This window comes from Ceratotherium simum, chromosome 16 (genome assembly GCF_057802395.1).
Source record: "Ceratotherium simum simum isolate JZ-2026a chromosome 16, ASM5780239v1, whole genome shotgun sequence".
NCBI lineage: Eukaryota > Metazoa > Chordata > Mammalia > Perissodactyla > Rhinocerotidae > Ceratotherium > Ceratotherium simum.
This window is the reverse complement of record NC_141915.1, coordinates 21,052,282-21,186,647: the sequence shown is the minus strand read 5'-3', so window position 1 is coordinate 21,186,647 and position 134,366 is coordinate 21,052,282. Positions and strand designations below refer to the sequence as shown.

Here is a 134,366-nt window from a genome sequence, read left to right as displayed (position 1 = left end):
TTTATCACTACAGGGTGGTACATGTGTCAGCCAGGATTATAAAATCTACAGAGCCTGCATGTTTCCTGGAGGGTAGCTATTTATCACCTAGGCTACGTGCAAGGTGAAACATATACAGCTGGGTGGGTTGGTTAGAGGTTATTGTAGGTTACAATATGACTTCCCTCAAGTCAGCCTCGTCCTGGGCCGGTATCAAGAGCAGAGCTAAGAAGTGGAACTTCCTGCTATAGGCACCGAGGAGCACTGGGGAGTTTTAAGCAGAGGAGCGACATAATCTGATTTGTGTTTTGGAATGCTCACGTTAGCAGAATGAGAATAGATGAGAAGGGGGTTCTGACTAGAGATAGAGGGGCTTGAGTTAAAATAATCAGGGAGAGAAGTGATGAGAGTCTGCACCAGAACGTAGATGCAGAGGGAGGAAGAGGGGCCAGAGTTGACATGATTTGAGAAGGCAGAATCCAGTGTCAGAACTTGGTGACTAATTGTACAGAAGGTGGTAAGAGAAAAGATCCATGGTAACTCCCAGGCATTCCTGGAGATTGTCACCATAGGTTGTCAAAGCCATAGGTTGCTTGCCCGGGACATATTTATTTTGAAAAATAAAGGTGAAACAATTTCACTGAGCAGGGAAGGAAGACACAGTCTTCCCTATTGCACTAGACCAATCTCTTAGAATCATGTTTCCCAAAGTGGCAGAACAAGAGATAATTATAGATGGTGCAGGGACATTAGAAATAGTGACTCTTGTGGCCAGAAAGTTTTTCCCTTTTCTATTGTCTTTCTATCCTGATTAAGTGAAGGTGAAAGCCTCTGTAAATCTGTAATGCTGATAATCTCCTTTTGAGAGAGAGTTCACGAGCAAGCGAGCTCTGGAGCAAGCCTCCGATTCAGAACCTTAGACAGACAACATTACCAAGCTAGTCACATTGTTTTCTTTTCCTTGAAACATATATTTAGGGTTACCCCTCTATTTAAGCCACATGATTCTGGTTTCCATTTACTTAAATTTTAAGAAGTTTCCTTTTGAAATAAATGTACCTGAGGGGGGAAAGGTGAGTTGGTTTAGGAAAAAATATTAAGTAAAAATGGTACAGGAGATATGCAGATGTAACGAGAATCATGGCACATGAAAAGCTGAAGTTTGAGAAACGCTGTCCTAAAAAAAACCTATGGCTGATTAGGAAGGGAAATCCCAAATCAAAACCAATCTTCAGCATAATCTAAATATAATCAAAGAAGACTAAATCCTCTGCAAGGACAAGCGATCATGCAGTGATTAGGGTTTTGGGCGATGACGGAGGAGGATGAATTTGGGGTTTGGGGCTGAGGGCTCAGGCAGGAGTGGGGGATGATGGAGCTGAGCATATGCTAAGGAAGATTCTCCCTTTTCTGTCAAAAGCCCCAAGTGCTCAGCGGAAGGGACTTCTCCCTCAACCAAAGCAAGAGGGCCTGAGAAGTCTCCCTAGAGAGCAGCATTGTTTCATTTTGTGGTTTGTTTCTGCCATCAGCTGGGAAATAAAGTCTTCAAATTAAACTTTTCCAGAAAAAATGTGCTTGAGGGAGGAGAAGCAGGGGACAGATAGATAAAACTGCATTAGAGGTTGCCATGAGGCTAAGAAGGTGGTAGCTTCCTGCTTAGCAGGTGGTTTTCAGGAAGCCAAAGCCCTGAACCCCAATAATGGGCACAGCAGTGCCTTCTGTAGCTGCCTCACCAGCGGGTGAGTGTGTGAGGCGGAGGGGAAGAGAGGGAGACAGAGGCAGCCCTCACCACTGACAACGCTACTCCCTTCTCCCTGACTCCCAGAATAAAAGGACTTCACAGAGACAAGGCCTGAAAGAAAACACAAGTTTTTGAGAGAAACATCTCCAGATAAGGTGCCCAAGGAGTCCCTGATGCTCTCCCCATGATCCTTTGCTCCCCACGAGAAGTCTTTCCAGCTTGCTCTGTGGGTGGATGATTTCCTCCCCCACACAGTGCAGACCTGAGAGAGAGATCCTCCATCCACCAGCATTCTGGATTTTATTTTATTTATTTATTTTTTTGCCCCCAAAGCCCCAGTAGATAGTTGTATGCCATAGCTGCACACCCTTCTAGTTGCTGTATGTGGGACTCGGCCTCAGGATGGACAGAGAAGTGGTGCCTCGATGCGCACCCGAGATCCGAACCCGGGCCGCCAGCATCGCAGCGAGCGCACTTAACCACCAAGCCACAGGGCCGGCCCAAAATTTTTTTTTTTTTTTGTGAGGAGATCAGCCCTGTGCTAACATCCGCCAATCCTCCTCTTTTTTTGCTGAGGAAGACAGCCCTGGGCTAACATCTGTGCCCATCTTCCTCCACTTTATATGGGACGCCGCCACAGCATGGCTTGCCAAGCAGTGCGTCGGTGCGCGCCCGGGATCCGAACCAGCGAACCCCGGGCCACCGCAGCAGAGCGCGCGCACTTAACCGCTTGCGCCACCGGGCCGGCCCCTCCACCAGCATTCTGGCTTCAGTTCTTCCCCTTTGGAGGATTTTGTTTTGTTCAAGGGAAGCGTGCCATTTGCCACAGTGGACTGGAAGGGATATGCTGACAGAAAACTTGAGACAAAAGCAAGGAAACCAAAAGCGATAATCTTTATTCTCTACCTCACTGATTCTTGTGCTTTGGCTCCAGTTTGGGGGAATCATGTGACTGGCTGATAAACCCCACGCTCACAGAGTCCCCATTATCCAAACCACCTGAGAGGATGGTATTTCACCAAAGGACCTGAAGAGGCTAAAACTCTGGCCTCTAAATTCTCGGCACTTTTCAAAAAACATCAAGGTGACTCTGGGCGAGAAGATAAAAGCTTCATAATGCAGACAGTGAGAACAGAGAGACTTTTAATGGTCATCTGGCACAAAGAAAGAAGCATTGTCCTTGCTTAGACAACCCAAGGCCACTATACTAACCGAGGATCGCCAACAACAACAACCAGAAAACAGAGCACCTCATGGCTTTATGCTAGCTGTGTCCTGTCAAGGTGCAAGGCCAGGTCCTGGTCTCAGCATGGGCCCTCATCAGAGGGTATTAAGGTTAGAGACTTGAGGGCCAGCCCTGGTGGCCTAGCGGTTACGTTTGGTGCACTCCACTTTGGCCCTCTGGGTTTGGTTCCTGGGCGTGGACCTACACCACTTGTCTGTCAGTGGCCATGCTGTGGTGGCAGCTCACATACAAAAAGAGGAAGACTGGCAGTGGATGTTAGCTCAGGGTGAATCTTCCTCAGCAAAAAAAAAAGGTTAGAGACTTAAGAGTGAAGAGTGGGCCTGCTCCAAGCTCTGCCACCCCAGCTGACTGACCCTAGACAAACCACTGACCCTGTCCAGGTCTCCACTTCTTTGTGTGTTAATACCCATCACACAGGGTGGTCATGAGGCTCAGAGAGCAAATCAGTAGATCACGCAGAAGAATTCTGCTTGCCCGTTTTTTTTTTTTCTTTTAAACTTTATTTATTTATTTATCCCCCCAAAGCCCCAGTAGATAGTTGTATGTCATAGTTGCACATCCTTCTAGTTGCTGTATGTGGGACTCGGCCTCAGCATGGCTGGAGAAGTGGTGCGTCGGTGCGCGCCTGGGATCCGAACCCGGGCTGCCAGCATCAGAGCACGCGCACTTAACCGCTAAGCCATGGGGCCGGCCCTGCTTGTCTCTGTTTTTGAGGCTATGTACAGAAATTAGGTGTGAACCTCAAGATATTAGAGGTCCAGGCACATGATATTAAAATATAGTTCTGTCAGTGTTGCTGGGGTTGTAAACACCTTGGCATTTTTCCAATTTCCACACCTGTTACTTTATTTAATTCTTTCAGCAACCCTTTGAGGAAGGCAAAGAAGGGAAAATAATAATAATTTCCATTTTACAGGGGAGAGAGGCAAAGAGGTTAAATGCACTATCAAAGGATGCCTGGGTGGTTTGTGCGGCAAGGCTTTCTGCTCAACCCAGTCCAACAGAGTTGAATTTCCACACCTTCAAGATAGGTGCTAACCCAGCCTGGGGTCCTACAGATGAATTGTAAGGAAAAGAAAGGGAGGGAGAAGCATGTAGATTAGGAGACTTAAAAGATATATCAACTGCTAATGGGTATGAGGGTTCTTTCTGGAGGTGATAAAAATATTCTAAAATTAGATTATGGTAATGGTTTTACATCACATACTAAAAAACATTGATTTGTACACTTTGAATAGGTGAATTTTACAGTATGTAAATTATATCTCAACAAACCTGTGAAGAAAAAGACATGTCAGGGTTTTTTTAATGGGCAAGACTAAACCTTGTGGCTAGGGATGCATATTTGGGTGCTAAAATTCTAAAGAAATGCAAGGAAGTGATTACTGTAAAAGTCAAGAATGCTTTCAGGTGGAGGGTTTTGTGATTGGGATGGGGCACGTGAAAGAGCTTCTGGGGTGGGTAGCAAGGTGTTATTTCTTGACCTGAAGGGTAGTTACAGCGGTGTTTACCTGATAATAATTCCTTACCCTCCACATGTGTTTTGTGTAGTTTTCTGTATCTGTTCTGCTATATAATAAAATAGTTTTAAAAAAGAGGGGAAATCAAGTATGAAATGTGCCGAACAGACTGTAAGGTGGCCCCCGTGAGCCCCCACCTCCTAGTATTCCTGCCCTTGTGTAACCCCCACCCCTAGAGTGTAGGCATGACCTGGGACCTGCTTCTAACCAATAGAATAAGGCAAAAGCGAAGGGATGTATGTGATTATATTCTTTTGTGATTACATTATATAAGATTTAATGTCCATCTAGCTAGGAGACTTTCTCTCTCGTTGGCTTTGAAGAAGTAAGCAGCTATGCTGCAGAGACATACGGGGTAAGGAACCAAGGGCAGTCCCCAGCCGATGCCAGCAAGAAAGTGAGGCCCTCAGTCTAACAACCCATGAGGAACTGAATGCTGCCAACAACCATGTGAGTTTGGAAGCAGATCTTTCCCCAGTTGAGCCTCAGATGACACCACGGCCCCAGCTCACACTTCGATTGCAGCTTGTGAGACTCCAAAGCAGAAGCCTCAGCTAAGCTGTGCCTGGACTCCTGGCCCACAGAAACTGTGCGATAACAAATGAGTTGTTTGAAACCACTAAGTTTGTGGTAATATTATTACACAGCAATTGATAACATGCCTGTGGTGTTTGGGGGTCCCTCAAACCACTCTCAGGTTCAGTGATTCACTAGAAGGACTCAGAACTCAGCAAAGCTGTTATAGTCATGGTTACAGTTTATTACAGTGAAAGGATACAAATTAAAACCAGCAAGAGAAAAAGGCACATAGGGCAGGCGCCAGGAGGCACCAGTTGTCCTCTCCCAGTGGAGTCATGAGGACAATGCTTAATTCTCCCTGCAACTATGTGTGACAACTTACATGGTGCCAACCAGGGAAGCTCACCCAAGCCTTGGTGTCCAGGGCTTGTATTGGGAGTTGGTCATGCAGGCAAGCTCACTGGCCATGTGGCTGCCCTTAGTCTCCAGCCCCTCTCAAGGTCTAGCTGATACTACATGGCCCAAGGCCCCCTAGTAAACAAAGACACTCTTATCAGGCAGGATATTCCAAGGGCTTAGAAATTATCTCCCAGGAGCCAGGCAAAAGCCTGTCCTTTCTTTGGAATGTGCAGAGTTTGAACATCCCAAGCCTGCTGAGTTAACCCATTACTGCATACCCCTTAACTTCAGAAGTGGTATTCTCAAGTCAAGTCTCTGCTTGAAGGCAAAGAGACCAGGCAAACACCGTGTTTTAACACCTGAGGAACCTTTATACCTTTACTTGCCTTATAGTGAGAGAGTTTCCAGGACGTAAACCATACAGCCAGAAGGCAGGGTGCAGAGGAGAGGAGGCAGAGATGGGGCACTCATACAGAAGCTTCTTCTGATTAGCCACTGAATAGAAGGCAAGCTTCCTCTCCTCAAGGTCCAGCCAGATGCCCACCACTTTAGGTCTGTCTGAGCCAAGGATAGTTTCCTTGACCATGTGCCACGCGGAGAGCTGGCTAGTCCCCTTCCACTCTACACACCAGGAGTCCTTGGTCCTTCCCAGGATGTGGTCACGGCTCATCCCCCAGGAAGCCACCCCAACTGCCCAGTGGCTGCAATGCTGAGTGTCTACTTCCCAGTACTGATGCCCAGAAGAGAAGGCCTGGGAACATAAAACCTGGCAGGTCGAAAACCTCTCACGACTCCAGGAATAGGACTGTAAGCAATGAGATACAGTCACCGTCCGATGATCCTCAGAGACCTCCAGGCTACAGGAGAGGCTCCTCATGTCAAAGGTTGGACTGATGGCCCCTGGGGAAAAAAACAAGAACATGACCCACCAGCTCTGATGGTCCATGTTAAGAGGTCCTCAGATAGCAAAAAGCAGCTTTCTATCTTTGGGTGTGAAAAAGTTTTACTCATACTGCCACTGAAATTGGCACACCAACTTGCAGTTTTCTGTACATATTCCTGATGTTCTATTAAAAATATCCCTTTCCCTGGGCCGGCCCCGTGGCTTAGCAGTTAAGTGCGCGTGCTCCGCTGCTGGAGGCCCGGGTTTGGATCCTGGGCGCGCACCGACGCACCGCTTCTCCGGCCATGCTGAGGCCGCATCCCGCATACAGCAACTAGAAGGGTGTGCAGCTATGACACACAACTATCTACTGGGGCTTTGGGGGGAAAAATAAATAAAATAAAAATCTTTAAAAATATCCCTTTCCCACCTTAACTCCCACTTTCTCATTAGGAGTTTCTCTCCTAATGAGTTTCTCTCATTAGGAGAGAATTCATTGCCTCTTTCAGGAAGCCCTCTCTGAATCCCACCCAGCAAAAAGTCACCTCTTCCTTTTTTCAACACCCCTAATGCTTGACCTGTTGTCTAATGATACTTACCATCTTCCACCTGTAGTACAGTGACTTATGACCACAGCTGTTTATACTGCTCCAGTTACACATAAGCTTCCTGATTTAGGACCGGGTCTTATTCATTTTGTATATTTCATATGTTTCCTCTGAAGAGAGTAAATAATTGCTAACACTCATAGCATTATACTCTAGGCGCACACTGACACACAGTCATTCATCTAACTCTCATGACAATCCCACAAGGGAAGGAATTACTATCGTTAGATCCACCTTACAGATGAGGGAACTGAGGCTCTAAGAGGTTACAGGACTTGTCCAAGATCACAGAGCTAGTGAGTGGAGGAGCTGAGAGTCAAACCCAAGCAGTGTGGCTCCAGGATTCACGCTCTCAAGGACTACTCCAGACTGGGACAGTGACAGTATCTAAAAGCGTTGGGGAACAGGCAGTTGGCTGTGTGTGGTGGCTCCAGCATGGATGCCCAAAGGTTGCCTGGGCTCTGAGTGCTCATGGGTCTGGCTTAGCCTGGAATTTGGGAGTCTTCAATCCCCTTTGTTTTTGTCCTCAGCTCCCCACGTGGAGGGACCTAGTCTTGGGGTAGTAAGCCAAGGGGTAGGCCTAGTAGCAGGGAGATGGACACAGCATGCTCTCGCAGCTCCTCTCTGCAGTGGGCCAAACCCAAGTTTTAAGCAGACCACATACTTACACTGAGCAAACCTCGAGGCCCCGTTGGGTGCAGGGTGGCTCTGGCCAGGCAGTGGGCATGAAGAGGAAGATGGGGCTTCCGGGAGTTCCACTAAGGAATCAAAAAAATTGGAAGGAGGAGAGTCCCATCAAAAAAAGGCAAAGAGAAGGTATCCAAACATCGTGATCAGGGCACATGGCTTGTCTTCCTCACCAGCAGCAGAGTTTTTTACTGTCAGGACTTGATCAGGCAGTCCATCCAGCTCAGGTCTGTCCAGCCTCATGTTCTCACTGTGGACTTTTCTACTGTCTGCTCCCTCACTAAGCTCTTAGCCCCTTGCTGGCAGAGACTTTTGTTCAACTTTATGTTCTAAGCATCTAGTCCAGTGCCAGGTACATAGGAATTGTTTGATGCACATTTATCAAATAAATTAACTAATACAGTTCTAGGGGATCACGGCGCCCTGACAATCAGAATATCCACGACCCCCATGTCAATGCTTTAAACTGTTACTTGCATAAGTTACTTTAAACTGTTATTTGCATAAGTAAATTCTGAATGGACACTCAAGAAACTAATAATAGTGGTTAACTGAAACAGGGGAACAGGAAAATTGGGCGTGTGTGGGAAAGAGACTTTCGCTGTATGCCTTTTCATATTGTTTTAATTTTTGAATTTTAAATCTTAAATTTAACCCCAAAATTTAAAAATTGATTTTAAATTTGCATAAATAAATAAAACCACTAAGGCATCCAACCTAAATTTAGGAAGCACACAGGAGCCAAGAGGGCACTTAGTTCTCAGATAATTTCTGGAACAACTAATAAACTGTGTTCTAATTGGTTTCCTTAAGAAACGTTTTCCAAAAAATCATGTTTCTCCACTTAAATAAGGAATGACTTTTTAAGCAGAGCAAAATCATTTAAATATAAAAAAGCTATAAGAGATATATCTCTGAGGTATATAAAGCTGGCAGTGGCCAGAGCAGGAGGTGGAGACCAGAGTTGCTGTCTAAGGGGCAGGTGTGAATTGTTTTTCGACCATGACTAAAGAGAACAACAGAGAAGCCACAAAGCGAGCCTACAAAGGACAGAAAGGTTCTTTTCTACATTGTTACCATATTAACACACTCGCCAGAGATTGTATTTTAATAGAATTTACCAAGAACTATTTACGAAGTGGCATGCTTTGTTAATAAAGACATTTACCAGGGCCAGCCCCGTGGCTTAGCGGTTAAGTGCGTGCGCTCTGCTACTGGCGGCCTGGGTTCGGATCCCGGGCGTGCACCAACTCACCGCTTCTCCGGCCATGCTGAGGCCGCGTCCCCCATACAGCAACTAGAAGGATGTGCACCTATGACATACAACTATCTACTGGGGCTTTGGGGAAGAAAAAAGGAGGAGGATTGGCAATAGATGTTAGTGAAGAGCTGGTCTTCCTCAGCAAAGAGAGGAGGATTAGCACGGGTGTTAGCTCAGGGCTGATCTTCCTCACACACAAAAAAGACATTTACCGGTTAAAAATAAAAAGCAGCCTATTTCTGAATCTCCTCAGGTAGATAACACAGATGAGCTGTAAGCTAGCAAAATCAGGTCTAGGTTCTGGATTTATAGGTCTTAAGAAAATAAGTTTCTTTCTATTAAGAGCCTGTGTTACATCACACCTCCAGTCACGTCCAAAAACATATCCAGCCCCAAAACGCCTCAGCCCACTCCTTCCTCCCTTACACCACCACAGTGGTAACGCAGCTGGGCTCCGGGATCCGTCCCCAAAAAACAAAGCCAGGAAACACTTTGCCGTTTCCCCCCAACTTCCATATTTAATCTCCTCTACCAAATAAAATCAACTCACCCTGCGTTTGTTCTTCAAGGACCGCCTTCCACGTGAAGCTTTCTTGTAATTTTTGCTGAATTTCTTCTAGGTCATGTAGAATGTCTCTCTTTTTTCTCTCAGGTGTGTTGGAAGTTACCAGCTTTGGAGAAGACAAGGAAAGGTCCACCCCCCCAGAAAAAGCCTATTGATGAATCATAAGAAAGTAAATAGGGCCAGCCCCGTGGCTTGGTGGTTAAGTACGCGCGCTCCAATGCTGGTGGCCCGGGTTCGGATCCCGGGCGCGCACCGAGGCACCACTTCTCCGTCCATCCTGAGGCCGAGTCCCACATACAGCAACTAGAAGGATGTGCAGTTATGACATACAACTATCTACTGGGGCTTTGGGGGGAAAAAATAAATAAATAAAATCTTTAAAAAAAAAAAAAGAAAGTAAATAAATGAAAGTCTCCTAAGGAACGTATCAGATAGCATATTCCCATTCTGCCGTCTATCTTATGTCTTTGACACGCTTTACACCGAGATTTTCTACTTACTTCCTAACAAGTTTTTAAAAACATAATTAGGCCCTCAAAATACATACCTTGAAAACAATCTGGAATAATACACAGTCCAGCAAAAATATTAAAGAGTGGTTATTTCTGGGTGGTGGGATTATGAATGATTTTCATTTGTTTCCTTTAGCGCTACATATTTTCTAGTATTTTGTACAATAAATATGGATTTCTCAGATAATAAAAAAAAGTTTAAAATTTATATGCCCATCTTATAGGGGCTTTACAAAATAAATAATACAGATAGTCACTGAGATAAGCGGCAAAGGCCAGATAATCTTCCCTGGACTGCTATCATTATATCACATCTCTTCTCAAGAGTCAACGTAAACATGTTGCCTGCATCTGGGGCCTCCAACACATGCTCCCTGATTTTCTTTAACCTCAGGTCCTGTTATTCCCCAACACAGCCTCTCATCTGCTTGCCACCTTCCCACCTTCAGCACCTGACTTTCCTTCCCAACTTTGCATAGTCCATTTCCCATTCTTTTCGCCAATCCTAATAGCAGTAGGTACCACTTATTGAGTACTTTCCACTGCTCACCTCTAATCTGCATGACAACCTTCCAAGGTAGGTTTATTATCCCCACTTTACAAAAGAAGAAGTTAAAGTTCATGGGGGTTAACGCAATTGCCATAGTTAATTTTATCGTCCTACATTTTGACATTGCTCAAGCACTTTTTAAAAATTTTATTATTACTATCATCATTATTGTTAGTATTATTGTATGTGTGTGAGGAAAACTGGCCCTGAGCCAACATCTGTTGCCAATGTTCCTCTTTTTGCTTGAGGAAGATTGTCCCTGAGCTAACATCTGTACCAATCTTTCTCTATTTTTTGTATATGGGACACCACCACAGCTTGGCTTGATGATCGGTGTGTCAGTCCGCACCCGGGATCTGAACCTCCAAACCTCAGGCTGCCGAAGCAGAGTGCACAAACTTAACCACTATGCCACCGGGCCCGCCCCTCAAGCACTTTTTTATATAAGATCTCTTCTAATCCCACATCAAACCAGTGAAGCAGCAAGCCACATATCATGATTCCTATTTTACACATAGAAAATGGAGACTCAGAAAGATGAAATGACTCGCCCAAGGTCATAATACTAGTGAGTGACAACATCAGTACTGAAAATCAGACTCTCAGACTTTCCATCCAAACACACTGAATCCCTGAAGACCCATTTATTCACTCATTCAGTGGGTATTTGTTAAGCACCTACTATGTGTCAAGCACTATGCTAGGCCTGGAGATGCAGGGGTAAACAAAAGCACAAAAGCCATCAAGGTCTCTACCCTCATGAAGCTTAGAGTCCAGTGCAAGGGCAGAGGGAGGACAGACGTTAATAAATTATGTCACCAATCATTATCAGGTTGCAACTGTGACAACTGCTGCAAAGGAAAGCTACATGAAATCATAAGAGCCTCTTAAGGTGGATTTGACTTGTTCAAGGACATCACTGAAGGTTTCCCCGAGGAAGTGATGATCTAGCTGGGGTCTGAAGGATGAGGAGGCATTACCTAGGTGACAGGGAGAAAGAAGAACATTCCATGGAGTGCACCCTGTGGTGTGAGGAAGAGTGACACCCTGAGGGGACTGAGTGGGCCAAGTGTGGCTGGAGCTTGAAGAGCCAGGGGGAACTGGGTGAAACGAGATGGGGGAGGCAGACAGGGAGGGGATCCTGCCGGGCCCTGTCGGTTCTGTGAGGATTTGTCTTTTTTTTTTTTTAAATATTTATTTATCTATTTATTTATTTAGTGTGTGTGTGTGTGTGCGCTAGGAAGATCAGCCCTGAGCTAACATTCATGCCAATCCTCCTCTTTTTGCTGAGGGAAGACCGGCCCTGAGCTAACATCCGTGCCGATCTTCCTCCACTTTATATGGGACGCTGCCACAGCATGGCCTGACAAGCAGTATGTCGGTGCACACCCGGGATCCGAACCCGGGCCGCCAGCAGCGGAGTGCGCGCACTTAACCGCTACGCCGTGGTGCCGGCCCCTGAGGACTTGAGTCTTAATCCTACACACACAGACATCATTCGAATGTTTTAAGCAGATGAGTTACGTGACCAGATTTGTGTTTGAGAGTGTCAGTCTGATGACCATGAAGAAAGCAGACTACAGGGAATAGAGTGGAGCAACTAGGAGGCTATTGTAGCAACCCAGGCAAGAAATGGTCATAGGCTTGTATCAGAAAAGTCTCAAAGGAGCTCAAGAGTAGTACATAGATTCGAGAGGTGTTTAGGCAGGTGAGAGGAGGTGCATGATTCCCAGGTTTCTGGCTTGTGCACTTGGAAAGGTAACAGGGCCAGTCATTGAGATGGAGAATCCCAGAGGAGGAACAGTTTGGGACATTTTAAGTGTGATGTGCCTCTGAGATACCAAGAGGAGAAGATGAGAAGGAAGATACTAGACTAGAGCTCAGAGAAGGGTCCAGGCTAGAGCTATGTTTGTGCACAGAGGTGGTAATTAAAGCCATGGGTGTAGGGAAGACCACATAGTGGGAAGAGAAAGGGACCGACAACTCAGCCTTGAGGAATTCCAGCATTTCACTGCTGGGCAGAGTGAGCCTGCAAAAACGGACTGAGAAGGAGCCAGAGAGAAACAGGGCAAGGTTGGAAGACTCCTGTCCCAGAAGCTAAGAGAAAAGAAAGCTTCAAGAATGAAGGTGTGGTCAACTGTGTCAAAGGCTGCTGAAAGGTCAATGAAGATGAGGACTAGAATGTCTGCAGGATCTGCATAGAAGTCATTGGTGATCTTAGAGCCGTTAGGTGGAGTGATAAGGATGGAACCTAGCCCACTTGAAGTTCCCTTCCTCACTCAAGCATTCCAAACTTCTAATCATCCATGTTTGGTAGTAAAGAGAATGATAAAAGATTAAGAGTTATTGCATCCTTCAATTGCAAACATATTCATGGGAAGCCGTCCCTAGCCACACTCCCACCCCCCCCCCCCGCCCCCCGAGCATATCCTTTCCTCGCTCAGCTGAACCTACCGTGCTCGGGACGCTCAGGTCATTGTCTGGTCCAGATTCTGGGAGGTGTCTCTGACTCTGAAGGCTCTTGATAATGTCTACAACCTGTTCCACCAGCTTTGACAGCTCCCGACCAACTTCTGTGATGCTCTTTTGTGCCGCCGCCTTTAAAACAGCAAAGCAGAACACAAAGCTGGATCCAGGAACCAGCTTTAGACAGAGGGAGCTGTAAACACTGGATAAAGGAATCACACAAGGAAGTGAAAAAAATGTCCAGAGGACAAGGAGGTAGACTCCCCAGACCTTTTGCGTGCCCGTTTCCCCCCACTGATCCTCCAGTGGCCATTACAGGGAACCAGAATCCATCCATAGGAAGTGGGGGTGGGGTGGGCGTGAAGCATGAAGGGTTAGGGTGAGTGGTGCAGTGGAAGGTGTTCGGCTCAGGTTTAAGCTCCACGCTCACCTCTCATTCATCCTGTGTCCTCAACACTCCTTTTTTTTAATTTAATTTAATTTTAATTAACTTATTTTTTATTTTTTGGTGAGGAAGATTCACCCTAAGCTAACATCTGTGCCACTCTTCCTCTATTTTGTATGTGGGTTGCCACCTCAGCATGGCTGACGAGTGGTGTGTAGGTCCATGCCTGGGATCTGAACCCGCTACCTGGGCCACCAAAGTGGAACAAGCCGAACCTAACCACTACACCACCAGGCCAGCCCCTCACCACTCCTTTCAAAAACGAAAATGACCATCCCCTCTTCTCTTCTTCAATAGTGAAAATCTACCTAACTGTTCACTGTGAAAGGATCTTGGAGACTTTAAAGCGATGTATAGATGCAAAGCTCTTTTTGTACATCCTTCATATTTAAAGAAACATTTAGATGACAGTACTAAACAACTCCACTTAAAGAGCTTAATCTGCTCAGCTGCCTGGTTGGGAGTGAGAGTAAGTTTTGTAGCCAACATATTCTGGCAACTACCTCAAGACCTGGTGACACTCATCAGAGGCAGGCTGGGCCCAGGCCTCAAATGGAGAAGACTGCATTACCTCCAAAAGGGGTCCTATGCAGAGTCACAGAAATACAAGATGTTCTTCATCCAACTCTAAATAAACCAGAGTTTTTATAACTTAGTATTGACATTTTTCATTTTTAAAATTATGCTGGAACTTCAAAAACTGGAATCGACCCAGGACCTTTTACATCATTAAGAAGCCCTGATGTCCCTCAAAATAGCACGTGTTTTGGAAGCCATGATAATCAGGCTATTTCAGAGAGGGAGGTGGCTGACTGCTGGTAACACTGTTTGCTCTTAAATTTCCAGGCTCCACTTCCAAATATACAGCCAGCTGGAACTCCGGAGTCCTTACCCAAGCACCTGAGCAAATCAAAAACTTTTCTACTGATTAAAAAAATACATACTTATTGTGGTTAGTTTAGAAAATGCAGAGAACAAGAAAGAAGAAATGTTTTAAATCATCCAATATCCTACTATCCAAATGTTACCCTGGCCCCTGGCCCCATAAGACATTAACCACAACCCTGCTCAGAACAAGCCTAACACATTCTCTTTAGGTTACAGGAAACCACAAAGAGAGGAATAAGGAGATGGCTGACACATTGTCAAAACCAGTTAAAACCACGTGAAGGCAACATGGCAGCCTGACTTGACCTGACATAGACCCCACAGCTCATTACATGCTCATTGTAATACATTACCGTACTACATAACACACCCCCCAGCGCCATGACAGTCCACAATTGCCATGGCAACCGCAGCATATGACTAAATAAGGAAAGAAAAGAGGTGGCACCCTTGTTCCCCCGAAAAGCCTGCCCTGTTCCCTGAATACGATGACTATTCCCCCCCTTCATTATCTCGACCCCTTATAACCGCTGCTGCTTACTCGCCCCAAGAGCTGAGAAGTTGAGTTGTGAACTTAGTTCCCACTTCTCTATTCTTTGGCCATCAAATAAAAGCTTGTGCCGTTGACTGTTCAGCTTTGGTTTTGTTTCAAATCTGCGACCCTGAACAGAAAAGAACCCTCCAAGGAGGGGACGGATTGTGGGTACGAGGCCCACACCTGTGGGTCCCTCCTCGGAGCTCCTCTGAAGTGGGTTGGAGTCCCACCAGAGTGAGGTCAATTTGGTAACACAAAGACAATCATTTTAATTTAAAAGGCTTTGGAAAGTATATTCAGTCACTACAGCATAATCTATATTAACAAAACATTTTAAGGACCTGAGCGATAATGCTGTATTTATAATCAAAAAGAAGAGAACATGCTTTATTCATAACTGCAAAAAAATGGAAGCAATCAATATGTCCATCACAAGGTGAATGGATAAACTGTGGTATAACTATGCAATGGAATATTATTCAGCAATAAAAAAAGAAATGAGCTATCAAGTCACAAACCCTAATTTTGCTTACTGAAAGGAGCCAGTCTGGAAAGGCAAGATATTGTATGATTCCAACTATATGACATTCCCGAAAAGGCAAAACTATAGAGATAGTATAAAGATGAGTGGTTGCCAGGGGTTGGGAGGGGGTACAAACAGGTGGAGAACAGGGGATTTTCAGGACAGTATAACTGAATGACACTGTAATTGTAGACACATGACCTCATGCATTCGTCAAAACCCACAGAACTGTACAACACAAAGAATGAACCCTAATGTAAACTATGGATTTTAGTTAATAATAATGTATAAATATTGGTTTATCAATTGTAACAAATGTACCACACTAATGCAAAATGTTAATAATAGGGGAAACTGTGAGGGATATATGGGGACTTTCTGTCCTATCTGTTCAGCATTCTGTAAACTTAGAACTGCTCTAAAAAATAAAGTCTACTAACTAATTAAAAAAAAAAAACAACGACATAAACTACCTACACAAGGTGACCTCAACTCTTCAAAAAGGCCGCAGAGAACAGCAAAAGGATAGAGCAGGAAGCTCCCCTACCCCAACCCTAGCCCCCCATAATAAAACATCGCAAAACAAGCAGAAACTGACAGAACAAACTTTGTCAGGACTCTGGAAAACACCGAATCAAAAAAGAGCAACCTGGCAGTAGGAAAGCTTTGTGGTGTTTTTACCTGCCCCCGCCCCACTCCCTCCCTGGCTAAGTAACAGTCTTGAAGATTCCCAGCATGGGACCCTGGTCCTGGTTGCAGAAGGAGCAGAGCCCCACATTCACAAATTGTTGTGTATGTCTGTTCTAACCTGGCTGGGGCTGCCTGAAGGAATGACACAGGGTGCTCAACTTTTTCTACCTAACTCGGAGCTCGGGCCAGAAAGGTGGTGGGCATTGCTCGGAACGCTGCAACTGAATTAAACTTGCCCATGTCTAGAGCTAAAGATTATGGTGGAAATGTACGATAGAGCACCTAGGTCCCAGGAGCAAAAGCTGGGGAAAATTGAAACCCTCCTACTTTGTTGATGGGAATGTAAAATGGTGTAGCTGCTGTGGAATACAGTTTGGCTGTTCCTCAATAAGTTAAATAGAGAATTACCTTAGGACCCAGCAATTCCACTCTCAGGTATTGACAAAATAATTGAAAATAGGGACTCAGATACTTGTAACCAATGTTCACTGCAACATTACTCACAATAACCAAAAGGTGGAAACAATTAAAATATCCACCAAGGTATGAATTTAAAAAAAAAGTGGTATATACATACAAGGGAATATTATTCAGCCACAAAAAGGAATGAAGTTCGGATACATGCTACAACACAAATGAACCTTGTAAACATCATGGCAAGTGAAAGAAGCCAGACCCAAAGGGATAAATATTGCATGATTCCACTTATATGAAATATCTAGGCAAATTCATCGAGAGAGAAACTCAATTAGAGGTTACCAGGGGCTGGAGGGAGGAGGAATGAGAAGTTATTGCTTAATGGGTACAGAGTTTCTGTTTGTAGTGATGAAAAAGTTTTGGAAATAGATAGTGGTGATGGGTGCACAACACTGTGACTACAACTAACGCTACTGAATTGCACACTTAAAAATAGAATAGCAAATTTCACCACAATAAAAAAATTTTCATAGAGACAGACTTCGTAAAGACTGGAAAGAAGTGGAAATACGCCAAGGTGTACAGCGGCTAGGTTGACAGGATTTTAGGAGATTTGGATTTTTGTTTTCTGCTGCTTCATACTTTTCTGAACTTTCCAAAGAGCGCGTTCTACTTTTAGACGGGAAAAAGTAACGTAAGAGTAGGAAAGGAAAGGGAAGGGAGGAAGAGCTATGGGGGAACGGGGTGCAGGCGGCGCGGGCAGCTTGGAGGAGAGAGGGCAGCTGCGGGTCCCGCCTCCCTACCGGCAGCGGCGCGGCGGGGCGCAGGGGCCCCGGCGCTGGGCCGGGGGCCGGGGCGGGAGCTGGGCCGGGGACCGGGCCGGGGCCGGCCTCCAGCTCGCGCGCGGCCTGGCTGTACTTGTCGGCCAGGTCCTGCAGCAGCGTGTTCTTCCGCAGCTGCAGCTGCTGCGCGCCGCCCTCGCGGCAGGTGGGGCAGGACCAGCGGCGCCCCGCGGCCCCTGCGCCCCACAGGTCCTTCAGGCAGCTGCGGCAGAAGGTGTGGCCGCAGGGCAGCGTGACGGGCCAAGCGAGCAGCCCATGACAGATGATGCAGCCCAGGTCGTCCTCGGCTAGCCACACGGGGATGGCCCGGCCGGTGTCCAGGCCCGCCATGGTGATCAGTCCGCCGCCGGGGCGCGGAAGTCGGGGCCACGCCAGGCACCGCCCGTCCGCCCGCCCGCTGCTACGTCTCCTCTGGCTCCTCCCTCGCTCTTCCTCTCCCCCCGCTCCTTCGCTGTCTCCTCCCCTCTTCACTTCGGTCCGCCGTTGTTCCGTTTCTGCAGTCTTGCTGAAAGCTGACTTAGCGCCTCCACCGCCCAGCCCGCGGCGCCCTGGGGGCAGAGCTGGCTCCTAGTCACAGCCTCCTCTGCTGGGAAATCAGCTCGCCCCAAGCGCTAGGAACCTGATGATGTCCCAAAGATCCCTTGGTTTAACGCCCCCCCCCCCATTAAAATACAACCCCGACAACTCTTGGGAGAAGAAAAAAGAGGATTCAAGAACTCTTTTATGAGAATGCGTCCACTAGGTGTCATCCAGCCCCTCCAACTAGCAAGGGATTAAAGAATTTCGAGGGCCGGCCCCGGCCCCGGCCCCGTGGCTTAGCGGTTAAGCGCGCGTGCTCCGCTACTGGCGCCCCGTTTCGCACCCGGGCGCCCACCGACGCACCGCTTCTCTGGCCATGCTGAGGCCGCGTCCCACATACAGCAACTAGAAGGATGTGCAACTATGATATGCAACTATCTGCTGGGGCTTTGGGGGAAAAAAGGAGGAGGATTGGCAATAGATGTTAGCTCAGAGCCGGTCTTCCTCAGCAAAAAAAAAAAAAAGAGAGAGAGGAGGATTAGCATGGATGTTAGCTCAGGGCTGATCTTCCTCACAAAAAAAAAAAAAAGAATTTCGAGCGCACATAGCTGGAAGCTGGTTAAAAACACCGATGTTGGGGCTCCACTCCTGGAGAGTCTGATTTTCTGGGGTAGAGCACGGCACAGGTATTTTAAAAAATCTCCCCCAGATGATTCTAACCCGCAGCCAAAGTTGAGTGACCCCTAGACTTTTACAATCCGTGTTACAGTGCAGAATTGTGCCTCTGTCTCCTTACTGCTCCCTGCTGACTGAAAGCACATTACCCAACAAGCATCGGAACAAAAATGCTAGAAAGTCTGTTTTCTTGAGGTAGCACTCCTGGCCCTGGTTGGACTTGTTCTCTTCCTCCTCTCCTCTTATTCCAGTCCTAAGCGTATTACAACCAGAAAACACATGAACTAGAACAGCATCAAATCCTCCCCAAAGACCCAAAGAGACAAACTTCCAGGCTTACATAGCAATAACTGAGTGGCAGAGACCAGAACCTGTCTCTCTCTGGTCTGTTGAATTGAACTAACAATGTCTTATTTTATTTTACTCCATCTTGCCTGGGCTCAAAGTAGGTACCAGATAATACAAATTTGTGGCTATTTCCACTACTGGAAATGACAGGTAGTAGTCATTAGTGCTGCTCATCCAAGTTTCCAGCTCTTTTCCTTTCTAGGCACCTGGTAGGACTGGCACTTCTCTGACCAACTTGAAACACACAGAAGTAATAGTTGTTAACTTCCCACCAGCTTAAAAAGCTAGTAAGTCATTGTACCCCTTTCTGCTAGCTGCCGTGACTATAGAGATGAAGCCATCAACTGGTGGCCTGGGTCTCTGTGTCGCTAAGATGAGCAGACCTCCTGCCGACCCATACTAGGACATGTAGTAAAGCAGAAAAATAAACTTGAGATATGTTAAGTTTACTGAGACTTAGTGGGTGCTTGTAGCTACAGCATAACCCAGCGTAGTCTTTTTTTTTTTTTTTTTGTGAGGAAGATCAGCCCTGAGCTAACATCCATGCTAATCCACCTCTTTTTTTGCTGAGGAAGACGGGCTTTGAGCTAACATCTATTGCCAATCCTTCTCCTCTTTTTCCCCAAGGCCCCAGTAGACAGCTGTATGTCACAGTTGCACATCCTTCTAGTTGCTGTATGTGGGACACGGCCTCAGCATGGCTGGAGAAGCAGTGCGTGGGTGCGCGCCCGGGATCCGAACCTGGCCGCCAGTAGCGGAGCGCGCGCACTTAACTGCTACGCCACGGGCCAGCCCCCTAGCGTATTCTGACTGATATATTACCTGGATTTTGTTCCAGAGTCTCCTCATTTGGAGTAAACTCATAGCTTCTCTGGACCTCTCTTCTGAAAAATAGGCATGATATCAAATGCACATGCTCAAATCTTCCATCTTAGAAAATAAAGTCTCCTTTGATATAGGCCTCCCTCTAGCTATCTCTCCTTCTGTCTTCCACTGCACACCCAAGTTTCTTGGAAGAGTAGATTAACCAGTGGTCTTCAAACTTTTTTTTCTTGGACAGCTCCTAAAAGTTTTATTCAAAAACATGCAGTGATTACAAGAAAGGGGGGAGGGATGGCAGTAGTCAGCCCTAGCTGTAAAAATTTGTGAACAAGTTCTTCATTTACATTGGAAATTTTATCATTCTTTCATCTTCTTAAACTTGTATTTCCATTCTACTTTCTCCACAAAACTATAATCTAAGATAATATATTTTATGCATGACAGTCTTTTATCACTTTGTAATCACCAGATTAAGATGTTAAGATTCAGTGCTCTCACTGTGATGGCCTGGGTTCATTCGCCAGTCAGGGAACCAGGCCACCCATCTGTCAATTTTCATACTGTGGCGGCTGCGTGTTGCTGTGATGCTGAAAGCTATGCCGCCAGTATTTCAAATACCAGCAGGATCACCCATGGTGGACAGGTTTCAGCAGCTGAGACAGACTAGGAAGAAGGAATTGGCTACCCACTTCCAAAAAAATTGGCCATGAAAACCCTATAAATAGGAGCAGAACTTTGGCTGATAGAGTGCCGGAAGGTGAGAAAATGGCGGGCGGGAGAAAGTGAGAAAAAGACTGGACAGGGTTCCACTTTGCTGTACACAGGGTTGCTGGAGTTGAAATTGACTTGATGGCACTAACAACAACAAAATCACTTTTATCACTTTGTAATAATTTCCTGCAACAAAAAAATATATATATATATTGAATTTTTAAATCTTTTTTACTTCCTATGACAAAAAGGCTCTTGTTAATTTTTTTATTCTGTATTGAATTATCATTATAATTATTATTAGCAGTCGATAAAAACAAAAATATATTGTAAATTTATGTAAATAATTGTTAAACAAAAAGTAAAAATTTTATTAGAATTGCAGCTCTTAATGAGATGCATGGGCTGGGTTTTTTAAAAAAATGAATTTATCTGTGGATGAACATTACTTTTTTGCTTTTTTTGTGTGTGTGTGAGGAAGATTAGCCCTGAGCTAACATCTGATGCCAATCCTCCTCTTTTTTTAGCTGAGGAAGATTGTCCCTGTGCTAATGTCCGTGCCCATCTTCCTCTACTTTATATGGGACACCGCCACAGCATGGCTTGACAAGCAGGGCATCGGTGCACATCTGGAATCTGAACTTGCGAACCCCAGGCTGCCTAAGAGGAACTCGTGCTCCTAACCGCTACGCCACCAGGCCAGCCCCTCTGCTGGCTTTATTTAGACATAATTGACGTAAAATATTGTGTATGTTTAAGGTGTACAACGTGATGATTTGACACACCCATATATTGCAAAAATGATTACCCCAGTAAGGTTAGTTAACACTTCCATCACCTCACATAATTCCATTTGTGTGTGTGTGTGGTAAGAACTAAGATATACTAAGATATACTCTCTTAGCAACTGTCAAGCATACAATAAAGTATCGTTAACTATAGTCACCATGTTGTACATTAGATCCCCAGAACTTATTCATCTTATAACTGTAAGTTTGTACCCTTCGACCGACATGTCCCCATTTCCCCCACCCGGCAGCCCCTGGCAACCACCTTTCTACTCTCTGTTTCTGAGTAGGCTTTTTTAGATTCCGCATGTAAATGAGATCAGACTCAAAAGTCTTTCTCTGTCTGACTTATTTCACTTAGCATAATGCCCTCAAGGTCCGTCCATGTTGTCACAAAAGGCAGGATTTCCTTCCTTTTTATGGCTAAATAATATTCCATTTTATATACACCACATTTTCTCTATCCATTCATCTGTGGATGGACACTTAGGTTGTTTCCATGTCTTGCCTATTGGGAACAATGCTGCAGTGAACATGGAGTAGAGATATCTCTTTGAGATAGTGATTTCAGAAATATACCCAGAGTGGGATTGCTGGATCATATGGTAGTTCTATTTTGTGTGTGTGTGTGTGTGTGTGTGTGTGAGGAAGATTAGCACTGAGCTAACATCTGTTGCCAATCCTCCTCTTGTTTTGCTGAGGAAAATTCTCCCTTTTTATATGTGGGACGCCCACACAGCATGGCTTGATAAGTGGTGAGTAGGTCTGCGCCCAGGATCCGAACCCGTGAGCCCCGGACCGCTGAAGTGGAGCACATGAACTTAACCACTATGCCACCGAGCTCGTCCCAGTAGTTCTATTTTTAATTTTTTGAGAAACCTCAATACTGCTTTCCATAGTGGATGTACTAATTTATATTACCACCAATGGTACACAAGGGTTCCCTTTTCTCTACTTCCTCACCAACACTTATCTCTTGTCTTTTTGATGACAGCCATTCTGACAGGTGTGAGGTGATACCTCATTGTAGTTTTGATATGCATTTACCCGACGACTAGTGATATTGAGCACCTTTTCATGTTGGTCATTTGTATTTCTTTGGAAAATGTCTATTCCCATCTTCTGCCCATTTTTAAATTGGATCATTTTGTTTTTTTGCTATTGAGTTGAGTGAGTGACGAACATTACTTCACACTAGAATTAAACAAGGTCCAGCAATAAATTCCATTCCTTTTTTTTGTTTGTTTTTATAAATATTAGCACTGAGAAACCTTGTTTACATATATAAATAGATGACAACAATGTCACACATTTTGTTGAACACTTTCTGAGACATATGCAAAAAAATCACATCATCAGAAATTATTTTTAATAATCTCTCAGCTGACAACTTGATTAGATTTCCTTTTAATTTTTGCTGAAAGCAAAGAATTTGAAACTACCTGTGTTGCAAAAGTCGTTAGAAGTATTCACTTTCTCATTTTCTAGGAAGTATGCTAATAAAGAATTTACCAAGGTTTATCAAATTACTAGCAATTATACCAGTTACTCTTTTAGAGGCACTTTGTTTAACCTGACATACTCAGAAAGGGCTAGGAATATTAGAATATTATTCCTTTCAATACACGCTTGTCAATCTATGTTTTTTTGGAGGATCACTTTTATATGTTTGAAATATATTTTCTTCAAAAGTTTGGAGCTGCAGATTTAGTTCTATTTATGCAATATATTTGCCACATAACCTAATTGGCAAAGCCAGTTCTCATTGTCAAACCAGTCAGTTGAATCAGACTCATTTCCTGTTAGAGAGTCTGACGTCATTGTTAAATTCAAGTAAATGTATTCCTACTGTGACACCTGGTTCCGAGGCTAAGTTATATGAGAAAGGACGAGGTCCTTGAGTTTGTGGGCTGGATGAAATAAGGTACAACTGCCATTAACATGTTCTACCAGTGTTTACTTTGCTCTTACTGGATTCCTTCAACGACAAAGCATGTTTTGTCAGGGGAAGGAAGAGGTCATTATATGTACATCATCCTGACTTCCACTCCACTCTGTAATATATGAATTCAAAACATCTAAACATAAGCCGAAACCCCCCATTTTGAATGCCAAACTTTGTCACCAACAAAAATCTGCATAAGACTAAGACAGCTATGAATCCTGACCTCAATCCTTGATGAAAGGAGGCTTCACTGGCACTGTTCAGAGAATGAAAAGTTACAGATGGGGGGAAATTTTTGCAAATCCCGTATCTGTGAAAGCACTAGTATCCAGAATGTATAAAGAACTCTTTCAAAACGCAACAATAAGAAAACAAACCACCGGGCCGGCCCCGTGGCTTAGCGGTTAAGAGTGCATGCTCCGATACTGGCCGCCCAGGTTTGGATTCTAGGCGCGCACCAACGCACGGCTTCTCTGGCCGTGCTGAGGCCGAGTCCCACATACACAACTAGAAGGATGTGCAACTATGACATACAACTATCTACTGGGGCTTTGGGGACAAAAAAGGAGGAGGATTGGCCATAGATGTTAGCTCAGAGCCAGTCTTCCTCAGAAAAAAGAAGAGATTAGCATGGATGTTAGCTCAGGGCTGATCTTCCTCACAAAAGGAAAAAAAAAAGAAAACAAACCACCAAATTAAAAAATGAGCAATGGACTCAGTCACTTCACCAAAGAAGATATAGAGTTGGCAAATGAGCACGAGAAAAAACGTTCAGCATCATCAGCCACTAGGAAAATGCAAATGAAAACCACGAGTAAATACCACTGCACACCTATTAGAATAGTTAAAATTAAAAATATGGACAATAGCAAGTGCTGGTGAAGATACAGAGTAACTGGGACTCTCATACACTGCTAGTGGAAATGTGAAATGATACAGCCACTCTGGAAAACAGTTTGGCAGTTTGTTATAAAGTTAAAACATATACCTACTATATGCCTCAGCAATCCCACTCCTGGATGTTGTTGCATGTATCAATAATTTGTTCCTTTTTATTGCTGAGTACTATTCCTTTGTATAAACAAACTATGGTACATTCGTACAATGGAATACTCAATAATAAAAAGAAAAAGAACTATTGACACATGCAATGACTCGGATGAATCTCAAAGACCTTATAATGAGTGAAAGAAGCCAGTCTCAAAAGAATGATTCCATTTATATGGCATTCTAAAAAATATAAATCTGTACTGATGAAGAACAGATCATTGGTTGCCAGGGGCAGGGGAAGGGTGTGGCTATAAAGAGATAGGACAAAGGAGTTTTTGAGTGATGTAACCATTCTTTATTCTGATTGTGGTGGTAGTTACACGAATCCATATATGTATTAAAATTTATAGAACAGTACAAAAAAAGGAAAAGTCAATTTTACTATATAATAATGTAAAAAATAAAAGTTCAAAAAGAAGGCTTAATTGTCGCTAGTATTTCAAATTGTTTCTTTATTTGGCATCCCAATGATATTTATGCCTTGGAGCAATGCACTTGAGTAAGTTTTGGGATGGGCCAGAAATATCCCTTTCTTTCCTAAATAGGAGAAGGATGTTTAGGAAAGAAGAGGTGGGAGAGGAGAGCTGGCATGATGCCTGGGACACAGGTCCACAATTACACATTACTATGGTGTTCGTGATTTACTGTAATGCCTCCCAGTTGGTCTCTATTTCCTCCTATACTCTATGTTTCTGAGTTGTTTTTCTAAAATTCAAATCTGATCACGTGACTCTCCTGCTTAATGCTTTCAGTGCTATAAGTCCAAATGCCTTAAAATAGTTTATAAAGCCCTGCCTGATCTGCTACCAGCCTCTTCAGTCTCCTCTGTAATTGTGCACTCTCTCTCTCTCTATTCTCTCTTTTGTTTTTGATCAATCTATCTAAAAGTTTCTCATTTTTATTGATCTTTAAAAAAACACTTCCGGCTTTGCTCATTTTCTCTATTATTTGCCTGTTTCCTATTTCATTGATTTCTGCTTTATTATTTCTTTCCTTCGACTTACATTGGGTTTACTCTGCTCTTCTTTTTTTTTTTTTTTTTTAAAGATTTTATTTATTTATTTTTCCCCCAAAGCCCCAGTACATAGTTGTCTGTCATAGGTGCACATCCTTCTAGTTGCTGTATGTGGGACACGGCCTCAGCATGGCTGGAGGAGTGGTGCCTCGGTGCGCACCCGGGATCCGAACCCGGGCCGCCGGCAGCGAAGCGCACGCACTTAACCGCTAAGCCACGGGGCCGGCCCTCTGCTCTTCTTTTTGTAGCTTCTTCAAGTGGAACCTTAAGTCAAATGCTGACCTATAAAAATATAATGTGCACCACATATGTAATTTAAAATTTTCAGTACCCATTTTTTAAAAAGTAAAAAGAAACAGATAAAATTAATTTTTAATAATGTTTTATTTAACTAATATATGCACATATTATTTTTTCAAATGCAATCAATATAAAATATTTTAATGAGATATTTACATTAATATTTTGTACTAAGTCTTTGAAATCCAGTGTGTATTTTACACTTGTAGCTCATCTCAATTTGGATGCTAAATTTTCATTGGAAATACTTGATCTGCAATTAGAGTTCATAAAATTTACAGTTGAAAAAGTAGGTTCACATACCCAAGTGGTTCCAAACATGCTTAAAAGTTTTCTAATAATTGAATCAAGGGTCAGAACAACATCTTCCTTTAATATTCACATTTGCATTGACAAAGCTTTTCATCTTTGGGGAAAAATTGATTTAACTTTGAAACAAAAGCATGTCAGTTTGAAAACTGTGCCTGTCTCCCCTGTCCCTGCCCAGTGGTGGTGGGTGATGCACACGTCCTGAGGCTCCAGGACACAGCAGAGCTGGTGACCCAGCCTCCTCCCCGTCCCCGGGGCAGTGGCTCCCGTCTTTCCAGCAGTGGGGACTACATCCAAGGTGTGAATTTCCCCAGAAGGGGCGGGATTGCTTGATCCGAGTTTCAGAGCAGGTTGCGGGTGTGCACATCAGTATCAAAAACCAGAGGCTGTGGCCCCTGCCCTCCCTCAGTGGTGGCGTGTGGCACACACATCCTGAGGCTTCAGGACACAGAGCAGTGCTGGTGACCCAGCCTCCTCCTCCTCCCCTGGCAGTGGCACTGATCTCTCCAGCAGTGGAGACAGCAACCAAAATGCGGATTTCACTGGCAGATGCAGGGTGCCCTAACCTGAGGTCTCAAAAAACACGCCAGTGGGCACCAGTGACCAGAGACTGCAGGGCCAGCAACAACACTGTGGCTTAGCCACTATTCCTCCTCCAGCAGTGGCACGTGGCACCTGTGACCTGAGTCTTCAGGAAGCAAAGCAAACCCAAGACCCAGCCCCCAGTGGTGGCACCCCTGACATCGGCTCTACCATCAGTGGGGGCTGCATATAAGACCCCAGGCCCCTGACAGCAACAGCAACACCTGTGAACCCAGCACCCCTCACAGTGGTGCTGCCAGCACCCCCAGACAGCCCTGGAGCAGCAGCACAGGTGATGCATAGGGCAGCAGCACCCAAGCCTGTAGAAAGCCCATGCAGAGCAAGTGGGGTAACATGAGACCCAGGTGACCCTGGAAGCAGCAGAAGTGCTCACAGCCTGGTGACCCTGGTGGTGACACCTGAGACTGCAGTGACGTCATAAGCAGCAAGGCACCAGCAACCTCAGAGGCACAAGTGGCACAAGGAGGGCACTGATGGTGCCTCTAGCAGAGACAGTGTAGGGTGGAAAGTAGAGGCTCTCATACACAACCAGAAGCAGCTCAGAACCAAAAAGTAACCAAAGCCTTACCCAAATAAAAAAGGTGGTTACTACCACAAATGTGTCAGTAGAGGAACAATTCATCAAACACCATGGAGAACTACAGTAACACAGCAGAACAGAAGGGGAATGACGGATCTCCAGAAACCAAACTTAAAATCACAGAAGATTACAATCTGACAAACAAAATAGCTATCATAAAGAACTCAGTGAGTTACAAGAAAACTCAGAAAGACAGTTTAATGAGCTTAGGAATAAAATTAATGAACAGAAGGAGTACTTCACCAAAGAGATTGAAACTCTAAAAGAAAACAAAAACAAAAACCCAGAAATTCTGATATGAAGAACTCAATTAATAATATAAAAAATAATGTATAAACCATAAAAAAGAGAGCAGACCTTACGGAGGAGAGAATCAGTGACTTCAAAGATAGAAAGCTAGAAATGATTCAGGTGGAGGAGGAGAGAGAACTAAGATTTTTTAAAAATGAAGAAATTCTTCAAGAAACATCCGACTCAATTAGGAAAAGTAACATAAGGATTATAGGTACCCCAGAGGGAGAAGAGAGGGAGAAAGGAGCAGAGAGCTTATTCAGAGAAATAATAGCTGAAAACTTCCCAAACCTGGGGAAAGAACTCAACATTCAAGTACATGAAGCTCATAGAACTCCTAATTACATCAATGCAAAAAGACCTTCTTCAAGCCAGCTAATATTAAAACTGTCAAAAGCCAATGACAAAGAAAAAATATTAAGGGCAGTAAGAGAGAAGAAAATAACCAACAAAGGAACCCCCATCAGGCTTTCAGCAGATTTCTCAGCAGAAACCTTACAGGCTAGGAGAGAGTGGAATGATAGATTCAAAATATTGAAAGACAAAAACTATCAGCCAAGAATACTCTATCCAGCAAAATTATCCCTATCATATCCCAGATATGATGGAGAAATAAAAGCTTTCCCAGACAAACAAAAGCTGAGGGAGTTCATTGCCACTAGCCCTGCCTTACAAGAAATGATGAAGGGAGCCCTCCTACCTGAAACAAAAAGGCAAAGGTTTACAAACTCTGAGCAAGGAGATAAATAGACAGACAAAATCAGAAAATTGCAGCTCTATATTAGAATAGGTTACCAAACAATTATAAAATAAAGGAAAAAGGGAAAGTAAGGATCAAAAATAACTATAACCACTTCAATTTGGTCACAAACTCACAACACAAAAAAGAATAATTTGTGACAACAAAAACATAGAAGGGGAAGAAGAAAGGGATGGAACCTGCATAGGCTAATGGAGATAAGAGGCTATCAGAATATGGACTATCTAGGGCCAGCCCCGTGGCTTAGCAGTTAAGTGCACGCGCTCTGCTGCTGGCGGCCTGGGTTCAGATCCCGGGCACGCACCAATGCACCGCTTCTCCGGCCATGCTGAGGCCACATCCCACATACAGCAACTAGAAGGATGTGCAGCTATGACATACAACTATCTACTGGGGCTTTGGGGGAAAATAAATAAATAAATAAAATTATAAAAAAAAAGAATATGGACTATCTCATCTGTGAGATCTTTTATACAAACCTCATGGTAACCACTAAACAAAAAATCAGAGCAGAGTTATAAATCATAAATAAAGAGAAAACCATCACAGAAAACCACCAAACTGAAATGACAGATAGAAATACAAGGGAAAAGAAACAATGGAAATATAGAACACTAGAAAACAAAAGATAAAATGGCAGTAATAAGCCCTCACATATAAATAATCACTCTAAATGTAAATGGATTGAATTCACCAATTAAAAGACACAGAGTGGCTGGATGGATTAAAAAACAAGACCCAACAATATACTGCTTCCAGGAAACACATCTCCACTCTAAAGACAAACATAGGCTTAGAGTGAAGGGATGGCAGATGATACTCCAGGGAAATGCAGGCAAAATGTAGAGCCAGCCCTGATGGCCTAGCGGTTAAAGTTCAGCACTCTCACTGCTTCAGCAGCCTAGGTTCATTTTCTGGTCGTGGAACCACACCACCCTTCTGTCAGTTGCCATGCTGTGGCGGTGGCTCACATAGAAGAACTAGAAGGACTTACAACTAGGATATACAGCCATGCACTGGGGGCTTTGGGGAGGAAAAAAAAAGAGGAAGATTGGCAACAGATGTTAGCTCAGGGTGAATCTTTCCCTGCAAAAAAAAGAAGAAAGTTAGTGCAGCCATACTTATATATCAGACAAAGCAGACTTCAAGATAAAAAAAGATAACAAGAGACAAAGCCATTATATAATGATAAAAGGGACATTCCACCATGAAAATGGTGCCTGTACAAGCTGAATAAGTTCACTAACTCTAGGGTGAACTCAATATTATTTCAAGGGATACTGCATAAATTTAGAAGCAACTTCAATATCAGCATAGGGTTATTCAAATTATTCATGTAGTTTTTGTGGCCAATTTACATACTACTATTGATTATAATTAAAATCATCTGCATATTGATTCATGTTAGAAAAATGTGTAAAATTATTGTTATTGATTTGTGTTATTAAGTGTTGTAGTTTCAACATAAGTTCTTGTAACTGTCTAACTAGGTCACAAATTAGCTTTTCCTTTCCTGGGAGCTTCAAAATTAGCTCATTCATATGCAGTGTGATATCAGTGAGAAAACATAATCACACTGCCTTATGTCTTTGATTATTGAATATTTTGCTAGCATTCCTTTGGTTTCAAGACAGTCTTGCACTGAAATTAACAGTACAGTAAATAATTGTAAAACTTGTCCAAAACACAACCAAAAGCATTGGTGAAAAACATGAGATCACTGAATTGTCTTCTTTCTCTTTCAACAGTTCCATAAACTGGCAATGATTCATAGCATTTACACATACATGCTGAATAATTTTAACAAGCATATTTGTGACAGTTTTCATAGAGTCTGCTTCAGAAAACTAAACACAAATATTTTCACTCTGTATCATACAATGGAACAAAGCCATAAGAGAACTGTCAGTCTCTTATTTTAAAATTTCAACATATTCGAATTTTTTACCTAAGACAGCTAAAGAAACATCTGTCACAATAGAAATTAAGTTTTCCATATCTACCTGAAATTCTTCTTGAACAGATTCAAAAATATGTGCACCGTAAGTTTGATATTTTTAGGCATCGAGTTGACATTTCCTCATAAATTTAAAAGTCCTTTGAAACAAAACTTACTCAAATTCTTCTTCTAGTCTTGTACCACACAACTCACCTAATGCTGAAGAAAAGTGCCTAGGTTTTTTCAAATTTAATCAATTGATCTTTGACATTATTAGAAAGATCTTGTATTCCACAGACTATTGTTTAGTAGCTTAATAGAAGATCTTTCACATTTTATAAAATTTAGTTTTTAGTCCTTTCCTCATCATTAAAATTTTTTTCCCACAACTGAAATAATAAACATCTATGCAATGCAATGGTTAAAATGAAATATAGTCTTACCAAAACAATTAAGTTGTGTTTGAAGGAAGAATATTTTACACTGCTTCAGTTTTTTATTTCTTTTTAAATTTAAATTATTTAAAATTAGATAATATTAAGTAAAATAAAAAATTCAGTTCCTCATTTGTGTTAATCACATTTCAATGCTCAATGGCAGCATGTAGATAGTGGTTACCATATTGGGCAGAACAGCCATAGGTCATTGATTCTTATACCTTTCCCTTTAATTACTTCTTTAGCTGAATCATTTCAATTTTGATATGTTGCATTTTCATTATTATTCAAAGTGTTTTTAATTTCCCACGTGGTTTCTCTTTTGATCCATTGTTGTCTATTTCTCCCTTAAATTTTTGCCAATTTTTGCTTCACGTACTTTAGAGCTTTATTATTAGGAATGTACACATCTATGATTGTTATGTCTTTCGATGAATTATACCTTTTATTGTTATAAAACACCACTTTTTATCTCTGGTAGTACTCCTTGTCTTGAAAAATATTTTATCTGATCTCAGTATAGCTTCTCTAGCCTTCTTATAGTCACTGTTTGCCTGGTATATATATTTTCGTACTTACACCTTCAACTTATCTATATATTTAGATTTAAAATATGTTCTGTAAACAGCATGTAATTGGGTAATGCTTCCTTATCCACTCTGAAAATCTTGCATTTTTATTTGAATGTTTAATCCACTAATATTTAATGTAATTATTGCTATGTTTAGGTCTACCTTTTGCTCTTTATTTTCTGTTTGTCCCATCTATTCCTCACTCATTTGTCCTTTCTTTCCTGCCTTCTTCTGCGTTAATCAAGTACTTTTCACAACTCTATTTTAATTTCCTTGTTAGCTTTTTAGCTATACCTCCTTGCATTGTATAGTGTTGCTTGTATAGTGGTTGCTTTAAGGATTACAGTATACATCCTTGACTTTTAACAATCTATTTAGACGTAATTTTGTACCACTTCATGTAAAATATAAGAAGCCTGAAAGTATACAGTTCCATTTACTTCCTCCTCCAGTCCTTTCTGCGATAATTGTCATATACATTATCTCTACAGATGCTATAAACCATAACATATGCAGTATGTGTTTAATAGACAGGATTTTCTATTTAATTATATGTTTACCATTTCTATTACACTTCATTGCTTCCTAAATATCAGATCAGAGTTTCTGTTTATCACTTCCCTTTTCTCCAAAGAACTTACTTTAGCATTTTTTAAACTGCAGTTCTGCTGGAAAGAAATAATTATCTTTGTTTATCTGGAAATGTTTTTATTTTGCCTTTTAAAAAAAATTCCCTTTTTTGCATTTTTTATTATGGTAAAATATAAACAAGTCTATCATTTTAACCATTTTAAGTGTACATTTCAGTGATATTTTGCCTTTACTCTTTTTTTGAAAGTTTTTAAAAATTTGCTTGAGATTTTATATATATAAAATATATATATAAGCACTATAATATATATAGTATTTATTCTTTTTTTTTTTTGGTGAGGAAGACCAGCCCTGAGCTAACATCCATTGCCAATCCTCTTCCTTTTGCTGAGGAAGACTGGCCCTGAGCTAACATCCGTGCCCATCATCCTCCACTTTACACTCGGGACGCCTGCCACAGCATGGCCTGACAAGCAGTGCACAGGTCTGCACCTGGGATTCGAACCCGTGAACCCCAGGCCGCCAAAGCAGAGTGCGTGAACTCAGCCACTATGCCACTGGGCCAGCCCCTATGTTGTGTTTATTCTTGAAAGGTATTTTCTCTAGAATTATGACTTGATGGTTTTTTTTTTCCTTGTAAAGCTTTAAAGATGTCTTTCCACCGCCTTCTGGCCTCCATTGTTTCTGATGAAAAACAATATTTCCTTGTATGTAATATATCATTTTCCTCTGGCTGCTTTCAAGATCTTATCTTTATCCTTGGTTTTCAGCAGACTGACAACAATGTACCTGGGTGTGGTTTTCTTCATACTTATCCTACTTGAAGTTTGCTGATCTTCTTGAGTCTCTACATGTCTTTCACCAAACTTAGAAACATTTCAATCAACATATCTTCAAATATTTTTTTCTGCTCCAATATGTCTCTCTTCACTCCAATTACATGGAAATTAGAGCTTTTGATATTGTCCCACAGGTGTCACTGAGGTGTTTTCACTTTTTCAATCCTTTCCTGTTTTTCAGATTGGCTAATTTCCATTGATCTATGTTCAAGTTCACCGACTCTTAGTCATCTCACGTTTACTGTTGAGGTGAACTTTTTCTAAAATATTTTTCAGTTCTAGAATTTCCATTTGGTTCTTTTCTCTAGTTTCTTTTCTCTGTTGAAATTTCATATCTATTTATTCATTATGATAATACTTTCCTTTATTTATTGAGCATGGTTATAATAGCTTCTTTAAAATTCTTGCCTGCTAATTCCAGTATCTGGGACATCTTGGAATCAGCCTTCACTGATTGATTTTTTTCTTGAGTATAATTCATATTTTCTTGTTTCTTCATATGTATACTTATTCAGGGTTATATCCTGATATTGTGAATGATACATTGTCAAACCTCTGGATTCTGTTATGTTCCTCCAGAGAGCAGGCAGATAATATGTAGAATTCAGGGCTCCGCGTCTGTGGACCTATCCTCCCAGACTTCCCTCTCTCACTTTCCAGCTGCTATGGTCACACTAAACTCTGTCCTCTATTTTGTGTGTGTGTGTGTGTGAGGAAGATTAGCCCTGAGCTAACATCCATTGCCAATCCTCCTCTTTTTGCTGAGGAAGACTGGCCCTGGGCTAACATCTGTGCCCATCTTCCTCTACTTTATATGGGATGCTGCCACAGCATGGCTTGATAAACGGTCTGTAGGTCTGAGCCCAGGATCTGAACCCATGAACCCTGGGCTGTTGAAATGGAGCGCGTGAACTTAAGCACCACACCACCAGGCTGGCCCCTGTCCTCTACTTTTTTTTTTTTTTTTGGTGAGGAAGATCAGCCCTGAGCTAACATCTGTTGCCAATCTTCCTCTTTTTGCTGAGGAAGATTGGCCCTGGGCTAACATTTGTGCCCATCTTCCTCTACTTTATATGTGGGATGCCTGCCACAGCATGGCTTGATAAGCGGTGCATAGGTCCGTGCCCAGGATCCAAACCTGTGAACCCTTGGCTGCTGAAGCAGAGTGCACTAACTCAACCACTGTGCCAGCCTCTGTCCTCTATTTTTTAATCAGTAAGACTGCAGGTTTCCATCAGAGTTTTAGTGGACCCCTGAGGCATTGACTGGGGCCTGCCCTCAGGTGAAAAGCTAAAAAATGAGAAACTCGCCCATGCAATTCCTTGCTTCCTAGTGCCAACTCCTCTATACTTTCTGCCTGCTTTAGGTCATTTTCCAGGGCCTTCAGATAATTGTTTTATTATAGTCTATACAGAGTTTCTAAGTGTAATCTGTGGAATGGTTGTTCTGATATGAGCTACTCCACCATTATTGGAAGCAGACTCTCCTCCAATCTAATCTGTTCTTACTCCTCCTCCCCACAACAATTTGTGCTCTAGCCATATGAAATTATTTGAGGTTTCCCAAACAGGCCATGTCCTCTCTTGTCTCTGGGCCTTTGTACACACTTCTTTCTCTGCCTTCCCCCACCCCAACCCAGTTATCTCTACTCATTCTTCAGGATTCAGTATAGATATCAACTCTTTTGGAGAAGGTCATTAGTCAGGACTGAATCAAGTAACAGAAATGTCCTTGTACTAACAAGCCAAAAGGGAGAAGAGGATTTAATGTAAGAGTACAGAGGTATCCTTGGGGAACCCCAAGACAGAGTGCCTTTGCCAGGCCTCAGAAACCAACCAAAACCAGGCACTCCATTTCACTGGGCCTTTATCTCCAACTCTTGTGTCTGTTCTCTGCCCCTCCGAGGGGCTCCTAAGAATCCCAATTTCCCTCATCAAGCAGCTTCGGTACTACCTGTTTACTTCTCCTTATTCCCCTCTAGATTATAAGTTCCTTGAGGGCAAAACTGTGCCTTTATTGATTTTCTTATCCTCAGGACTTAGCAGAGTACAGCCGACAGAGCTCACAGGTGGTAAAAAGAGGCAGACAAGTAAACTGACTTTTAATATACAACCCAGCAGGTGTTGAAACAGACATTTTCAAGGTGCTCCAGGAGCCAGAGGAGGAAGCACCCACATGTCCATCTGGGCTGTCAGGACGCCTCAGGAAAGATACTCCAATGATGTTGCTTGTCGTCTGATTGGGGGACCCAAAGAACAATCCCATAAAAAGTAGAGACTGTCTTAAAGACCCTCCCAACTCTCTGGGTCTCCACTGAAATGAAGAGAGAACACTCAATGTCTTTCTGAACATCACTTGAAGGGACAAAGAATTATAGAGCAGAGACCTCGGTGATCTATTTCTCTAACATTTTAGCCATTCAAGATTTCTTTCAGTTCCTCTTTCCCATCTTGGAGTCTTTGAAAATTTTCTTCCCTCAGCCTAGACTGTTTTCCTCGCCCTCTTCCCTTTGACTAACCTCTAAACAGCTTTCAGTTTTCAACTTTAACGTCACTTTCTGGAGAGGAAGGAGACTCCCCTCTCCCCCTCAGTTAGAGTAAACCCTATCGCCACAGGCTTCCACAGCAGCCTGTACATCCCCCTTCTGAACACTTACCTCATTGTCCTGCCCCGTGTAAGGGCTGCCTTCCAGCAGTCTGTAATCTGTGACAGCAGGGACCGTGTCATCTGGTTCCTGCCTATTCCCAGGGCTTGGCACAGAGCCTGGCACCTGGAAGGTGCTCAAATATACTTGTTGCTTCCATTGAATTTCAATAGTTTGTATAACTTCCTCATTTGAAAGAAAAAACCCAAGGCACAGAGGTGGGGAAGTGAGTTTTCCAACAGTCTCAAGTTAGTGGCAAGGCTAGACCTGGCACGCAGGCTGTGCCCTGGGGTCGAGCAGAGTTGTCTCCTTGGCTTGCTTCTTTCCTTCCAGAGTGCAGTGAGAATCAATGCAGACATTGGTTTTTTGCATTGTTGAGGCTTTTATTTCTTCTAAAATGTGCACAAAGATAGAACTCTCCCAGGAACATTTTTGACTCATGTAGAAAAAATACTGCTTTTGCGGAGTGAAAAGTAGATATTTTTAAAAGTTTTTCTCCCAATTTTTCAATTTGAACACTTTCAAATCTATAGAAAGTTTGCATGAATAGGACAATAAAGACTCATTTACACTTTATGTAGATTCGTCAGTTGCTAACATTTTACACAGTGGCCCACTTTTTTTTTCTCTCTCTCCCCCTGTATATATACACTTCTTGTCTTCCATATTTACACACACACTATATATATGTATATATGTATATACTCTATATGTATATATGACACATACACTTAATTTTTGCTGAACCATTTAAGAGTCAGTTGTCATTGTAGAATGAAAATTACTACATTTTACCCCTGAACACTTGAGCACATGTCCCCTAACAACAAGAGTGTTCTACACAAATACAGCATAATTATCACAATCTTACAACACTATTAGTGAATATACATCCATATTTAAATTTCCCCAGTTATCTCAATGATGTCCTTTATAGCTGTTTTTTTAAAAATCCAGGATCCAATCAAGAATCATGAATTGGGGGCCGGCACAGTGGCACAGTGGTTAAGTTCCTGTGCTCTGCTTCAGCGGCCCAGGGTTCATGGGTTCAGATCCCCATCCCGGGCACGGACCTACACACTGCCCATCAAGCCACACTGTGGTGGCATCCCACCTATGAAATAGAGGAAGACTGGCACAGATGTTAGCTCAGGGACAATCTTCCTTACCAAAAAAAAAAAGAATCATGAATTGCATGTTGCTGTCTCTTTAGTCTCCTTTAATTCAGAACAGTTTCCACACTACTCTGTCTTTCATGATATTGACATTTTTGAAGAATCCAGGCCAGTTGTTTTGCAGAATGTCCCTAATGTGGGTTTGTCTGATTATGTCCTCATGGTTAGATTCAGATTAAACTTTTCTTTTCTTTTCTTTTTTGAGCAAGCATGCCATCTGCCTGCTGCTGTGGGTGCCTTTCCATTGCAGTGCCTTCATTTCAGATGTCCTGGGCCTGGAGGATAGGTACCAGATCCCCAGACCCTCAGGGCTGGGCAGTGGAGAGGCCCAGGGAGCCAGTGGGTAAAGGCCAAAGCTTCAGTCTTGGCAGAGTTTACTGCCAGCAATGGCTGCTGACTGTGGGGCACTCCTGCTGGGCAACCAAGTCCAAGGCGAGAACCTTTCCTTCCCACCAGGAGCTCCGGGGGGCCAGTGGCCAGCCAGCTCCTCGGCCAATGGGTCACCTCTTGCTGCAGCCACTCTCTGTTGATGCTGCTGCAAAGGGAACAAGAAGGGGGCTGAGGGGGTGGCCATGCAGTCCTACAGGAGAGAAGGGACAGCAAGGGGACAGGGTACAATGACAGAGGGAACCAGAATAAAAAACTGACTAAAAGGGTGAGAGACAGAGGGGACACACACACCAGAGAAGGAGAGAAAAGCAGAGAGTGAGAGACACAGAAGCAGAGAGAAACAGAGAGAGACTCAGACACACAGGCCCACGGGGAAAAGAGAGTACCAGCTGGTGTGCTTCACTAACAACTTCCGAGAACATTTCTGAGGCACTTCGGCTTCCAGATTTTGGAAAGTGAAGAGAGTTTGTGTTTACACTGGTCAGAGTCAAAGGGCACAAGGGTTTCTCTCAAGGGGCCATGTGGGGCCACCTGCTTAGTCTGTACTTTTCCAAACACAGAACTTCTCCCTGGCACCCCAGAAGCCAGGCCCTGGGCCAGCAGTTTCTTGCTCCAGCTCAGAATGTCTCCCCTTTTCTCACAGGACTGTTGGCAGATAGGGAAGCCTCCTTGTGACGTATCTAGGGTGAAGGGGAGGAGCAGGAGAGAGGCAGACAGAAGGCAGGACCCAGAGAAAAGAAGAGCACTAAAAATAGCCTTCCTTCTATGAGGGGGGAGGGATCCAAAATCCTAGGAGCTGCCCAGCGGGGGTGACCTTAGCTAATAATAGCAGGCCAGGGTTTTCTCACGAGAAAAGGGACTCGGGGAGGAGAATGGAGGGAGGGAGGCTGCTCCATCCCCAGACTGAGCAGGGTAGAGAAGGGGATCTAACGGACGGTTCTGCTTGGGTGAAACTCCTCCAGAACCCAATGGGGAAGGGCTCCCGATAGAGGAACTTAGTGTGGCCAGAGACGGCTTTCTGACAACAATGTGCACTGCCTGTACTTTTCTTTGGCAGGAACAGAAGAAAAATGAAAATGTGCAATCAGGAGCCATGACGACCTTGGCTTCAGGGCTCACAGCTGAACCCAAGTGAAGAAGCCTTCTCCGCCCTCTGCCCTTGGCCAAAGGAACAAACCCCAGGCCCTGCATCTTACTGAGGAGGTTGAGGGGTGTGAAGGGGCGGGAGAGGACATCCCGGAAACTCTCCAGCCATTCCCGCTGCTCCTTCTCGCTGGGACAGGTGAAGATGAATCTCCGCTGGGGGGTGACGATGGTGAGGCCGGCTTTCCAGCGATTCCCTCGGACGCCCTTGGGCAGGTCCTCATATACCTCGTACCCCTGCTCATTGCTCCCGAGAAAAACCTGGCCTTGCTCAAAGGCGTCCTGAAAATAGAGGACACATGGTCACCAAAGTGGCACCAGCAGCCCTGATAGCCCCCAAGCTCTATTTTAGGAAGAGGTGTGGGGGTCCCCGCTGGGATTTTTGCTAGGTGGGACCCAGAATTTGAAAGTCTGAGACCATAAAAGAAATCACACACATCATCCGTTAAAATGATACTTAACATTTGTGGAAAGGTAACTATGCACCAGGAATTCAAGTGCTTTACATGTAGTAACTCGGGCAACCTCTGAGGAAGGCACTGTTATTAAGCTTATTTTCCAGGGAGGAAACTGAGGCACAGAGAGCTAAGTACTCTGTCCAGGGCACACCACTGAAAGTGGCAGGGCTGAAATCGGAGCCCAGACAGCGGAGTTCTAGAGCCCACTCTCCTAGTCACTACGCTGCACAGCCTCCTGGTTAGAAGTGAGCCCTGGAGACTAGAGGATGAGAAACAACCTATAAAACTGCCAAAATGGCAGCATTTTGGATACGCATAAAGAACTGCCTAACGGTGAGGGGAGGGAATAGCTTCATGCACAGGAGATGACTTAGAGATGAGCAAAGGTGGAGGTGTGTCCCTTGCCAGGTTTCTCCAGCCCAGTAGCTTCCCCATAGTCCCCGACCAGCATTGACCCCACCTCTGTCTGGGGGTGCACTGGGGAGGGGCCAGCAGTGGCTCTTACCAGTGGGTTCTTGTAATAGAGCAGCCTCCGCTCCTGGGGATCCAGGGCGAACCACCTTTTCTTGAAAGGTTCTCTCTGCTGCAAAAGAGGGGACCTCGTACCAGGGTCGGCCAAGCTGGGGAGCACAGAGGTCAGAGGGCCAGCCTCGTCTAGGCCAAGAGAGCTGGCCAGGCCCAGCTCCCCGGTCAGACACCCCAGCACTCTCCTCTGAGGCCCTGGAGCTCTGAAGGCTCTGCCCTCTTCCTCACCCACTGCCAGCTTCATGCACCCTGCCGCCTCTAGGTGCTGCTGTGGGTTGGAAGAGGCGCTTTCCTCTTTTTCAGATGGTGGACAAGAAGTCTCAGAAAAAGGAAGTCAGGGAAATCAGAAGTGGCTACTGCTCAGCAATCCTAAAAGCGCTGGCCTTAGCCGAATTCTGACCTAGGTCAGGGGCAGGAAAGCCCCTGGGCAAGAACCACGAGGAGGGGCTGTGCCACTAGCTGGTGAAGGAAGAAAAGAAAATGTGCAACACTTTGACTAGTTTTCAAGCTGCCTGAGGTTTCCTTTCACACTGATTGCCTAACACCCTTCACTGTAGGTTTAACAACCATCCTGTCAACATATTACACCTTAAAAAAAAGGCATTGGAATGCTGCTGCTTTGGGAGTTTTTTAGGGAGCTCCCTCTGCTTCTCCCTTCTTTTACCCTTTGCCTCCTCCCTTCCCCCCTTCCTCCCCACACAGCCAGACCCTCCCCAGCCAGACTTCTGACTTTGAGCCTCGCTCCACCCAGCATCCAGGCTGGGTCTGAGATGTCCTGGGGCAGCAGAAGCCTCCACTCCTCTGGACCCTCCATGGAGCACAGAAGCAGCCACGCTCCCTTCCTTCATAGATAAGTGGGAGTGAACAGCCCCTGGGGGTTGGGGCAGGTTTAGCAAAGGAGAGCAGAGGCTGAGTTTGAGGGAGGGGTGTATGCTGGGGAGGGTCATGCCCACGTGGGCCTCGCTGGCACTCAAGCATGGGTGTATAGGTGTGTTTTCTCAAACTAATCACTAGCCCCTGTCACACTTGCATGGTCCTGGTAGGCCCCCAGCATAGAGCACCCAAGGGTTCTGGAAAATGCAAAAGCTGTCCCCCAAAGAGTCCTTTTTCAGCTAGTCTTTCCCAAGAGTAGGGTCAGTTAGATGGACTTAAGAAGAAGGAAGCCAATGGTGATGCTGATAAAGAGGGAGGATGCCCGAGCCGGCCGGTGGTGTAGTGCTTAAGTTTGCATGCTCCACTTCGCTGCCCCGGGGTTCACAAGTTCGGATCCCAGGTGTGGACCTACACACCACTAGTCAAGACATGCTGTGGTGGCGTCCCACGTACAATATAGAGGAAGATTGGCACAGACGTTAGCTCAAGGACAATCTTCCTCAAGCAAAAAGAGGAAGATTGTCAACAGATGTTAGCTCAGGGCCAGTCTTCCTCACCAAAAAAAAAGAGGGAGGATGCCCAGTGAGAGGGAGAAGCACCTGCAATGCTGGATCACACCCCCCTAACCAGTCTCCACTGGTCCTTCTCCCCAGGAATCACAAACTTTGGTTTACTTCCCTTCCTTCCCTCTTCCCACTCCCCGGTTCCCCATTTTCCCACCTCCCAAATTCTCCCCTACTGCCTGCTGGGACAGGGGCCATGAAAGTCCCCCAGGGAGTGGTAGAACGTACCTTTGGGCCAGTCTTTTCCATGAAGCCTTGTTTGAGGTAGTTCCTGGTGATGAGGGGCACGAGCTGGGGGAAGAGAGACATACACTGACCCCCTGACTCACACCCTGGGGACTCAAGGTTCCCCACTGAACTTGGCTCCCCAACAAAGGGGAAGTTTGGAATGAGGAAGGATGTGTGCTTATGGTTCACAGGGTTATATCTGGAACACGGTATGGATGCAATATTAATATTTCAACAGAGCCAGATGACAGCAACCCAGATGTCTGTAGAGCTTACCAGCACGGCTGAGTCTTGGTTTAAGGACTGAGTTTAAGGACTCCTTCAGTAACCCCAGGAGGTGGACATAGGCAAGACTCTGAGGAGACCCTCCTGGCATTAGGGGGCATGTTCTGAGGTCTACCATGTGTCAGGCTCTGGGTGCAATTCTCAACCATCCTGTGAGGTGGTGGATATTATCATCCTCATTGTGCATATGAAGAAACCAGGCCTCAGAGAAGTGGTTGGGGATTTTCCCAAAGTCACAGTGCTAGTCGGATGAAGAGGTGGATTCGCACCTAGGGCTGACAGACACCAGACAGACTCTACTGGTCCTCCTGTCACTACTGTGATGCTGAAGTAGAAACATGCCAGAGCCCTCTGATCAGGCCCCTGGCCAAGACCTGGTCATTGGCGGGGATTCTGACACAGGACCGCAAGGAGATGATGGCAGAGCAGGCAAGTAGAGAAAGCTCTGGACTAGGAGCTGGGGGGCCCGGGTTCCAGCTCCAGTTCTGACCTCAACCAGCTATGCGACCTTGGTAAAACCTTATGCCTCTTGGGCCTGTTTCCCTCTGTGTAATAAGGAAACTGGATTACATGGTCTCCAGGATCCCCCAGCTTGCCATCCTAAGCTCAGAGAAGCTTCCCAGCATTGATGCTCCAGGGGGTCAAACTGGCAAGTCCAGAGCCTCAAACAATAGCCCAGGCTTCTGAGAGCAGAGGTGGTTCTCCAGAGCTCCAGGGCCCAGGACAGAGGCAAAGGGGAGGTGAGGTCTGGGGAGCAGGAATGGGAAGTCTGAAAGGGGGAAAACTGTGAGCCAAAAACGAAAATATAACCTATACCACTCCCCTTTCCCTGAAATACATTCTGCAGGCTTTAATCCCTTCATTTAGAGGAAAGAAAGAGTCCGTAACAGCTCAATTACCTAAACTTGAGCCAGGGCAGGGCTAATCTAGGCCTAGGGAAACAATTGGAAGACGAAGGAAAATCACGTAGATGGAGGACTATTTACTGTACCTTAGATGCTTTGGCTCACTCGAGTCTCACAATAGCCCCGGAAGGTAGGTATTGTCCCCATGGTGACAGATGAGTAAACTGAGGCTCAGAGAGGTGAGGTGGCTTGCCCTAGGTAACACATCAGCTTCTCTGACATCAGAGTCCATGCATTTCTTATTACAGGACCACAAGCCCCCCAGGACTCCCTGGGTTTCTGGCACCTGGATCCCCAAGTTTGAGCCAAGCCTGGGTGATGGCCCAGAACCTCAACCATCCATAGACATAGGGGGAGGGAAGACTGGGAGAGGGGCGGAGAGGGGGGAGATTAGGGGTGGATAAGGGGTAACAATGGTGGATGAGGGAGGCAAGAGAACATTGAGGATGTTGGCCAAAGACCAATTTCCTCCGCAGGGGTCAGCAAAGTTGGAGAGCCAGCCCAGATAAATAAGGCCCAGCGTCTGCACTTTGTCCTCTCCAGTCAGCAGTCAGCACTCCTAAGGCCCCGCCCACAGGAAAGCACAGTCACCAGTTCCGGGTGCTGACTCTGCAGACAACGAGGGTCCTGACCCAGGCCTGGCTGGAACTGCTCCCAGAGAACTGCCATCTCAGTGTGTCACTGGGCCTGGAGTGGAGCCCCATTCCAGACACCTCGCTCCCTGCAAACCTTGGAATTAAGGAGCATTTAGGCTTTCAACAAGGGTTTAATCTTTTGGAATAAGAAAGTCCCAGGATTAACATGATCTCTCCACCCCTGGCACTTACAAAATCCTCTTAGGGCAGGGCTTAAAACAGGAATCAGAGCATAGCACCTCAGAGCTGGAAGGGACCCTGAAGATGACCCAGACCAAACATCATCTTACAGATGTGGAAACAGATGCTCAGAGAAGTGACGTGACCTGCAGTGGTCACACAGCAAGTTAGCGACAGAGCATCCAGGAGAACCCAGGCCTCCTGGCTCGAGGTAGTATCCTCTGGCCCACACTATGCGGCTTCCCCAGCCAAGGCTGAGAGATGTGGATGGATGCCCCAGCTGTCTGAAGACAATCAAAATGAAGTTCTCAGGCTCACCATTACCTTGGCCATGAAAGGCAGACTGTTCCTGTTAGAACTGCAATGAGGAAGACCCCACTGCCTTCCGAGACCAGAACACGAAAGGGCAAAAGAGGGGATGTTAGAGTGGGAAAAGCATCCTCAGTTTCTCATCAGTGAAATGGGGATAAGCACCCCCAGCTAACCGCCTGCTACAAGGGATCACCAGATAAAAGGGATTAAAAGACAAAATGAGCTCAAGAGCACTTAGTAAGCAGTATGTTAGGGATCGCTCATACATTTTAGTAGGAGAAGGGGTCAGAAAGAGATGCCCAAATCCTGAGCCCTTGACACTGTGGGTGGTGGCCATGCATCCTGAAGGGGCGAGCCTGACCTGATTTTTGGAAGCTGCCTTGCCATGTGTGAGGCCATAATCCCCCAGCCTCCCTGGGAGAAAGCTTTTGGTTCCCTCTGAGATACCCAACCCCAAGTCTCAAGGTCTTGCCTGCAAACAAACCTAGTCTGGCCTCTGAGTGTCTTCGAGGTCAGCAGACAAGGAAAGAAGGAGGTGGCAGAGAGGAGACTCGGAAGTTGGGGTCCACGTTTAGCTCACCTCAGACTCTGGGAGCTCAGGAAAGACCATTTTTAGGTATTGCAGACGGGCTGCACGGAGGGCATTGAACCAGTCCACTATCTCCTGCGGAGAAAAGGCAAAGGACAGACAGACAGCCCATGAGACGGAGGCGGGGGGAGCTGAGTCTCGTAGTGGGAGGCTAGCTGGATCTTCGGGTTTGGGCCCATGCATTCGGCACATGCACACACCCCCAATTTCACTCAGGGGCCTGTGGGCTGATCAGGCATCTGGGAGGACAATGCCAGAAGCCAGGGGGGCTCACCTGAGCAAGTGGCAAGCCACTGACAGGGAGATCCCCAGAGCCATGGGAAAGGACCATGAGGAGCCTCACGGGAGTTATGCAGTGGCCCAAAACAGTGCTTCCACTCTCTAAGGTGTGTACCAACGACCTGAGGATCTCGTTAAAATGCAGATTTGGATTCAGTGGGCTTGGCTTGAGACCCGAGATTCTGAATTCCTAACAAGCTCTCAGGTGATGCGATGCTGGCCAGTGGGACACACTTTGAGGAACAAAGGTCCTCAGATGTCAAAAACCGGGTTTCAGGTGGGGGCACGTGCACTTGGGGATGCTCCTCCAATGGGGATGCTCATTGCCAGGAGTGCAACTTAGGCTAAAGCTGGCTTGGACCTTTTGCTGTCACTCTGAGAGATTGCCTCTCTCAGCAATGTGGGCCACCATCATCTCTCACCTGGTGAACCGCTTATCTGGCTGGCTGTGCCTCTGCCTGCTGCTCTCCCACCGGTCCTCCCTACGACAGCGAGCATGATTTTCCACTTGCAAACCTAGCTGAGTGTAGCCTAGAGTCCTCTCCATTTCCCTCAGGAAAAAAGTCTAAGTTCTTTAGTATGACTTACTTTGCCCTCTGAGCTCCTTCCATACCAAACCATTTGCAATTCCCCCAATACATGCTGTTCCCTCCTCCTGGAACACTCTGCCTCACCCACCTCTCTCCCCTCACCCTCCACACACCTTTTACCCAGAACATTCTACTCATCCTGAAGGTCAGTTTAGATGTTGTAATAGATTTTTGTTCAGCCCAAGCCATGCTTCTAGGGGAACTTCCCCACCCATTCTCACCCACCCACCACCCACCCACTATTGCAGCCACATTTGCTGCTATGATCCCACCCCTTTTTAGCCAGAGCAACTGGACTAGGGCTGGACCAATGCAGGGGCTGGACCAATGCAGAGGCTGGACTGGGCTTCTCAGATTCTTTCTTCTAGGAATTTGGAATTGAGAGGCTGAAAGACTTGTTCAAATAGCTGCAGTGCTGCACTGAGATGTAATACAGTGATTGAGAAATGCATCTGGATATGGTTTTGGAGGAATGAAACATCATTACCCTTTCTCTCTCACAGGTCTAGCACATAGGCCTAGTATTTTGGAGTTCTGAGCTCTCTTGTCCTGGGAGGTAAGAACCTTCTTGGGTCTCAGGCACTAAGGGAATGGGGTCATCCCAGGAAATAGTCACCTAGCCCTTCACTTTGGAAAGTCTCTCCAGTCACAGACTGGTGACCCTGGGGCCAAGTCCAACTTCCACACATGTTTGTTTGGCTCTTGAAGTTTTGTTTGCTTGTTTCAATCCTCAATACAGGTTTTCCTGTTTGCCACAGCCTTATAGCTGTCCACTGCACTTTTAAATTACCTATCTGGCTCCTGCAGGCATGACTTTGCAGCCCCTCATTTATGCCCAGCTAATGCAGAAGCTGGCACATCAAGGGAAAGAGGAGAGTGGCCAGACCCAGGTTGTCAGATGCTCTAGAACCAGGCAAGTGGGAAGGAGCCAGGTACCATAAGGGTCAGAGACCTTGGGCACCTCAGCAAAAGTCCTCGTAGCAGCAATTGGCATGGAGGGATGGCCACCGGTATCCAGCCAATCCGGACATGGGGCAACAGCAGAGAGCCCACCATGGACTGCGAACCAGGGATCTCCTCCATGTCTGCCAGACTGCCTGAGTCCCAAGACTCTGGTAAGGCCAAGGGTGGGAGCCGAGAAAGATGATTGATATTAGATTTCTTGCCAATTTTGGGAATGGGGTCCTGAAATTCAGAAAAACAAAGAAGTGGGACATTACTTGCACCCCTGGTGTTATAGAAAAATGTGTTCCTGTTAGAAAGAGGGTGTACACACTCGCTCTCTCTCACACACACACCACACACACCACGGTTCCTGATTCTAATCTCTCAGGAGGCCCAGCCATACTTCTAGCCCTTGAAATAAATACCCTTGTATCTTTCCCATTCATGGCCCCTTTAAGCTGCTTTGAGTGTTCTCTTTTTCAGCATATTCACACAATTCTTAAACAGAAACTCCTTTTCTGGAAAGCCTTTTTGACTGCCTCCTGTCCCCCCAGACTAGACCACTTACATGACTCCTGTGTGTCCCCAGCACGACCTCCACCCCAGCACGTGGCATCATCAGTGCCTATTTCCCCATCCGTCTCCCTCCCTAGACTGTGAGATCCTTGAGGCCCACCCCCGGCTCTGCCCCGTTCACTACTGCACTCCCTAGGACCTGGACAGTGCTTTGCACATTGCAGGGGCTCACTAAGATTTATTGAAAGAGTGAATTCATGAAAGAATAAATGATACAGATGTGAAATTGCTCAAGATTTTGTCTTTTACATCTGCTACAATCATGAGCAAATAACAACAGTAGCAACTAATGTTTGCGATGCACTTCACCATAATGAAGTGCTTTCACCTTCATGGTTCTTGGTCACTCAACCCTCAAACGCCCTCTGAGAGGTGGGTGTTATGATCCATAAGCAAGCAGACTTAGGAGGGGAAGGGACCTGCCCCCAGTGACAGGGCCAGGAGTGACAGAACCAGGGCCCCTACTTCTGACTCTAAACCCCTTCTCTTCAGACCACATCACCAAGATCTCTGCCCAGACTCTGGGGAAAGCATGAAGTCTGCTGGGAGGGCGATCCATTGTCACCTCCCCAGTGCTGGGGTGCCTTGGGAAGATCTGGTCCCTGTATCTGGTTCCTGGCTCCTGCTGCCAAGGGTTTTCGCCCCAGCAGAGGCACACGGGGTGGTAAAATGGGTGTCAGGCTCAGGAACCATTGGCTGTGTGACTCTGAGCAAGTGACTTAACATGTCTATGCCTCAGTAACACGGGGATAAAACATTTTCAGGGTTGTTTTGAGGATTAAGAAATGATGTATAGTGATTACCAAGAACAGTGCCTGGCACAGAATTAATAGATACTTACAAAATGTCAGCCCCCACCTTAACCCCTCCCCGCCTCCACTTAGCATCTCTGTCCCTTGCCCAGTCACATGACCCTGCTCATTCTGACCCAGCTTACTCTCTTGGACCTGTACCATTGGCCTGCTCTTCTCTGACGGAGCTGATTTCCTAGAACTTTAAGTAGTGCTTCTCAAAATTTAATATGTTTAAGGACCACCTGGGGGTCCTGTTAAAATGCAGTTTCTAATTCAGTAGGTCCAGGGTGGGTATGAGATTCTAGTTCTAACAAACTCCCAGGTGATGCTAATGCTGTTGGTGCAGGACCACGTGTTGAGAGGCAAGGCCGTAGAGTGCACTGCTGCCTTATCTTCTATCCATTCCTCTTCCCATATTAAGAATCTCTGGTCCTACCTGGATTTGCCACCCCTGAGCATAGTCCCTTCTGCTAATTGGACTCCCCTGGGTGGCTGTGAACTGTCCAGACACACCCATGATACCTGCCAGGTTCCTCTCCCTGGTCTCACTCTGCCTTACTCATACCTCTCTGGCCTCAGACCAGAAAGTGACAATAGATTAAGGCAAACAGCAGCAGCAAATCTCCCGAGGCTGCGCAAGGGAGCCAGTGAGCTGGGTCTACCGAGTCCGGGGATGCTGAGCTGGACACCAGTGTGGCAGGGCCAGTCATCTCACCTTCCCACTCTCGTGATACACAAACAGGTTCCTGATGTGCCCCTCTCTGCTGTAGGTGATCTGCAGCCCGTGGGGGTTCCCTATCTTCTCTGTCTGGAAGGTGGCATTCAAGTCCTTGATGCTGATGACAGCTTTGGGGCTTTTACCCTGAAAGAGAGGAAGCGGATACTCAAGATGCTGACAGTCAGCGGGGTGATTTCTCATTATAGTCACCAATGAGACTGAATGCCTTAATGCAAACAGATAACCAATTTGTAACTCTGCCTGGGTTTTTAATGTTCTTGCTCTAATGTCAAGATGCACAGACACTCTCCTGCTCTCCTGTATTCAGCTATCCCACCATTCCTGCTTAATCAGATTGGCCTCTCTGAGCTGGAAGGGGGCTTTGAAAGTCTTTCACTGAGGACTTTTCAAACATTTTAGCCATAGAACTTTTTCTGAATCAAATCATCCATGGAAGCCAAACAAATAAAATAAAATAAAAGAGATAAACAGATAAAAGCAGGTGTGGGGGCCTCAAAGCACTCCCTCCCACTCTACTCTCTGTTCTCAGGTTCTGAAACACAGTTTGAGCACTAACTGAGCTAAGAAGGGAAGGGAAAAGAAGTGCTTTCCTTCAAAACTGAAAAGAGAGAAAAATGATAAAAACACTCTAGACCTCTGGTAGCCATTCACCATACGTGGCTATTAAAATTAAAATGAAATGAAATTAAAACTTCAGTTCTTTAGTCACACTTAGCCCCATGTCAAGTGCTCAGGAACCACCTGTGCCTAGTGGCTAGGGTATTGGACAGGTGCAGACGCAGAACATTTTCATCACTGAAGAAAGTCCTATTCGAGAGTCTTCTCCATAGGGAAATTTGGTCACATTTATTAAAATGTTGAGTGTTTTGCTTTGACCCACAATTTTGCATCTAAGAATCTATCCCAAGGAAGTAATTGCATTACTATGCAAAGATGTATGTCAAAAGATGTTTACTGCGGTGTTGCTTATAATAGTTTAAAAAAAAAAAAAAGGAAGAAGAAATTATTTAAATATCCATCAGTGATAACGGGTTAAATAAAAAAATCGTGGTAAATCCACACAATGAAATGCCACAGAATTTTTTAAAGGACAATTTAGATCAATATTACTAATATGAAAAAATGTCCATGACATCCATGAGTGAGAAATACCAAGTCCCAGAACAAGGTGTGTAGTTGGAACCTACTAATACAAAAATTATACACAGGTACACACAAAAATATATGTACATTATATATAAACATGTGTCCATATATATGTATATTTGAACATGCATAAAAAGTAAAGACAGATTTACACCAACACTCTCAACAATGGTTTTCTTGAAAGATTACTGGAAGACTTTCATTTTAAAATATTTACTATGGGGGCCGGCCCGGTGGCAAAAGCGGTTAAGTGCGCGTGCTCCACTGCAGTGGCCCGGGGTTCACCACTTCGGATCCCGGGCGTGCACTGACGCACCGCTTGGCAAGCCATGCTGTGGCGGCCTCCCATATAAAGTGGAGGAAGATGGGCATGGATGTTAGCCCAGGGCCAGTCTTCCTCAGCAAAGAAAGAGGAGATTGGCAGATGTTAGCACAGGGCTGATCTTCCTCACAAAAAAAATAAATAAAATATTTACTATGAAAAATACTAAAAATATGAAAAAGTACATCTAATTACAATCAATATTGTTCCTAACTTTTTAAAAAAAGAAATATGATATTACTAATAAAGCCAAAATCCCTTTAACTACTATTCACCCTGTGCCTTTCTCTTCCTCTACTTCCCACAGGCAATCACTGTCATAAGTTTCATGTTCATCCTTCTAGTTCACTCTTTATACTTTTACACACATATACACATATCTATATGGCTTTAAGTTACATAAATGGTGTCATACTATATGGATCATTCTGTATCTTGCTTTTGTCACTCACATATTTTTTTGTTCTATCCATGTTGAGATATACCCACCTAGTGTGCTCTCGTAAATGACTACACCAAAAGTTATCAGTCTGTTTTCCTGTTGACGGACATTGAGATTGTTTCTGATTTTTGCTGCAGTCAGCTTGTGTCCCTGGTACACATATGTAAGGGTTTCTCTAGGTCACAGGATACATCTAGGAATGGAATTGCTAGATCACAAGTGTGTACATCTTCGACTTACCAGAAATTGCCAAATTATTTTGCTGAATGGCACTTCACAGTGGTTGTACCAATATTTACTTCCATCAATAACACAGAAGAGTTCCCCTTTCTCCATATTCTCACCAATCCTTGACACTGCCAGTTTTTAACATTTTTGCCGACATAATGAGTTTGAAATTGCATCTCATTGTTAATTTTCATTTAATCAACTTTATTGGGATATATTTTATAAACAATAAATGTACTCATTTTAAGGGTACAGTTTGATTTTGGACAAGCGTATATACCCATGTACCACCACCACAATCAAGATATAGAACATCACTATCACTTCAAAAGAGTTCCCTCCCATCCCTTTGCGGTCAATCCCCACCACACCCCAATCCCAGACAATCACTTATCTGCTTTCTATTGGTATAGAGTAGTTTTGCCTGTACTAAAATTTCATATAAATGGAATTATGTAGTACACACTCTTGTATAAGGCTACTTTTGCTCAGAATATTTTTTAGATTGATCCACACTGTTGCATTTATTAATAGTTTGTCTCTTTTTATTGCTGAGTAATATTCTATTCTATGGATAACTACAATTTGTTTATTCATTCAGTTGTGGATAAGAAATTGATGTTTTAAGCCACTAAGTTTTAGGGTGGTTTGTTACTCAGCAACAAATCACTAAAATACTCAGTCCTTAGACACCTTTTCTCATCTACCCATACTCTCTGCCGAGGTGATCCCAGCCAGTCCCATTGCTAAACCAGTCAACATGCTGATGACTCCAGCTCCAAACTCTCCTCAAACCTCCAGACTCCAACTTCTTTCTCAAAGTCTCCACTTGGGTGACTAATAAGCATCTGCAGCTAAAAAGGACTCTTGATCATCCCCTTAGGGAGCTAAGTCTTTGCCATCTCAGCAAATGGCAAATCTGTCTTTCTAGTTGCATAGGGCAAAAGTCTGGGAATCATCCTCGATTCCTCTTACTGTCACACCCCACATCCAATCCTTCAGTAAATCCCATTGGCTCTACTTCTAAAATATGTGCATAATCTGACCATTTCCAACCACCTCCTTCACCGCCATCCTGGTCTGATCCATTATTATTACTTGATTATTGCAGCAGCTTCCTAACTGGTGTCTCTGCTTCTGCTCTTGCCTCCTCCCTGCCCTACCCCCACCCCAGCAGCAGCCAGAGTGTTCCTTTAAAAAAGCTTAAGTCAAATTATATCACTTCTCTGCTCAAAACCCTCCTGTGGCTTCCCATCTCCAAGTAAAGTCCAAATGCCTAAATTTTTTGTAAATCATCCAATAAGGGACTTGTACCTAGAACATATAAAGAACTATTACAGCTAAATAATAAAAAGACAACCTAATTAAAATATGAGAAAAGGATCTGAATAGACATTTCTACAAAGACTGGCCAATAAGCACATTCAAAAACACTCAACATGGTCAGCCATCAAGGAAATGCAAATCAAAATCACAAGGAGATACTACCTCATATCCACTAAGATGGCTATAATCAAAAAGACAGATAATAACAAGTGTTGGTGAAGATGTGGAGAAATTGGAACCTTCATATATTGCTGGTGCGAATATAAAATGGTGCAGCCACTTTGGAAAACAGTGTGAGAATTCCTCAAAAGATTAAACATAGAACTACTATATGACCCAACAGTTCCACTTCTAGGTATATACCTAGGAAAAATGGAAATATATGTCCACAGGAAAACTTGTACATTAATGTTCATAGCAGCATTATTCATACTAGCCAAAAAGTAGAAATGATCCAAATATCCATCAATTGATGAAGGAATGAATGAAATGTGATATATCCATACAGCAGAATACTACTTGGCAATAAAAAGAAATGAAATACTAATACGTGCTACGACATGAATGAACTTAAAAACATAATGCTAAATGAAAGAAGTCCGTTACAAAATACCACATATTGTATGATACCATTTATATGAAATGTCCAGAATAGGCAAATCCATAGAGACTGAAAGTGGATTAGTGGTTGCCCAGGGCGTGTGGTGGAGCAGAGTGGAGGATTACAGCTAATAGGTATGAGGTTTCTTTTTGGGGTTATGAAAATGTTCTAAAATTGATTGTGGTGATAGTTGCACAACTCTGTGAATATACTGAAAGCCATTAATTGTACACTTTAAATGGGTGAATTTTATGGTATGTGAATTTATATCTCAATAAAGCTATTTAAAAAAAAAAATCCCAAGTCTCACTATGGCCTACGAGGTCCTCACCTATGTGAGTTTATCTCCTTCCATCCTTTTCTTTGCTCACTCTGCACCAGTCACTTTGGCCTCCTTGATGCCCTATAGACCCACCAAACATACTCCTAGCTCAGGCTAGGGCTATGTCTTATGGTTGAGCAGTTTGTGCACTGAACAAAAAGCCCCTAGCTGAGGGTGCAAGAGAGAAATGCAATTCAGCTGTCTAGACTGGGACCCAGGGACTGCACCCTCTCAGAGTGGTCATCTTTCCTAATCAGCACACAGGTCTGTGTGCTGGCCATGACCACGCTCAGGGCTTCTGCACACACTGTCCCCTCTACTTCTTCTCCTCTTCCCCCACGTATCCACATAAGTCACTCACATTTATTCAGTTCTCTGCTCAGATGTCATCAGAGAGGCCTCCCCTGACCACCCTGTGGTAGCACCCCCCACGCTCCCATCATTCTCTAAACTTTTGCCCTCTTTTATTTTACTTCCTAGAACTCACTGCCACCTGATATATCATTTATTGATGTATGTTTGGGTTACCACCTGTCTCCTTCCACTGGAATGAAAACTCCATGAGACTAGGAGCTTCGTTTAGTTCATGGCTGTACCCTCAGTGCCTAGAATAATGTCTAGTATATAGTAGGTGCTCAATAAAAATTTATTGAATGCATGAATAAATTAACTAAAATCAAGTGATCATCAAAGGCTTAATCACAGACCAGGCTAAGCCCATTCTAGGTGAACAGAAGGTATATTTTCTAGTGGACTGGATTGATTGTATAACCAAGGAAAAGTAGCAGAATGTGGTGCCTAACTCTGATTGGCCGAGATCATCCACAAGATAAGGCGCCAGTGATTGAAATGTAGGCCTCAGGGAGTGAGAGCCAGTGCTCAGGGAGGAGACCCCTTGCTGGTCTGGCCTGTTACCTCTTCTTTAGTGTAGTACTTCAGGAGGCCTTCTCTTGCCAGGAGGACAAACCTCCTTCTCAGGAACTGCGCGTTGTCCTTTCCCCGCTTCCACAGGAACCCTTCTCGGTTACCTTAGCCACCAAGGACAAGAAAGAGCGAACATCCACAGCCTTAAGATGAACAAGCAGCTCGTAAACCTTGTAGGGTCTCAGGGGTGGAATGAACTCCCCACCTGCTGCTAAAATGTCTCAAATCTAACTCAGCTATTTCAGCTGCAGGACGCAGGGATCCTGTCTAGGGCCAAATTTGCAATGTCTCATGATTTCAGTTGGGCTCTCCCGAACATCCTTCCTTGGCTGTTTCATGAGAAGACATAGTAAACCCTTAAGTAGACTAAGTCCTGAGAAACTGGACTTATTCTGAAGGAGGTCCATATGGTCCTGCCCAACTTCAAGCTGCCATCAGCCTAATGACACTCTCCAGAGTGCAGGAATAACGAGTGACCTCTAGGCACCTGCTGGTTGAAGAATACCATGCACTCCTGGTAGCTAGGAGTTGAGCACTGGCTGCCTCTGGTCCTCAAAGAGTGGTTTTCTACACTTTGCTCTATGGATCAGTGTCAGCTTGGACTCAGAGCAGCTGGACAGAAACTGCCACAGGCCCAGGGTCACCGATGTGGCTGAGCCCTGCACAAAGGCGGAAAAGGAGGCTGAAATCCAGCCCACGCACCCTACCACGCCTGGTGCCACACCAGGGGCTACATTAGCTGCAGCTGGGAGCAGGGGTGCCTTTTTCTAATTGGTCTGCTCAGTGGGGGAGTCTTACTGCAACTTAGACTATACACACACTTGTGGCCCTGCAGTGACCTCAGGCAAATATGCTTCTCGGCCACTCAAACCATAAAACCAGCTGATGTGTTGCTGTTTCAGAGGTAAAGGAACCCACACCTTGGCCTCTGTGGCCAGAGTGAGGGTAGCAGGCATCTCCTGGTTGGACCTTGTTCTTAATACTCAGGCACTTTGTTTTCTAGAACTTATTAGAAGATAGACCTCAAAAGATGATGAAAATAACTTTACCTGGGGGTAAGATGGTCTTCCCATCAGCCATAAATTCCTGTCTCTCATACTTAGCTCGAATCCATTGTTCCTTTAAGACCCTAAAAAGAGAGAACCTGTGTTCAGCTGTGTCTGATGCAGCCTCTTCCCACAGTAACTTTCCGAGACCCTACAGCCGAGGGTGGGAACATCACAGCAGCTGCCATACTGCCTGCTCAGGCTACCCAGGGTTTCTTGGCCTCAGCACTCTTGACATTTGAGGCTGGATAATTCTTTGTTGTGTGGGGCTGTCCCGTGCTTTGTAGGATGTTTAGCAAGGTCTCTGGCCTCTACTCTCTGGGTGCCAATAGCACCCTCTCCCCAGCTGTGACACCCAAAAATGTCTTCAGATATTGCCAGTGTCTCCTGGGGGGAAATATTTCCCCCAGTGGGCTACATGAAAACCGCTGGGCTATTCCAACCCTAGCCTCAGCCCTCTAGGTCAATGAGACAGATACCGGCTCTCCTGGACCAACTACACTGCCTCCTCCCACTGCATGCTCATGAGCGTAAGCCAGGAGAGTCCATGAGCCTCTTCCTGTGGCCTGTGCATGAGATCTAGGCATGCTACATTGGACAGAGCAGTAGTCTCGGGGTTTGACTACCTGGGATCTGGTCCCACTCTACCGTGTATCCACTGTGTGACCAAGGGCAAGTCACTTAGCTACTCTGAACGTGGGGAATATGCCAATAATATTACACCTACCTATCCCTCAGGGCTGTTAAGACGTTTAAATCTATATAAAGGGCCTTGTACCACATTCAGCACATAGTAGATTTAATGTTAGCCCAAAAAGATATTGTCATCCATGATCCCTGCAGAAAAGTCATGCAGCCAAGAGTGGATGTATTTCAACTGTTTGGTTCCCTCTCGCCTTTTCCAGGTAAATGTTCCAAGGTTTCTATGACCTCACCCCACAGCCACAGGGAATGACCAAGAGCTGGGCACCTGGCCCAAACTGGTCAACCAGAGCTCTGCCCTGGGCTGCGTGGACCAAAAAGAGCAAAACTGAGAGAAGGATGGATGGGAAGCCCTCTCGGGAACAAGCTGGGAGCTGGAGCCGGGGACCTGGAAGTGGTCTTGTTCCCAGCTGCATGAAGGAAGCTGGCTGAGAGAAAGAGATAGGAATGAGGGCCAGAGACAGTGTAAGAGACCTGGAGGCGTCTGAGCCCCCGGCTTGTCCTTCCTGAGGGTGGCTCCACTCCAGAGGTCTGAAGGACCTCTCTTCCTCTTGAGGTCTGAGCCCCAGAACCCATAGAATTCCCTTGTGCCTCAGCTGGTTTGAACTGGGTTTCTGTCACTTACAATCAAGAGTCCTACCTAATGCGCAGCCCTCACCCCCAGCACATTGAGGAGAGTCACCAAGCCCACCGTGGAACCCTGAGCCACAGCATCAAAGCTGGGAGAGGGAATGGAAACTGAGGCCCCAATCCCAGTCCTGGAGGTGGGGATTTTAGAGGACTTTTAGAATCGGGGAGAGGAGGCCATTAGTATTCAGCTAAAAGGGGTTAACGTGCAGGACTGTTGTTGGAGTCAGGAAAACAGTGTCTCTGTAGTGCTGGCAGAAAGCCTAGCACATAGTGGGTGCTCACCAAGTGCCTGCTCCTTTCCCCTTGGAGCAAAGGGGTGAGTGGCAGCAGGGAGGCAAGATGGCCAGGCCTTCTCATGTTAAGTCTGGCAGATCCATCTGCTGGCCAGGGACCAGGCAGCATTCCAAAGCTGACACTGAGAAATGGATTAAAACTAGCATGTTGGGTGGCCTATGAGATGTTTTACATAAATTATCTCATTTAATCTCTCCCACTGTGCTATAATGTAGGCATCATTATCTACATTTCAGAGATGAGGATGCCACGAATCAGAGAGGTTTGGTAACTTGTCCACCTTCTCACAGCTAGATAGTGGTAGAGTCAGAAAACAATACTGGGGTCTTCCAAATCGACAGCTGTGCCTCCCCTACCACTCCAGGCTGCATCAGTAGCCCCTGGGTTGTTTCAATACTGGGAAATTATAGGACGCTAGGTACAGTTGTATAGTTTGTGTATTGTCCAAAAGCATCCTGCCAAGGCTCGAGGACAACAGTGGCTGAAATGCAGCCTGCTTCCTGCAAGCCATGCCCCCATGAGGTCGTGTCTGCTCAGAGGGACACCTTCTCCCCATTTACACGAGGCGCGTCTAGCAGCCCTGGCGGTGAGGCTGAGTCCCTGGGAGGGAGGCTCAGGCTCAGGCAGTCAGTCCTGCAGAGGTCTGGGGTTACGAGGTACCAGTGTCACACTGACCCCTCACCTCCAGGAGACCCAAACCCTCCTGCTGCTTCACAGCCCCACCTCCCATTATACTGGATTTTCCCAATACCACGGTACAGTCACCCAGGCCGTGGTGTCGGATGGACTAGTCCCAGCTCTGCCTCTCTAAGCCTCTAAGCCTCAGGTTTTTCATCTACATCATGGGGATAATGGCAGTATTTATCTCATAAGGTTGTAAGAGAGAATTAAACAAATTAATGCACATAAGCATTTAGCACAGGTACATAGGAAAAGCTCAATAAATACTAGTAGCTACTGTTATTTTTACGGTTATTAATTAGGGATCTGGGGTCCAGGCAGCTGCTTTGGAGCTATGCTGAGCTGAGATGGGACAGCCCTAGGCACAACACTCCACAGGAAGTAGCTGAAACACATCTGCTCTACGAAAATACCAGTGTTTCTCTCCTCTTTCAAGTTAGCCACTACCGGTAGGCTATGAGCACATCAGAGGCAAAGGGGCAGAGCACAGAGAAAATGCCCCATTTCATAGCTGTGGAAACTGAGTCCCAGAGAAGGGAAGTGACAACCCAAGCAATAAAGGTAGGGAGGGGCTTAAACCAGGTTTATGTGTTCTCCATGACGGTACCAAATGCTTTCCTGGATCCACCTGTGGACCAGGTCTATAGAAGAGACTACCACAGACAAAGGTGGCGGAGAAGAGGTAGGGATGGGGAGGTGGGACCAGGAAATCACCCACTCACAGGCAGTCGTTGGCCTGGGGGATATAGTAGAAAGCAGGGACTCTGGCTTCGTACTTGGCCTTCACACGGAGGTTCCCGTTGTGGGTCATAAACTGCAAGACAACAGCAACTTGGGGTAATATTAGAACTCAAAAAAATGTGAAATGAAACCATGGTCTACCCAGAAAGCCATTGTTCTCACTGGCTCCCAGGCTGAGTCAGGAGACACTTCTACCGGAGTTTGACACGTCCCACTGGGCTTGGTCATCCACGCTGCTGGGAAGCCCCAGCCCGGAACAATGAGGAGCTATAACAACCATGCCTCATCCAGGCTGAGCACTTTACAGTTCTCACACATCAGCTCATTTGATCCCCTCAACCATTTTAATATTACCATCCCCATTTTAGAGATGAGGAAACTGAGGCTCAGAGAGGTTAGGTGACTTACCCAAGGTGACACAGCTAGTAAGTGGAGAGCTGGGATTTGAACTCAGACCTAACTCCAAAGCTCATGTTCTTTCTCCCACCCCCTCCATAGATGGCCAGGACCCCCAGCAGCAGTCTCTGCAAATCTGCAGGAGATGCATGTTGCCGGAGGATGGAAGAAGTCAGTACTGGCCTCACAGAGTGCATAGGTCATGATGATCACTGGGGCCCTTTGACACCCAAGAGACCCAGAGGCAGATGTGCCGAGAGCGGCCCTGCCAGCAGTCAGCACTCAGTGACAGCAGTGGCATATCTGGGGTGAGGGCACATGTGGGAAGAAACATCAGCTTTTTAATCCATGTCCCTTGGGCGGAGGGAACCCTATTCTCCCCTCCCCTCCCTGGGGTTGGGGGGAGCACTGGCCTGTGCCACGGGATTTGCATGGGCTTTGGATCCCAACAGAGCAGGGGTCACATCCCAGCTGTGCCATTTATTTACTGAGTGACTCTTGGGCAATACTTAACCCCCTGAGCTTCAGGAATCTCACCTGCAAAAACGAACAAAATATAAGAGGGGAGTTAAAAGGCACAAAGGAACAACCTTCAGGTTTACGTGTTGGTTTCCTGTCTTTCTCTTACACTAGAATGTAAGCTCCATGTGGGCAGAGACTTTACCTTGTTCACTGCTCTCTCCTAATACCCAGCACATAGTAGGTTTACAGTAACTATGTGTCAAAGGATAAGTAAAGCATCTAGCCCAGTGGTCTAGCACAGTGCCAGGCACAGAGTGGGCACTACTTCCTGCTTCCCCAACAGTCCTTCAAATCTTTGGTAACCAGCACAGTTCAGAACTGCCTGCTCTCTGAAGGTTTTCTGGCCAAAATGGTATCATCATCCAGGCTGCATGTGTCTTCCATCTCCATAGGTCAGGAGAGCAAAGTAGTCCCCTTCCTGGCTAGGGAGACTGGAGGAGGACTATAGACATGAATCAGGATGCTTCTGTTCCAGTCCAGGACTTCAGCTAATGAGAACAGCAGCTGTTAACTGACTACTTACTCTGTACCTGCACTGAGCCTCCATTTAACCCTTACAGCAGCCCTGTGAAGGGCCAGTGGTAGCCCCATAGTACAGATGTGGAAACTGAGGGCCCAGATCTAGGGCTAAACAACAAGCTCAGGGCCTCACAGCTTGTAAATAAGCAAGGGATGGAGCTAGGATTGGAACTCAGGGCCTCTGTCTAAGCCACAACTCTAGTAGGCTGTATTTTCTCTCACTAGTTATTGCCCCTCTCTGGGCCTCAGTTTCCCCCCACCCCGAAGAATGGGAACGCCCTGCCCACCGCCTCCTCCCAGCACCGCTATTTCAAGGCTCTCCACGTGCGCCCCTTGCTACCTCCACAATACTGTCGTCCCAGAAGTCAAGTCTCACGGATTTAACTTTGCTGATGTCTGGGAAGTTGCGGTGGACGCCGGAGCAGTTCAGACAGATGAAGATGCCCAGCTTATAAGAGGCCCAGTCGGGATCTGCGGGGCGAGAGGGCAGGAGGGGAGCCAGGTGGAGAGCAGGGCAAGGAAACCAGGGCTAGACTGGGAGCGCTGGGAGAGGCGAGCTTGGCAGTTAGGATTCCTGGGGCGGTGTCCAGTTCTGACCATGCCGCTTAACTCCTCTCTTCTGGTATCCCCATCTTGGGTGACCCAAGATACCAGCATGGAACCTTCTGGTCAGCCCACCGGCGCGCGGCGGAGGCCAGGATGATCTTGGAAGGAGCCCCGGGGACGGGGGCGAGAGGATGAGGTGGGCGCCACGTGGAAGTGACAGGACTCTGGGGAACCGAGAGGAGGGCGCTGAGGGAGGGCCCGGCTCCGAGGCGCCTGGCTGGGGAGCTGCAGGTGGGGAAGTCTGCGTCAGGGCCCCTCGGCGCCCGCAGGGTCGGAGCGCTGTGGGGCAGGGACGCGGGAGGACCCGGGGACGGGGGAGGGGGCACCAGATGGTCAGGGGACCCGGGCCCGAGGTCCGGGATATTTGGGTCCGACGGTGGGGGAAGTGGCTAGGTCCGCAGTGAAGACGTCAGGGACCGATGTCTGGGTGGGTAGGGTGTCTGGGGGCGGAGGTGAGCAGGATGGCCAGGGCACCCGGGTCCGGGATCTAGTGTCGGGCTCCAGGGTGGGGAGGTCAGGGGTCCTGAATTCAGGCGGGCGCGGTATCGGATGAGGAGAGGACGGTCGGGGGCCCGGGGCGGAGATTCACGGTCTGGATGGGCGGGGACCTGGGTCCGAAGGTGTCCTAAGGGTCACGCCCAGGTCCGGCGGGGCCCGGGACGGGAGCGGGTCTGGAAGCAGGGGAGGGGTCTGCGGGCCGGAGGTCCGGCTCCGGGTCCCGGGCGCCCGCGCCGCCGCGCCCTTACCCGCCGCCCCGCAGTCGGCGCAGTGCGCGTTGCCGGTGCCCGCCGCCTGCAGCAGCTCCAGCAGCCGCTTCTTGTTGCGCTCGCGGTCGCCCATGGCCGGCCCGGCGGGCTCAGCGGGGCCCGGCCCGGCCGCCCCCTGGCCCGCGGCCGCCCATGGCCCGTGCGCTCGCCCCGGCAGGTGGAGAGGGACGGAGCCCCAGCGCCTCGCGCCCGGCCCGCGCCGCCGCCAGCCCCGCCCCGCCGGGACGGGCCGCCCCTCCCCCGGCGCCTGCGGTCTGTCCCCCGGCTCCGCGGACGCGCCCCGAGCTGAGGCCGGCACCAGCGGGGAGGGGCCGGGGCGCCGCGCTCGGAGTCGGTGGCACTGGCCCGCGATCAAGTCCTGACCCGCCACTTGCTCGCTGCGTGACTGTGGACGACCTAGTCAACCTCTCTGCGCCTCAGTTTCCACCTCTGGAAAAGGGGAATAAGGGCATATGTCTGCGTCTCAGGGCTCCTTGGAGAATTAAACAGGACCTAACTTCTGTTAAAGTGTTCTACTGATGTAGATCTTACATCCACGTACTTAGAGATTTAGAGACATTCAAACACCACCTCCTCAGGGAGCCCTCCTTGATACCCAGGCTCGAGTAATCCCTCCAGCTTTTGGTCCTCCTAAAACGCCATACTATAGGATCCGCCCATCCCTTTGGCCCAGAGCACTTTCTGTCTACCTTGCATCACAGTCATTTATATATTTATGTTAATCCCCCCCATACCCAAGTGCCCACACTAGATAGTTTGATGTCAGTAGTTTTATTTCTGTATCCCACATAGCTCCTAGAAACAGCACCTGCACATTTTTAGAAGGCCAATAAATAGTGGAATTACTGTGTTCACCGGGAAGTGTGGTTTCACCAACACGGACACTGCTGGGCACTTTTATCTGTGAAGTTCCATCACTGTGAGATGTGGGCAGGGCCTAGATGGTCTTGAATCTGGGCATTTCATTAATCCTCATCCCCCTCCTCCACCCCTGTCCCTCTTTGACACCATCCTCAGAGACCCACAGGCTCCTGGTAAGGTACACACTTGCCATCCCCCTGTGAGTAAACTCCCATCTGTCATATGCATATGGCTTCATGCACATGGATGTTAGGTTTCCATCCTGATGGATCGCAGCTGATTTTCTAGCTGACCTGCCTGCATCCCCAATTCAACACACACGTGTACACACGTGAACACACAGGGCAGCTTGGTATAACGGAGTGAATCCAAGAATGCATCACTTACTAGCTGTGTGGCCTTGGGCAAGTTCCTTCACTTCTCTGAGCTTTGGACTCCCTATCTGTAAAATGAGGATTGCAAGATTCACCTAATAGGGTCATTGAGATGTGCCAGGACATGGCACACAAAGACTTCAAAACATGGTGGCTCCCTTGCTTCCCCTGCCCCTCTGGTCAGCTCATGGGATCGTCATTTGGAATGCTGTGTGTCATTTCCCATCTTCCCCAGGGTGAAGGAGGTCAAGCTTCCAGCCTGCTGGGAGGAGGACATTACCAAGAATAACCAGCCAGGAGGGTCTTGACTGTGGGGGGTGAGGCCTAGCCCAGGAGCAGCTCCAGAGGAACCAGTGAGAGAGCCCAGCAGAGGTCAGAGGGCATGGGGCTGTTTACCAACAGGCCTAAAGATGATTCATTTCCGCTGCTTTAGATGAAAAAAAGGGACAGAAATAAATCTCCCAGGAGAAAGATGGGAAAGGCAACTAAGGTATGAAGGCAAGGCGAGGGGACAAGTAGAGGGACAAAGAAGGGACAGGCAAGACATCCTTTCTCCACTGCCCAATACAAGGGCACAACTGTGATGTCGGGGTGGCCTTCCCCGGTCTGTGCGCCTGTGTCCCACTGAGCTGCTCTCCTCTGGCACCTTGAGTCTCACCATCCCCTCCCTGGAGGTCCCACAAAAGCCAACCAAAGGGAAAATATATCTCCTTCACAGTGAGGAGCCAGAGACTGAGAGATTCCTTTAGTTTCCCCTTTTTTCATCCTGATTTCTGGAGGTTTCCGTGTAACCTCCAGAAATTCCAAGCCTTAAGGTGGAATTTTGGGCCTCCTCAGAGCAAAGACAAAAAAGTGCTATTGTATTTCGTTTGTGGTGGGTTTCTTTCCTTCTTTCTTTTTTGGGAGGGAGGGGAGAGAGAGGGGGATCACACTAATTAACAATTATTGAATGTTTTACAGAGAGTTTCGCACCATTTGGTCACATTTGAGTTTCATGACAGCCCTCAGAGGAGTTCAGTTACCCAAGGTCACGGGGCCAAATAAGGAACAGAGCAGGGGCCTCAATCCAGGTTTTCTATTGTCGTGTCGCCCCGTCCCAGGTTATGTCACAAAACCCCACAGGACAAGCCTGCTCTCGCTTGAGTCCTCCCATTCCTGGATATTTCTTTTTTTTCACTTAAAAAAAATTGTGGTAATATCTCTATAACATAAAATTGGCCATTTTAACCACTTTTAAGTGTACAATTCAGTGACATGAATTACATTCACAATGTTGTGCAACCATCACCATTATCTATTTCCCTTGACTTTTTCATCACCACAAAGAGAAACTCTGCAGCCCACTCGTAAGTATTGGAAATGACAAAAGTTGAGCTCAGCTCTGTGTTCGTGAACCAGAAGCCGCTCCTAAGGTAAGAGCACTGTGCCAAAGGCTGTCGGGACTGAGGCAGACACCCAGCACTGGGATTAGGGGCCAGGCTTCGAGCGGCAGGGTGGGCTGGGTTAGCCTCCCTCATGGGCTCAGTCCAGACAGCAGCTGCTGGGGTGAAGGGGCAGTCTGGGCCCTGGGACAGAGTGTCCTCTGTAAATAAAGCTCCCAGGGTCCCTCAGAGCACAAACATCCAGCCCTGCTCTCAGGATCATTGTCTGTCAAGCTGAGCCCAACCGCAGCAGGGCTGGAGAAAAGCCTTCTACCACATTCCCAGCGCTGGACTGGGCTCAAGATCCCCAGGGAATAGACCAGAACCCCTTTGAAAATTTAAATAATTATGTTTATTAGTTATAGGATTTAAAAAACTATAATTACAAGAAATTTGGAAAATACAATAAAGAAGAAAGAAAATACCACCCACGATTAAGGCCACCATTTATCCAGGGATTGCTGATTGTCAGGCCCCTTACATGCGGTATTTCATTTAATCTTCAGTAATAGACTATTTTTACACCCATTTTACAAAATGAGGCAAATGAGGCCCTGAGAGGGAATTTCCGTAAATTTGTCCCAAGTTACACAGCTGAGAGGATGCCTGCTGGATGATGCAGAGTACTGGAGCTGGGATTCCAACCCAAGTTTGCCTTGGGCCGTTTTCATTAATACGTTAGGTTGAACTTTCTGAAGTGGACTTACAAAATAGGAATGTCATGCAATTCAACCTATACTGTTCTCTTGATAGTCCCACCACCCATCTTCATTAACATTTTCATGAATTTCCTTCTGCTCTTTTATACATCTTTTTATATGATTGGGACCATATGTTTCATACAATTTTATATCCTTCTTCTACTTTATGTCTCTTATCATATTATTATAGATGCTTCATGACATCCTTTTAACAGCTATGTAATATTCCACAGGATATGTATATTTCCTTGTCATTGGACATATAGCTTGTGACCAATTTTTTGCGGTTATACACAATGCTGTAGTGAGTATTTTTGTGCCCAAAGCTTTTTCCGTCTTTTAACACTGTATTTTCAAGCACTGCACTCTACTGTGGTTGCTCACTGGTGTGCTGGCCTCCCTTAGTCATCTCAGCTTCGTGAGGACAGGGTGAGGTCAGGTGTGTTCTCCATTGTATTCTCAGCACTTGCTTGACACATAGCAGGGATTCGATAAATATTTGCCAAATAAACGAAGAAATGAGTATGGGTAAAAAATAACAATAAAGTGAGTGGACTTGGGATCACAAAAGTATTTTCTTTTTTGAAAGAAAGAAATAACAGGCAGGCATGTGAAATAGTAGACAATCAAGCAGAAGAATCTGATCGAGTTCACCTATTTGTTTGTATATTCAATATCACTTTGTCTTCAACAGGAACCAGCTCAGAGCCCTGAGGGACTCCCCACTGTGATACTGCAGAAGTGTTTGCTCATTCACTCATTAAATGTTTATTGGGCACTTACTATGTGCCAGGCAGTGTTCTGGGTTCCGGAGAAATAGCTATAACCAAAGCAAAAGGTCCTGCCTTCGTGGAGCTCACCTTCAATGAACAGAGAAACAAATATACCTACACACAATATGGTACCAGAGTGATAAGTGCTATAAAGGAAAATAGACTAAGGGGTAGAGAGGGATGGAAGATGCTATTTTGATAGGGAGGTCAAAGAAGTCCTCTCTGAGGAGGTGACATTTAAGCAAAGATCTGAAGGAAGAAGTCGAGTCAACCAGGCACCTATCTGAAAGAAGAGCATCTCAGGAAAAGGGGACAGCAAGTGCAAAGGCCCTGGGGTGGTAATATGCTTGGGGTGTGCTTTGTCCACCTCCTTGAGCACAGAGCTGTCCAACTCCATGTCTTGCTCACGCTGCTCCCTCTCCTACTCCAGCTCCCTCCTCCACTCCACCCTCCTGTCCAGCCCCCATTGGTCTAGCAAACTCCTGCCTCTGTGCCCAAATTCAAATCTTACTTCTCACAGCTTGCCCCTCTCTCACTCATCTATGTTCCCACAATGTTTGTATTTCTATTACAATCATCATCACATTGTACTATGGTTGTTTTTTAATCTATTTTTGTCCCAGTTGGCAGTGATCTCTGGAAGAGTAGATTGTTATATTCATCTTCGTACCTTTGGTGCATAGCAAATGCTGGGGCCAAAAAATGTTGGTTATCCATTTATATGAAACGTCCAGGATAGGCAAATCCATAGAGACAGGAAGCAGGTTAGTGGTTGCTGGGGGCTGGGGAGAGCGGGGAATGGAGAGTGACTGCTAAATGGGTACGTTTCCTTTTGGGGTGTTGATGATATTCTGCAACTAGACAGTGGTGATGGTTGTGAATGTACTAAATGCCTCAATTGTATACTTTAAAATGGTTAAAATGGTGAATTTTATGTTATGTCACTTTTGCCACAATAAAAAAAGTGTTGGCCGAATTGAGCAGAGTTGAGAACTCCATTCCACAGGCAGTCTGGCGTATGGGAGTTTGCATTCTGAATAAAATACAACAACCCATCAGAAATTCAGAGTTGAAAAATCCAGCTGTGAAATCTAAAGAGCCATGAAATAAGTGCTGAATAAACACAGGATAATTGAATGTTTACATTTTATATCATTACCTGGAGCACTGTGTGAGAAGTTAGTCATAGGTTAGTCACAGCTACAATTGAAGGGATTAGGGTGACATCTGTTGGAAATTTGATTTGAACATCAGGCTGCTACCCTATTGAACTAACTTTTAAAGTTGGGTTCAAAAATTTAAAACTTCTATTTCCTTTAGTTATATCTAAATTAATCAATTATTAATTTTAATAATATTAATCAAAATTAATTTTATTTATTAAAATAAAAAAGATTATTTATAAAGCATGTAGTTTATTTTCCTCTTTTTTTTTTCCCCTAGTCTTTCTTTCTGTGTGTGTGTGTGAGGAAGACCAGCCCTGAGCTAACATCCGATGCCAATGTTCCTCTTTTAGATGAGGAAGATCCGCCCTGGGCTAACATGCATGCCCATCTTCCTCTACTTTGTATGGGATGCCATCACAGCATGGCTGGATGAGCTGTGCCTCGATGTGCGCCCAGGATCCGAACCAGCGAACACTCGGGCCGCCGAAGCGAAGTGCACGCACTTAACCGCTGTGCCACCAGGCCAGCCCCTGGTTATTTTCCTCTTGAAATCCTTTCTTAGACAATCACACCTCATCTCAATCTATATAATCAATTGTCCAATTAATAATGTCTCTCATTGTATAACATTTTCTATTTTACCAGAGATTTATATAATTTCATTTTCACAACAACCTTGTAAGAGTGATACTTTGAACTTTATTTTGCAAAAGAGACAACTGTTGTTATAGAGATAAACTGAGATACACGCATATTATATGTAGCAGCTATGGCGCGGGAGTTCAAGTATTCTGACTCTGGGTCTCAAATTGTGAATGCTGTTTTTTACTTTGATCATTTGCTTCATAATTTTAATTGTGTGCAATACTGAAAAAATAATAATGAAATGTAACATAAAAGCAGGAAAAAAATCCAAAACTTCTCCCAGACTCAGATTAGTAGGACCAATGATCTTTCCTCCACAAAATATCACTGGGGAGATGTGTCGCGTGCCCTCTGCCTTGAAGGATCTAGCCAAGAATCAGCAGCCCTTTCGCGGGAGTCCTGGCTACCTTTGAGGAGGTGAATGACTGAGGACTATAAAGTAGAATAAAGGACAATAAAGTGGATTATATCACTAAATAAATAGTCAAACCTTATATGATGCATTATCTAGTTCAAATGACTTGGAGAATTAATTAAGTAAACTTTTATTGAAGTATAACGAACATACAGAAAAGTGCACAAATAATAAGCATACAGTTTGATGAATTTTTGCCAAGTGCACACACATGTTTAACTAGCACCCAGAGCTCAAAAAAAAAAGAGCATCAGCACCAGGGGCTGGCCTGGTGATGTAGTGGTTAAGTTCAAGCGCTCCACCTTGGCGTCCTGGGGTTGGTAGGTTTGGATCCCAGGCTTGGACCTACACACCTCTCATCAAGCCATGCTGTGGCCGGGGTCCCACATACAAGGAAGAGGAAGATGGGCACAGATGTTAGCTCAGAGCCAGTCTTCCTCACCAAAGGAAAAAAAAAAAAAAAGAGCATAGAGCCAGCCCTGTTGGCTTAGTGTTTAAAGTTCCGCGCTCTCACTGCTTTAGCAGCCCAGGTTCCTTTCCCGGTGGCGGAACCATATCATCTGTCTGTCAGTTGCTGTGCTGCAGCAGCCGCCCACATAGCCGCCCAGAAGAACTTACAACTATACACAACTATATACTGGGGCTTTGGGGAGAGAAAGGAGGAAGACTGGCAACAGATGTTAGCTTAGGGTGAATCTTCCCTGCAAAAAAGAGCATAAACGAGCATTCCAAAAGGCTCTCATTCCCCCTTCAGTGACTAGCCCCCCAAGGTAATCTGATTTTTATCACCATAAATTATTTTGTCTGTTTTTGTACCTTATATAAGTATGTGGCTTCTTTCACTCAACATTACGTTGAGATTCATCCATGTTGCTGGGTGTAGCTGGAGTTTATTCAATATATGTGTAATATTTTGACAGTTGAGATATTCCAGGTTTAGGCTAATACAAATAGTGCTGCTATGAACATTCTAGTATTAGGTTTAACCACGTGAAATTGCAATTTTTGTAAATCAACAACTGTGAAATACTGGCAATTTTATACATATAGTTCAACCTACTACATGTCTTTTAGTGCACATATGGTTGCATTCTGTTGCATAGATATATACCCAGGGATGGGATTGCTGGGCCATCAGGTATACATCTGCTCAGCTTTAGTAGATATTGCAAAGAGTTTTCCAAAATGATTCTACCAATCACACTTCCATCAGCATTATGAAAGTTCCACACTCTTGCCAATACTCCAGTCTATTGATCTATCGGTATTATCTGTCCTTTTCACTTCAGCTATTCTCGTGGGGGTGTAGTGGTATCACAATGTGGGTTTTAATCCACATTTCCCTGGTGACTAATAAAGGTGAACACCTTTTCATCTGCTAATTGGTCATGTGAATATTGTCTTTAGGTGAAGTATTTATTCAAGTCTTTTGCCCATTTTTTCAGTTGGTTTGGCTGCCTTTTTCTTATTAACTTGTAGGATTTTAAAGATATATTCTGGGGTGGCCCTGTGGCTTAGCAGTTAAGTGCACGCACTCCGCTGCTGGCGGCCCGGGTTCGGATCCCAGGCGCGCACCGACGCACCGCTTCTCCGGCCATGCTGAGGCCGCGTCCCACATACAGCAACTAGAAGGATGTGAAACTATGACATACAACTATCTACTGGGGCTTTGGGGGGAAAAATAAATAAATAAATTAATTAATTAAAAAATAAAATAAAATAAAGATATATTCTGGATACGAGTTCTTATTAGTTACACATATTGCACATATCTCCTTTTACTCTGTACCTTGCTGTTTCACTGGTGTCTTCTAATGAACAGATGTTCTTAACTTGAATGAGGTTTATTTTTTTCTTTATGGTTAATGCTTTTTATGTCCTGTTTTAGAAATGTTTGCCTAGGCCAAGGTCATGATGTTAAGGAGCACTAATTTTTAATGTTTTTCCCAAACAAAATTAACCTTTTGGATGTTAGACATGTGATCATTCATTTATTTTTTTCAACAAACACTTAATGAATCCCCATGTGTGCCAGGCAATGTGCTGTGTATTATAGGGGGTAGAATTACAGCCTGTATCCCTCGTGCTCTAGAGGGAGCTGAAGAGGCTCGGAGAGGTGACGTCACTTGCCCCGTTCACACTATTAGTATGCTGGGATTGGAACACAGGGTTAAAACACTGGATTGACTGATTCCAGAGTTTGACCATAACCATTGAGCTCCTCTGTCTCCATGAGCAATGTTGAGACAGCAGGAATAGATTTTTGACATATTCTAGCTGGTAGCTTCCAGATCACCTCGGGAAAATGTAGAGCCAAATAAGAGGACAAAGACATGTAGTCAAAGCAAAACAAAACATAAAAGCTCTGTAATTCAAGACAGTCTGTATTATGAGAGAGACATGAGTGAAGTGCTTGAGAGAAGGGAGAGGATGCTTCTGAAGCCGGATACCTGAGAGTTACTGTATTCAATAAGAATGTGATTATCCTTTGAGCTGGTTCCCAACACAGACACAGATGAAAAGAAGTTAATCTTGTTAAACCAGAAGTCTGATTGCCCAAGGGCTTACCTGGAGTGAAAGAAATTCAGATTTCCCCTTTTGTTTCTAGGAAACTTGCCTTCCCAAGCCCCCTAGCTCTACAAAAACCCCTGCATTCTCCTTTTGTTAGGGTGAATTTGAGCAAACCTATCCTCCTGCCTTCTCCTTTTGACTAATTTGAATAAACGTTTCTCTATCTCCAAGCACCGATGTCTCAGGGATTGATTTATTGCACATCAGGCACATGAACCTGAAATTAAGAGGTTTGGTATCACTTCTGGTTTGGGAGACAGGGAGGCTTCTCAGGGCAGAGGCCACCCTTGTTGGCCCTTAAAAGGTGAGCAGAATTCAGACCATTTTGGGGAGAGAGCATCCTAGGGCAAGGGACCAGCAGGCACAAAGGCGCAGGGGTGAGACAGCATGGAACGCGTGCTGGAATTTCAAGTCGCCCAGTTTGTCTCCCACTTGGGTGTATTAATCAGGAAGTTATCAGCTCCAGGTAACAGAATACTGACCTAAAAGTGGCTTAAACAATAACATCAGTTATTCCCTTACTGAACCAAAAGTCTGCAAGTGGGTGGTTTCAGGGTTGGTCCAGCAGGTAAGCAATGTCATCAAGGCCTACGTGCCATCCCTCTTTCTTTGCTTCACGCCCTTGTCAGCATTGCCTGTCCATGGAGAGACGGCTGCCCCTCTCGGCTCATCCTCCCACAGTCACAAGAGCCACGAGAAAGGGGAGGCAGCCACTTCTCCTCCCACTGTCTATCAGGATATAAAATCTTTCCCTGATATGCCCCAAACAGAATCACATCCACTCTTATCTTAATCATTAGAAAGGGATATGGCAGCCAGCCCTGATGGCCTAGTGGTTAAAGTTTGGCGCTCTCACTGCTTTGGCAGCCCAGGTTTGCTTCCTGCGTGCAGAACCACATCACTCATCTGTCAGTAGCCATGCTGTGGTGGCTCACTTAGAAAAACTAGAAGGATTTACAACTAGAATATACAACTATGTACTAGGGCTGTGGGGAGCAAAAAACAAAAAAAGAGGAAGATTGGCAATAGACGTTAGCTCTGGGTGAAACTTTCCCAGCAAAAAAAAAAGGGAAATGGGACCACTATAACTATTTTACCTTCCCTGAAGACGCTGCCACCTGCCTACAACCAGGCATCTATCAGGAAGGAGGAGAGGCAGCACCGTGGGTGTTGGGCGCCACAATGGGTGCCTGCTGGTGAGCAGAGAAAGAGCTGGAAGGTTAAGGTGAGGCCCCCATGGAGCAGGAGTTGGAGATTTAGTCAGCACTGGGGCTTTTGGCCAGGACAGGTAGGCTGTGTGTGAAGGAAAGGGAGGGGCTAGGCTGATAGAAAGCTGGGAAATCAGGTGTGGGGGGTGTTCCAGGAAGAGCCCAGGTGAGAGACTATGAGGCTCTGATGAGGGTGGTCATAGCAGGAAGAAGCAAAAAAGACATTTTGCAAGTAATGCTGAGAGAATTTCATGTATTTTAAACTGGAAGTTACTGAGTAGTCGTGAGTCATGAAATTAATGTCAATTCAGTGGTTCTAACTCAGCTTTTTTTTTTTTTTTAACCTCTTCCCTCCTCAAAATCCTCTATGTCCTTAGTCTCTTGAATTTGACTTTGTCCCATTTCCTTTTAAACTTCTCTGAATATTTCTTCTTAACCTTTTGGGGAATCCGAATCCTCTACTCACACCCAGTGCTGGTGCCCCCCGAGTTCTCTCCTTGCCTCACCGTGCTTTTCTCACGCCACCCCTCTCCTGGCTCACCCCGGGCATTCTCAGGGGATAAAGGGCCCTCTCTCTATGCTGACGGTCTCCAAATCCACACCCCAGCACAGTCTTCTCCATTAGCTTCGGACTTACATATCTAACTCTCCACTAGACATTCCCGCCTGAAGTCTAGAAAGTTTAAAAATGATTAGCATTTAAAAAAATGGAACAGAATAGAAACTATCAAGGTGCATCATACGTAAAAACACAAGTTTCTTTTTAGGAAGCTTTTGTTTCACATGTACATCTATGTGTCCTGGGTCATGGTCAAAAAAGCTTTAAAAACATAGAAACTAAATAACAGGCTAGACATGATGATGAAAGGAGTGGGAGGGGCCAGCGACATCCGCATCTGGGCGGCACAAACAGGGAAGTGAGAAGGAGCTTGTTTCTGGGGAAGATGACGACTTTCATTTTGAACGCCCTGATTCTGGTTTCCAGCAAATCAGGCCTAGCGGTTGCCTCTTTCCCTGCCACTTCCAGCCTCCAGTCAAAGCATGATTCTGAATGAACGTTCTGACGAATGAGGGAGCTTCCCTCAGGGTCATTAATAATTAGCTCCCAAGAAGAGGTGACGCTCTAATGCAGGAACTGACAGTTATTGCACCCTTTTTAGATGCCGGGTGCTCTGCATCCAGCTGTTAATGAGAAATCCTCTTACCAGCCATGTGAGGCAGGCACCACTATCTCCCTTCCACAAATGAGGAAGCCGAGGTTCAGAAGAGGTGAGAAACTGTCTAAGGTTGTACAGTTAGCAAGTGACTGCTGCATCTTGCCAGTGAACCACACCGTCTCTGAAGCCATCCCTGGGGCTTCTTATGGCCTCACGTATGAGTGTCCTAGGGCTGCTGTAACAAATTACCACAAACCGGGGGCCTTAAAACAACAGAAACTTACTCTCTCACAGTTCTTGAGACTAGAAGCCTGAAATCAAGGTGTCGGCAGGACGGGTTCCTTCTTCTTCTTCTTTTTTTTTTTTGTGAGGAAGATAAGCCCTCAGCTAACATCTGCCAATCCTCCTCTTTTTTTGTGCTGAGGAAGACCGGCCCTGGGCTAACATCCAGGCCCATCTTCCTCCACTTTATATGGGACGCCGCCACAGCATGGCTTGCCAAGCGGTGCGTCGGTGAGCGCCCGGGATCCGAACCAGAGAACCCCGGGCTGCCGCAGCGGAGTGCGCGCACTTAACCGCTTGTGCCACCTGGCCGGCCCCAGGACTGGTTCCTTCTGAGACTGAATCTGTTCCATGCCTCTCGCTTAGCTTCTGATGACCTTGGCTTTCCTGGCTTATAGATGCATCACTCCAATCTCTGCGTCCATCTTCACATGACATTCATATGGTTGTCTTCTTAGAAGGACATGAGTCATATTGGATTAGCCATCCCCCCACTTCAATGTGACTTCATTTTAACTAATTACGACCCTATTCCAATGACCTTATTTACAAATAAGATCACACTCTGAGATACTGAGGGTTAGGACTTCATATCTTTTTTGAGGGATACACTTCAACCCATAACACCTAAATAAATGGAACAAGCCCTGGAGTTACAAGGAAATTATTTCCTATTATTTGGAAGATTTTGCACCAAAAGTTGGCTTTACTTCTTGTTATATTCCTAAATTCCCCAGAAACTGGCAAGATTCCCAGAATTCCTATGAGTAATTCCTATTAGTAGTTACGATTCCCCACATCCCCACTGCCTCCTGGACAATATCTACCCAGACATTGCCACCTCAGAAAAACACAAACCCATCACCTTTCCCTCCAAAAGCCACCTCCCTCCTGACTTCCCTGTTTTTCACAAAACTAGCTGAAGTCTCCCCTTCTTCCAGAGAGAATTTTCTTTCCACTCTCCTTACACTTCCCAGGTTCAATTCCTTACGGTTGCCAGTCTCTTGGGAAAATACACTAGCTCCCAACTCCTCTCCTTGCTCCCAGGCTCTTCACCTCCAATCCAGCCTCACTCTTCTACATACGGCCAATTTTCTAGAAAGACATCTCCAGTCCCACTCCACGAAAGCCTCAGTGGCTTCGGGCTACCTGGTGGAGCCATGCACCTGCTCCATCCTGCATTCAAGGCCCAACCAAACGTGGCGCCAGCCTCATCTCCCTCCATCCCTCCCAAATGGACCGCTACTGCGCCGACTTTCAAGGCCTCGCGCCAAAGGCACCTCCTGCTGCCTCGCCCTTCCCTGGCCCCCGGCTGCGCGCTTCCCCGCTGAGCCCCTGAAACACCTCGCCTCTCTCCCCGTTCTTTCATTCTTCCCGGTGAGACAGTTTTTCGTGCATCTGGTCCCGCTCTCCCCCGACCCCCTGACGCCGATCCTTGCGCCCCAGGCAGGGCCCAATAGGAGCGCACCAATCTACGTGCCTAGAATAAACCCAGGGAGTCTCCCCGCAGGAGGGATCCTGCCAGCTACGGGCTAAAACCCGCCGAGGCACGTCCTTCCCCGAGGTTCGGCCCAACCGCTCTCAGCGGCAGGTCGGGGCCCGGAGGTTTCCTGAATGCTGCGGACTGAGTCTGCAGACCACCCACGGGCTCGGAATGCGGGCGCCGGGCCTCGACCCCCGCAGCCACCCGCGGCGCATCCACTGCTCGGCCGGAAGCGCCTGGGAACACCACGTAGGCCGGAACCTTTTTGCCGACAGGCCGGGCCTTTTAGGGCGAAGCACGCAGGAATCGGAAGTCAGTGGAGGGAAACGGAACTGTGGAGCCCGCTGATTTGACGGCAAGATGAGCGTCCCTAGTCTCCTCATGGCGGGAGGTAGGGCGCCTGGAATACGGGGTTGACTTCCCGCCTGCCCTCAGCCCCTGGCCCTGGAGTGTTTCCTCCCTCTTGGAGCCCCAGCTGAGGTGACGGGGCCGTTCCCGTCCCCGAGCCTCGGAGCGATCGTGCTTCCCCGCGCTGGGGGTCCGCGAGCGGCTGCTTCCCGGCCTGGGCGGCGGGCGGCGGGCGGCGGGCAAGAGTCTAAGGGCCGCTCGCTTACCTCTGGCCGCGTTCTTGTCCTGTGGCTGCGGTGTCCGAGGGACTTTCTCTTGTTTTTACAGCGATACACGTTGTTCCTCGTGTGGTTTTTCTTGCAGAAAGAGTCATGGTAGAAATCTTGAAAAGTGTACCGAGGAAAATAACCGTCCTTAAATCTACCACTCAGCGAAAACATTTCTTACAACCGTATAAAGTTTAATTTTATTTGGGCCCACCAAATGAGAAACTAGTGAAAATAAATATTCTTAACGAGAGATGTAAATTACAAAAGATCCCTCTGAAGTTAAAAATATCAAAAACGTTAAGCAGTTGCAGTCGTTTTAAATGCATGCTTCTTGAAGGGCATACAATAAGATTTCTAGGTAGTAAAACTTAGGACTTAATCACAAAAATCAGTAGACATCTCTTGTGAATAAAAACAAAAAGTCCTATTAAAAATAAATATAGGGGCCGGCCCCGTGGCTTAGCGGTTAGGTGCGTGTGCTCCGCTGCTGGCGGCCCAGGTTCGATCCGGGCGCGCAGAGACGCACCGCTTCTCTGGCCACGCTGGGGCCGCGTCCCACGTACAGCGGCTGGAAGGTTGTGCAGCTGTGACATACAACTGTCTACTGGGGCTTTGGGGGGAAAAATAAATAAACAAAATCTTAAAATAAATAAATAAATAAATAAATATAGTTTTGAAACTCAACTTGTTTGGAAGATGCTACTCCAGGAAAGTTTAATATGGTCCACTAGTTCTTAAATTATGGGCCACTAGTTCTTAAATTATGGGAAAGTCTGTGTCACTTTGCAAAGGCTCTGGTCCAGCCACAGCTAACTGAAAGGAAGTAAGACATCCCAGCTTACATTCTGCTAAATTTTCTTTTTAGGGAGGTGGAGATGTTTTCCAGTTCCGTTAGGGTCGTCCTTGTTCCAGGCCCTACAGAATTCGTGCTGTCGGAAGAAATCCACTGCCCTTAAGAAAACTAGTCCCACTGTTGCTTTTTGTGATGAAAATACGAAGGAGTCTGGAAGTGCACTTGACAAGCTCTTCTCTTCAGAGCAGCAGGCTTCCATCTTGCATGTGTTGAATACAGCATCTGATAAAGAACTTGAAGCTTTCAAATTGCTTCGAGGAAGAAAGTCCACCAATATTGTAGAGCACAGAGAAAAGTTTGGGCCTTTCCACAATTTGGAGAGTTTAATGAATGTGCCCTTGTTCCGGTATAAAACCACAGTTCAAGTTTGTAACAATATTCTTTGCCCAGAGACTGGAGGGAAAAAAGGAAAGTTACAGGAAAACCGGCTCTTGAGGAAGCTCATCAAACCAGAGATAGGAAGAGAGCGACTTAAGGTATACCCTTTTTCTTCATATCTGTTATACTGCCTCAGTATTTGAGAACCTGCTTTGCAAAGCACTATTCTGTGCACCAAGACAGGCTTCTTCAGGCAGCTTATAATTTAGTTGGTGGGCCCAGACATACTTATAAATAGATAACCTATTATACAAAGTAGTATGTGATCAGTACCAAAGAAGGAGATGTACAGATAGTAAGTTGGCAGTTTAGAGGAGAGAGAACTGTGGGCTGGAGGAACTGAGGGTGGATCTTGGAGGGAGAGAGTTAGGTTAGCTGGAAGAGGAGGGCATTCTAGGAGGAAAGAACAGTTGATCTGGAGAAGTAGGTCTGTGCAAGGTTTCTTTGAGAGGAATGTTCTGGAGATATCTGGTTGTGTCTGAGGTTTATGTTGGGAGTAATGAGAAATTAGGATGCAAAGATGGGTTGTGGCCGAGGGGTGACTTGAGAACGTAATACCAGATTTTCCAGCGGGATTTATTTTCTGTCCCCCTTCTCTCTTTTAAAAAGCATTCTAAAAGCAAATCTTTTTCAGTGTTGTCTTAAAAAATAAATATTAGAATTACTTGGCACAGCAAACATTAAACCTTGGAGGAACTTAGATCCTGTGTAGCATTACTTGATAAAATAGTCTCTTAATCCATAATAATTTTTTCTGGACCAGTAGTTCTCAGTTTTTGGGGGATTACGGATACTTTTTGAACTTGATGAAAGCTATGGACCCTCTTCAGAAAAAAACAAAATATAGCATATATACACAGAATATTGCACATCCTTTCAGAGGATTTGCAGATTTCATTCAGTCCATCCATGGTCTCTGGATAGAACTCTGCTGCAGTTGATCTGGAACTTACTTGAAACAAATTTTTCAGGGTTTGGATTTTCATTCAAATTTATGGCTAAAACTACTATTCATACTCAGATTATAGTGGAGTTACATGTTATTTAGAGGGCTAGGTTCTAAAGTCAGTTTGTATGGAAAAAATCATGCAGTAAAGTCCTTGAAAAAAATCTGTTACCCATGAAGGGCTGTATACAACCTGGTTCAGTAATTCTTATGGACACTAAAGCTTGAGAATCATTGAGCTAAAGAGCTAAAAGAAGGCCTGTATTTTGTAGATGTCTGGGCATCCAAACTATTCTGCCTTTAATGGATATTTAACCATTCCTTAGCGGTGAAAGGGAGATGGGTATAGAATTATAAAATGTTCCTGCTTATCTGCCTCTGTATCTATAGAGCATATTAATTTATTTGTCTACATAACTAAATGAGCCATGTGGGAGTGAGGTGATGCCACTGTATTATATATCTCCAGCCCAGACTTGGCACAGAGCTAAATCCATATATCTAATTATCTATTACACATCTCCTGTTAGAAGCCCTATAAGCAGCCTGAACTCAATACATTAAAAAACAAGTAGTCTCCCCCCACTTTCCCAGGTTGATCTGCTTCCTATCATCATCCTGATTAAAGAGATTGAAGGTTATCATAATTTTCTTATAATAAAAGACCAAATTAACAGGTAACTGCTCTACAGGTAGTGAACTCTTGTATTCAGTAGAAAAAAATAAATCCGTACACTTAAAAAAAAAAAAACCTTCAGATCTCATTCTCCAACCCCCCAATAAGTCTTCCCTGACCATTTCTCCTCTCTGGTGTAACTGTTGTATGGTGGCATTTCTTATAATGTATGGTTATGTTCCTCGTTTACCACCCAGTCTCGAGCAGTCCCCAGTGATATTTGAATATTTGAATGCCTACTTTGAGCTAGGTGCTGAGAAGTAAAGGTTCTTTGTCTATAAACTGACTGCTACTGGTTACCTTTTAATGATAATTACTCCTGCATTTCTTTAGCAATTCTCAGTTCATAAACTGTAAGTATATTTCTATTACATAAACTAATTTGGCATTCTGAGTTTGTAGCTTAAATTTTGTGTCTGTTAAAATGTTTACACTTGTAATTAAACCAGCCTTTTTGTTTTAGGCAGTTAATAGCATCGTATCCATTGTTTTTGGTACTCGAAGAATTGCCTGGGCTCACCTTGATCGTAAATTGGCAGTGCTGGACTGGCAGCAAAATGAATGTTGCCGACTGACGAAAGGAACATACCTATCATCTGTCTATTTAAAAGAGGTAAGGCAGGTGCACCTCCAGATTCCTACCTGCTAGAGCTCCTTGTGTAGTTTAATCTTCTAGTTCTAAAAGGAATGTAATAAAATAGTAAGGATGGATTTTATTTCTGTACTTATTACTCACCCATTCCTATTATGTTTTCTGTCACCTATGATTTTTAAAAATTGGATCTTTCTTCATTTAGTACAAGAAATGCCTTATGTATCAAAGGCAGATACTGAGAAAATCATTGGTAAAGTATATTACAGTAGTCCTCCCTATCCACAGTTTCAGTTACCTGTGGTCAACTGCAGTCAGAAAATATTAAATGGAAAATTACAAAAATAAACAATTCATAAGTTTTATTTATTTATTTTTCCCCCAAAGCCCCAGTAGATAGTTGTATGTCATAGTTGCACATCCTTCTAGTTGCTGTATGTGGGACGCAGCCTCAGCATGGCCAGAGAAGCAGTGCGTCAGTGCACGCCCGGGATCTGAACCTGGGTCGCCAGCAGCGGAGCGCAGGCACTTAACCAGTAAGCCACGGGGCCGGCCCAATTCATAAGTTTTAAATTGTGCGCTGTTCTGAGTAGCGTGATGAAATCTTGCTCCATCCTGCCTGGAACTTGAATCATCCCTTTGTGCAGCATATCCACACTGTATACCCGCCCATTAATCACCTAGTAGCCATCTCTGTTATGATTTACTGTCATGGTATCGCAGTGCGTGTTCAAGTAACCTTTATTTTACTTAATAATGGCCCAAAGCCAACTTTATTATTAGTGATTGTTGTTAATCTCTTACTGTGCCTAATTTATAAATTAAACTTCATCATAGGTAAGTATTTACAGGAAAAAACATAGTATATAGAGTTTGGTACTATCCATGGTTTCAGGCATCCACTGGGGGTTTTGGAACATATCCCCCACAGATAAGGGGGGACTACTGTATTTTTGTGTGTGTGTATGTGAGGAAGATTAGCCCTGAGCTAACATCCATGCCAATTCTCCTCTTTTTGCTGAGGAAGACTGGCCCTGAGCTAACATCCCTGCTGATCTTCCTCCACTTTATGTGGGATGCTGCCACAGCATGAGTTGACAAGCGGTGCGTGGGTACGCGCCCAGATCCGAACCCGGGCTGCCAGCATCGGAGCGCACGCACTCAACCGCTACGCCTCAGGGCCAGCCCGGGACTATTATATTGTAAATGTTACAGAACTTCATCATGATATTTATAAAGCTTATTTTTCAAAATTTATCACTTATTGTCTCGTTTGAGTCTTTGAAACCGTGTGAGATGGGCAGAAATTATCTGATTATACCTATGAAAACTGGTTCAATCAAGCACCTGATGCGATTAATCAGTTGCACAGGTGACTGATTCTAGGCTAGTTATTCTAACCCTATGCTGTACCCTAGAAGTTTTTAAAAGGTTAATGGAACAGTTTTCTCTAATTTTACAGCCTGTATAGATTTTAGGAATTATGATGCCCACTTTACAGATGAAGAAACTAGTATTTAAGAGGACTAAATGGCTTGTCTTAGCTCAGCGTGTGCCTGATAGAACCATGACCAGAACTTGGCTGTCCTGACTCCCCCATAAAATGCTTTTCCAATTGCTTCAAAATTGTCAGCAGCAATATAATGTAAGTTACATAATTTAAAAACAGAAGTGGGACAGAGAGAGGACCCAAACAATAAAACTTGATGAATTATTTCTGCTTACTTATTTTGTCTTTTTATTTTTTTTTAAGATTTCTTCAGTCATTTCAAAGATACCTGAAGCTGACTTCTATGTTCTGGAAAAAACAGGACTTTCAATTCAGAACTCATCTCTGTTTCCTATACTGTTACATTTTCATATCATGGAAGCCATGCTGTATGCCTTATTAAATAAAACTTTTGCCCAGGATGGCCAGCATCAGGTGCTGAGCATGAACCGGAATGCAGTGGGGAAGCACTTTGAACTGATGATCGGTGACACACGGACTAGCGGAAAAGAACTAGTGAAGCAGTTCCTCTCCGAGTCTGTCCTGAAGGAAGAGCCTCGGGTGTTCTTCCCGTCAGATAAGATAGTCCACTACAGACAGATGTTTTCATCTACTGAACAATACAGAGTAGAAGAGTTGTATGATTCATTATTACAAGCTGTTGCCTTCTATGAATTAGCAGTTTTTGACACTGAACCTTAAAATTCTGAGGGTAATATATTACCTGCTGTAATGTTATATTTAATTTTTTTTTTTTTAAGATTTTATTTATTTTATTTTTTCCCCCCAAAGCCCCAGCAGATAGTTGCATGTCATAGCCGCACATCCTTCTAGTTGCTGTATGTGGGACTCGGCCTCAGGATGGACGGAGAAGTGGTGCCTCGATGCGCACCCGGGATCCGAACCCGGGCCGCCAGCATTGCAGCGCGCGCACTTAACCACCAAGCCACAGGGCCGGCCCTGTAATGTTATATTAATTTATATTTATTAGCTCTAAAGTTGTAAAATCAACTGTTTTGAACATCCATGTTAACGGAGAAGAAAACATGTCTGAGTGTAAATACATCTATTTAGATGTTTAAAGTCAGACTTTTGGCTGTTGAATGGTTTACACAATAATAAGCCAAGGCCAAATCAATAAATATGAGATTCTTTGCCTTTTAGGTTTAAGTGTTAAACAATAAGATGCCCCCTAAACAGCCAAAATGAAAAACAAAGTTATCTCCCCTTAAAAGCAAATACTATCTACAGTAAAGGATTTGCATTTTTATCATATTGTTAAAATAGGGAATAATGATTTTTCTGGGTGGTGCTCATCCTGGGAATAAAGCTAAATATGACTGATAACTTGTGGAATCCTCTTATTCTGTAGGTCGAATGTGGTCTAATGCACGCCCTCCAAGAGGTGATTTTTTTTTTTTTTTTTGCTGAGGAAAATTCACCCTGAGCTAACATCTGTTGCCAATTTTCCTCTATTTTGTACGTGAGCCGTCACCACAGCATGGGCACTGATGAGTGGTGTAGGTCTGCACCAGGGAACCAAACCTGGGCTGCCGAAGCAGAGTGCGCTGAATTTAACCACTGGGCTACCAGGGCTGGCCCCAAAAGGTAATTTTCATAAACTCAATCTATCAGGCCCAGAACAAACTAGCTTTGTCTAATAGGCTCATTTTTTTTTACTTAGAAATATTTTACTTGACAGACCATCTTTTGAGAAAAATAGCACTTATTTTTTTTCCATATCCCTCCATTTTCCATTATATTTGCCTTAGTTCAGGCCCTCATATCTCATCTATACTGAACCCAAGTCTCTTTGATGTCAAAGCATTTGCTCTTTCCTTTAAAAGTGAAATATACTTGTTGGAAAAAACTTCAAATAATCAGAAATATATGAAATAAGTGGAAATCCTCCCTTTCAGCACCTCCAACTCCCTAGGGAGTTTGGTATACCCTCTAAACTTGTTGCCATGCACATGTAAACCTCTATATTTACATTTATGGTTGTATACATAAACATCTCCACCTTGGAAACGTAGGTATCTCAAACTACACACATCTGAGACCATTCTCTTTCCTCCAAACCACCTCCTTTGCCATTGTTTTACATTTTGATAAATAGCTTCACCAACCATCCAGTTGTTCATGCCAGATATGTGGCATTCTACCTCCCATCTATTTCTGGAAATAGCTGTAAGTGAAAATGTCCATTTCAAACATTTATAGGATAAGATGCTAAGTACTGAAAAGCCATCAAAATTTGGTTACTTTTATCACAAAAGTGAAGCTAAATTTTACAGGAATTTATCACCTTTAAGAATTGAGAAAAAAATTTTTCCCCAAATTATGCTAAACCTAAAAAAAAAAAAAAAAGATTAAATGTGTCCCTATTACAGAGGAAAATATCCCCATTATTTCTTTCTTTTTTTTTTTTTTTTAAAGATTTTATTTATTTATTTTTTCCCCCCAAAGCCCCAGTAGATAGCCGCATGTCATAGCTGCACATCCCTCCAGCTGCCGCACGTGGGACGCGGCCCCAGCATAGCCGGAGAAGCGGTGCGCGCCCGGGATCCGAACCCGGGCCGCCAGCAGCGGAGCGCATGCACGTAACCGCTAAGCCAGGGGGCCGGCCCTCCCCATTATTTCTTGATTTTTGATCATTTAAATATAATTTTATGGAGCTATTTTTTTTTGGTTCCTCAGTTATTGAGGATTATCATAATTTCCTAATAATAAAAGACTAAATTAACAGGTAACTGCTCTACAGGTAGTGAACTCTTGTATTCAGTAGCAAAAAATAAATCCATACGCTTAAAAAAAAAAGCTTCAGATCTGATTCTCTCTTTTGTACAGGGACGAAACCTGTAAGATATAGCCTGTAGCCAAACCTATACAATCTCCATACTTACCCAGATGATTACACCTAGAACTCCTATTTAAATATTGCATAAACCCTTTTAGCTTTAGCCTTTAATTAAGTCAATATACTATCAATACAACAAAAGGCAAGTTGAACAAATAAGAGGTAAAAACATATCTTCATACACATTTGTAAACAGGTATAAATCTAGATTTTTCAACTGTACAAAATTAGGATCCTTACCTTTTGAGGTGAAAATATAATTCACCACATAACGTCACTGAATGTTCAGCTAACAAAAACAAACACTTGAAATAGGAAACTATTTTCACATACACTTGATTATCTGATTGCAAAAATGATTTGGTATTTTAAAATCTTGTAATTAAAAATATATACTTTTCTCCAAAAACATAACCTTAAGTGGAAATGGCTATTATGTAGAAATCCTATAGCTGAATCCTTCTTTGTTACAGTTTTAATGAATAGCAGTTTGTCCAAAATAGATATATTAACATCATTAATATCTTCATGAAATAAAACATCAATGATATAAAAATACAAGAAAAATGTACAAGGCAAATGATTTGAGTTGGCAAAATATACAAGATATCACATGCATGGTTGATAAAAAATATTTATGAAAACTACAATTCACAACCTTGATTTCACTTTGTCAACATTCAATGATTCAGTGTAAAATATGCTGGAAGAGTACACTAAAAAATTTATCAGCAAGATCTTAGTTTTTGAAAAAGGAAGCATAATGTCTTTCCCTAGAAGTTTTCTTATGTATTTTTTTTAATTTATTTTTTTTTGTGAGGAAGATGAGGAAGATTAGCCCTGAGCTAACATCTGTCGCCAATCCTCCTCTTTTTGCTGAGGAAGATTGGCCCTGGGCTAACATCCGTGCCCATCTTCCTCCACTTTACACGGGACGCTGCCACAGCATGGCTTGACAAGCGTCGCATTGGTGTGTGCCTGGGATCCGAACCCTACGCCAGCGCAGCAGAGCGCACACACATAACCACTACACCACTGGGCCGGCCCCTCTTATGTATTATATCCGTAGTTTTGTATTTTGGATTGTGTAAACTTATTTAAAAAAAGATCATCACCTAGGCGATTCATGTTTACAACTTGACAGAGTACCGACACTTGGTTGGAGAGAGGTGGATTAAGGGTAACAGGAAAGAGAAAAATTATGGATTCGTTTAGCATTGAAACATCTTTAGAAATATCTTAATGAACTCTACCCTCTAGAAACAGCTCACTCACATACAAAAATACTCCAACAAAGCTAAATCAGATAATACAAAACATCCAGAAAAAGTAATACTACCACCATCATAAATAGAATTTATAACTCAAATTTTTTCCTTTTAAATATTTGCACACTAATAAAAAATATACAAAGTCCGTTTTAAATATACATTAAGAGAAATAAACTTTTCCATGAAAATCAATATAAAAACGTATCCTAAGGACCACATGATATCTGTACAAGGCATTGGTGATATGGAATATTAAGGGAAGCCAGCTGCCAGAGTGTTCACAGTCTCTTTTGAAATGTTAAGATGAATTCCTTCAAGATAGTGCAGGAACCTGTCAAAATTACGAGGAAAAATACAATTTAATATTAATATTTCCATCAGATACAAATACTTATTAATATTGAAATACCTCTCTAAAATGTTATTTTTATAGAGCATTTACCTTCTTTTACTTTTTCCTTGTTCTTTTAGCTTCTCAGTCCTACAAATGTTTCGAAGAGTTGGCAAATATTCAATTATACTAGCTTGTCTATTACCCAGGTTCAGAAGAGATCGGCTGGAAAATACACCTTTAATGACTGCTATTCTCTTCCAAGCACTGCTGTAAATTAAAAGTAATGCATTACTTTTTTTTTTCTTTGTGAGGAAGATCAGCCCTGAGCTAACATCCATGCTAATCCTCCTCTTTTTTTTGCTAAGGAAGACCAGCCCTGAGCTAACATCTATTGCCAATCCTCCTCCTTTTTTATTTTTCCCCCAAAGCCCCAGTAGACAGTTGTATGTCATAGTTGCACATCCTTCTAGTTGCTGTATGTGGGATGCAGCCTCAGCATGGCCGGAGAAGCGGTGCATCAGTGCGCGCCCGGGATCCGAACCAGGGCCGCCAGTAGCGGAGTGCCCGCACTTAACCGCTAAGGCACGGGGCCGGCCCAATGCATTACTTTTTATTTTTAATGCTCAATAAAAGTGTAACAATCCAAAACACAACCAGCTTCTGGTCTCTGCTTCTCCCTGCTTCTGATCTAGACTAGATTAAGTGGATTCCAGATTAACTTCCTGTATCATTTTCAACACATTAATCACTCCATTCCCAATCTGAAAAATCTTTAATGGCTACCTGTTGTCTGCCACAGCAAATCCAAACCCCTTTTCCTGTCATTCAAGAGTCTCCCAAATCTAGCCCCCTCCCTAATCTCTCATTATTTCTCTTCCCAGCAATCAGGCTGGTCTCAACTGTTTCATTAGAAGCTACATTATTAATATTAAGGGCTTCCCATGATCAACAAAGCACAGCATTTCAAAATTAGTAAGAAGAAGGAAACGAATAATTTCCCCTTACCATTTATTATTGAAAAATAAAAAGTAAAAGGAAGTAAGACTTACTCTAAATTAGCTGCTGACTGACTAAAGTGTACATTGTTGCGCTTTTGTGAAACATAAATAGTAAGCTCTTTCGTTGGATCTTTTCCTAATTTCTTGCAAGAATTCAAGGAGGTTTCCAATGCTTTTGAAATACTAGAAGAACATTTCGTAAAGCTGAGAGCTTCTACAGCTGCCTTTAATTCTCCAGTGCTTTGAGAAGTCCATCCATCACTACTCTCGAGACTAAACTCATCACAAAGTCCACTTTTAACCTTTTCATTTGTCCAGCTTAAGTCATTTTTACCAAATTCCTTTTGTTCCCTTACATCTGTTAAAAGGGCATCTAAGAAGGACATGTTATCCATGAACTCGGTGAGAGAATTTAAACAGTGAGAAACAAGGGCAGAACATTTTTTTTCTGCTGGTGTTTTAGGAGGACGAGGAATAGATTCAATGTTAGACTCTAAACATTTGTTTAGTTTCTTGGTCTCTGGATTGCTTTCTTTGTCTCTGGCTTTGCTTTCTTCTGAATTTGAGGAAGAAGATGCAGGGGAAAAGCTAATAAATTCATCAGGAAAGTCCAATCCGGTGTCAAATAAATCACTATCATCTAGAACTACCATCTTTTTCTTATGTTTCTTTTTTTGTGACTTTTTCAATGGCTTCTCTCCTCCAGAATGTTTCCTAGCAAGACATTTCATACTTTTTGTTGCTGCACTGCCGTCCACGCCTACTGATGAACCACATAAGTTTTCTGTTTCTGGAATGATAGCAACAGGTAATGGTAGAATGAACTCAAGATTACTATATAAGAAATCTACATTCCGCATTTGGAATTCTGTAAGAAGCTGGATGAGCTTATGCCATTCTTCCTTTGTTCTGATTTTGTGCTGAAAAACAATTTTGAGTAAAGAAATGTTATAACAGTACAGAGTCTGAACATTTTTCTACCCATATGAATAGACAGTCATCCCTATTCTATCCCCAAAGTAATGAGTCACTACTCATAATTTTATTAACCTATACTCCCTTAATACATCAAGATAGTAGTACTGTGAGTCTAAAAAATAAATTTAAACTGTTAATTTGAAGAATTAAATTCTCTAATATTCAGTATATACCCCAATTCAATAATTAGAAACTCATCTGTTTAAAAACTACTTTTCTGAAATTGTCTTTTTTATCTGAAATATTTCTAGTTCTATTCTAAATCCTGTGATATGCATTTAGAGCAATGCCTATGCACCATTTGTCAAAGTGGTACAATGTGTTAAAACCAGAAATCTGAAGCCTATAAAAATTATAGGCAAATTTAAGTTAACCTTAAGATGCAAAACATAGGAGTATTGAGAAGATGAAAAGGAACATAAATTTTTTTTTTTTTTTTAAAGATTTTATTTATTTATTTTTTCCCCCCAAAGCCCCAGTAGATAGTTGTATGTCATAGCTGCACATCCTTCTAGTTGCTGTATGTGGGACTCGGCCTCAGGATGGACGGAGAAGTGGTGCCTCGGTGCGCGCCCGGGATCCGAACCCGGGCCACCAGCATCGGAGCGCATGCACTTAACCACCAAGCCACGGGGCCGGCCCGGAACATAAATTTAACATTCCAAACTAGACATTGAAAAATACCTTTAAAAATGAAAATAAGTCTTCAGATGGGGAAAAAATGTTCTTAAGGCCAAACAAGGTCTCAACACAGCCAGTGTCGCATTTGGGAAGGTCTGTAGGATTCCTTTTAGTATTTTTAGGGTTATTTTTGGAATCAGGGCCATCTTCAGAGCAAACAAGTTGTACATTTCTGCTGTTTCCTCCTACAAAATTAATAAAAGAAAATCTTAGCTATCCATATTTTTAACAAATTATGGCAAACAATTATTTAAAATCTAAGATTCTTTGGCATCTTTTGGACCTATACCCCCATTTTGTTCTTCTCCATTTATGTATTTAATTCATAAAGAGTATAATACAAACATGAATTCTAGCCTACATAGGTTGAGTAGGGTGGTGGTGGGCTTATAAAACAATCCAATAGGAAAAAGTGCAAGGACTGTGAATAGGCAAGTCACAGAAGAAATACGAACAGCTAATAAACTCATAAAAAGATGTACAATTTCACTAGTGATCATGAAAATGCAAATTAAAATATCGTTCGTTTTTCACCTTTTAAATTGGCGAAATTAAAACAACTAATAACCTAGTCTTGTCAGAGATATACACAAAAGAGCCATCATAAACTATTCATGAGAGCATAAATCTGTACAATTATCTTTGGAGAGCAACCTGACAACACCTATCAAAATGTACAATGTATAGAGCCTTGGCCCAGCAACCATACTTCTAGAATTCTGATAGAAGTACTCACAGACATGCTTAAGGATATATGTATAGAGGTATTCACAGCATACTTTAATGACAAACTGAAGATAATTTAAAAGTCCCCTAACAGGTAATGGTTAATTAAATTACATCATATCCAGTCTATATCAATGGAACAGCACACAGCTGTGAAAAAGAGATAATACTGTATGTACCGACAACAAATTGTCAAGTAAAAATAAAGCAAATTGTTTAACAATATATATAGTATCACTTAATTTTGCTAAGTAACTAAGTAGCAATATTTGTACATGCATAGATAAAGGTCTAACAGTGGCTACCTTTAAGAAGTGGGGAAGATCTTTTACTTTTTTACTTTATATACTTCTGCACTGTTTGAATTTCCAATGAGTGTATATTTGTGTTTTTTAAAAAAGACAGGAATGAAATGCATACAAGATCTTTAAGAAAGAAAAAATGCTACAGTTAGTTTTTGTCTTCTGCAGTTCTTGGTATAACATTTTATATCCAGTAGTATGGCGATAGTTATTAACTAATTTGTTTCTTACACAGGATATTTTCCATGTCTTATTTATCATATTTACTTCTAAGAAATAGTTAAAGCTACCAGCTTACACTGAATTAAATATATAGGTTTGTCTACTTTGAAAAAGAATAATATATTAAAATTTTGAACTAATCAAAGAAAAAAACTGTTAGGGGATTAATATTACGGAACTTCACCTTGGTTTTATTTAAATATTTGTGTATTTCCCAGAACAGGATCTGTAACTACAGAACTGTGACTATGGAGCATGGAAACCACAAACTATGAACTTCTTCAGAGAGGGAACCATGTCTTATTCATGTAAACACAGGACCTGGCATGAAGAAAGTCCTCAATAAATGTCTGTGACTTGAATTAGGTAACGATGACTGAAGACAGATAAGAAATAAAGTATTTCTGAAATATTAAAGTTCTTAGGAAAAATAGAATTACAGACTACTGAAGAAACAAAAAGGGAACTTATAATACAGCCATATAAAAATAATTTACATACATGGAAAAATCACCAATATGTTTTTAATAAATGAAAAAGGAAGTTGGTAAATAATTATATTTGTTTACAAGAAACTATATGTTTATAAATGTATAAGTCCATATAAATTTGTTCCATGTTCAGTTTAATTCTATTTACCCATATTTAATGTTTACAAAACTTTTCATCAACGAAGTTGACATATGTATATTTATTTTTAAGATTAACATGATACCTGGATGCTCAAAATTTTTATACTCTTTCAAATATTCTGGTATAGCATATATTTTATCATAGGATCCCATTATAGAAATTTCTTTTATAACAGATCAACTTACGACAAAGGGATAATGGCCTTTCTTCTAAAACTCCACCTCCACTTCTAATCCAGAATTGTAAATAAAGGATACTTTTTCTGATATCGCAAGTATTTGCAGTCAACAATGTTACAAAGTCTTTTACATCAGTTCTAAAATTTTCAGTTAAGCAGATCATCTGTAGGTAGCTGGCAACATTTAGCTGAGAGAGAGAGACAGAGAGAGGGAGAGAAAAGAAACGTTCAACTGCGGAGTTAACAGAAATACATCAATAATACATACCTAAAAGAAAGACAAATTTTGCTCAAAATCACAATATTTTAAGCTCTTATTGAGAATGAAACTAATCTAGAAAGATATGAAGGAATATGCTACCAAATTAAAAGCATTTACATATACTTCTTTTATTAACTGTAGATAGACCAAGACAGCAAGGAAACTTTGATGAGAGATCCTCCAACCTGAACCCTGGAGGCAATTTTATTAAACCTTGAGAAAAATCCCTTAGGATTACATAATGGTACAACTTGATGCAATATTTTACAGCCATTAAAATTATAAAGATGAATACTATAATAACACTGAAAAATACTTATTATATAATTTTTAAAAACCAGAGTTAGAAAATTGTACCAATGCATACATAAAAGCATAAATTTATGTAAACAAGAAATAGAGGGGAAAAAATGAAAAACATGTGATTTGTTGGGGGGGTAAATGGACCAAGTAAATTTTTTCAGTTTATTTAATGTTCCACTAATATTGCTATAATATTTGTTGTAAAACAACAAAACATACAATTCTCTTCTCGTTGTTATTTACAGAAAGCCTTTTTTACCTTGAAAAGCTAAAACAAAATTATATTTACATTTCACAGATTTTACAAGACCACTAGCATTTTTACTTTACTTATAGGAAACAAGAGAATTAAAAAAATGTTTTCCCCTATGAAATCTTTGACTGTATTCTATATATACACATTACTCCTGCATACTGCTGGGACTTGTGCTTCCCACAAACTGGGAATTCTGCTTTCAATAACAAAGGAGTACCTACTATCAGACAAACCCTGCCATTGATAATAACAATAAACTCTATAATCAACTACAATAAGTATAAAAAACCAGCTACCTGAAAGCCCAAGAGAGCAACCAAAGGCAGAAGAAAAACGAAGGAAATCACACGTGGACAAAGGAAATGGCCTGAATGAATTTCCCCTCTCCCTCTTTTTAAACTGATTTTTGACTGAGGGCAGGCTGTAGCAGTGGTGGCTAAAACTCAGATAGAAACTCCAGTATTACTGGCTTGAACCAGAGAACAGAGTCTGGGGTGATTGCAGCAGCTGGAAAGTGAAAGGGAAAGCCCATGAAAGTAGAGAAAGGGAAATTCTAGCTATAAAGGAGAATGCAATCATTGGTTGATGCTTGAACTTCATGTGTGTAAGCCTGTCTCAAAGCAGCCCAGCTAAAACTAAAAGAACTGAACAGAAATTTTAGCTGCTACATACTATAACAGAATACTAGTTCAGAGGAACATAACAGAATCCAGAGTATCCACAACATATCATTCATAAAGTACAGGATAAAAATCTAAAATTACTAGACATACAAAAAATAGGAGAAGTAACCAAGACCTCAGAGACGAGACAATCAATAGAGACTGATCACAAGATGATGATGATGTTGGAATTAGCAGACAAAGAGTTTTAAAACAGCTAGCAAGGGGCCGGCCCCGTGGCTTAGTGGTTAAGTGCGCACACTCCGCTACCGGAGGCCCGGGTTTGGATCCTGGGCACGCACCGACGCACTGCTTCTCCCGCCATGCTGAGGCTGCGTCCCACATACAGCAACTAGAAGGATGTGCAGCTATGACATACAACTATCTACTGGGGCTTTGGGGGAAAAAAAAAAAAGGAGGAGGATTGGCAATAGATGTTAGCTCAGAGCCGGTCTTCCTCAGCAAAAAGAGGAGGATTAGCACGGATGTTAGCTGAGGGCTGATCTTCCTCACACACACACAAAAAAACCAGCTAGTAAAACTATGCTTAAGGAAAACATGCTCATAATGAACAAATAGGAAATCTCAGCAGAAAAACAGAAATTATAAAAAAGCAAATAGAAATTGTAAAACTAAAAACCAGAATATCAGAATAAAAATTTCACTGATGGGCCTCATGAAAGAATGGAGGTGGCCAGAAAAAAAGTGTCAGTAAACTCGAAGATAAATCAATATAAATGATCAAATGAGATGTATAAACAAACAAACAAACAAAAATTAGGGGTAGGGGGGAAGAACAGCGAGCCTCAGTGACGTGGGACAATGTAAAATACCTGAAATTAAATCCCCAGGAAGGAAAAAGAAAATGGGCATAAAATAAATGTGAAAAATAAGTCTAAAAACTTCCCTGGTTGGAGGAATGACATATATAAGGATCATAGATATCCAAGAACCATAGGTAAGATAAATATGAAGAAGAAGAATACCTAAGCACGTCCCAGGCAAAATGCTTGAAAAGTAAAGTTAAAAAGACTATCTTGAAGGCATATAGAAAAAAATGACATATTACACATGAGGCCAAAAAAAGACTGCTAACTTATAATTAGAAACAATGGTGACCAAAAGACAATGGAATGACATCTTCAAAGTACTGATGGAAAAACTGAGAACCCAGATTTCTACGTTGAGGGAAAATGTCTTTTGAGAATGAAATCAAAATAAAGACATTTTCAGGTAAGTGAAACTTAATATACTCCTTTGCCAGCAGACCTGCTCTGTAAGAATTGCTAATGAAGTTCTTCAGGCTGAAGAGAAACAAAACCAAAGAAAATCTGGGATCTTCAGGAAGGAATGAAGAACATCAGAAATTATAAGTATATGAGTAAATTAAAAAGTCAACTTTTTACCCTATTAATTTCTTTAAAACATATATGACTAGCTAAAACAAAAAAATAGAATATTAAGAGTTTATAATATAAATGTAAAACATTTGAAAACTAAAGCATAAAAGATAGAAGGCTGGTAAAGGACTTATACTTTTGCAAGGTTCTTAAATTCTCTGTAAATTAATACAATATTAATGCTAAATACACCATGAAAAGCTAAGAATACCTATTTTAATCTCTAAAGAAACTACTAAAAAATATGTCCTAATCCATTTCATGTAGCCTGGAAACTATACACCAATATCCTTCATGAACATAGACAAAAAATCCATAAGAATGGGCCAGCCCCAGTGGCCTAGCAGGTAAGTTTGGCGCTCTCTACTTCAGCAGCCACGTTCGGTTCCTGCACACGGACCTACACCACTCGTCTATCAGTGGCCATGCTGTGACAGTGGCTCACATACAAAATAGAGGAAGACTGGCAACAGATGTTAGCTCAGGGTGAATCTTCCTCAGCAAAAAAAAGAAAAAAGAATCCATAGCAAAATATGAGCAAATCAAATCCAGAAATATGTAAAGGACATAACACATCATGACCATATTATCCTAAGAATATAAGACTGATCTGACATTCAAAATCAATCAACATGATTCACCATACTAATAGAATTAAAAAGATAAACTATGATTGTCTCAAAAAATAGAGAAAAAGTATTTGGCAAAATTCAACACCATTCATGATAAAAACTTTCAGCTGATATAGAACATCTATGAAAATATACAGCTAATATCATATTTAATGGTAAAAGAATGAATGCTTTTCAAGGCAGAGATGTCCACTTTAACTCCTGTTTAGCAGTATACCGAAGGTACACTGGCATTAGCCACTGGAATATGGCAACAAGAAATTAAGGTACAGATTGAAAAGGAAGAAATAAAAGTGGTTTTAATTGACATGATCATCAATATAGAAAATTCTAAGGAATTTACTACTAGAACTAATAAACTAGTTTAGCAAGGTCATAGGATACAAAAATCAATTGTATTTCTACATACCAGCAATAAACAACTGGAAATCTTAAAAATACCATTCACGATAACATCAAAAAACATTTAACACTTAGGACTAAATTTAACAAAATATGTGCAAGGTCTGTACATTCTGTACAATGAAAACTAAAAAACCTTGCTAAATGTTAAACCCCCTCCTAAAAAACAAACTGCTCACAAATCAGAAAACTCAATGTTGTTAAAATGTCAGTTCTCCTGAAATTGATGCATAGTAGTAGTTTAGTAGTTTCTTTTTTTTTTTAAAGATTTTATTTTTTTATTATTTTTTTTATTTTTTCCCCCCAAAGCCCCAGTGGATAGTTGTATGTTGTAGCTGCACATCCTTCTAGTTGCTGTATGTGGGACTCGGCCTCAGGATGAACGGAGAAGTGGTGCCTCGATGCGCACCCGGGATCCGAACCCGGGCCACCAGCATCGCAGCGCGCACACTTAACCACCAAGCCACAGGGCCGGCCCATTTTAGTAGTTTCAATTCCCATCAAAACACCAAAATAAACTGTAAAAACTGACAAATCGTTTCTAAAATTAACAGAGAAATTAATGACATATGATAGCTAAAACAATTTTGCAAAAGAATAAAGTTGGAGGACTTACACTACTTGATTTCAAGACTTGATAAAGAGCTATAGTAATCATGATGTCATATTTTCACATGGATAAATAGAACACAGCAAGATTCATACACAGTCTATTGATTTATGACAAAACTGGAAAGTAATTCAATAGAAAAAAAGATACTCTTTTCAACAAGCAGTGCTGAAACAATCGTATATCTATGGGAAAACAAATGAATCTTATGTCTTACGTCACATTGCCTCCAAAACTTTACTATAAATCGATAAAAGACCTATCTGTAAGAGCTAACACTACAAAACTTCCAAGACAAAATCTCTGTAAGCTTGGGTTTGGTAAAGATTTCTTAAATAGGATACAAAAAAACTATGAACCGTAAAAGAAAACTTGGTAAACTGGGGTTCATTAAAATTAAAAACTTTTACTCTTTACAATTAAAAAAAATGAAAAGATGAGCCACAAACTGGGAGAAAATATTTATAAAACACATATCCAATACAAACTTGTATCCAGAATATAAAAAGAACTGCTAAAGCTCAATAAGACAAATGATTGATTTAAAAAATGGGCAAAAGATTTGAACAGATATTTCACCAAAGAAGAAATATAGACAGCAAACGGACACAAGAAAAGTTGCTCAACATCGTAAGTCATTAAGGAAATGCAAATTAAAACCACAATGAGATACCAATACATAATTATTAATATGGATAAAATCAAATAAATGGACAATTCCAAGTCCTGGTGATTATGTGAAAAACAACTGGACTCTCACACATTACTGGTGGGAATGCAAATCATTCAAAAACTTCAGAAAACAGTTTGTCGGGTTCTTATAATGTTAATCCGACCAACAATTCCATCTGTAAGTACTTAAGTAAAAGAAATGGAAATATTCATCCAAAGACTTTAACGCAAATATTCGTAGAAGCTTTATTTATAATAGTTTAACTGTAAACAACCCAAATGTCTATCAACAGGTGAATATGATAGACACATATTTCTATATGCGAGGGTATATCCATACAATGGACTACTGCTCATTAATAAAAAGGAAAGAACTTTACTGGCACAGGTAACAGGAATGAATCTGAAAAAGCATTATGGAGTGTAAAAGAAACTAAATAAAAAATGCTACTTATTATAACATGCCATTTACATGAAATTCTACAATAGGCAAAATTATAGCCACAGGGGCCGGCCCTGTGGCTTGGTGGTTAAGTGCGCGCGCTGCGATGCTGGCGGCCCGGGTTCGGATCCCGGGTGCACATCGAGGCACCACTTCTCCATCCATCCTGAGGCCGAGTCCCACGTACAGCAACTAGAAGGGTGTGCAGCTATGACATACAACTATCTACTGGGGCTTTGGGGGGGAAAAAAATAAAATAAATAAAATCTTAAAAAAAAAAAAAAAAAAAAAATTGTAGCGACAGAAAACAGACTGGTAGTTGCCAGGTTCGAAGGGTTAAGAGAAAGGACAAAACACAATGGGGGCTGAGGGAACTTTTTGAGGAAATGAAAATGGTCTCTATCTTGATGGACATGTTCTATATCTACATTAGTCAAAATTCACTGAACCATATACTTAAAAGTGGGTGAATGTTACTGCATATAAATCATGCTTCAATAAAACTAATTAACAAAAAGCAAACATGCACACGTGCGCACACACAGAGATGGATGTCACTACCATGGCTAAAATTAAAAAGACTGACAATAGCTGCCAGAATTCTCATGCTGGAAACCTATTTGGCAAATTCTTAAAAAGTTAAACAAACCACATAACGCATACGACTCAACAATTCCACTGATAGAATAGCATGGATAAATCTAAAAAACAAAATGCTAAGCCCTCAAAGAAGCCAGATACAGAAGGACACATAATGTTTCCTATTATTTGAAATTTCAGAACAGACAAAACTAATATTAAAGTTAATATGCACTAAAATAGTGGTTACCTCTGGTGGGGAGGGGCGTGCTGACTAAAAAGGGTCCAAGGGAACTTTTGGAGGTGATGAAAATGTTCTATATTTGGATCTGGGTGATGGTTACAGGGATGTTTATATATGGTTAATATTTATCAAGTTGCATATTTAAGTGCATGTTAACTGTATGTAAATTTCACCTCAATAAGGCACTATTACTATGAAAAACAACTAATGAACACTGGAGTCTAGAAAATGTTAACATATCCCTTAGTAACCACATTTTAAAACTGTAACTATCATAATAAACCACCTTTTATATAATTGTGATATATAATTTATAATCATCAAAATTCAAAACTTACCAGAGAAGGAGTATTGAAACTAATTTCTTCAAAGCAGCCATCAAATATTAAACTAAATGTTGGATCTGTAGGGAAACCAAAACATTTTTTTAAACATTGAGACTACTAAATTACTTTATCCAGTTATACTTTTTCTATGAAAATATTCTGTATTTCATCAGTAATAAAAATAAAATATCATGCAAATTACTGTAAGTGATTAAGGAAATTTTTTTTAATTAATTAATTTATTTATTTATTTTTTCCCCCAAAGCCCCAGTAGATAGTTGTATGTCATAGCTGCACATCCTTCTAGTTGCTGTATGTGGGACGCAGCCTCAGCATGGCCGGAGAAGCAGTGCGTCAGTGCGCGCCCAGGATCCAAACCTGGGCCGCCAGCAGCGGAGTGTGCACACTCAACTGCTATGCCACCGGGCCGGATGTTAGTCCAGGGCCAGTCTTCCTCAGCAAAAAGAGGAGGACTGGCATAGATGTTAGCTCAGGGCTGATCTTCCTCACAAAATATAAAAATAAAAAAAATAAACTACCATCTAACTTACGATTAATATGATTTTTATCAATATTTTTAGAGTACAATCACTGTCAAATGGGCCATTAATTTGTAAGTAGAATCTAACATAAACACATTTTCCTATAGAAATCCATAGCAGAGATATTCTATGTACTGAATATCTGTAATGAAAAACATTAGAAAATAATATTACAATACAATATTTGTAAAAAAAATAAAAGGAATCATATGAGTTTTAAAATTAAACATTGAATGCTAATTATTAGGAAGGTGGACCAATTCTGTTAGGCTAATGATGGCTTACTTGAGCTAAAATATGCAATAATCCATACAGAAGTGTTATCAGGGGGTGAGGAACAGCTAACTTCAATATTAAGGAACTGCAAAAAGGTTAGGTTCCATAAAAAATTTTGACCACTAAATGACGTTTGGCCATCTAATTATAGGCATGAGGAAGATGCAAAGAGAAGGATCTGTTACTTCCCTACCAAAACCCCTCCACTGGTTAGTCCATAAATCTCTATCTGCATTACAGGCTGCTGGCAGTTTCCTAAATATCTAACACCCAACACAGTGATTCAAAGTAGTACCCATTTCCAAAGTCATTGCTATTTGTAAGGTAATATATTAATTTAATAATTACTCAAGGCTGAAGATCAATTGTAAATTTGAATAATTCTTAGTTTTAAAAATGACCTCAGAGCCTCCCCATTTCAGAAAAAAGACTTAAATTACTAGCAGACTTTTAAAGGTACATTTCTAACTAAAATTGGAAACTTTCCCAAAATATTTTAACCAAAAGTAATTACTTGTAAAATCACTGTTACCTACCACTTGTAGTAAGGATTACAGGTCTTTTAGTTGTTGCCATGAATGTTTTGATTGCATTCAAAAACCCAGCATCTTCTTCGAAAATGACATCAACCTGAGAACCATTTGTTGGACTATTAATACACTGAGGAACAATACACTTGCTGGATATCAGTAATGTATACATAGTAGATACATTATTTGTCTGCTAGAGACAAAACTTATGAATTTATGAACAGTGTGAATTCAGCCCACGCTGAAAGCTTACAATGCCTCACACTATTAAAAGAGTAAAAGAATTACCAAATGTTAAAAGAAATGCAGTCACCTATAACTGGATAAGCATGAGTCAGAATAATTTCTACAATCGTTGAACAATAATTAATAAGCCTGAATTATATTAATCATCTTCCTGAAAAATTCTTCTATGATTATCAGTTTCACTTGCTTTAATTTCAAATAGATACAAGTATTCCTGACTTTCTTAGCTATTTTACAGTACTGTATAGTAACACATATAGTAATCTCCAGAATAAGTTTTTATCATGAGATATCACAAATGTATACCTCTGTAAGCCTACCTCCTCAAAAAGAATGAGAGATGTTGCATTTTTCCTATTGGGTTCCTCGGCTCCGAATTCTTTGATGTTTGAATTAGTTGTGTTCGCAGGTTTAGTCTGAATAATTTGTTTCTGTTCAAAAGAATTTTTGATTCCTGCACAGATATTAATATTTTAGATAAAATCAAATTTTAACAGAACATTGGATATTTCCACAGAATAAGCTCAAACTGAAAGCTCCTATCAAAACTGAAACAAAATATTAAAACTCCTGTATGTAGGACCTTCAGCGTAGTGGAGGTTTAATAAACAGCAATAAGAACTTATGAAATATGATCATATTTTCATTTACCAGGGTCATTAGTATCAAAAAATGTCAAGTTTATTTTGTCAATTTAGTGTCTTACCTGTACTGTTTTCCAGAAGTGCTCCCATTTCTTCATTATTTTTTGGCTTGGAAGATGCTTTAAAATAATTTGCCAAAGTTTTAGGCGGAAGTGCTCGCTTTGGTCCACTACTTTGTGGTGACGGTGGAGGAAGTTTTCTTGGTGATGTGACCACTTTCTTAGGGGAACTTAATTTTTCTGCCAAAAACAAATTACACTTAACGATAGATATTCTAAAAATTAAACAGATGGTGAGACGGAGTTATCCACAGTCTATATTTCTACTCTTACCAGTTAAAAATCAAAGTTATGGAAATTTTCCTTCATTCTTATATTCAGTACTCTGTATCATTACAGTTATTCTACCAGTAGAGAAGGTAAAACCAGTCATTTGGAAAAGACACTCTTTTGCAAAGAAACATACATTCTTAAAGCAATAATGTTCATAATCCCTCCATTCACTTTCTCTATACCTGCTTGAGGTCAGAAGAGGCTGGAGGAAAAGTCATAAGGGTACAAACTAAGCACATTATGCAACTCTGTTGTCCAACTTCAGCTTAGCCCTACAGTGAATCGATACTGCAAGCAAATAATATGTTTTTCTAGAAATGCTGAGGGATGGATACAAAGTTAAAAAATAAATGGTTGACCTCTATCCTCCAGAAGCTGCCCGTGCCCAGCTTTTATTCCAGAGCACGTCTTTTTCTCCCCTCCGAGTGCCCTATTTAGTCCTTACACGTCCTAATTATTATCATTCGGCCTTGGAGCAGCTTCTTCATGTACCATCATATAGGTACGATTCCATGACTGTGTCCTATTCTTTTTTTTCACCCCTGACTCCACAGATCTTATCATATCCCTTGCATATTATAGGTGTTCAAAAAACTTACTGAAAATTTTGAATTTGAAAAAATTATCGTTATCACTATCATTTCATAAAAATAGGGCATTTTAACACCACAAGGTAAGAGGTACATAATCTTAAAAAATATTTCTTTATATTGAATAGATTTCAATTTATTAAAAAACTCACTATTTTGTCCTTATTTTTCTAATTTTGTCATAGACCAAGGATTGCTTGATCATGGACTGGCATTAGTCCAAAGATTGGTTTTAGAAAATACATGCCAATTTTTACTTTAAAATACTCAGTAAGTACTTGGCTAAATTTTATCGATATGTTTTTTAAAAGATTTTCTACCAAAAGAATCATCTTCTTGGAGAAATAGCTAATTCTAGATCTGGGACATCTTAACAAGCCCTCAAGCAAGGAAAATATCAAACATTACTGGGGCTATGTCAAACGGACACAAGCCAATTAAAATGGTTTCCTGCTGGCTGAAGACGAGACAATACGAGCACAAAAAGAACAAAAGACAGGATTCTGCTCCTGGCCAAGATGCAGACTGGATTTACCCACCCATCTGAAATAACAACAAAAAACTGAACATAATTTATGAAACAATGCTTTTCAAGACTTTGGACCTCATGCAAGAAAGGACAGGGAAACCTGAGAGATAAGAAACAAACAAGGTGAACCGTAAGGATTGCCTAGCTTATTGCCTTGAGAGAATTTCCAGGCCACAGTGAGGAGGGGAAACCAGTCCAGAGGCCTGAGTTGAAAACTGAACTAGGAGTCCGGGGACACCAAGGCAGATAGAGTTCGTAGCACAGAATACCAAAGAGGAGAGAGCAACACAGAGCTCTGGAAATCTGCAGAGGGTCCCCTGCAAGTCTCCAATTGAGTAATGATCAGTGAAGAATTAAAGGAAATAATTTCTGAGGCTCACAGAGAGCTGGAACTAGCTCCTCTTCCCACTAGACAGAATGGCAAACTTCATAATTAATGGGGCATTGGACAGACTACTCAGAAGCGTTTTTATTTATTTTATAATTTTATTTATTTATTTTCCCCCAAAGCCCCAGTAGATAGTTGTATGTCAGAGCCGCACATCCTTCTAGTTGCTGTATGTGGGACGCGGCCTCAGCATGGCTGGAGAAGTGGTGCCTCGGTGCACGCCCGGGATCCGAACCAGGCCGCCAGCAGCGGAGCGCGTGCACTTAACCGCTAAGCCACGGGCCGGCCCAGAAGCGTTTTTAAATAATGGAGCAAAATTAGCCCTAGACCTATGCAGCTATGGTGTTGCCTAATACAGCAGAAAAGACCTGAAAAGATCAAACTGTTTCTACGTAACTTAACTGCATCCCAGAATAAAGTTCAAGTATAGTTACAGGAAGACAGAAATATCCAGCACCCAACAAGGTAAACTGCACAAAATCTGACAGCCAATCAAAATTAACAGGCATCCAAAAAAGCAAGAAAATAAATTTATAATGAGGAAAAAAAACCAATCAATTGAAACCAACTCAGAAATGACACAGATGATAGAATTAGTAGACAAAAACACTAAAACAGTTATTATAACTGTATTTCATATGTTCAAAAGCCTACAGGAAAGATTGAGCATGGTAACATAGAAGATATAAAAAGGACCCAAAACAAGCTTCTAGAAATGAAAACTACAATATGTAAAATGAAAAATACACTGGATGGCATGGATGGCATACTAGATATTGCAGAAGATAAGATTTGTGAACTTGAATAAATAGTAATAGAAACTATCCAAAATGAAACACAGAAAAATGAAAGACTGAAAACTGAACACATAATCCTGTGACACAACACAGTGGTCTAAAATATATATAATTGGAGTTGCCAAAGGAGGGGAGGAAGACAGAAAAAATATTTGAAGAGAGAACAAGTGTTGGCACTGATGTGGAGAAAAGAGAACCTTTGAACACTGCTGGTGGGAATGTAAATTAGTTCAGCCACTATGGAAAATAACATGGAGGTTCCTCAAAAAATTAAAAATAGAGCTACCATATGATTCAGCAATTCCACTTCTGGGTATATATCCAAAAGAAATAAAAATAGGATATCAAAGAGATATATACACTCCCATGTTTATTGCAGCATTATTCACAATAGCCAAGATACAGAAACAACCTAAGTGTCCATCAATGGAGGAACAGATAAAGAAGAGGTGGTATATATATATACAATGGAATGTTATTCTGCCATGAGAAAGAAGGACATTCAGCCATTTATGACAACATGGATGGAACTTGAGCACATTATGGTAAGTCAGATAAGTCAGACAAAGAAAGACAAGTACCGTATGATATCACTTACATGTGGAATCAAAAAAAGTCAAACTTGGGGGACCGGCCCTGTGGCATAGCAGTTAAGCGCACACTCCGCTGCTGGCCACCGGGGTTCGGATCCCAGTGCGCACTGACTCACCGCTTGTCAGACCATGCTGTGGCGGTGTCCCATATAAAGTGGAGGAAGATGGGCACAGGTGTTAGCCCAGGGCCAGTCTTCTTCAGCAAAAAGAGGAGGATTGGCATGGATGTTAGCTCAGGGCTTATCTTCCTCACACACACACAAAAAAAGCCAAACTCATAAAAACAGAGAGTAAAATGGTGGTTACCAGGGCTTGGGGGTGGGTGGGGGATAGGACAGATGTTGTTTAAGAGTACGAACTTGCAGGGCTGGCCTGGTGGCTCAAGCGGTTAAGTGTGCACACTCCGCTTTGGCGGCCTGGGGTTCACGGGTTCGGATCCCGGGTGCACACCAACGCACTGCTTGTCATGCCATGCCATGGTGGCGTCCCATATAAAGTAGAGGAAGATGGGCAAGGATGTTATCTCAGACCAATCTTCCTCGGCAAAAAAAGAGGAGGATCAGCATCAGATGTTAGCTCAGGGCTGATCTTCCTCACACACACACAAAAAAAGAGTACAAACTTGCAACGAGTAGTAAATTAAATCTAAGAGATGTAAAGCACAGTATAGTGAAAATAGACAAGGAGATTGCATTATAAGCATCAAACTTCCAAAGAGATTATAACTTAATTATTCTAACCAGTAAAAGGAAATGATAATTATATAACATGTTAGAGATGCTAATTGTCCATATAATGGCAAACATAGTGCAATATGTAAACGTATCAAATTCACATGTTGTACACCTTAAATTTATACATGTCAAATATATTTCAATTAAAAAAAAGGCTGATGGGGGGCCGGCCCGGTGGCATAAGTGGTTAAGTGGGCGCGCTCTGCTGCGGCCGCCCGGGGTTCTCCAGTTTGGATCCCGGCTGCGCACCAACGCACTGCTTGGCAAGCCATGCTGTGGCGGCATCCCATATAAAGTAGAGGAAGATGGGCATGGATGTTAGGCCAGGGCCAGTCTTCCTCAGCAAAAAAAGAGGAGGATTGGCAGGTTAGCTCAGGGCCGACCTTCCTCACACACACAAAAAAAGGTTGATCGGGCCAGCCCGGTGGCGCAAGCGGTTAAGTGTGCGCATTCCGCTTTGGCGGCCCGGGGTTCATGAGCTCAGATCCCGGGTGCGCACCGATGCACCGCTTGTCATGCCACGCCATGCTGGCATCCCATATAAAGTAGAGGAAGATCGGCAAGGATGTTAGCTCAGGCCAATCTTCCTCGGCAAAAAAAGAGGAGGATCAGCATCAGATGTTAGCTCAGGGCTGATCTTCCTCACAAAAAAAAAAAAAAAAAGAGTACAAACTTGCAATGAGTAGAAAATTAAATCTTAGAGATTTAAAGCACAGTATAGTGAAAATAGACAATGAGATTGTATTATAACATCAAACTTCCTAAGAGATTATAACTTAATTATTCCAACCACTAAAAAGAAATGATAATTATATAACATGTTAGAGATGCTAATTGTCCATACAATAGCAAACAGTGCAATATGTAAACGTATCAAATTAATATGTTGTACACCTTAAATTTATACATTACATGTCAAATATATTTCAATTAAAAAAAAGGTTGAAATTTCCCCAAATTTGATGAAAACGATAAACCAATACATCTAAGAAGCTCAACAAATCCCAAGCACGTGAAACATGAAGAAAACTACACCAACGCACATCATAATCATAACTGCTTAAAACTAGTGATAGGGCCGGCCCCGTGGCTTAGTGGTTAAGTGCACGCGCTCCGCTGCTGGCAGCCGGGGTTCAGATCCCCGGCGTGCACCGACGCACCGCTTCTCCGGCCATGCTGAGGCCGCATCCCACATACAGCAACTAGAAGGATGTGCAACTATGACATACAACTATCTACTGGGGCTTTGGGAGAAAAATAAATAAATAAATAAAACTAGTGATAAAATCTTACAAGTAGCAAATAATGAACACAAAGGATTGAAACACATTAAATACATACAAATCCATGAGTTCATAATAATACTAAAAAAAAATAAAACTGGGCTGGCCTGATGGCTTAGTGGTTAAGTGCACGCGCTCCACTACTGGCGGCCCGGGTTCGGATCCCGGGCGCGCACCAAGGCACCGCTTCTCCGGCCGTGCTGAGGCCGTGTCCCACATACAGCAACTAGAAGGACGTGCAACTATGACGTACAACCATGTACTGGGGCTTTGGGGGGGAAAAAAAAAGGAGGATTGGCAATAGATGTTAGCTCAGAGCCAGTCTTCCTCAGCAAAAAAATAAATAAATAAATAAAATAAAACTACACAAATATTCATTGGTCAACTTCAGAGATTACTAGGGCAGCATAAGTCTAAGACCTGATTAAAAGAAGGAAAGAATGAAGCATTTCTCATGCCTTTCCTGTACAGACTGTATTTCAAAGTATCCAAATAGTTGACAAAGGAACAGTGCTTCTTAGAATTCAAACTAATAAATTCAGAAAGGCTCAGTGAATTACAAAATCACCATTTTTTAAGCCTTAATGAAATGAGTCCACTAGACAAAGATCATTAAATGGCTGCAAAATACCATTAGATAAGAGAGTGATGGGGGAACTTTGTAAAGGCTAGATTAGACTGAAAACAACTGAACTCATCTATCAATTTTAACATCACTAAAAGTGGGAAAACCAGTCATTATGCATCTCCTGCTATGAGGCCATAGGAAGTATACAGCCCTGATTCTGCATGTGTGGCAGCCCCAAAAGGGAACCTGAATCTAATGACGCCCACAGATCTAACTGCCAGTTTATAAGAAATGCAGGGGAGGGCCGGCCCCGTGACTTAGCGGTTAAGTGCGCGTGCTCTGCTGTTGGCGGCCCAGGTTCGGATCCCGGGCGCGCACCAACGCACCGCTTCTCCAGCCATGCTGGGGCCGCGTCCCACATACAGCAACTAGAAGGATGTGCAGCTATGACACACAACTATCTACTGGGGCTTTGGGGGAAGGAAGGAAGGAAGGAAGGAGGGAGGGAGGGAGGGAGGGAGGGAGGGAAGGAGGGAAGGAAGGAAGGAAGGAAGGAAGGAAGGAAGGAAGAAATGCAGGGAAGAGGAATACGTTAACTGATACCATGCAGACACAATCAGCCAAATCCAGAATGCGAGAAATTTTATGACAAATGACCCATGTTTTCAACAAATAAATGATGTGAAAAGGATGCGGGAATTGTTAGAGATTAAAAGAAACTCAAGAGATATTAATCAAATGTAAGACGTGGACCCTGTTTGGATTCTGATTGGAATAAACCATTTGAAACATCAGAAAACTGAAATTACACTGGGTATTCAAACAAATTAAAGTATATAGTTAATTTTGTCAGGTCTGATTATGATATTGTGGTTATGCTTTTTAAAAAGTCCTTATCAGTTAGAGAAAGCTATTGAAGTATATATGGGTAAAATTATACGATGGTCCTGAGATTTGTTTTAAAATAGTTCAGGAAAAAATAAAAAGGCATGTATATGTGTAGGAAAAGATAAAAAAATCAATGACAAAATGCTGATTACTAAAATTCTTTTCTTAGATTTTTTTTGAAAAGGTTATGACTTAAGGAAAATAATTTACTTACTTGGTGACTTGCCTATGCTGTAGCTATTAAAAAAACAAGGTTTTTGTGAGTTTACACCTTGCTTATCTACTTGATGGGACTGAGTAGCTTCCTTAAGTTGAGACAGAATTTGTCTACCACTGCGCTGAGAAGAGGCATTCACTTCAAATATCTAAAAGAAGAATATATAAAAAAAGGTAGAATAGTTTGTTTTCTTTTAACTCAAGGATAATTATTATATTAACATTCTTCCGTTGTAGCTCTCACTAACCTTAAATCCAAGCTCTTGAGCACAAGCATAGACAGCAGCAGTTTTTCCCACCCCTGTTGGCCCTGTTATAAGAACAGTATTGCAAAGACGACTCTCTTCTTCATCATCTGAACTGCCTTTAAAATCTATGCTATCCAACAGATCTGAAAAATGATTCAAATGCATATTAGATGATAATTGCTTAGGCAGCAACTCTACCTCACAAAACCCAATGATCAAATCTCACAAATATCTTGCCAACAAATGCTGGAAATTTAATTTCAAAAAACTAGAAAATCAAATATAAAATACCCATTAAGAAATTTTATAAAATTTTTAGCTAATCAGGGCCGGCCCAGCGGCATAGTGGTTAAGTTCCTGCACTCTGCTTCTGCGGCCTGGGATTTCCAGGTTTGGATCGTGGGCGTGGACCTATGCACCACTTATCAAGCCATGGTGTGGCAGTGTCCCACATACAGTAGAGGAAGCCGGGCAGGGATGTTAGCCCAGGGCCAATCTTCCTCAGCAAAAAGAGGAAGATTGGCAACAGATGTCAGCTCAGAGCTAATCTTCCTTACCAAAAAACATTAAAAAAAAATTTAATAAATAAATTTTTAGCTAATCTAACTCTAAAAATGTTCAGTGAAAGGGAAAAAATGACTCGAAATACCTTCCTGTTTCTCCTCTTTTTTTCCCTTCAAATTTTGTCTTTCTTCCAATTCAGCTCTTCTTTTCCAGTCTTTCAACCAACTACCATAAGAAAATGTATGTTAATAAAAATAATTCACAGAATATAGATATCTCTTAGATTACATGTAAAAATGATTGCTGGGGGAAGTTACGGCATGTCATTAGTTTTTAGGTACTCCACAGTGCTTCTGAATCAACCAAATAGTAAAATATTTTTACATGGGCTTGAATATTTTAAAATGAAGCAATTTTTGCCAAAATACACAAGACTGTGTGCAAGGATATTCACTGCAACACTGGTCACATTAGCCTCCAAAAGGAAAAACCTAAAACTACATCAGTAGGAGACAAGATACGAATCGCTCACATCAGAAACCTGTACAGAGCAACTCTGAAGAACTGCGGGGGACTGTGTGATGACATGAGAGATGTCTAATGTGCGATGCTAAGTATAAGTAGAAAGATTAAGCTCTAGTCTGGAGCTGGACTGCTTGAGTTTGAATTCCAGCTCCACCACTTTGTAGCTGTGTGACTCTGACAAACAACGCAGCCTCTCCAGGCCGCGTTCCTCATCTGTGAGATGCAGACCACAGTATTTACCCTCAGAGTATTGTTTTAAGGATTAAGTGAGCTAAGAACAATGCAATACTTAGAACAGTGCTAAACTCAGTGTTACTATTACTATGGGTCCCAATTTCTTACATAAAATCCTTTGGGCCAGGTGAGTTGTAGAATTCAGAACATTTCAGACATTAGAAAGGAAATTCGGTACATACACCACAAATAACACAATACCCCTAATGGGATCTGTGGTGGGACTTCCATAATCATTTGATATTTCTATTTAAAAAAATGTATGAACTTCTACTAAATGGGATCAGTAAAGACCATAATGAACTTTATGTAATAAGTTAATAACTTTCAGTTTTTAGAACTTTTTGGATGCGGGAATTGTAGACAAAAGATTATGAAGATGAATGAGGAGTAATATGATCTTTTTTTTTAGGAAGAAAGGAACTAATATATGCATACAATTTTTTCTGGAAGGTTTTATAGGAAATTTTTAACAGCGGTTACCTCTGGGGAACAGAAATGGGAGAAAAGATGAATATTTACTTTTCACTTAAAAAAAAACTTCTTTTTAAGATTCTCCAGGTAATGTATTACTTTATAATTTCTAGATTTTAGTATAAATAAACTAAATAGTAAAAATTCATAAACTATTTCTCAATTCCTTTACAAATTTTACCAACCTATGTAACTTCTTTATAGCTAATTCATTGCCTATGAGTTCACTGGAGTTCTGGGGTTGATACTTTTCTGTCCAAAGCATGTCTTCAGTTCCAGAATCTAAAGCAAAAAATAGATATTAAAGTATCTGTTCCTTGACATAACATATATTCTTAGATATTTACATTATCGTTTCATGTAACAATAAGTATCTATACAAATATTTATATTTACAGAATGCCAAAAAGGCAATTTCAAAACTTAACATTACATTTAAAATTCTTCATATCAAAATCTTTCCCCCTTAGAAGCTAACCACCATAAAACCTCGTGACAGAAAGGTTTAAATGGACACATTTAAATTTTTAATAACCATGAAATACGACAAATAATTTGTACCATAAAAAATTCTCTGAAGGGCCGGCCCCGTGGCTTAGCGGTTAAGTGCGTGCGCTGCGATGCAGGCTGCCCGGGTTCGGATCCCGGGCGCACACAGACGCACTGCTTCTCCGGCCATGCTGAGGCCGCGTCCCACATACAACAACTAGAAGAATGTGCAACTATGACTTACAACTATCGCTTGGGGCTTTAGGGGAAAAATAAATAAATTAAAAAAAAAATTAAAAAAAAAAAAAAAAAAATTCTCTGAAGACCAAAGGCAACATAATTTTAGTGGAGCCTCTTTTGACCACTGAAAAGAAACATTAAAATATCCTACTAAGTTAACCCCGGTAAATGGAGAGAGATGCTACACTCCCAACTGAGAAGACTGAATGTTGCAAAGATGCCAGTTCACTCTGAATTAATCCAGACATTAACACTAAGTCAAAACCCCCATGGGATTTTTGGGGGCAAAAGAATCTTTATAGTTCATTTAGTAGAGCAGATGCATGAAAATAATTTTAAAAAATGATAGGAGACTTGCCATAAAAATATACTCTAAAGCTATATAAAAGGGTGAATTAATCAATTCAATAGAATACTTTGGAAAAGCTAGATAAACCAAATGGGAACATGTTAGAGATATGTGAAACAGGTGTAAAATAATATGTATAGAATGATCCAGGTTTTTAAAAAAGTATATGTATTTATAGAAGCACAGAAAAAGCAAAGACCAAACACCAATCGGTTAAATGTGGTTATCTGTAAGACTCTAATTAGTGAGGCTTCCACTTCTTATTTTATACATTGTTTGAATGTTGCAATGAGCATATATATAAGAGAGGGGAAACATGAGAGGTTAAAAAACCAAAGGAGTTCTAGGACCAGAGGGAGAAAATGTAATTTACCAGGAATAGAAGATATTTCTGATGTAGACTCTTTGTCATCATCTATTATCAAAATATCAGGATCTTCTACTGTTCCTGTTTCCACTTTACATGTTGTACTCAAAGCAGTTTGTCTCTTCCTGGATGTTTTAGACAATAGACCCTTGGAAGAGTCTGGCTTTATACCAGTGGAATGGTTTCTTTTGTCAAGTTCTTCTGGTTTCCCACTTATCTTTTTTGGACTTTCTGAATACTCATTTGGTTTCTTTTTTTTTGACTTATGATTTTCCGTTTCCACTCGTTTCCTTTTGGTCTCTTTTTGACTGACACTGGGGTCTAGTTGTGGACTTTCTATTTGGGGAATTAAAGAAAGTATGTGCTTACTAATCAACAAAAAACAAATGTTCATACCCAATAATCTTAATATCACTTCAAAATATCCAATAGTCTTCTTACTATAAAATGAAAAGGCAAGAATCAAATATGGATAAGCAAGCTGGATATCTTGTTATTTAAACTATCTTTCGTACAAGCTATGTAAGTTCTAAGGCTTTCCTTAAATGAACTATTAATATTTTAACATAATTAAAGCTGTCTTTGCGTCGGCATCTCTGGAAGCTGGCAGGGACTAACACTGTATTGCACAAGATGCTTTACTTCAGTTGAACAATTCTCTCTGCCAGCCATAAGCAACGTCCTGTCCTTTCTGTGGTGACCACTTTCAAGAGAAAATCGCTAAGTCATAGTGCTTTCAAAACTGAAATGTTAACATAAGTGATATTAATTATCACTAACCTTGTTTACGAGGACACTCAGAAAGTACCTGGTGCTCAGTTCGTTTTTTTAGAAGCAAAGGAAAATATTTCTTCAAAGGAAATTCAGGATTTGAGCACCTAATTTCCTCCAGCAAAAAATTTCTTACTTCTTCAGTCAAATCTTTCCTTCTCCCCATAAACTGCAATAAAGAATAAAATGCTCAAAAACAGACTCACATTGTCTATTAATATTAATCACAATACTAACAACTACTTTCTGTCTATTGTAAGTTAATATCAATGTAGGATTAGCTTTAGTCACTAAATATAACCTTGATGGCAAAGCTGCATGTGCATAGTTTTTGAGGGACTTAGTTCATATTCTTATTGTTCTCTCTTTCAAGTAAATATACTTCATAATGCTGACTTACAAAGTATCTAAATGTGCTATACAATCTAATATTCTTTTGAAACTGGCTATCATTAATTTTTAAAATGTTTTTAAAGCTTCAGCAGTATTTAAAAAAGATGTGTACTTCAACTGGGATTTATTTTTTAAAATTGGACTCTACAAAAAAATGAACTTTAGGCTACAATAGTAGCTATCCAAAATTTTTTTTCCTCTGAAACATGTGAAGGAAATGCCCTACAATGGATGGGCACTTTAATACTTACCGCGACAGCAGAATTATTACTTTTGGAATTTGAATTCAATGTTGAAAATTCACCAAGAGCAATAACACATTTTGAGAGATCCGTTACTGTAGTATTCAGTTCTTTAAGTTTAGTTAAGAGAGGACAAGTGGGTGGTTTCAAATGCCACAAATGGCACCCTAAAGAAAAACAGAAAAATTCTCTTAATTACCTTCATTCATACTATCCATTTATCGAATGCCGAGTACGTAAACATGAAAAGACTTGACAACACCTACATAGTTAACACAAAAGTACCGAAACTCAAATGAGTACACAGGGAACAAAATCATCACCTCTGACAAACACAATTAATAAAAATTACCTAGTCTTCCCTCCCAGTTGTTAAAAACAAGCAAACATTAGCAAAGTTTTTTTCTTTTTAAATCAACCTTGCTACTGAGGGTAAAAATTTCAGGGGCAATTAGCATCCTGGTTTAAAGTTTAAACTTTGAAGTCAGACCTGGATTCAAATCCAGATTCTACCACTTACTAGCCAGGTGAGCATGGGAAAGATCCTAAACCTTAGTTTCTTCACCTGTAAAACAGGGGTGACAATTACAGTACTCAACCTCCTAGGGTTATTATGGGGATTAAACTAGATATGCACATGAAGTACTCAGCAGAATGCCAGACAATTATAAACGTTCAATAACTCTTAAGGTTCTAAGAGGGAGAGGTTCTCTCTGTGCTTGCCTCATCTGCTCATCTACATATAGACATGTTAAGCTTTACAGTAGTGCTCTTGTGAAAATGTGTTTATCAAAATCAGGGAAGAAAAGCATAACTAATTTCTATAGTTGAACATACTATTAGAAAATGCTATCTAAAACTGAACTAGTGAAAATAACAAGAAATGCTTCATCAATTGAATGGCCAGTGGCAGAGCTGGGAAAAAAGGAAAAGCAGAACATTATTAGAAAGACTGGCTGGGAAGTTCCCCATACAAAAGAGAGGCTGAACAAAACTCAGAAAGTATCAAGGTCCGAAACACAAAAGGAAAAGAAAGGAGAACAGAACACGATGTACATTTCATGAGTAGAGGGAGTGCACTAAACCAAACCACAAAGCCAGCTGAGAAGAATATAACTGTTTATGTGCTGACAAAAAAAAAAACCTCTAGGCAGGAACAATGACAAAGTAAAGATATAAGGCTTTGTACCTTATCAGTCATTAAAAACTATATAAGTAAAAGAAGATTGTGGTTGCTACAGCATTTGAATCCAAACAGAATTAGACTCTGATCAAGCTACCACAGTACAAGTGGCTTGTGCAAACAGCTCACTCTTGTGCATGGTGCATGTGAGAAGAGGGTGAACTAGAGCAATGAAGCACTGCTACTTGTTACCTATGCCAGGAGACACAGCACTAAGCAGTAAAGGCTGGAAAGGAGGCAAACAGATTTCCCTGGAACATTCAACAGTAACTGGACACGGACAAGACTGGAGCTCCTAAGAAATTCTTAACGATGATCTGCTCACACACAGGCTATGTGTGTGAAGGGAACTGCCTTCCTTTTAGAGTACAGTGCCTCTCTGGAGAGCAACATTCACTTAAGGTCCCACACACACGCTTACTCTACCCTGGAGTAAGGGGTAAGGGCTGAGGATGCCTTTGACTTTCTTGTTCCCACCCCCCATCCTCAGTAAAATGAGTCCAAGGCTGAGGAAAAGAGGATGAAACACGTACTTTAAATTCCCACTAAAATCCCCATAAGAATTATACTTAAACCTTAGCCTCATCTTAAACCAACTTCCATAGTTTCATATTACTTCTAACACTTAAAAATATTTAATAAACTCACCATCATCTTTTTGTTGTACATGAACCACTCTCTGGAAACTGGTACTCACGGCATTGTACACATCTAATGCAGCAGCTTTCTTTGCAATTTTTCGTTTCAACAAGTCTGGCAAACCACTCATCAGAAAGTCACGCTTTGCTTTAAACTGCACACCACAATCCTGAGACTTTTCAGATGTATCTTGACTTTTAAGAAAACGATGTGAAAAAGGAAAGCTAAGATTATAAACACTTTAAAAAATCTATAAAATAAATACTTTTTAATTTAATTTGAAAAATTTAATCAGCTACCTGAACTGTTAGCTGGTCAAATTAAATAAATACATATAGAGAAAAATAACCCGAAGGACATCCACCAAAATGTTAACAGAGGCTATCTTTGAGTGGTAGGTAAGTTTTTTTCCTCGTCTTTTCTGTCTTCCTTTTTTTTTAAAAAAAATGCCTTTGTATTATAATCAGAAAACAAAATCAGCGCTATATTTTAAAAAGCTGGGCTGGCCCCGTGGCTTAGCGGTTAAGTGTGTGCGCTCCGCTGCTGGCGGCCCGGGTTCGGATCCCGGGCACGCACCAACGCACCGCTTCTCCAGCCATGCTGAGGCTGTGTCCCACATACAGCAACTAGAAGGATGTGCAGCTATGACATACAACTATATACTGGGGCTTTGGGGGAAAAAAATAAAATTAAAAATAAATAAATAAATAAAAAGCTAATACAAGAACTTCTAATGTAATATTGTTTCCAATATAATAGGAGGAACATTAGGGCCCTTATTATTGATGTCTCAGTTTTACCTGGCTTATCTTCATATTGCTGATCATAAGAATCTTGACTTCAGCGAGAGGGAGGTGACGGGATAGAGGAGGATGGGATGGATGCTGGAGTGGTGGGGGCGGGAAGAGCTTATATACCCTTCCTAGCCTGCCATATTGAGTGAAAACTATAATATTCCCTACAAATAGAAATTTGGGTTGGTAATTAAAAAGAGGCTACAAAAACTTCTATTTCTCTTTTTCTTTCCTGTTTGAGAGACATGAGGGAAAGATGAGCTCTAAAGCCAGACGGGAGGGAACACTCTTAGAAAGAAGAGATGTACCTTTTTTACCATTAATTGGAGGAAAGGATGAAAAGATGGGTGAAGTTGTAGCTAAATTAGTATGTGCCAACAGCAGAAGGTAAACTTTAAGGAGAGGGGTAGTAGTAGTATAAAATGTATACATATATATATATATTTTGTGTGTGTGTGAGGAAGATCAGCCCTGAGCTAACGTCCATGCCACTCCTCCTCTTTTTGCTGAGGAAGACTGGCCCTGGGCTAACATCTGTGCCCATCTTCCTCCACTTTATATGTGACACCGCCACACCAGCTTGACAAGCAGTGCATCCGTGCACGCCGGGGATCCGAACCCGGGCCGCTAGCAGCAGAGCACGCGCACTTGACCACTATGCCACGGGGCCAGCCCCACATATATTTTATATATATGTATTACATATATGTTATACAATATATATTATATACACAGTTAGAAACAGTTTTGGATGTGTGTGTATATGCATATACATATGTGTATTTCCTAGCTTTATCTGCTGAGAAGGCCTAGAAGCATTGATACCTCAGGAGTGATGAGTAAAACAAGCACCTAGATCTTGGTTTCCAAATACCATCCTCCACCAAAAGGAACCAGGGCTCAGCAAAAATAAATCAATGAACTACAGATATATTTGACAACATGAATAAATCTCAAAATCATCATGCTGAGTGAAAGAAGCCAGATAAAACTGAGCATATATCACATGATTTCATTAATATAGAATTCTAGAAAATGCAAATTAATACACAGACAAAGGATTGGTGTTTGTCTGAGGCTGGGACTAGAAGGATTAGTAGACGGCAAAAGAGCATGAGGAGTCTTTTGGAGGGTAATGGAAATAAACCAGTATCTTTATTGTAGTGGTGGTAGTTTCACTGTGTATACAACTGACAAAGCTCACCAAATTATACACTTTAAACACAGTTGATTGTAGGTAAATTATACTTCAATAACCCTTAAAAATTAATTGATTGATTAAAAAAACACACAAAAACCCACAATGACATACCACTAGAAACCTATTAGAATAGCTAAAATTAAAAAGTCTGATAATGCCAAGTGTTGCCAAGGATGTGCAGCAACTAGAACTTTCAAGTATTGCTGGTGGGAATGTAAAACGGAACAACCACTTGGGAAAACAGTTTGGCAGATTCTTATATTGTTAAACATGCATCTACCTAATTACAGAGTAATTCCACTTCTAGGTGTTTACTCAAGAGAAACGAGAATACTTGTCCACATATGTGTATAAGAATATTTATAGCAGCCTTATTAATAATAGCCAAATACTGGAAATAACGCAAATGACCATCAGTAAAAGAATGGATAAACAAATTGTGGTATATTCATATAAGGACTACTACACAGCAATAAAAAAGAACAGACTACTGATAACATTAGCCTGAATGAAAGAAGCCAGAAACAAAAGTGTACCTCCTGTATGATTTCATTTCTAAGAAATTCAAGAAAAGGCAAACTAACCTGTATCAAAAGAAAGCAGATCAGAGGTTGTATGGGATCGGGAGTGGGGGACAGGGATTAACTGCAGAGAGGCACAAGAGAACTTTTTTGAGTGGGATAAAAATGTTCTCTATCTTTATTGCAGTGGTGATTATATAGATGTGTACATCTGTTAAACCTCAAATTGTTTAGCTAATACAGGTGCATATGACTATATGTAAATTATACCTAATGAAGTTGATTTAAAAAAATATATGTGTGTGTGTGAACCCAGCAAGAACAGTTAGACACAAAAGAATATATATATGAAGTTTATGTGAAATTCTAAAACAGACAAAACTAACCTATGGTAACAGAAATCAAACTAATCGACAGTAACAGAAATCAGAATAGTGGTAACCTTTTGTTGTTGTGGTTGTGGTGGGGATAACAGAAAAAGAGTAAGTAACCTCTCAGGAGTAAAAAAAAAAGATGTTATATCTTTTTTTTTTTTTTTTTTAAAGATTTTATTTATTTATTTTTCCCCCAAAGCCCCAGTAGATAGTTGTATGTCGTAGTTGCACATCCATTCTAGTTGCTGTATGTGGGACGCGGCCTCAGCATGGCCGGAGAAGCGGTGCGTCGGTGCTCGCCCGGGATCCGAACCCGGGCCGCCAGCAGCGGAGCGCGAGCACTTAACCGCTAAGCCACGGGGCCGGCCCTGTTATATCTTGATATAATGTACTTAAAGCCGTACACAAGATTTGTGCATTTAACAATATGTAATTATACATCAATAAAATTGAAACAGGAAAAAAACATAACCTGAACTCATGATGTCCCTAAATCTGTTCTTCTTCCATCGTGCCATCCACTGGCATAGACCAGAACTTGAGTGTCATGCTTACACTTTCTTCTCCCCAACCTCCAACCTGAAGATCTAATTAATCATCACGGGTTTTTTAATTTATCTCCTAAAATCTTTTCATACATCATCTTCAACACCTGAGTCCACACCTCCATCATCTCACACCTGTGGGAGACCTCTGGACCCCTGCATCCACTTCTAATCCCTCCTCCGTTCCATTCTTTATACAATAACCAAATTAATCCAGCAGTCAGATTAAACTTTCAAAATCAAATGTTTATGTCCATACTCATGTTTCAAATCCTTCGATTGTTGTTAGCATATAAAATTCTTTCACGTGGCCTAAAGGTCCTACATGGGCTGGCATCCACCTCTCCAGCTTAATCTTACATTCCTCTCATCCCTGCTCTCTATGTTCAAGTCACACTGGCATTCTTTCAACCTGTATTTACCATGCTCCTTCTAGCTACAGGGACTCTGCACAGACTGTTCCCTCTGGCTGGAACACTGTTCCTCCCCCGATGAACAACTGCTCATCCTTCACTTCAGGTGTCACTTCCTCAGCAAAGCCTTTCTTGCCCACACCAAATCTACTTAATATAAACTTTAACAGGACTTTATACCTCTCCTTCTTAGCACAACTGCAATTTTTCATTTGTTGGTTCAACTAATGTTTAATCATAGACGGTCTTTCCTCTAGAGGGTAAGCCTCATGAGTCCAGGGAATGTGTCTCGTTTTGTTCCCCATAATATTCCTAGTACCAAAAACAGTGCCTAGTACATAGTAGGCATTTAAATATTTACTGAATAAGTTCATAATCAGCTTTTTGGTATTTTTGGTTTCTTTATTTTTCCACTATTTTGCCTAGAGATGGCCACAAAATGTTTGCAAGAGACCAAGATCTTCAAATCACGGTTGTAGCATTGTCAATATTGTCATCTTTTATAACAGACTAATTAAAGCTTCAAATGATAATTTACATGCTTTCTCATCAAAGTAAATGAATAAATACAAAATATATTCCAAAAGGCATTTTTGCATTTTAAAATTTGTATTGAACTGACCTGCTTTCATCAAAACCAAGGATATGATCAGCTGTTTTTTGAGCCTTTCTGGTAAGAAATAAAGGAGCAACTTTCATTTTTCCTGAGAAAAATAAATACTTAGGTTAGTATCAATGTTTATCATCTCCACATACTTCCAGCCACTTTCAAAATTATACTTCTATCTTCTTAAATTTTTAAAAAATTAACGCCCTTTAAATTTTTTTTAATTGAAAAAATTTCTATATAATTATTTGGTCTCTCAACATGACAATTCACTATCAGATTCTCCTGAGGAACTTTTTTTTTAACTACAGATTCCCACAACACATCTCTGGAGATTCTTAAGTCAATACGTCTAGGGAAGGACCTAAAGACTTAAACATTTTTTAAATTTACCCAGATGATTTTGATGATCAGTCAGGTTTGTGAACCACTATCTTAACTGAGGCCAAATAGATACACGAAAATGCAATAACTCAAAATGTGCTCAGTTACCCTTTGTAAAACTCCTCACTACATTACAACTTTACTTATTAAAATAGAAATAATATTTAATAATTATAACTTTACATTTTATAAGACGAGATAAAATGAGAGCACTCAGAACAATATAATCCTCCCCCAAACATTCTAATGTTCATCATAAACGTTATCAAATCTAATTACCAGGTACATTTTTAGAAGTCTTGTTAAGTTTTTTTCCTAGTACATCATTCAGACACTGAAGTTTCTTCTGATTTTTCTCTGGATACTTTAAAGAAGTAGGACTTGAATCTATTATTATTACAGAGTCCTAAGTAGGAATAAAAAAAAAAACTTTTAAGTATATCACACAATTAATGATATTAAAATTTCAAAAAGATTACAGTGCTAGAAGCCATAGACAAGATAATTATATTAGCAATTCCATGTATATCTCCATTAGACACCATCTGATTGATACAGAGAACACACGGCAGTAGCCTGTCCTTATAGCATACAAGTTCACATGATCAAAGAGTGGATTTATTATGACCATGGGTTTTCTTTTTCAAAGAAGCAACTAATACGGGGGGCCGGCCCCGTGGCTTAGCAGTTGAGTGCGCACGCTCCGCTACTGGTGGCCCGGGTTCGGATGCTGGGAGCACACGGACGCACCGCTTGTCTGGCCATGCTGAGGCGGCGTCCCACATACAGCAACTAGAAGGATGTGCAACTATGACATACAACTATCTACTGGGGCTTTGGGGAGAAAAAGGGAAAAAAAGGAGAAGGATTGGGAATGGATGTTAGCTCAGGGCCGGTCTTCCTCAGCAAAAAGAGGAGGAGTGGCATGGATGTTAGCTCAGGGCTGATCTTCCTCACAAAAAAAAAAAAAAAGAAGCAACTAATAGACCATATTCCAGATAAAAGAATCAATATGACCAAGTTATAAAAATCTGGCTATACTCTGTCAGGATTATATATCCTAGAAATGTATTAGATGAAGTCTGATATGTTTTCATGTGGTCAGCATACATTTACTGAGCATCTACATGTGTCAGGCAATGTAGCAGGCACTGGGAATACACAGACAAATGAAACTCAAGAGTTGGCTTCATGGTTACAGCAGGGTTTAGGGGACAGAGGAAGGACTAGTCCTTGAGTAGAGAGTTTAACTAGTTATAGTGCAGTATGATGAGAGCAATATTGACTAAAATACCAAAAAAACACAAAAGTAAAGCACATATAGGGAAGGAAACTACTTATCTTGAAGGCATCAGCAAAGCTTTCAAGAGGAAGTCGCAGAATGTTCATAACATTATTCATAATAGCCAAAAAGTGGAAACGACCCAAATGTCCATCAACTGATAAATGGGTAAATAAAATCTGGTATATCCATACAATGGGGTATTATTTGGCAATAAAAATGAAATGAAATTCTGATGCTACAACATGGATGAAGCTTTAAAACATTATGCTAAGTGAAAGAAGCTAGACACAAAGGACCACATATTGTATGACACCATTTATATTAAATGTCCAGAATAGGCAAATCCATACAGACAGAAAATAGATTAATGGTTGGCTAGGGCTGGGGGAGGGGAGATTGGGAGGTGACAGCTAAGGGGAATGGGGGTTCTTTTGAGGGTAATAGAATTTCCTTTTTTTTTTTTTTTTGTGAGGGAGATCAGCCCTGAGCTAACATCCATGCCACTCCTCCTCTTTTTGCTGAGGAAGACCGGCTCTGAGCTAACATCTATTGCCAATCCTCCTCCTTTTTTTCTTCCCCAAAGCCCCAGTAGATAGTTGTATGTCATAGTTGCACATCCTTCTAGTTGCTGTATGTGGGACGCAGCCTCAGCATGGCCGGAGAAGCGGTGCGTCGGTGCGTGCCCGGGATCCGCACCCGGGCCGCCAGTAGCAGAGCGCGCGCACTTAACCGCTAAGCCACAGGGCCGACCCTCAAATTTTCTAAAATTGATTGTGGTGATGGATGCACAACTCTGTGAATATACTAAAAGCCAGTGAATTGTATACTTTAAATGGAGAATTGTATGGTATGTGAATTGTATCTCTATAATAAAGCCGTTAAAAAATAAAAGAGGAGGTGGTGGCATTTAGCAGGATCTTAAAGTTTGAGTAGGAATTTCTGAGGTAGAAGAGGGTACCTGGAATGCACATTTCAAGCAGAGACTACAAACTGAAAAAAGTAAAAACTGCAACACTTGGGGAGAAATAAACAATTCAGTGTGACTAGAGCAGAGAGTGTGTGTACGAGGAAGGGCGGGGTTGAGGAAAAGGAAGAGCTAGTTCAGCCTATGAAGGATCTTGAATGCCTTGATAAGGATTCAGACTGTATTCTGTAGGCAAAAGAGAGCCAAAGGCTTTTAAAATAGAACTGAAAATGATATTCTTTCTACCACCTCAAGGCTATCTTACAATTCTACCCTATAGAAACTTTATAATGGTTTCCTTCTCCCACTTCAAACAGCAGAATATAGAACACAATTTACACTAATAAATATTTGCAATACTTACTTCTGTTTTTGACAATTTCTTCTTTTCAGGAAGGGTCTGATGTCTAGATGAACGCCTTAAGGGTGTCACTATTTCTTCAGCAGCTTTTGACCTACTAATGTGTAAAGCTTTTGCTTTTTCAACCAACTGTTTTGCCTTTGATACATTTTTTGAAGCATTGCTTGCCTAAACAAAAATTTGAAATATTAATTTAGGTCACTCGCAAACATTTTATATTTAATAATAGAAAAAAAATAGAAAAGGAAAAACTTTAGAGACAGTAAAAATATCAGTGGCTACCAGGAATTAAGGGGGGGGGGCGGATGAATAGGCAGAGCATAGATGATTTTTAAGGCAGTGAAACTACTCTGTATGATACTATAATGGTGGATACATATCTATACATTTGTCCAAACCCACAGACTGCACAACGCCTACAGTGAACTCTATTGTAAACTATGGACTCTGGGTGACAATGATGTGTCAGTTTAGGTTCATCAATTGTAACAACTGTACTACTGAAAATGGGAGATGCTGTGCATGTGCGGGTGCAGGGGGCACATGGAAATCTCTGTACCTTCTGCTCAATTTTGCTATGACCCTAAAACTGCTCTAAAAAAATAAAGTCCATTGGAAAAAAAAAAAAAATATATATATATATAATAGAAAAATATAATCACAAATCACATTAAATAAAAGACAAACAAATGGTTATTCAAATCTTACCAAGGAAATTAAATTAAAACGTGTCTAGTTATACTTGGTTTGCTTTTATTTCTAACTTGAAATTTATTCAGATAAATATAATCATTACATTTGTGAAAAACATCCAGAAAGATGTCTGGATTAGATGTCTGTATAGATTAGACTTCTCGGCAATTTCCCCACCATCTTCACAGCATCTATTCTTTGATTTTAGTCACTTACGCTGAATCCTTTGGAGAGAGGCTGGAAAGGTATCAGGTATGGAAAAGAGCACTAGATAAGAATAAAGCCTGGCCTTCAGGCCTGGCTCTGCCATTGATGTACCAAGTGATCTTGTTATTTAAATATCTTCCAGATAATGTGCTTTCCATACTCCAAGTTCCACAGGTTTTTATGTGCGGATTAAAAATACACAGCATGCGGGCCGGCCCTGTGGCTTGGTGGTTAAGTGCGCGCGCTGCGATGCTGGTGGCCCGGGTTCGGATCCCGGGTGTGCATCGAGGCACCACTTCTCCGTCCATCCTGAGGCCGAGTCCCACATACAGCAACTAGAAGGATGTGCAGCTATGACATACAACTATCTACTGGGGCTTTGGGGGGAAAAAATAAAATAAATAAAATCTTTAAAAAAAAAAAAAAAAATACACAGCATGCAAGCTGCAGAACAGTGCACACTGTACGATCCCTTTTAAAAATGGCATATATCTACTTAAGCATAGGAAAGTCTGGAAGGATAAACATGTAACTACTGAAAGTGGATTATCCCTAGAGAGTAGGAGGGAGAAGATTTAAAAAAGTACTCACTTTTAATTTTACATACTTCTCTGTTTGTTTTTTAAAAAAATGTTCGCTGTTTTTTAAAACCTTTAAAATGTTTTTAAAAAAACATTAAAGGGCCGGCCCTGTGGCTTGGTGGTGAAGTGCGCGCGCTGCGATGCTGGTGGCCCGGGTTCGGATCCCGGGTGCGCATCGAGGCACCACTTCTCCGTCCATCCTGAGGCCGAGTCCCACATACAGCAACTAGAAGGATGTGCAGCTACGACATACAACTATCCACTGGGGCTTTGGGGGGAAAAAATAAAATAAATAAAATCTTTAAAAAAAAAAAAAAAAACATTAAAAAGAATAGGCATGCATATTCAAAATACATGGAAGAAGGTTAGGAATGTTAAGGATTCGCTTCTATAGTAGTAGTGATAGATTTTTGTTGTTCTGCTAGCAAAATTTTTGGCAGGCTGATGAACTTTATGGAAAGTTAATATTCAAAAGAATCCACCTAAATTTAAATTAACAACTCAATCACGGAAACAAATTGTTATACAAAGAGATATGTTTTAGTGAGTGTGTGGAAAAAAACATACACATACACATTTTGGCAAGTAGTTCTGCTGTTACAGTCATGCGTTGCTTAACAATGAGGATATGTTCTGAGAAATGCGTCGTTAGGCGATTTCACCGTTGTGCAAACATCATAGAGTGTACTTACACAAACCGAGATGGTACGGCCTACTACAAATCTAGGCTATATGGCACTAATATATATATATATATATATTTTTTTTTGTGTGTGAGGAAGATTAGCCCTCCTCTTTTTGCTGAGGAAGACTGGCCCTGGGCTAACACCTGAGCCCATCTTCCTCTACTTTATATAGGATGCTGCCACAGCATGGCTTGACAAGCGGTGCATCGGTGCACGCCTGGGATCCGAACCTGCGAACCCTCGTGCTGCCGAGGCAGAGCGCACGCAGTTAACTGCTATGCCACCAGGTCGGTTGCTATATGGTACTAATTTTATGGGACCACCATCATATACACAGTCTGTCATTGACGGAAACGTCGTTATGCAGTGCATGACTATACTTGAAATCTGTTTTTTTCCTAATAGTTATTTTTCTAATAAGTTTTTAAAAGTTCATATTTATAGACAAAAAGAAAAATAAAGAAAATTAAAATTAACCATAATCCTATTACCTCAAAAATAGTCATTTCCAACACCCCACTTTCTGACCTAGCCACCTATCCTCCCAGCTCTTACTTCGTTACTCCTGACTACATCAGGAACTTCAGTCCTGACAGCTCTCTACTCTCTCCCTATTTATCAGTCTCTGCTTCTCTCTACCCAGCTTAGATTCCACTGCACATCACTTCAACCATTCTTAAAAAGGCTCTCCTCCTGTGGCCCCACTGTCCTTCAAAACAAGATGAAATATTTACTTTATGAGATTAATATGAGTACTAAGCATAGTGCCCGGAATGTGATAAGCAGTCAAAAAATGATAGCTGTTAAATAAAAACAGAAGAGGTACCAACTTTCTGTAGCAGTGGTTTTCACCCAAGGATTACATCAACTTAGTGGCTTTTTCAAAACACACATACCTGTATCTACCGCCCTGGAGAGACTCTAATTCTCTCATGATGGGGATAAGGAGCTTATTTTGCAAAAGCAGCCAAACTATCCTTAAATATCCTAGTTCTCCCTTTACGGTAGCGATTTTCAATTGGGGGGTGACGTTTTCCTTTCAGGGGATATTTGGCAATGGCTGGAGACATTTTTGGTTGTCAGAACTAGGGGAGTTGGAGTGCTACCGGCATCTCATGGGTAGAGGCCAGGGTTACGGCTAAACATTCTATAATGCACAAGACAGTCTCCCACAACAAAGAAATATCCAGCCCAAAATTTCAACAGCACTGGCTTGAGAGACCCTGCTTTTTAGCCTCTAATCTATAGAAATAAACCAAAAATTCAATCATGAGCTATACGCAGCCTTAAGGAAAATGATTGGAATGCAACTCTAACAAAACTTTTTCTAAGTAAATTATACTGTCCTTACCAATTGCTTTCATCTCACAATAAGCTATGCTGATCTCTTAATAAACTAACTAAAGGTATGAAATAGTAGTGAAAAATAATATAGAGTTGTAGTTAATACAACCCATCTATGAAATACGTGAATTTTCTTTTAGAATATTACTTCCCTTAGTAATTGTTGTTGTTTTAGGAAACAGAATACCACTTACAGGACTCCCTAATATTTCAATTACCTTTCTAGTCTGAGAAGTAAAATCTCTATCAGTTGCTTCAGATTTCTTAGATCTTTTCTTGGATTTTTTCTTAGATTTTTTGGGAGTGCTAATTCTGGTGAATTTCATTCTGAAAAAGAAAGATATTCAGAAACATTTTCATGATTATAATGTGTAAAACTTTCAATTAAATATAGAAAAGAACCGACTAGGTCTCCAATTTCTGGACAGTTTTGAAACAGAAAACAAAAACAAAAACACTCTCCATTAGTTTCAAAGTACTGATTCAAAAGTAAGCCAAACTCAATGTTAAACTCTTAGAAAATATAGAACGTTTCCTTTCAGAAATCATAAACTTTACAGAAAATCAGCCCCTAAGATCACTCTTATACTAGTCAGAAACAGCAGGCCAGTATATACCTCATGGTACATGGCTCAGTCTACCCAAAGAATAAAATTCTATTATTTACTTTGAATCTCATGTTTGTTAAATGCACAGAATTCACACTTGAGGGCTATTTCTCCAGGGATTAGCAACTGTGATGAATAAAAGTTTAGAATTCATCTAAAATATACCTAGAATTCTTCTGAAATCATGCCTGACTTTAAATTAAATGTGGAAAATACGCAGGATTTTTGAAGCCCTGTTTTTTTTCCTTATAAATCAGCTGTGTTCTAGAAAAAATAACATTCTCCAATGCTTGAAGCATTTTCCTTCCCAGCTAATAATATACGCAGAACACTTAGAACTTCAGAACAAAAACAAAACTTTACCTAATAGGGCTCTCCGAATCAGAGGGTACCGTTATTAATTCCGCTGTATACAAGCTATGCTTTTCTGATAAGTTGGCTGCTTTTGGAGTGGAAGCCTTTACTGGACTACTATCTTGTGCATCCTCAGAATCAGTACTTCTAATAATTATTGTAGTAGGCGTGCTGCTATTTCTTACAGATCTTCTAGTTGATTTGGGTGTGGAAATATTTACCAAGCTGTCTTCAGTTTCAGCTTTAGAATGTGTAACCTTATCCTTAACTGGTACGGCGGTTTTTCTTGAAGACTTGTTATATACAGAGGATACCTTTAGAGAGTCATCATTTGCTATATCTTCACAAACAAGACGTTCACTGTTAAATAATGTGCTATTTTTGAAAACTTTTGTTTTCTTTTGTCTTAAACTCATTCTAAGCCTATTTTGATTTTGTTTCTCTTTAAAGGAAAAAGTTGATTCTTTCTTTTGAGTATTTCCTCCTCTATTTTCACCTGGAGTAGCACCTGTATCTAACTTTTTCTTATCCCTTTTCTTCAGCTTTTTACTTTTCTCCTTAGGAAAACTTCCTTTAACACAGTGTGACTGTGAATTGCCATTATATGAAATCATTTCAATATCAGGATTTTTCATGATTTTTTTAGAATTATTGTCTCTTCCTTCCTCATTTAAAGATTTTTCATTGATCTCTTTCTGCTTATCAGAAGACTTTTTGACACCATTTTTAAGTACATCTGATGCTGGCTGCCTAAATGCTTTCATAAACTGTTGTCTTTCTTCTAGAGTGCATTTTGGTTTCACAGCTTCAGAACTTACAGCTTCCAACACTGCCAATTCTAATTCTTCCTCCTGTATAACAACGTTAGATTTTCTTTTCTGAGTTGTCTGTTCATTCTCAGGATCAGACAGACTATTTTCCATTTCCAATTGCTTGTGTTTCAAGAAAATTGAGGGTATTTTCCTTGTCTTTTTGGGGGGAATAGGATGAACTTGTGCAAGAACAGTAACTGTCTTAAAGCGTCCCTGTTGGGTAATTTCACAGGTTTCTGTGTCACTTATATAACCACTTTTGACTGTATCTTCAACAGTTTCAGAAGGAATACAAATTGACATTGTAGAGTCTGGTATCTGTTCCACTTTATTTTCCTTGTGACTTTTTAAAAATTCCTCGTATGAGACAGTTATTGTACCATAATTTAACTGGGCTGTTTTAATTGCAGTATCTCTAGAGTCCGCATCATTTGCAGTCCTCTCGATTTCATTAGTTAGGGAAGGCATTATGTGTTTACTATCTTTAACATCTTTTTTAAGATTTAGGTCCTCTGCCAAGGGTAAACTTTCAGATAGATCTATTACATCTCTGTACTTCCTTTTTCTCAATTTTCTGCAATTATTTTTTGCGGTCCCTTGTTTCGAATTTACTTTCTTAGAACTTTTTTTGGAGGCCATAGTCCTTGACTGTTTTTTGATATCTTGAATACTTTCTGCAAGTACCTCTACATGTTTCTTGTAGAGTAAAACAGAAGTACTACTCTCCACAAAATCTTTATTTAAACTAGAGCGTTCTTTGCTATCATCACTACTAATTTCAATTGGAGATTCATTTTCAGTTTTAATATTATTTAGTTGATGAGCTAAATTAACTCTCTTTCCTCTCTTCTTAAACTCTATATTTGAGAACATTTCCAAAGGTGTTTTACAGTCTTTGCTACTGTTAGCAGGCAATGGGGTGGATGACATCAAATCACAGTCTTTTGCTGACTGAGTCTTCTCATTTGTGGGTGAAGTCTTTCTAAAATAATGCAGAATATTACTGGATTTTGGTGGAGAGAAAACCCTGTCTCCGGTCTTCCCTATTGGTGATAAATATTTTGTAATTGTTTTGCAGGAAGATCTGTCATCATCTTTCCTTCGCTTTTTGCATGGCTATCAATTTAAAAGAAGAAAAAAAGCACTTATTTCAAGCAAAATAATACAAAACATAAATTTTAAACATGGACCTAATATTTTACATAATTGAATACAAAAAGGGAAGGCTCCCTTAGGTGACAAACATGATATATTAGAAAGAAAAAGAGCTTTAAACTTAAACTTACATTCAATCTCAATGTCACATCAAGCTATACACTAATAATTTGAGCACTTTACTAGATATATATTATACTTCAATAACAAGTTTCCAGGCCACTATACTTATGTACAAATGTGTTCATTTCTGTTGGCCTCTGTTTACTCTATAACCTTTGAATAGTACCATCCACCCCACAGAATTTGTAGCGAACACATTACATAAAAATATGTGAAGTCTGATGCATGGTAGGGACTCTACAAATATTAATTCCATTCCTTTTTTACTTTATAGTTAAAAATAAACAAAGTATTCTAACTATTTCTAAGAAACAGGTACATAATGAATAAGCCTAGGATCACAAAATTTATTAATCAAGTAAAAATTGTAGTGAAGGCCACTTACCACAAATAAAACTTTCCAGTGTTTCAATTTGCTATTAAAGCAGTCACTACCTGCCTCCTCCATTATTTATTATCCTCACAATGTCAAGATGACTATAATGCTAAAAAGTTACATTTTTGTTGGGTCATAAATTAGTAACTTACATATGTCAACTTAAAAAGCAAATTTGCCTGTTATTTTATCCTCAGAACAAGTTTATTCAGGAATAGCCAAAACAATTGCAACTGGGGATGTGCAGGCTACGGCAAACCATAGGCAAATCCAGAAAACAAAGGCAGGGAGTTGCCTTTATAGAGAAAAAGAGGGAGTAGGGAGGGGCTGTTCTAAATGAAAGTCAATTGGGGGAAAGAAACAGTTCAGGAAGCAATTGGCTTCTCACTGGCTGAGATGCCGTGTTTCTCACTGGCTGAGGCTGTTGCCCAGTGGGGAGAGAAATTTTCCCGCAATAGTGAAGTAGTTTTACATCCTGTCAAAGATGCAAGCCAGGGTCTTTTTCTGGTTGGTGTAATTGACAATATATAATAGGGCATGAGAGCTCCCCCTTCAGGCCTTCCAACTCCAATTTGGTGGTTTCTCTTATTCATTCCCACATATAACAGAAAAAGCTTATTAGTTACAAAAAGCTCTATCAGTGTTTTCTTTAATTTTAACTTCCCTCAGTTCATTTGTTAGAATAAACTTGCCAGAATAACAAGGAAATTTTTCAAAAGATAAGTAATGAGGGGCCTGCTCAGTGGCATAGCACTTAAGTTTGTGAGCTCCGCTTCGGAGGCCCAGGGTTCCCAGGTTCGGATGCTGGGTGCAGACCGATGCACTGCTTGTGAAGCCATGCTGTGGTGGCATCCTATATAAAGTAGAAGAAGATGGGCATGGATGTTAGCCCAGGGCCAATCTTCCTCAGCAAAAAGAGGAGGATTGGCAAGGGATATTAGCTCAGGGCTAATCTTCCTCACACACACACACAAAAAAAAGATAAGTAATGAATGGGAGAATTATACTTTCAGAAAATGAAAACATATTATAAAGCTATCATGATTAAAAGCATAGTACTGATGCATTAATATGGAGACAATTTAATGGAATGGATTAGAAAACCAGAAAAAGACATAAGTATATATTTAAGAACTAGGTGTATGATAACAGTACCATTCAAGTTAGTGGGCAAAGAAGTAGTTAATAAATGGTATTGGGGCACATTTCTAACCATTTGGATAAATATAAGGCAAAATAAATTACAGACAGATTAAAATTTTATATGTTAAGATGAAATGGTAAAGGTATTACAAGAAAATGCTAATGAGTTAGCGTTATTATTATTACCCTGAGATGGTGTCAGAGGCACTATACCATAGGCTCTGAAGTCAGGCAGATCTAAGTTCAAGTGCTAGCTCTGACATCTACCAGTGTAGGACCTTAAGTAAATTACTTTTTTTTTTTAAATAATTTTATTTATTTATTTTTCCCCCAAAGCCCCAGTAGATAGTTGTATGTCATAGCTGCACATTCTTCTAGTTGCTGTATGCGGGATGCGGCCTCAGCATGGCCGGAGAAGCGGTGTGTCGGTGCGCGCCCGGGATCCGAACCCGGGCCACCAGCAGCGGAGCGCGCGCACTTAACCGCTAAGCCACGGGGCCGGCCCAGTAAGTTACTTTTAACTTTATAATTTACTTTCCCTAACTTAATTTACTTTTAATTAATTTTTAAACTTCCTCTCTCATCTGTAGAATATAGATAATAATACCTCATCACAGAGTTGATATTAAGTAAAATAATGTGTATAAGGCCTTTATCCTTACAAGAGTAAACAGTATTATTACTGTGAAATAGGTTCTCTAAGCAAGGCACCAAAAGCAGAAACTGTAACGAAAAGATTGATAAAACTGACAAAAATCAAGAACTGTGTAATTCAAGTACCAAAAGTCCTTCTTCACACCTGACACAAGCTGAGCAACTGCCTTGATTTAGGAAGCAAGTATCAACATAACAACTATTAGCAAGTAGACAAAAGTTACTCAATTCTAAAAAATAAGAATGAGCCCAGTTAAATAAGTGGACATACATCTTGGTTCGCTTCAAGGACACCAGTATGCATACTTCAGTTAGAATCCTAGTTTGAGATGAAAAGGTATAAAAATATAGCAATCGTCTACTTTAAGATGCCACTTCACTACTTCATGGCATTAGAATCCCTTTATAAATACTGCTTAGTGCATTTCACTGAAACTTGATGAACACAGGCAAATAACAGCAGACTCCTAACTGCAGTATCTTAGGCTCTGGAGCCGTGAGAAAATGATTTTTCAATTAAGTACCTTGTTTGATTCCTGAAATGACAATCTAAACGGTATTCCTAGAATAGGTAGATGGATGGACTAGTGGAACTTAAAGATTCTTTTCAACGCTAAAGTTCTATGATTCCTTATCATGAACCCAGACTTGACCCTGGGATCCTCCATGACATTCCGCAAGTCCAAAACATCAAGTTCCACCAACATTTCAGGGTCTGGGCACTGGTCGAGATATCTTAAATCCTGATTTACCTGGCCCCGCAAACATCTCACAATCCCAATGTTTGTCAGGACCTATCACTTTCAGAAAAGACACTCCAGCAATTGGTCCACACAATGTCACAACTGTGGGGCCTCATCATGTCCCTCCTTTCCCCTCATAGATCCAAAGTCGGGATCACCTTTCTCCCACCCCTAACAGACGGAGATACTCAAGCTCACCTCAATCTCGTAGTCCTTCACCGGAGGGGGAGCAGCTGCCGCCGCCATGGCCAAGACCCCCACCATAATCCCTGCTTCCTGGAATCCCGGCTCCTAGGACCTTGCGCGGCCCGGGCCGGCCTGCCTGGAGGCCATGGAGGCGGCCGGCTCCTGCAAAGGCGAGGAGCTGGGCCGCGGGGTCGGTCTCGGACTCCCCCTCGCCCACCCGCCCGGAGCGGTGGCGGAGGCTGGGCCCAGTTCAGCCGAGTCGAACGCGGGAAGAGGCGGTGAGAAAGCGCGGGCAGCGAGGACACCGGGGCGCGGCCGGTGAGCGCGGGTGTCCTCGAGGCGGGCGCTCCAGGCTGAGCGCTCGGGACTGGGGCTCCCGTGGGGAAAGCAGGCCGAACGTAGATCGGACCCACCGGCTTCGGAAGGAGTTCTTGTCAATTGGGTTTTCGCGCCGTCCTGAGCGCAGGGGGCGGAGCTCAGGGTTGCTTCCGGAGGCTCTCCGGACGGCAAGCCGAGAGGGCCATAATAGTTCTTTGGCGAACCTACAGGAGGCGGGATTGCTTTACCGTGGAATATAAAACTAGCGGGGGTTTTGGAGATTTGGACTTTTCACGCCCAGTTTCACGGATGAGGACGTGATTTGACTAAAGTCAGTTGGTGGCAGAATTAAAGCCCAAGACTTTTGACGCACCAGGCTAGCTCCTATTTAAAAGTGGAAATTTGAAAAATACAGAAAAGGAAATAATGTTTACATTCCTCCCACATGGAATAAATGTTATTTTGACAAGCGTCCTGCCTCGAGATATGCCCATTCGTGGTCCGAGATTTCGACTTTTTACCCTTAACTGAGCTAAGGGGCATTTCTTCCCATGGATTTCGTCCTCGCGAGCAGATAGGAGCGCGAGGTCCTTGGCTCAGCTGGTTGGTGTGGGTTGAGTCGTGGCAGGATACCAATAGTTTGCTGGTTTGTAGTAATAATCTCATACGTCATTTGCATGGTTTTCATGAATTTAACTTTTACTATTTTTTTACGTTAAAGTTGCAATTACATAAATATAAAGTATGTTTATTTTGTTTGAGTGCATAATTTTAACTGCATGGTATGCAAGAGCTGAAACAAGGCAGGTAAAAGAACATATCAAATAATAACAGGAAGCCACCTTGTTAGGTCGGGTTACGCAAACTAATTTTAACTATTGATGTCATTGTGTCCATCTTTTTGGTATTTGCTATTGTCTTGACAACATAAAGGGTACAAATTTCTCCAGTGAAATTAGTGGTAATTACTTTTTTTTTGAAAATTGTTGGCCCTTGGATAGGTTTTCCGGGAAGGGAGACTGCACTACCTTCAGTCTTCTAAGTATACACTCTTTCTTTCTTTCTCTCTCCTGCGGAAGATTGCCCTGAGCTAACATCTGTTGGCAATCTTCCTCTTTTTTTTGCTTGAGAAAGATTAGCCCTGAGCTAACATCTGTGCCAGTCTTCCTCCACTTTATATGTGGCTCGCTGCCACAAGCATGGCTGACAGAGTGGTGTAGGTCTGCTCCTGGGATCCGAACTTGTGAACTCCGGGCCAGCGGAGCACGAACTTAACCACTAGGCCAGGCGGCCGGACCCTGGTTTGGGTTTTTTATAACTAAATATGGGAGACATTCTTGATGGCTGATGAATAGTATTTCATTTATTTGTAGATAATGTAGGATGCTTTGCATTGACTCTCTGGAAGTTCCTGGAAGGCAAGGTTGATGTTGCTGAGCTACCAAGTTTGGTTCTGGATGTATGGGTACTTCCTCAGAAATATACTTTAAAAGCTCCTTCCCTAGATATGTTACCTTACTCCAAGCATAATTCCAAGTCACATAACTGTCACCTCCTAGAAGATCCTTGAGCCAGGTGAGTGGATTTTGATAAATCTGGCCATTTTCTACCATAATTTTACCACTCAATAGAACTCTGGCTTTGTGGGTGGTTTCAGTTGTCCCAGCTCACTGCGGTCAGAGAGTTTCTGGGTCATGGTTCAGGGAGTGGGAATCCAGGCAAAGCCTGTGGACTCCCTGAGTTGAGGAGACAGAGCAGAGTCCAGGGAGACAAAGCAGCTAGAGTTTGCAGGACAGAGTACTGAAGAAGAGAGAAATACACACAGAGAGAATGCTCAGACTCATTTTTCTCAGACTCATTAGTGGGCTCATCTGTAGAACAATCAGGAGATGAGCTGGCATTTTCGTTGAGGAACTTGCCAATGTTAATAGGTGAGGTCTTTTATCTGGGACCATTCAGCTTCTCCTCCAATCTCTTTGGGGGCAGGGGTGGTTACATCTCATGAAGTTGGGTGGAAGCAATGGGGAGAGGTCACCTAAATGTATGGAATAGGGCACTGGACCTGGAGTACATAACTCTAATTTTAACTGTCTCCTTTTTTTCATTCCCATACTTCACTGCCATGTACTATGCTATTCATCCATCCATCCATCCATCCATCCATCCATCCATCCATCCATCCATTTGTTCCATAAATACTATTGATTGCCTGATATGTGCCAGCTAGAACAAAGCAGCTGTAAAAAAAACTGACAAAATCCCTATCCTCTTAGAGTTTATATTCATTTTGGAAGAGACATATAATAAAAATGATAAATAAGTGAAATAAATGGCAAGAGGTATAAATGCTGAGGAGAAAATAATGCAGGAAGTAGGATAAGGAAAGAAATGTCAGGACAGGGGTTGCAATTTTTTTTAAGTGACTAAAATTTTGAAAGGATGTATCTGAGGCCTTCTAGCCTGAGTTTCTAAGAAGTCTTCAGGGAGAGTTGGCCCAATTCTGAATGGTTCCCCCTCTGCAGTTTAGGATGTAACTTCCATCAGTTGGCTAGAGCAATGACTTTCTCCTCCATCCACTTTCCATCTTCCAAAAATTTGTGGAACTCTGTAGTGTTCTTTTATGTTCTCTACTCTTCTACTTGGCCTTAATCCAGTTTTAAATTAATTGTTTAATTAATCCAGTTTTAAATAAATTAATTGTTATTTTGAAGGGGTTTTGGAAGGGAAAAGAGAAAAGCACATGTGGCCAACCCAAGAAGACGCTTAAGACTCAGATCAGGGTTCACCTTCTCCAAGAAACTGTCCCTGATACCTTTTTCCTTCCACTTTGCCTTAGGCTGGATTAGGTTGGAGGTTTCTGTGCTTCTACTCATTGCACTCACTGCATTATATTATAAATTCCTGCTTATGTGTGTGTGTGTTTCCCCCATTGGACTATGAAGGCAAGTCCTAGGTCTCATTCCTGTTTTGATTCCCAGCACCTAGCACAAAGCCAGATACATACTTGTAGTCTTTAAACTTTTCGTAAATGAATGTGTGCTGTTACATGGCCATATTATTCAGCCTTTACGCCAGCCCTGTGGAAGACATTTACATTATTGTCAATTTACAGAAGTAGAAACTGTAGCTCAGAGATATTTCCAAAGTTAGTGTTTAACCAAGTCTCCAACTTCAACTTCTGTGCTTTTTTTCAATGACACACTGTAGTCAGTACATGGAGAAAAGGTGGACTATGTCATTTTCTCTCCAATATTATATCCCCTTCTCTTGATAACCATCATTGTTGTTATTCTGGTATCTACACTTCCCCTACTTGGCCCACATATTGGGGAAAGCTAATTCCACCCCTGGCTCTGGATCCACCTAAACTAATCTGCATAATTCCACCTCCTGGCCACAGTCAGTTATTGGTTCAAAGGTGGGCACGTGACCTAGTTTGGGCCAAGAAGACAAGTGAAGAGATATTCTGGGTGCCTCTGGGAGATAAGCATGTTTGCACTACTGATATACGTCCAGGAAGGAGTTCTACTGGTTCCAGAAGGTGTATAAAATTAAACAGCCTTAAAATAAGGTAATGGTGGTAGAGAAGAGAGTTAGAAAGTCTGACCTTTGAATCAAACTAACCCTAAAGTTGGTATTAGCCAATGAATCCCCTTTATAGTTTAAGATCGTTTGAGTTGGGTTTTCTGTAACTTGAACTGAAGGTATCATAAAGGATACAAGAGGAAAGGAGGGCAAAGGAAAGGAAGGAAAACTAGGGAGACTCAAGATATAATTGACCTATATAAAAGATGTAAATATATACTAAAGATATTTAGGAACATTCTGAATAATTCAAGAGGCCATTGAGATAAACTCAGGAAAGACTGACAAAACAAACTGTATGACCATATGTATATTCTCAGCCTTGCCCCTCAATCCCCCAACCTACCAACGAAGGGGAATTTTGCCTTCACCTTCTCATCTGCAAGTTGTCTTCAACCTGGCTCCCCAGCTTCTGTCATACAGAATTGAGAGAAAGGACTGAAGAGGCAGGTGGGAAGGGGAAAGCTGGGTATCGGGTTTGCATTGAGTAGGGAGGAAGGGATTGAGGGAGAAACTCCAGAGCACCAGTGGGGAATAAGAGAATGGGTATGGAGAAGAGGATATTAAGAAGAGTTTCTGTGACTTATGGAGACTGTCAGGCGATACAACAACTCAGTGCAATATATGATTCTGGACTGGATCCATTTGCCATAGCAGGCATCATTGTGACAAGTGATTAAAATTGAATGGAGATCTGAGGATTAGATGGTAATAAAGTATCAATGTTAAATTCCTGGTTTTGATGGTTGCTTTGTTAGTTTGCAGGAGAATGTACCTGTAGGATGTTAGCAACTTACTCTCAAATGGAAAAAAAATTTTTTGCACTGTATCTGCAACTTCTCTGTAAGTTTGAGATTTCTGTAAATTTGAGTTTTCAAAATTAAAAAAAATATGGCATTAATAAAAATTTTTAAGAGGTACAAGTCAAGGTTAGTGTTATCTCTCCTTTTTTTTTTTTTTTTTTGTGAGGAAGATCACCCCTGAGCTAACATCTGTGCTAATCCTCCTCTTTTTTGCTGAGGAAGACCAGCTCTGAGCTAACATCTATTGCCAATCCGCCTCCTTTTTTCTTTTCCCCTCCAAAGCCCCAGTAGATAGTTGTATGTCATAGTTGCACATCCTTCTAGTTGCTGTATGTGGGATGCGGCCTCAGCATGGCCAGAAAAGTGGTGCGTCGGTGCGCGCCCTGGATCCGAACCAGGGCTGCCAGTAGCGGAGCGCGTGCACTTAACCGCTAAGCCACTGGGCTGGCCCTTAGTATTATCTCTTAATTATTTTTGGTTGCTGGTACTTCTTTGTATGAGTTGCTATTCAAAAAGTAGGTCCTAAGATTTACTTAGTTGTAGCCAGTTGATTCTAAATAATAATAGTATTGTGTGCAAAAAAGGGAGTCAGAGAGCAAAAAATTGTCAGTATGTGCTCAGTATAGTTAGGAGCTTTCTGAAAAGAGGTTAGAGAGAGGAGAGAGGAAGTCTTTGCTGACCAGATGACCAAAGTATTCTGGATTTAATCCATGTTTATTAAACAACTCTCTGGTTACAACTTGATTTTCCAGCTGTTGCAATTTTTGCAGCAATTCTATTCTTATTTTTTTTTTTAAAGATTTTATTTATTTTATTTTTTCCCCCCAAAGCCCCAGTGGATAGTTGTGTGTCGTAGCTGCACATCCTTCTAGTTGCTGTATGTGGGACTCGGCCTCAGGATGAACGGAGAAGTGGTGCCTCGATGCGCACCCGGGATCCGAACCCGGGCCGCCAGCATTACAGCGCGCGCACTTAACCACCAAGCCACAGGGCCGGCCCAATTCTATTCTTATTGTAAATAAATAAATTAGCAAGTTGCTTTGTTTGTTTCTTATTAGCATGAGGAGTCTGTCCCCCTGAATCTGCTCACCTGTGAGTACACTTGAAAAGTCAATTCTAGACCAACATGATACCATGGAGATAACAACTCTGTAAAACCCTGTCTGATGGCCTGCTGGCTTCTGTCATTGCCACCTCTAGATCAATCTTCCTCTCTGTTATCAACCAGAGTTCTTACTCTTCAGGAATGTGCTCTCAAGTTAAAGCATCCAAAAATTTAAGCCTGGGGGAAGTAGTTTCACAAGATTTTCTTCAGTTTTCTTTGTATTTTTTGGTATAGTGTGGTTGTATTAGATATATATTTCCTGCCTCTCATCAGTTAGTAGTTCAGGGAAATAAACTTGAGTGAGACTAAGGTTAGTGTCTTGGCTTTATGGAAGTTTTCCTTTTAATTTTTTAAATTTCATGTAGTAAAACCCTCTGGGGTGGGATCCAATTCTATTCAATTAGCTTTAGAGAGGACACAGAACATACTATGTTCAAGAACATTTAATAAATCCCGCTTTTTTACTGATTCAGTCTGTGCCTAAATCCTCCTATTCCCTTGAACCACTTGACAATCTTATCTCTTGCTTTCACTGTCAAACCTCTGTAAAGGCCCACATCCTAATTCAAGCCTCTGTCATATCATACCTGGACTAATGCCATATGGTTTTTCCTTATTTACCCCCCTCCTATGTGTATTCATTTCACTGAACAAATATTTATTGAGAATATTTATTGACAATATATGTTACTCTATGCCATGCCCTACTTTTTTTTTTGCTGAGGAAGATTCACCCTGAGCTAACATCTGTGCCAATCTCCCTCTACTTTATATGAGGGTCGCCTCCACAGCATGGCTGGTGAGTGGATTAGGTCTGCACCTGGAATCCAAACCTGCGAACCTGGGCTGCCAAAGGGGAGTGTGCAGAACTTGAACCACTGGGCCACGGGGCAGGCCCTCCTACCTTATCTTAAGACAGACTCAAGTCCCACCTCTCTCATTTATCTTCTTTTTTTTTTTTTTATAATTTTATTTATTTTTCTCCCGAAGCCCCAGTAGATAGTTGTATGTCATAGCTGCACATCCTTCTAGTTGCTGTATGTGGGACATGGCCTCAGCATGGCCAGACAAGCGGTGCGTCGGTGCACGCCCGGGATCCGAACCGGGGCCACCAGCAGTGGAGCACGCATATTTAACCGCTAAGCCACCGGCTGGCCCTCTCATTTATCTTCTTAAAACACTGTTTTGCAAATGTCACTGCACGTGCAAAAACCTTTAATGTCTATTCATTAAAGTCAAAGCTTCTTAACTTGAACTGCATGGCCCTTACTCTTAACTTCATCTCGCAATATATTATTCAGTCCTACCTCTCCAGTCAAAGTGATTAGGTTCCTTCTTTCTTAAACAATCCACTTAATGTTCCATCTCCAAGTCCTTATACCCTTCCCCACTTAGTTTTGTCCTACCCATGGTGCGTTCCCTCACTCCTTTTTGTTTAGTTAATAATACCTTGATTCAGTCAGCAGATATTTACAGAGTATTTACTAAGAGCCTGGCTACCTTATCTTCAGGATAAAGCTAATTTCCCATTTTCTCTAGAAGGGCTTCCTTTTCTAAACTTTTCTAGTTCCAAGTGTCATTTACTTAGCACAAAACAATGTGGTAGAAAGAGCTTTAGTCTGGTCCAGGAAAA

At 42.1% G+C, this 134,366-nt stretch overlaps 4 protein-coding genes across 9 annotated transcripts; 1 reads left to right on the top strand and 3 right to left on the bottom strand.

The window, feature by feature from the left end:
- Nucleotides 1-5,223: 5,223 nt before the first annotated feature.
- On the bottom strand, nt 5,224-17,647 carry RNF135 (ring finger protein 135). 2 transcript variants are annotated; one of them, XM_087440779.1, is made up of 5 exons: nt 17,238-17,647; nt 12,925-13,068; nt 9,394-9,556; nt 7,564-7,653; nt 5,224-6,304 (listed from the first exon to the last, which is right to left on the bottom strand). In XM_087440779.1, the coding sequence occupies exons 1-5, from the start codon at nt 17,604-17,606 to the stop codon at nt 5,775-5,777; spliced, it is 1,296 nt and encodes a 431-aa protein (XP_087296905.1). In that variant the 5' UTR covers nt 17,607-17,647; the 3' UTR covers nt 5,224-5,774. The 2 variants fall into 2 exon arrangements, with proteins under 2 accessions (XP_087296905.1, XP_087296906.1); XM_087440780.1 differs by having other exon boundaries at nt 9,394-9,514; nt 17,238-17,646.
- Nucleotides 17,648-30,276: 12,629 nt separating this feature from the next.
- ADAP2 (ArfGAP with dual PH domains 2) lies at nt 30,277-59,515 on the bottom strand. Of its 3 annotated transcripts, none has more exons than XM_087440776.1 (11): nt 59,393-59,515; nt 58,381-58,511; nt 56,585-56,676; nt 53,559-53,638; nt 52,501-52,613; nt 47,175-47,321; nt 43,267-43,350; nt 40,370-40,432; nt 38,686-38,763; nt 37,776-38,004; nt 30,277-36,724 (listed from the first exon to the last, which is right to left on the bottom strand). In XM_087440776.1, the coding sequence occupies exons 1-11, from the start codon at nt 59,484-59,486 to the stop codon at nt 36,690-36,692; spliced, it is 1,146 nt and encodes a 381-aa protein (XP_087296902.1). In that variant the 5' UTR covers nt 59,487-59,515; the 3' UTR covers nt 30,277-36,689. The 3 variants fall into 3 exon arrangements, with proteins under 3 accessions (XP_087296902.1, XP_087296903.1, XP_087296904.1); XM_087440777.1 differs by having other exon boundaries at nt 30,277-36,721; XM_087440778.1 differs by lacking the exons at nt 30,277-36,724; nt 37,776-38,004; nt 38,686-38,763; nt 40,370-40,432; nt 43,267-43,350 and adding an exon at nt 44,860-45,329.
- Nucleotides 59,516-72,606: 13,091 nt separating this feature from the next.
- Nucleotides 72,607-79,368, top strand: TEFM (transcription elongation factor, mitochondrial). The gene is made up of 4 exons (XM_004441903.3): nt 72,607-72,861; nt 73,953-74,416; nt 76,404-76,553; nt 78,286-79,368. The coding sequence occupies exons 1-4, from the start codon at nt 72,831-72,833 to the stop codon at nt 78,721-78,723; spliced, it is 1,083 nt and encodes a 360-aa protein (XP_004441960.1). The 5' UTR covers nt 72,607-72,830; the 3' UTR covers nt 78,724-79,368.
- Nucleotides 79,369-81,497: 2,129 nt separating this feature from the next.
- Nucleotides 81,498-127,372, bottom strand: ATAD5 (ATPase family AAA domain containing 5). 3 transcript variants are annotated; one of them, XM_014796384.2, is made up of 23 exons: nt 126,935-127,372; nt 121,740-123,658; nt 120,987-121,095; nt 117,261-117,425; nt 114,927-115,053; nt 114,279-114,360; nt 109,818-110,002; nt 107,996-108,153; nt 107,361-107,520; nt 106,587-106,916; nt 105,321-105,417; nt 104,048-104,127; nt 103,399-103,541; nt 103,149-103,299; nt 96,295-96,471; nt 95,909-96,042; nt 95,349-95,442; nt 94,007-94,071; nt 87,212-87,392; nt 85,147-85,328; nt 83,536-84,404; nt 82,595-82,753; nt 81,498-82,483 (listed from the first exon to the last, which is right to left on the bottom strand). In XM_014796384.2, the coding sequence occupies exons 1-23, from the start codon at nt 126,998-127,000 to the stop codon at nt 82,405-82,407; spliced, it is 5,712 nt and encodes a 1,903-aa protein (XP_014651870.2). In that variant the 5' UTR covers nt 127,001-127,372; the 3' UTR covers nt 81,498-82,404. The 3 variants fall into 3 exon arrangements, with proteins under 3 accessions (XP_014651870.2, XP_087296900.1, XP_087296901.1); XM_087440774.1 differs by having other exon boundaries at nt 82,595-82,750; XM_087440775.1 differs by lacking the exon at nt 106,587-106,916.
- Between the last annotated feature and the right edge of the window lie 6,994 nt (nt 127,373-134,366).

Bases quoted from the DNA above. Each gene is read 5' to 3' on its own strand.
- RNF135 (XM_087440779.1), bottom strand. From the start codon at position 17,606: ATGGCGGGCCTGGACACCGGCCGGGCCATCCCCGTGTGGCTAGCCGAG. The intron at 13,069-17,237 runs GTAGGGAGGCGG...GCTGTTTTAAAG, and splicing joins GCCCCGCCGCGCCGCTGCCG to GCGGCGGCACAAAAGAGCAT. The intron at 9,557-12,924 runs GTAGGTTCAGCT...ATTCATCAATAG, and splicing joins ACCTGAGCGTCCCGAGCACG to GCTTTTTCTGGGGGGGTGGA.
- ADAP2 (XM_087440776.1), bottom strand. From the start codon at position 59,486: ATGGGCGACCGCGAGCGCAACAAGAAGCGGCTGCTGGAGCTGCTGCAG. The intron at 40,433-43,266 runs GTGAGCTAAACG...CTCTTCCCCCAG, and splicing joins CTGAGCTCCCAGAGTCTGAG to CTCGTGCCCCTCATCACCAG. The intron at 38,005-38,685 runs GTAAGAGCCACT...CTCTATTTTCAG, and splicing joins TCTATTACAAGAACCCACTG to GACGCCTTTGAGCAAGGCCA.
- TEFM (XM_004441903.3), top strand. From the start codon at position 72,831: ATGAGCGTCCCTAGTCTCCTCATGGCGGGAG. The intron at 72,862-73,952 runs GTAGGGCGCCTG...TTTTCTTTTTAG, and splicing joins TAGTCTCCTCATGGCGGGAG to GGAGGTGGAGATGTTTTCCA. The intron at 74,417-76,403 runs GTATACCCTTTT...TTTTTGTTTTAG, and splicing joins TAGGAAGAGAGCGACTTAAG to GCAGTTAATAGCATCGTATC.
- ATAD5 (XM_014796384.2), bottom strand. From the start codon at position 127,000: ATGGTGGGGGTCTTGGCCATGGCGGCGGCAGCTGCTCCCCCTCCGGTG. The intron at 110,003-114,278 runs GTCAGTTCAATA...TTTTCTTAAAAG, and splicing joins CTTGGTTTTGATGAAAGCAG to TCAAGATACATCTGAAAAGT. The intron at 85,329-87,211 runs GTAAGTTGATCT...TTAATTTTGTAG, and splicing joins AAGGCCATTATCCCTTTGTC to GAGGAAACAGCAGAAATGTA.